The sequence below is a fragment of the Sorex araneus genome, chromosome 6 (assembly GCF_027595985.1).
Source record: "Sorex araneus isolate mSorAra2 chromosome 6, mSorAra2.pri, whole genome shotgun sequence".
NCBI classification, from domain to species: Eukaryota; Metazoa; Chordata; class Mammalia; order Eulipotyphla; family Soricidae; genus Sorex; species Sorex araneus.
The window spans coordinates 109,634,381-109,755,624 of NC_073307.1; the positions used below are offsets into that span (position 1 = coordinate 109,634,381).

The window sequence follows — 121,244 nt, forward strand, 5'->3', positions numbered from 1 at the left end:
TATGTTAGTATAGGTAAGACACATGCTATATGTTGTTTTATTTTGATTTTTCCCTGCTAGAATGTAAAACGTTTCAAGGACAATGATCTTGATTTTGCTCACTAATACAAACCAAGAAAACAAAAGAGCGCTCGAAACATACTCAAACCGTTAAATAATGAAAATATTGGCACCTTATGATGCTCTCAAAATAATAATAATAATAATAATAATAATAATAATAATAATAATGTTCTTTAAAAGGGACTTGGGAATATGGTCCAAGGGGTAGTACATACGCCTTGCACGTGCAACACCATTCCCACCCATTCCTCAAGATCCCTCCGGGAGCATTCCCCACCCCCAGGGTCTCTGGCTGGAACATCTTCAATAATTAAAAGGGACTTTGATATCCAATATCCCATTGAAAACTGAGAACAAGAACTGAGGCCCTTGCGTTTTTCTCTGGCTCCATCTGGTGGCGGCTGTGCAAACTTGATTCTCTTCTTCCGGCGCGGTACCAAATTTATTCGGAACCCTAGAGTCGGGTCCTCATTGAGGGCGCATCGGAACTAAATAAACAGAGCGCAAAGTACGGAAAAAATGACTACCGAACCGGAAATCTGGGCGCCCGAGGATCAGTAGCCAATAGGCGCGAAACTGGCTCTCACGTGGTCCGACCTCAGCCTATCGTATTCCTTATACGTCCGACGCACGCCTTTCCGTCTCCCGGCTCCTTCTCTTCCCGACGAGATGGCCACACCGGCAGTACCGGCGAGCAGCCCTCCCGCCACTCCGGCCCCGGCTCCGGCCGCGGCTGCGGCCCCGGCCCCGGCCGCGGCCCCGACCCCGGCCCCGGCTCCGGCCCCGGCCGCGGCCCCGGCCCCGGCCCCGGCCGCAGCGCCCGCTCCGGCTCCAGCGGGAGCCGCGACAACGACTCCGGCCGCGGCCGCAGAGTCCGCGGCCGCCGCGGCCACGACCCCGGCTCCCGGCCAGACGCCAGCCTCGGCGCCGGCCCCGGCACAGACCCCGCTGCAGTCGCTGCCCGGGCCTGCTCTGCCCGGCCCCTTCCCCGGCGGCCGCGTGGTCCGGCTACATCCGGTCATCCTGGCCTCGATCGTGGACAGCTACGAGCGGCGCAACGAGGGCGCCGCCCGCGTCATCGGGACCCTGCTGGGTGAGTGAGCGGGCGGGACTCCTCGCCCGACCTGTGTCTCCCGCGACTTGTCTGCCAAGTCCCTCGAGCTCGCCTGCCGGACAGCTGTCCCCAGAGACGCGGTCAGCTGCATTGAATCAGTGGGGCTGCGTGTCGAGCGCCTCGTGGTTTCTTTCTGACCTTCCCACTAATGGTTTACGTGAGAGGTGTAACTCACGTGTGAGTTCAAAAAAAAAAAAAAAGTGAGTGTGGGGCCGGAGAGATAGCAGGTACGTTGCTTCCCTTGCAGGCAGCCGACCCAGATTCGAGCCTGGCACCTGAGTGCAGCCGGTTGTGGGTACACCCCCCCCACTTCAACCCCCTCAAAAGGGAAAGGAAAAAAAAAAGAGTTTAATCTTCGACTCGGAAGTGAAGAGCCCTTTGATCCCCATGGCCCCTTTCCCTCCCCCAGCCCCAAATCCAGGGACTGGGGACTGTCATTGCAGTTCGGGTGTTTACAGAGAAACATGTAGCGGTTTAGCAAAGGCGTGGGGTTGTGGTATAAGCACTTTACCCGCCAAACGAGGAAATCGCCATGCGCCTGCTGTCCGGTTAGTATTTCAGTATTTTTCTGCTTTCCTGAGCCCGCCTTCACTGCCCCGTCTCCACTGACAGCCGTTGAATTAGGATAGACCCAATGACGCCAGTGCTGTCACAGTTCCTCCATTTGGACATAAAGACGGTACTAGCGGTTGGTGCCATTGTTTCACCTCCGAAGTGAAGAATCTTTTCTCAGCCCATGTCTCCAGTGGGAAGAACATCATGACAGATTCGGATAATTTGCGAAAGCTGAAGACCACATTAGAGGGGCTGTTGAGAATATATCTCTGCGACACTGCAGGGAGGGACCCTGCCCCTGCTGTTGCCACCACCCCCACGGTGACCCAGGCAGCTAGCGCAGCATCTAAGACAAAGTCAGTGAATATCTTTTGGGCTGGAGCGATAATACAGCAGGTCGGGCCCTTGCCTGGCACGTGTCCAACTCCCATTCAAGTCAGGGCATCCCATATGGTCCCCCGAGCCCTGTCAGGAGTCTCCCTGAGTTCCACCAGGTATGGTGCCGAGAAATAAAAATTAACCTGCTGATCCTATCAAATTCATTTTCCCTTAGTCTTAAAGGTTCAGCTTCTGTGGAACCTCTCATTTGTACATTTATTTTTCTTGTTAGAGAAGGTAGGGGCCTCCTAGGCAGTGCTCAGGAGACCCACAGTTGAGTGCATGAACTCGAGAATGCAGTGGTGCCCAAGTGAGGCACACCTCATGAAGCCACACACATGTGCTATCTCTCCAACTCCTCTTAGGCCTATAATATATGATAGGCCTTTTAATCTGAAAGCAATTGATGTATTGCAAATGTATTTTTAAAAAATTGATGTATTGCAAAACTTGTAGGCAAATGCTACAAATAAAGGTAAGTACCTCAAGACAAGTGCCCTAGTGTTTCGGCCGCTGTTCCGGCAGCCTTTATGAACTAAATTACTACAGAAAGCCTCTTGCTGTGCTGACAAATGAGGTACAAAACTGGGGTTGGTTGCCATCCTCTGCTCCTTCAGTTCTCTGTCATTTTGAGGGCGTCATGTAATACAGAAACGTCGCTGATCCATATCCTGTAAACCTTGTTATTTTTTTCCAACTAAGCCTCTCTATTCTCTTTCCCACAAGTGCCTTCCCTGCTCTTCCATATTCTTTGTAAGTTCACTGACCAGCCAGATTCCCAGAAAAATGCTCAGTGTCAGCCTTCCATCCCTTCCTCTAGTCCCATGCCCGTCCTTAACTTCCCAAGCTTTCAGTTTCTGTAGTGAGTTTTATGTCAGGTGAGCTCAACAAATACTTTTTATACTGTCAAATCTTTTTAATTCACTGACAGTTTAGCTGATGCAGTTCTCTACCCAAGGTTGTGCCAAGTGCCTCCATTAGTAGTCACCCTATCCAGCTGTAACCTGGATCTTCAGACCCTCTTCCAAGCCAGGACCGTGATACACTGGTGGGTGTTGTGAGGACTTACAGAGTGAAGGCCAGACTCTGCTTGTTAGGAACTTAGTTTTTCCCAGACAGTAATTCATGTATTGTGCAAATTCACTTGGTTAAAGTAAATCCAGTGGCTTAAAACTGTTACTAGACGTGGGGGCTGGAGCGATAGCACAGCGGGTAGGGCATTTGCCTTGCACACAGCCGACCCAGGTTCAATTCCCAGCATCCCACGTGGTCCCCCGAGCACCGCCAGGAGTTATTCCTGAGTTCAGAGCCAGGAGATAACCCCTGTGCATCGCTGGGTGTGACCCCAAAAAAGCAGAAAAAAAAAAAAAAACTTACTAGATGCTTAGATTTCAGAGTATGGTGAGATGGGCTCCACTCTAACCTGAAGTTCAAAATGAAGATACACTTTAGAATTTTCAGGGAGAGATGACTAAGTGTCCTTTGGAAGATGGCATGGAAGAATTTGGGAGGTTTGAAGCAGATAGTTCTATTGAAAGCTGAAGAGAGGACTAATATGCTGAAGAATATGTGTATCTGTTGAGTCAGGGGCATAGTTGAATTAAAGGAACAACCCAGTGAAGTGTATTGGCTCTTAGTGTGTAAAGGTAAAGAGGTCTGTAGTAGAGAAGGAAACACTTGAAGCCTGGTGGGTGGGCGGGGAGGAGGGGTGGAGCTGCCAGAAGAATAGGGGGAAAGTGGAGAAATTGAGGAAATAGCTGCTTAGTGTGGTCCAGAAACAAATGTAGGGAGTTTAAGGGTATCAGGCCGGAAGAATAGAAATGTGTGGTTAAAAGATTGATATTTCAGATTGACAGATAAGAGAGCAGTGGATGAGGTTAGGATTGTTCTGATCAGATAGCTGGAAAGAGGTACCAATGAAACTTCCTAAATTTGTGCTGAGACTACACTTAGGAGTACTATTAAAAATTGTGGGGTAGTCTAGGGTAAGTTACAGCAGTTTTAAATTACAAGTCAATTGAAAGTCAAGCAGCTGGTAAATGCACATCAGGGCCAAGAAGGTCACACAAAGGACCAGAGCACATGACTTGACTGTGCAGGGCCCGAGCACCATCCCCTGCACATATAACTCCCACTTGGAGGCTAATAATATTTTTGAAAAGAAAAATGAAGGAGCAAGGAAAGAGTAGAGCAGTTAGGCATGCGCCCAGCCCAACCCCCAGCTGAGTACAATACCCCCCATTATGGACCTTGAAACTGCTGGGGAGGCCAAAAGAGAAAAATATGAAGGTCATGGAATGAAGATTGGGAATGAGACTGGTAGTAACAGACAAAAGGATACCACGTGAAGGAAGAAGAGGGTCTTTGCATTGTTGGTTGAGGTAAAGAGGCAGTGATTGCATCAGTATTCAGTTCGCATGAGAATCCTGTATCCCAGGGATGAGCGCTTGAAGCTAATAGGTTTGCTTTAGGATTTGTTGGCTTTAAGATGTCCAAAAGGGGGCTGGAGCAATAGTACAGTGGGTAGGGCGTTTGCCTTGCATGCGACCGACCCGGTTTCAATTCCCAGCATCCCATATGGGCCCCTGAGCACCGCCAGGGGTGGTTCTTGAGTGCAGAGCTAGGAGTAACCACTGTGCATTGCCAGGTGTGACCCAAAAAGCAAAAAGAAAAAGAAAATCAACAACAACAACAACAACAAAATGTCCAAAAGGAAGTGGCGGGACCAGACAGTGTGCCAGGGTACGGTGCATGCCTCGCGTGCAGCCAACCCTGATTGGATCTCCAGCATGATCCACTAAGCATAGCTGGGGCAGCCCAGGAACCCTCGCCCCTACCATCACCGGTTGGTCCGTGAGTGCCCTGTGTCACAAGTCTCTCACTTTAAACTGTCCCATTAGTTGACAGTCACCAAAAGGAGCCCTGGCCTCATGTGGGAAGGATTAGGCGGCTCTGGGGAGGTGGAAGGTTACGTAACACATGGACCATTGTCTCTCACAGGAACTGTTGACAAGCACTCAGTGGAAGTCACCAATTGCTTCTCTGTGCCCCACAATGAGTCAGAAGATGAGGTGAGTGGAATTGTGAGGTATTTAGTTCCTCATATGTGGCGTTCCCTTCAAACAGTATGTTGTGCTTATAACTAGACCTGCTGTAGTTCAGAGCTTCCGTTCACTCATTGTATGTATTTCTAGAATCTTCTAATGTGAAAGTGAACCCATCTTTCTTTCTAAAATGGGGGCCGAGGGGGGAGTGATAGTGCAGTCATTTGCCTTTTACACAGCCTATATGGGGTGTGGGGGACTCAGTGGGCTCAGTCCCCCACACCCCATATAGTCCCTGCTGCCAGGTGTGGCCCAAAGACAAACCCCCCCAAAATGGGACTATGGTTTGATGTTCTGGTTTCTGATACTCCTTTACTTCCTGTTTCCTTAGGTGGCTGTTGACATGGAATTTGCAAAGAACATGTATGAATTACACAAGAAAGTCTCTCCAAATGAGCTCATTCTAGGCTGGTGAGTGGCGGGGTTTGGGGTGGAAGGAGGAGCACAGTTTGTGGTGGGAGGGAGTTTTTTGGTGATTGCCAAGAGGTCTCTTATCCAGACTAGATATCACCCATCTTTAGGAAATCACTGAAGGTGTCTTGCCTCGAGCTTTTCAGCTGTCAATTCAGTGTCGCTGCAGATAGTACTTGTCTCACGGAGCCAAAAACATTTATTTTTAATGAACAAGTCATGTTTGCCTGTCTGGTGTCTTGAAAATTTTCAGGAGGTCTAAGTACACCTTTGATTTGGTAAAGTCTTGCATATTTGGGGACTTGGTGTTGGGGGAGCAGGGATAGACACTTGGAGTGTCATGAGTGTCACTTCAGATACCCCATCTTAACATGGTATGGTGTCACTTGTAGTAGTTTTCCATTTTCCTCCTTTTCGTTTGCAGGTACGCTACCGGCCATGACATCACTGAGCACTCGGTGCTGATCCATGAATACTACAGCCGAGAAGCCCCCAACCCCATCCACCTCACAGTGGACACAAGCCTCCAGAATGGCCGCATGAGCATCAAGGCCTATGTCAGGTGACCAGTCTTGTGCCATGAGGCCATAGAACTGTCTAGAGTAGAAGCTACCCGGGTGACACCACCACAGGCAGATTTTTTGTTTTAGAGCATAATTAAACTGCTTTCTAAGGAAGACCCTTTCTCGCTCAACACACATCATTAGAAAGGTTCTGTGTTGAAACATCCCTGAAATGTCTCCTGAGTGATCCCAATTGTGTTATGAGGTCTACTCGTTGCTCTTTGGGTTTGGGGTCACACTCGTGTGCCCAGGAACTGTGTGCCAGACCCGTGCCTGGTCCCTCCTGCGTGCTGTCCCCCAGTCCTTGGAGCCAGCTCCTCAGCCCTTTGCCTATTGCCCAGAAATGCTTTCAGAGCAGCTCAGTAGCCCTTTGAGTAAGCTGTGGTGAGTTACCTTTTTTGGAGCTACAGAGAGTTCTCGGGGACCATTCCCCTCATGCTCCTTCACCGTGCACACACCCCTTAGTCTGTCATTACCTCTGGAACTAAGTGCAGGACTCCGTAGTAAAATGAAGAGATTTCTCTCTATGTTGACGACTTTTCAGTATTGACATGTAGTGCTTGCTGGAGGTCGGGGGTGTTGGCGAAGACACCCTGAGGGCTTGCTGAAGAGGAGTTGGTGGGAGTTGTTTGGGTTACACGTTCTGGTTAAGCTGAAGGCGTTTGTTAGTGCCTCCTTTACACTGTTGAACTTTGTGCTGTTTCTGTGACATGACGGTGACCACTGAGCCATTACGCGCTGAGACAGATGGCAAATGGCAAGTCCTGAGAAGTCACTAGGTGACCAGCTGAGTTCTTCCCATTGTCTGATTGCCTAGCCTTTCCAGATACTTCAGCTCATCAAGACTCGGTTGACTGGGAAGAAAGCTGAAGTAGTAGCTACAAAACTAGGCCCAGAACAGTACCCCACACTGCATGCTGCGCCCCTGCCTGGCACCACCAAGTGTTGCCCTGGTGACCCCTGGGCATCGAACCTCAGGCCCACCCCCCAGACAGAGAGTACCTCATGTGGCTCCTACTGAAAGAGTTTGGGGAACAGGAGGAAATAGTCCAGAAGGTCCGAAACATGCCTTCATGTGACTGACCCCACTCGGTGCCCAGCATCGCATGGTCCCTAGAGCCTTGCTGGGTATGTCAATGATCTCTCCTGAAACCCTTGGTCAGGTGATCACAACTTAGACAGGCCATGGGAAGATCTCCCCAACCGTCTGTTAACCTTGATTTCTCTCTCCTCAGCACTTTAATGGGTGTCCCTGGGAGGACCATGGGGGTGATGTTCACGCCTCTGACGGTGAAATATGCATATTATGACACTGAGCGCATTGGAGGTGAGTGCTCCTCCCTCTCCCTGGCTCTGGCACTTCTCGGGGCAAGTTGCTGCTCTCGAACAAGGCTGAAGGGCCGGGGGAGGATGCAGATATAGGGCATGTGATGACTAAAAGTCACAGCTTTTCTCCTGTGTAAATGGGATTCAAGGAATTACTTGAGAGCTTGTTAAGGGGGAAGTTATAGTATCAGAGGCGTCATCTGAAACCAGAACGGGTGATGATCATAACATGTAAGGAGGCGAAAGCACTAGGGCAGAGCAGGGAGTGTGGGGGAGTTGACGGGGTGGTTAGACGTCTCTTTTCTGATGGGGTGACTGGATTTCTGCATCTCTTCCACCCACCACCCACTCTGGTAGTGGACCTGATCATGAAGACCTGCTTCAGTCCCAACCGTGTGATTGGCCTGTCCAGCGATTTGCAGCAAGTAGGAGGGGCATCAGCTCGCATCCAGGATGCCCTCAGCACAGTGTTGCAGTACGCAGAGGATGTGCTGGTGAGGAGGGAGGGGACGTGGAGGGGGGCCAGTTCCTGCCAAGAGAGGGGTTACTGACTTGCCCATCCTCGGGATGGGAATTTACTGTGCCTTGTTCCATCTTTGTTCCATGCTCAGTCCGGAAAGGTGTCAGCTGACAATACCGTGGGCAGATTCTTGATGAGTCTGGTCAATCAAGTCCCCAAAATCGTCCCTGATGACTTTGAGACCATGCTCAACAGCAACATCAATGTGAGTACCTTTCCTGGAAAGAAATTGGGAGAGGTGGCCTGGAGCGTACAGAGACAAGGCTCTGCCCTTGACCTCTTTGGAGTCCAGATTGGGAGGGAGACGGAATACACATGCACTGAAATTCTCTCCCTGCCCATGATTCCATGGGCTCAGTTTCGATACTTGGTCTTGATTCAGAGTCATGAGGATTCTGAGGTTAATGAAAATGCACATTTTTTTCCATCTGAGTTAATTCCCTATAGTCAACACATCTCAATCCCCTGCCCAGCAAAATACCCTGTCTGTCATTGCGAAGAGATCAAGAAAGTGTCTGGAGTATGTCCTCGGTGTTTCCACCTTTATTTTACCTCCTGCCAAACCTCTCCTTCGTTGCTTGCTGAGGACTGTCCTCCCACTGTCCCTCCATGTCTGCCTTAGAGCAGCCCCTTACTCATTGTGACTTCTTCTTCGTTCAGGACCTGCTGATGGTGACCTACCTGGCCAATCTCACGCAGTCCCAGATTGCCCTCAATGAGAAACTCGTAAACCTATGAATGGACCCGACAGCTGCCCTGCCCGACTGGGCCTCACCACTAGGCCGCACCGTGCAGTAAAGTGAGGTGGTTTCTCTGGTTTGGTCACACTGAGTCAGCTGCTTGTGACTTTTAAATAAAAACGACCTATCTTTTATAAATGATTTTATAAATGGAGCCTTCTGCTGGGTAGAAGGGAGAAAACTGTTCTAGAGCTCATACAGAAACGAGAAAGTGAACAGGTGAAAATTGTATGATTGATACAACTTGTACAGTAATAGTCATACTCAGAAACAAACCCACTTTTGTTTATATTTTCTAACTATAGTAACATAGCTACAATAAGAGTGTTCAAGTTAATAGTATTGACATGCCCCAAATTTACTGATCCTAATACCACCAAAGGCCCTCCGTCACCACCCCTTTGTCACCTCTAGTATCATCTTTATCCAACCCCCCTGCAACATCTCCCCCACTGCCAAAACCCTTTTCCTTCACCTTGTCTTACAGGGCTACATTACTGCCCCACCATATTGTTTTGTTTTGTGTTTGGGGGCCACACCCTGCAGTGCTCAGGGCTTATTTCTGATTCGGTGCTCAGGGCTCACTCTTGGCAGGGCTCCTGGAACCATATGTGGTGCTGGAGGTTTAACCTGATTTGACCACATGCCCTACCCGCGATAGTTTTTGTTTCTGTTGTGAGGTTGGTTTTATTTTAGATTTTTATGGTTTGTTTTGGGACCATACCTGGCATTGCTCAGGATTTGCTCCCTGTGGTTCTCAGGGGCCATGTAGGCTGAAGATCAAACTAGGCACTCCTGTATGCAAAGCATGTACTCTGTCCCTTTGAGTTATCTCCCTGACCCTTGGCCCACTCTTTGCCAATGATCATAGCAAACTGGATCTCAAAAAGGGTTTTGTCCCTTTCTTTTTACATGGAGGTAGTGCCAAAGGCTGCCTTCTGTGTGAAGTACCCAGAGGAGAGAGAAGAATGGGGTAGGTACACCTCATTCCTGTGACCCATGTGTGCTATAGAAAGATCGCACCTGCATTATAAGAATTAACTCTGCCCACCAGGTTTCCAATTTTCAATCTGGAAAGGTGTCCACCAACAGTATTGTGAACCATTTCTTGGTAGGTATCTGATTTCCACAGAAAATAAAACAGACTGGAGAAAATCAGATAAAGTGAAGGTTAGGAGAGTACTATGCTTAGTATGTGAAAATACTTGAATACTAGGATGCAGCTGTCTGTTGCTATGGTCTAGAGGCAGATTTAGTATCTTTATAGAGATTTACTAGTGCAAATTGGTAAGCTCTGATGTTTGTAACTTGAGGTCAGCCTTGGGTTGTGATAGATCCATCAGTGGCAGAATCTAAAAAAGGTTAGATGACTTCCAGGGACCTCGTAGGCAGAGTGCTGAAACATCACTTTAATCTGCTATCTTGGAGTTCTGACTGCACACAATGAAGTGTCTGACAAAGAAATGGATTTGTCAGGGACTATGGGCTCTTGCATATGGGGTGTAAACTCAGGATCAAATATACTTGGTTTCTGACTCTAGGTCCCAGTTATATAACCTTAGAGAATCAGTTTTGGGGAGTTAAAAAAAATGTGGGTAGGAGGTTGGATCAGTAGTATAGTGTGGATATGGCACTTGCCAACCCGGTTTGATTCCCACCATCTTACATGGTCCTCTGAGTACCACCAGGAGTAATTCCTGAGTGCAGAGCCAGGAGTAAGCCCTGAGAATTGCCCAGTGTGACCCAAAAACAAAAACAAATTGTGGACAAGTAATCATTTTTTCTAATGTAGGAAAATGTAAGTATATAAAGTGATTAAGAGTGTATCAAGTTATGTGTTTGAAAATAGCTTGTGTGCTTGGAAGAAGGTCTATAGAGAAAGTGTTTCAGTGTTCTTATATTTGGGGTGAGTCATTAATAGCAACTTTAGACTTAAAAATATCTAAGATGAAATTCCAAAGTTACTCATGAGAAACAAAATTTCCAAAGAAACAATGATAGGAAATAACAGAGTAAGAAAAAGAAAAATGAAAAAAAATGAAAACAGTTTTAAAAGTTGGTTAAGCAGATCAATAAAGATGACAAATATACCAGTGATCGGGCCAGAGAAATAATGTTAGGTTAAGGTAATTGCCTTGCACACAACTGTTCAGTGTTGTGTGCATTGAGACCCGTGCATCGAGACCCATGTTCGATCTCCAGCCTCCATATGGTCCCGGAGCCTGCCAGGAGTGATCCTTAAGCCAGAGCCAAAAGTGAGCCCTGAGCACAGCCAGGGTATGACCCCACACACACACCACAAAAAAAAAAAAAATACATATGCACACAGACATATAATGGTGGCAAAAAAGATACATAATAGATGTAGAAGAATTAGTCTAATGGGTAGCCAAAAAGAGAAAGCTAAACCAACACATCCACACATACACTCCTCCCCTGTCCATCTCAGCCAATTTGGTGTATTGAAGACACTCCAAAATCATAAAGGACACAGAAAATTGTCATGCAACTTTAAACAAAGGAAAATACTGGCAGATGAAAGAAAACTAGTCTCAGAAGACAGGTGACATTAAACACCTAACTTGAGATGTATGTGCCCTGACATCACCGTGAATGCCGAGTCAGCAAGCATTAAACCATCACTCTTAATAAACTAGGTTAATTTATTACTGATGAGTCCGGGTCAGTACGCGTGACCTTGCTTTTTGTCCACATCCATTCAGACACGTCATTAATGTGTATTGTCATTGACACTGAACTCAGTTGACATTGCTACAACTCAGGTCTGAACAAAAGTAAACTACTGGGTTTCCCCATTCACACGGTCACAGCCTTGTGCTGAGAGACAGCAGGTGGCACTTCAGCACTCACCTGCACTGCACTTCGCAGCAGCCAGGCCTCTAGAGAGCAACACTCCTGCGACTGAGTCCAGTAGAAGCTGCGACTGAGTCCAGTAGAAGCTGCGTCAGGGAGGTGGAGCATATCCTTGTACCTCAGAGATGCAAATGTTTAAAGCAGACGCACTCAGGAAGGCTGTCGGGATACTTCTGGGTGTTGCTGAAGACTTATTAACCATTCAACATGAGAAATAGCACTATTTCTATATCTCTATAAATATGGTAGAGAGAAGGCTTTTTTTTAAGGCTCCACCTAGTGCAGGGCCCACGGTTCAGTGCTTGGGCCGGTGCTGTGGTGCTGGAGGTGGCAGGGAGATAGATGGCAGAGCCAGGGATCGAACTTGGGGCCTCCTGTCAGGCCTGTGCTCCACCCTTTTTAGCCATGAGCCTGGCCCTGAAAAGAGTTGGTGGTGTCCAGTTAGTATGTTTGCTTACACAAGTCTTAAGGACTGCTAAACACAAAATTCAGTATGGTGGCTGAGTATAATAGTATGCTCAGGAAATGATAGCCTTTATAAAATTTTGAAATTTTAAGTCCATCATAATTTTCTATTTTTTTATTGAGGCACTGTGATTTACAGAGCTATAACCAAGAGTCAGTGTATAGTGTTGCAACACCAGTCTGCCCCCAGGGTCAGCTTCCCTCTACCATTGTTCCAGGTTCGTTCCCACCCCTGGCTGCCTCCTGGACAAGGCACAATGTTTATAATGCACTGGCTTACAATGCTGTTTCATGCATAACTCACTCCCCCAGAGTCTCTACTACCCTCCATCATTCCTCCATTGTGTAACTTGTAATTTTTAAGCATACAGAAGAGTGATCAATGTCGTTAAATCCTCAAAAATCTTGATGCTGGAGTCTCAGGTTAATTAGTGTGAACGAACAAGCTAATTTATTTAAATGATTTTATTGTGTTGGGCATACAAATTGTTTCTGGCTTTTGTGCTGAGTTTTCACTGGTGAATAATTATGTGCAGGAGGCACAAATTAGTTTTCCTTTCTTATGGGTAATCTCTGTCCCCTGCTGTGTCACATGATCATCTGGGAAGTACGGTAACACCCAACCTCTACAGATGAAGGAGACAATGATGAATGTGCTTCTCCGACTGGTACTACCAGAGACAGCATCCCACTGATGCCTTCCACGGGTCCACAAATCCAAGTCTGACAGGCTAGAGCTGAGTCCTTAGAAGATCAACTCAGTCAAACAGCTTTGGAGAGATGGGGGGAGCAGGGAGATCTAGGAGTACAGGGTGTGTGGACAGTTGTAATCCAGCCCATCTATTCCCCCAAGCCTGTGGACTATTAAAATTTTTAAACAAACATCTATATATTGTTGATCAGGTGTTGCACTTGTGGTGCCAGACGGGCACATACACACTTGGGGTGGGGCCAGAGGTCACACCCAGCAGTGCTGGGTATCTCAGCAGTGTAGGAGATGGAGCTTATGGCCTCATGTATTTATACAAGGCAGGCTCTGCCACTGAGTCACACATCCTCGGGCCCAATCTTTTTTTGTCTGTGTTTATTAATCGATCTACTAGTGTAAATCTTAATCGCTGAACAATGACATCAAAAGGAAAATATGTTGACCCTGAGATCAGAACATAATCTTTTCGCATCAAAGCTAATTAATATGTGTAACTTGGATTTCTAAGCAGGATACTTCAAGGATACTATAAAGCATCAGGGAATCCTTTTACCGCGGGTTACCTGGCATAGCCTCTTACTAACACCAGCTCTGAGTGTATCTGATGAAGAAATGAGTATTTCTCATGCAAAGTTAGCTTCCCCACAGAAGATTCAAATTGAGCGGGATTGCTGGAACTGAACTTATTGTAATGCCCAGGAATCCACGCATACTCAGAAACAGGGCTAGTACATGCCAGCTCCTCTTCCCCTGCTATCTCCCAGAGGGAAAGCAACTAGTCACCCTTGCACCTTTGGACCCATGAAAATAGATCTGTTTTAGAAACAGAACTGTTGTTTGTAATGATACATAAACTAGTACCACCACATGGTCCAGGCCACATCAGGAGTGTACTAAGCACCAATCACTTTTCTCAGACTGGCAGGAAATTTCTGTAGACCTGTGCTGAAAACCATTGATCTAGAACAATTAGATCTCTGTGTTCTCTGCTGTCTGTCTGGTCCATCCTAGTCTGTCTTTTGTCTCCTTGGAGTCATGCTGACCCGTGCGCAGGGGTCAGTTTTACAAAGGTCTCCAGATGATCCCACGGGGCTGCTCCGCTGCTCCATGCTGACGCTTTCTGCATAGTGGCCACTAGAGGGCCTTCGTGCATCACTGGCTGCCGTTCATGTTTCTTGTTTCTGGGCCATTTTCCAGAGGCCTGCTGCAGAAAAGTGCCCTTGGCTGTGGAGCAGCCTGGTCGGTGCCCAGTGAGTGACCAAAACTTCTGAAAATAAAAGTTCTCTTCTTCCTTTATTTTGAGTCACAGAGGGATGAGGCTGTATCTTCATCTCTAGCCTAGTATCACTCGAAAAAAGCACATTCTTTATTTCAAAATGTAGTTGGAAGAGTAATTATACTTGTAAACCTCCTAGGGCATATTCTTCCAATCAAATTATAATCTGTAAACTCCTCTAAAACAAAAATTGGGCCAAAGCAATAGTACCGTGGATAAGGTGCTTGTCTGTGGTCAACCTAGGTTTGATCCCTAACACCCCATATCATACCCTGAGCCCACAGTAACAGTCCGTGAGTGCAGAGACAGTAAGCCTGAGTACAACCAAGTGTGGCCCCAAAACTAAAAATCCTACACCTGACAATTCCAGGGAAATCCCTTATTCCCAGGGCCAGAGAGAAAGCTCAACCAGCTGAGCACATGCTTTATACACAGGAGACCCAGGTTTGGTCCCTGGAACCACAATGTTCCCCAAGGACCACCAGGAGTGACCCCTGAGCATGATCAGATGTGGCTCAAAAAAACTTGATTCCCCAAGGCCCTGATGACCAGAGCTGGTAGACAGTCCCAAGAGCCTTGTAAAAGACTCTGGTTCTCCCTGCACTACACTAGAAGTATGGGTAAGTGAGCCTCAACGCGCCGTAGGTTTCAACCAGGAGATTGTACAGGGCAGGATGGTGGGGGAAAGTCCTGTGTGTAAGACTGCTCAGCTGGTTGGAGGTAGAAGAGATGGATTAACTGGGAATTCAAATCCCCACATTTAGACCTAAAAATTCCACTGGAGAAGGGACATGCTTAGTTTGCCTCACCCGAAATCATTACATGATAAGGATCTTGGAAGGTGATTTTTTTAATTTTTTATTTTTAATTAGTGAATCACCGTGAGGGTACAGTTACAGATTTATACATTTTTGTGCTCATGTTTCCCCCATACAAAGTTCGAGAACCCATCCCTTCACCAGTGCCCATTCTCCACCACCAGTAAACCCAGCATCCCTCCCACCCTCCCCAGTCCCGTCTCCCCCCACTCCACACTGCCACTATGGCAGGGTATTCCCTTTTGTTCTCTCTCTCTGATTAGGTGTTGTGGTTTGCAATAAAGGTGTTGAGTGGCCATTGTGTTCAGTCTCTAGTCTACATTCGGCACGCGTCACCCTTAGGATCTTGGAAGGTGATTGTTAAGGGAATGTAGAAGGGAATCCCCATTTTCAAGAGTTGCCATAAAAATACCACCATCATGGTTTCTTGGTAACCAGAAAGTACCTGATAGTTCTGGAGGCCATAAGCCTGCAGCCAAGCTGCATGCAGGAGTGTGCTCCCTCCAAGCTTCTAGAAGGGTCCTGTGTTGTTTCTTCCAGAATCTGATGAGCCATATAGGCCCTGGATCGAAGCTCTAGCACCGTTATCTCCATCCTTGCCGGCATAAGACTCGTGTGTCTATGCCTAGTCTCCCTGACATGAAAGCAGGAGTCATCGTGGATTCAGCTTCACTAATGACCTAACTTGATTACACCTGCAAGGTTTATTTGAGCAGGAGCTAGAGAAAGAACACAGGGTTAAGGCACTTGCTTTGCCCAGGCCGTGATCTGGTTCCCAGTTCAGTTCCTGGCACTGCATATGGTCCCCTTAGGACTGCCAGAGTCATTGCTGAGCCCAGACCCAGGAGCAGGCTTGGAAGAGAAGATGTGTTAGATGGTGTCGGAGTGACAATACAGTGGGTGGAACACCTGCTTTGCATGTGGCCAACCGGGATTTGATCCCCAGCATCCCACACGGTCCCCCAAGCACTGCCAGTGGTGATTCTTAAGTGCAGAGCTAGAAGTAACCCCTGAGCATTGCTGGGAATGCCCCCCCCCCAAAAAAGGATGGGGCAGCACTGGGAACAGAAGTTGGAAGGTTGAAGGAAAAACTAGAGAGAGAACAGCACTTGTTTGCATGTGGCCTACCATCCTGGCACCACATATGTTCCCCTGAGCGCCACCAGGAGCCATCCCTGAGCATGCAGCCAGAAAGGAAGCCCTGAGCATCCGCAGGTGGCCCAAAAGCTAAAAGAGGCAACCAGCCAACCAACCGAAGGTAAATCTATGGGTAAAAGCATGGTACTGGGTTCTAACTAACCGGCAGCACTTTTTTTTCCCACTTTTACTTTGGAGTCTATGGAACTTCTCTTTGTCTAGAGAGAAATTTCCTTCCATTTTCATTACATCACAGAGGGTTTTTCTTGCCAGCATTGATTATCCAGAAGCTTATACTCCCAGTTCTTGCTCCTTATTATTGTGGAGCCTGGGTCTTAGGTCCTGTGTTGGAATTCACCCAGAAATAACGTTGGAGAGATTGGCCTTGCATTACCGAGAGATTTTGCTGTGCTGTAGAATAATTAGAATGCTAGTTCCGGGACCACTGGCTACTCCCACTTCTCAGAAAACTCCAAGCCTTATAAATTTACACATTCTTTAAAATGCAAATTGCAGGGATGAAGGGCTAAGGAGCTTGCCTTGCACGCTGCAGACCCTAGTTAGACCCTACCCTGAACTACATAGGGGCACCCAAGCAGTGCCTGGAGTGACTCGTGAAACCCTGAGTGTACTGCCAGGTGTAGCCTAAACAAACAGAAACAACAGGAAACAAAATGCACATCCTAGGAGGGAGATTGGGCCCACCCAGAGCCTCACCCTTGGAAGCACGTGCTGCAGTTCAGGACTGAGGCACATCTCGGGCCCTCATACTTTGGGGCAAGTCTACTGTGCTTTTCTGAAGTATCTGAGGGTTTCCAAGAAGTATTCTCCCGTCTCTCTTGCTCTTGCCTTCCAGTGTAGGCTGAATTCTGTCTCTGAGTTTCTTGGCCTGCTGGCCTTCGTTCTGCTCCCCATTACGCTCCTCGTGAATAGTGTCCATACTATTATGGACATGAGAATACTCTCATGTTCGCCAGACATGAGAGTACAAAGTGACTGTACACACATCTCAAGGCTAGAGGACAAGAGAGCCACACAGAGCAGGAACTAAATGAAAATAGCCCAGCTAGGACCTCGGGGAAAGCTCAGAGACAGAGCACCTACCTTGCAGGTGTGACGCCACGAGTCTCAGTCTTCACCTGTGCCCAGCACCATCCCAGCAGCACGGTCTTTGGGATTCCTGGGGACATCACAGAGTGTACAATTTCCAGTACGTCACAACCCAGTGTGTGCCGGCAGTCTAACCCAGCGCAGGACCCACACCGGGCACCTGAGCTGAAATGTACACAAACACCACACTGAAAATAACTGGGGACCCTGGTCATCACCATAGCGACAAGCCCCTCCCAAGGAATGCAGACCCTGCTCCTGGCCTAGAAGGGGCCAGGCCATGGCTCAGTGGCTTTGATGGGCATCTCCATGGGTCAGATGCCCCCAGCTGTCCGGGGTGAAACTTCCCTGCAGCTGTCAGGCACTCAGGACACCTCACCTCGGGCTTCTTGTTTGTACTTCTTAGGGAGTCAGAATTTGAAGGTGGCGGTCTGGAGCCCAGTATTTCTGCTGTTGGCACTTCCAGCCATGGAACTCCTGTGTTTGCTCAGGCCTGGTTTACTGGGGATCGAGGGTGTTTGTCGTTACTGCCTACACCAGCCTCTCCAAGGCAAGCCCAGGGGGAAGGGGTGCCGCTGGCAGCAATGCCAAGGTCAATCTCCTGGGGTTCCTGTGCTGACACAGGTTGGAGGAGCGTGATGTTGCAGGCATGGACCTCTCTTCTTGAGGCCCCTGTGGCCCTTGGCAGACCTTTGCAAAAGGGCATCTTTGGAAGCTCATTGTGTAGCATCTGGGACAGGAGCAGTGGCTAATTCCCAAACTTCACTTGGGGAACCCACAAACAGCAAATTTTGGAGTCCCCTATTCACAGCAAGTTGGTTCTGGAGTGACATTTTACTCTGCATGGCCCTGGGGTGGCAAGTCTCAAGGTCCAGCGGCAGTCCCATTTGTTCACACTCCAGTCTGCAAATGCTGAAGCAGGCCCTTGGCAGGCATGGGTTCCCCTGGAGAGGTCATGCTGGTTACTGTGCTGCAAAGGGTGGCAAACTCCACACACCCAGGTGTGAGGTAGGTTACAGGTGCCCACTGCTGGTGCCCAAGGCTTGCGGGAAAGCACAGGCTCCCATGGCACTTGGGCTCTGCCTGCCAAGCTGAAGGAAGATCTTGCAGCCAGACTCCTGTCAAGAGTCAGAAGAAGAGGGGCAGACATACCATGATTACACTCATTTGTGGAATATAAAAACACGGCATGAGACTTTTATCTATGGACAATAGAAATGAGGAACAGGAGGACTGGCCCACGGTTGGAAGCTTGTCACAAGGGGGAAGGGAGAGGGCAGTTAGGATGAAGGGACCACATGATAATGACAGTTGGCAATGATCACTCTGGACAAGAATTGAATGCTAAAAGTAGGCAAAAGGATATACATGATAGCCTTTACAGTACCTGTACCCAAAACCATAATGACCAAAAAGAGAAGAAAAGTGTCAGCTGTAGAGGCAGACGGGGGTGGGGGGTAGGGGGGTGCGGTGGAAGGAGGGAAATTGGGCACATTGGTGTTGGGAAATATACACTAGTGAAGGGATGGGTGTTGGAACATTGTATTACTGAAAGCCAGTCATGGACAACTTTGTAATTTTATTTCACAGTGATTTTTTTAATAAAAATATTTATAGACAGAAGCTTGATCTATTAAATATCTCTCTCTCCCGCTCTCTTTCTCTCCAATTGGGCACATACCCCTCAGGGCTCAGAACTGTGCTCAGGGATGACTCCTGGTGGGACTGTGGAACCATTTCTGGTGCCAGGAATGGATTCCAGGTGGGCTGCATGCAAAGCAAGCGCCCTGCCCGCTGCGCTATCTCTGCAGTCTAAGTAACCCCAATTGTTTAACTGTGGTTCACATCATCAGTGGAAAAAACAAACCAAATTCTGTGCAGAACCAAAGTACGTCTGGGAACTGGATATAGCAGGTGCATCTCCAGCTGGGAATCCCAAGACTCCGGTTAACCAGCAATCTAGTTGCAAGAGTTGGCCCTAATCCCTGGATTACCACTAACAAGCGCCCCTCCACCCGGACCTAATCTCAGCATCTTGGCACGGTCAACCTACAACTGAAAGGTTCTTAGGCTCCCATGACCTCTGCAAGAAGATTACAGCTGTAAATCCGCACCGCCAGCAGCCCCGGTTGGGGGAAGGGAAGGGAGAGAGGGGAAGGGTTCCTGACACCTCTCCGGACCCTGCGCCCCACAGCCTGGCTTCTGGCACCCGGCCCTCTCCATATAGTCCTTTCTGGACCCTCCGCCCCCAACTGCACTCAACTAGGTGTAGACCCCAAAGACACCCCACAGTGAAGGTGTCAAGGCAGCTGGATTCCCACCCCACCCCCTGCCATCTCCCCACTCACCCCAGGGTAATAATGAAGGAAAAGCACAAAGGCACAAGAAGTGAACGAGTTTAGAAACTCTCCTATGGGGCAGGAGAGTAGAGGGACAGGGCGCACCTGATCCGGGTTGGATCCCAGTTACCCCATGTGGTTGGTTCCCCAGGCCCGCCACGAATAGTTACTGAGCACAGAGCCAAGAGTAAGCCCTGAATACGCCTGTGAGGCCCAAAAGCTAAAAGAAGAAAAAAGAAAAAGAAATAGAGTTGCAAGCAACCCCCGAAGGGGCCATCAGGCTGAATCGCGTAAACGCAGAGCGGGAACAGGCGGCGGTGGGGCCGGGGGAGGAGAGGCTGACACTTGACAGCGGAGCAGAGTGGAATTCCCGCGGTTAAGTAAGGACTTGCAAGCAGGCAGGAAAGGAACGGGGTGATGCGGCCGGCCCTTTCCGAGGAGGTGGGCAGCTGATGATCGGAGCGTGGAGAGCCGGACAGAGGCGACTGGTGCAAGAACCGAGGGGGGGGGCGTGTCCGGGCCCCCCGCCCCCCAAGCGAGCGGCCCGGGGACTGAGCGAATCCCAGGAACGTTTAAAAGCGGCGGCGCCCGGGGTGACGCCGGAAAAGCCTGAGCGGTTGCCATGGCGACGGGGAGCGCACCTCGGAAATAAATAAATAAGCGGCCGGGGCTGCGGTCGCCGCGCCCCCGCGGGACTGGAGCGCCGGGGAGGGGGCCCCGCGGGCCCGGGTCCCCGCAGCCCGCGCGTCCGCGCTATTGGCAGAGCCGCGGGCGGGGGAGGGTCCCCCCGCCGGGGGGGCGAATGGTACAGTCCTCCGCCCGCGCCCCGCCGCCCGCCGAGCCCCGAGCCGAGCCGGGAGGCGGCGATGGAGGGCGTCAGCAGCCACCGCACCCTGTCCTACAGCCGCTGGAGCTACGACAGGTAGGGCGGCCGCCTGCGGGGGGCTGCGGGGCGCCCACGGGGAGCGCGGGCGCCCCCCGCGAGCAGAGGCCGGGGCGGAATCCAGCGGAGCGGGTCCTGGGGTCCAGACCCCGCCACCACCACCACCATCCCTCCGGGTGCCAGGCGGTGCGGCTGGGCTCCGGGTCCGAGCGATGGAGCGGGCTGGAGCGGCGGGGCGGGGCGCGCCGCGGTGGGTGGGGCGCGGGAGGAGGGCGTCCCCGGCGCTCTGCGTCCGGACCCGGGCTGCACCCCTCGGGGCCTCCGAGGTGATGGCATGGGGGTCGGGGGGAACGTGCGAGGGGCGCGAGGCAGCCCCCGGCCAGCGCCCCGGCGCGCTCGCGCCCGGCCCCGGCACTTTCTGGCCCGAGGTGCCCGCACCCCGCGAGGGTTGCCAGGCTCCGCGCGCCCAAGGGGGGGATGCGGAGCGGGCTGCGGGCGTGGGCGGCTTGGAGCCGCGCTCCCCACGCACTCGTCCTGCAGGAAGGAATCATCCTTCCCGGCGAAAGGAGCACAAGTAAGAACCAGTTGGAATGAGTTGGTCGTGAAACTCAATGTATTTTGAGATAATGCCCTTTCAGAGAAAGGAGAGAGTTTTCATGGACATCCCCTTCTTTTGGACTTGGAGTCATGATGATAGTAGGTTTGGATTGTTTGGAATGTTTTCTTTTTTCTTTTTCCTCTTTTTTTTTTTTTTTTGGTTCCCAGCGCCTTGTAGAGCTCAGAAATCTAAAGTGATGTGTTCACATCCTGGCCCTAATTGCTGAGAACTGGCAGGGAAACTTCATTAGCCATTGCTCGCTCTCTTCCTGGCCTATGGCCTTCTTTTCATGCTGCCCAAACCCGTCCTATCTTTGTGATGGTCCCGGTTTCCCAGATTCGAGGCATTGGCGGCCTCCTGCTGCAGGCTGATTCCCTAAGGACAGCTCCTCGCCCCACGCGGTCCCCCATGGCCTCCACGCCGCTGACTCTCTTGCTCCATCTTGACTGCTGCCTCCACGCTGGCCTCCTGAGGCCCGAATCCAGCGCTGTCTCCCTGCTGGAGGGGACAGCGCAACAGGTTCTTCTCATCCTCTGCTGTCACTGCCTTTGTCCAAATTGGTTTGTCCGAATTGGTACATTCGGGCTCCATCAAATCCTCCTTCCCCCAGCCCTGCGCATCTGCTTGCTGGCCATCTCGTGGTTCCTGTGAACTTGCCCTCTGGAAAGGAACTCTCTGGAGAGGAACTCCAGAATCAGGGCAGTATTTTAGTCAGAGTAACGAAACTTCGGAAACTTCTGTTTCAATCTGAAATCACACGCTCGTTCACTCCATCTGAAAGGAATCGTACTGAATGCAAACTCTGCCCAGCTCTGGCAATAGAAAATGAAAAGACTTTATAACTGTCCCTTGCCCCCCAGTGAGCTCATTGTTTAGGTTCTAGAAGAAATGAAAGATGGCATCAGCCATGGGTCTAATAAATACATATGTTGGAGAAAGTTTTTGATTTGTGATTCTATATATGGTGGGGCTGCAGAACTAGTACAGTGGGAACTGCATTCATTTGCCTTGCATGCAGCGGCCAGAATTCCATTCCTGGCACCTGCTATAGTCCCCTGGACCCTACTAGAAGTGATCCCTGATCACTTGAACAGTGCCGGGAGTAAGTTCAGATCCCTGAACAGGAGTAAGCCCTAAATACTGCCTCCCCCTTTTAATCTATATGGTTATAACTCAATTTTTTCGGCCTTCACAGTAGTGGGGGGAGTATGGTCCACTCCCAGTAAGGGAGCAGCCCCAGTGGTTAGGGAGCCAGGCCTGGAGATGCTAGGAGTCCACCAGGGCCACCCCAATACTACTTGGGTTCTGACAGGGCCATGCCCATGTTCTGTCTCTTTATCCTACATTAACTAAGCTTTTTTTTTTTTTGAGGAGGGGGTGTCACACTTGGCAGTGCTTAGGGCTTACTCCTGGCTCAGGTGGTGGGCACAGGGGCTAGGTGGGCTGCCAGGGATCAAACCCAGGTTGGCTACACGCAAAGGCAAAAAAAAAAAAATAACCCTGCAACTTTGGAATTAGACAGCATGTAACGTGCATTAGAACACTGATGTTATGTAGCTAACCTTGAACAAGTTCCCTTCCTTCTCAAGGCTTTGGTTTTGTTGTTGTTGTTGTTGTTTTTTCACTAGTAAAATGAGGAAGTATTATAAGATGAGGTAATACAGAGAAAGGGCTTAGCAGTCTTGCTGAGGCATCATTTAAAAGGTGGCTTTACTGGTGTTTTTAAATAAATATTGCAAGTATGTATGTCTGCAAGAAAAGACATTTCCTGGGGTTCTAGCCTCAGAATTTTTTGCTTCTTACCTCTGCAACCTCAGCACCTGGGGATCTGCGTGAAGGAAACCGTTTCCCTGGCCCCTGTCCAAACTGAGTCAGAATCTCCAGGTGTGGAACCTTGGAATCATTTATTATGATTTTATTCTCTCCCTGGGAACTTGGGGGCTGTTTCTGGGACACATCTGATAGTGCTTGGGGGCTGCTCTGACTCGGTGCCCCTGACTCTCTCTCAGCAGTTCTCAAGGGACCACGCAGTGCCAGGGGCTGGGACCCTGGCCTCTTGCAGGCAAGGCATGCACTGCGTCTGTTAAGCTTTCTCCCATATCTGACATCATGGTTTGGGTCATAGTTCCCAGGTGACTCGGATACATGTGATTTAGTGGCCCTCCAGATCCACTCCCACCACCTCCACTTTCTAGTTACTACTTAGTTTTTTAAATATTAAGTATTAATTTTTTTAAATTACAGCTTTCAGCAGAAACCTGTTAGAATTCAGACAAGCATGTAGTACACAGATACTAAAAGTCAAATTCTGTGATTCCGTTGCCCCTATCTTTACCCTCAGTCTCTAGAAATGCACTTCTACTCAGCCTCCCTTTCCAGCCCTCTCTCTGGCTTCTGTCTCCGCTTTTGGGGGAGAGATGGGGTGGGAAGGGAATTGAGCCACACCTTGCCATGCCCAGGGGCTACTCTTCGAAATGCTTGGAAAACCCCTCCGCCCTCCCCGCCCCCCCCCCACACATATACACACATACACCTTTTTTACGGCAGGAAGCCACTGGCTCCAGCTGCCCCCTGAGTCTGGCCCCAGTGGAGTATAGTGGGTTCATGTCTGCTATTTCCCTTTTGCTTCAGGCTGCATATGTATCATTATTTAACTATTGCAGTATAGCAACAACAACAACAACAACATGTGCACTAAGCAAACACTTAGGGTTGAACTAAAGAATTATGTAGCCAGCTCTAGGTTCTGAGGTCTGGGCTTTCTTCCTGCTCAGCAGGGCAGGTTTTGAGGTGGGGGCGGGGCTCAGCTCTGCACAGTGGTCCTTGCTGACACTGTAGCTCTGCTGGGAAGACAGCACAGCCGGGACCTCTCCCCACGGGCCCTCTCATCTCCCAACTGACCAGCTCAGATTTGCTCACATTCCCAGGGAGAGTAAAAGCGACTAGACCTCTGGATACCACATCCCGCCAGAGATCAGCACAGCACAGGCTGGCCTGGCGAGTACTCCTGCTGTGGTGCTCGTGGATTCCTGGGTCACAGGTGGCAGTGTTGGGGGGTCTATGGTATGCCAGAGGTTGAATTGAGGGCCTTGCACCTCTGCACCCACCTGAGTGATCTCATCAGCCCCATTCAAGACCTCTTGAGACCTAGATTTACAGAATGTCACTCGGCCACATAGTGTATGTCAACAGTAAGTCAAAATGGTTGTTGACATTAAGGGGTAGGAAAATCTTTCTTTTGTGGGCGTTGGGGGTCCCCCATAAGGGGGTCTGGGAACCACTCCCAGCTATTCTTGGCCAACTGAGCCAAGTATCCCAAGCAAGGGCCCAAGGTGCTCCGGCCCTGTCAGCCTGCTCAGGGCCTCCAGGCCGACACCCTGTGATATTTGGGGGACTATGTATGCCAGGGATTGAACTGGGACTATGGACACACAAAATCATGCGCCTTAACCCCTATTCTTTCCAGCACTAGCCTCATTTCTTTTTTTTTTTTAATTTTACGGAATCACCATGAGATACAGTTACAAAGCCTTCATGTTTGAGATTCAGCCATACAATGATGGAACACTCATCCTCCACCAGTGCACATTTTCCACCACCAATATCCCCAGTATCTTCCCTCCCGCTCCATCCCAGTCTTCACCCTGCCTCTCTGGCAGACAATTTCCCCAATACTCTCTTTCTACTTTGGGGCATTATGTTTTGCCCGAATTTTCCCACCACCATTCAAGCCTACCTGCCAGGGGCAGATGCTATATAATTTATTTTCCCTTGCTCATTTTGACTATCATGAGAGCCCGCACGGCTGTGAAGCGGCAGTGCTTCTGCGATCCTAGATTGTAGATGATTGGGTTCCAGAGACATCTCTCTAGGGCACTAATCTATTTTGGGATTCAGTTGGGAGTCTCTGGACCAGGGCTGTTGGTGCACCAAGATGGCACTTGTAGGCATGACAGCCAGGCTCTGAGGTGAGTGGAGGCCCGGGGAGGGACCACCCAGCGCCTCTGCCACATGTGGCCTGGAGATTCAGTCCCGGAACCCATATACCCGGGCATTGCTTATGGAAGCTCTTGGCCACCAGGGTTCCACCTGGAGTAGGCAGGGAGACTGCACCTGCTCCATCTGCTGTGCTCCGGCAAAATTGGCTCCGTATGGGGCCCGGATGGATCTCCGGTGCTGTGGTGCCGTCCAGGACTAGGTACTGTGTCCCTGAACCAGGGCTGTTGGTGCACCAAGATCCCAGCCTCATTTCTTAAAGTGAAAACTGCAAAGAATTTTTGACTACCTTACGGGTGACCACACTATACTGCCTACATTTAAAAAATCCTTCCGTCTCCACTGGTCAAATGTGAGTACGGACACTCCTCGCTTCTTTGTCCCATCAGATTCTTAGTTGTCAGCCTGGTCCCCAGCGTCAGCCCAGTGCTTTTCACTGGAAATCGGTACCTTCAACTCCAGTCTTGTTGAGTCTCCCGCTTCATCTCTAAGTGTCTGTGTCTTTTTCCATCAAGAGAATGCACCAGCACATCTTGGCCATGACTGAATTCAGACCCCTTCATTGATAATGACAGCAGCTAAGTGTCGTTATCAAAGCTTTGTCAAACCTCAAAGCTTTGACAGTGTCCCTGGACTGGCCAGCTCAGTCATGCCATCTGTCTATGCTGAACCCTGCCTCAGTTGTGAGCATCAAATGAAAACAGTGAGGGCTTGGAGAAACAATGGGTAGGGCTCTTTCCTTGCATGTGGCCAACCAACCTGGGTTCAATTCCAGCATCCCATGTGGTCCCCCAAGCACTGCCAGAAGTGATTCCTGAGTGAGGAGGCAGGAGTAAACCCTGAACGTCACAGGGCCTGACTCTACAACAAACAAACAAAAAATATGAAATAACATACATAGAAGGACTAGAACAAAGGGGCCATAGAGACAGTGCAGTGGGCAGGGCACTTGCCTTGCACCCAGCTGACACGGTTCAAGTCCTAGAACTCTATATCGTCCCAAGAGTCTACCAGGAGCGATCCCTGTGCGCAGAGCCAGGAGTAAGCTCTGAGTACCACTGGGTATGGTCCAAAAAAACAAAAAAAAGGAAAAGGAAAAAAAAGGAAAAGAACATAAAAAAAAATTGCACAAAGTTCCCCACAGCTTAGCGCTTGATTAACCATCTAGTCTCCACTCAAGCTCCACTTCTTATTCTCCAGGGTTTGAAAGCCCTTGCAAATGGTAGATCTGACACTTCCCTCGCTCTGGGCCTCCCAGAGCCTTCTTTCTTCACATGAGACATGGCCAGGTGTTCAGTCTTGGAGCCATCCCAGCCTCTGATAGCATGTACACTCACACCCCTTCCTCTGGCCTCCTACACTGTGTCCCCACACTCGAGATTGTCCAGTGCTTCGTGTGTTTGATCCAGGCCCACCCACCACCTTCTGGTGTCCCATATCCCCTTCTCAGCCCAGACCGCATGACTGACCAACTCACTCATTACTGTCACCGAGTATTTGCTTGTGTGAGCTCACCACAGCCCCTGCAGTGCCCGGTGCTGTCTACCTGCCTACTTCCCGTGGCAGTGGGACACTGCCACAGAAACCACACAGCTTTGTACTTGCACAGACTCCATCTTCAGCTGGGCCATCTACACCATCTCCGTTTTCTTTTTTTCCCCCCTTTTTTAAAAAAATTGAATCACATGAGAAACAGTTACAAAGCTTTCATGTTTGAGTTTCAGTCATACAGTGATTGAATACCCATCCACCAGTGCACATTTTCCACCACCAGAGTCCCCAGTATCCCTCCTCCCGTCATCCCACCCCTCCCCGTGCCTCTTTGGCAGACAATTTCCCTCTTACTCTCTCTCTTCTTTGGGGCTAATCTGCTCTTCTTGTCCCCCTTCCCTTCATGGCTGTTGCGATGTCGTTGCTCACACACCTGGCTCTGGTGCTCCTACTATGTGTTTTCAGTTCTGGTGCTCTCTGGGGTCAGACACATGGTGATGTGGCTTGCACACTCACCCCAGTGCTCACCAACATGTACTCCTTTAGTTACATCCTCTTTGTTTGCTTTTTTTCCTTTTTCCTTTTTTTTTCTATTGAGGGACTGGAACAATAGCACAGCAGGTGGGACATTTGCCTTGCACCTGGCTGACCTGGGTTCGATTCCTTAGTCCCTCTCAGAGAGCCCGGCAAGCTACCAACAGTATCCCGCCCTCACGGCAGAGCCTGGCATGCTACCCATGGTGTATTCGATATGCCAGAAACAGTAACAACAAGTCTCACAATGGAGACGTTACTGGTGCCCGCTTGAGCAAATCCATGAACAATGGGACAACAGTGCTACAGTATTTCTATTGAGGTTCTATGATTTATAACAGTTAATGATAGTTTTCTGTATGCATAATTTCAACACCACACTCATCACCGGTTTACCCAGCTCCCTCCCCCAAGAACCCCAATACCCCTCTCTTTCATTTTCCTGACAAAATCAGTTGTGGGGAACAGTTCTTCTGTTACATTGCCTTGGGCTCCTTGTTGCCTCCTTACTGTGTATCATTATGTCCCACACATTGTACTAGACTGTTCTGTATCTATCTCTTTCCTTATGACTGATTTCGCTCTGCATAATATCCCCGAGTATCATCTATATCACAGCAATTGGATAATTTGGTTCTTTTTTAGAGGTGGATAGTATTCCTTTGTATAAATATACCACAACGTCTTGATCCATTCATTTGTATTTGGGCTGTCTTCATATCATGGCTATTGTACTAGGTGCTGCGATGATCATAGGTTGCAATTCAATACTTTCAAATTACTATTTTTGTGTTTAGGGGATGGATGCCACAAAGTGCTCTCACAGGCTCATAGGAGTTCTATTCCTATGTTTTTTAGAGATGACCATATTGCTTTCCATAGAGGTTGGACTAGAAGACCTTCCCACCAGCAATGGATGAGGGTTTTCTCTTCTTTGGTGTGTGTGTGGGGTAGAGGGTGGGGGCATACCTGCCAGTACTAGTGATAACATGGCATCAGGGATTAAACCCAGGACTCTGGCATGCAAATCATGCACTCTAGCCCTTTGATCCATCTCACCAGCCAGGGGATGAACTGTCTTAGTTCAGTCACACAACTTAGAGTTATGGGGCTCAGGCCGTAACTATGTACATGTGAACACAGGCCATGGAACTCACATCACTTTAGTTGCAGTGTACACTTTTTGTGATACTTGTACACATATGGCTGTGGTATGGCCAGAAATTTGCAACAGGGAACTATAGAAAACATAATAGCCAGACTCTAACAAGAGAGCTGCAGTGATGTGCTCAGCTCATGTAGGGCACCAGGGAGTTGAACTCATGACCATGTCCCTGTATGCCAGGCTCTCAATTCCCTGTGCTATTCCTCTGCGAACCAGTTCTCATTTTGATTGCTTGTCCATCGTTATTTTCACACTCACTCCAAACCTTTTATCACTCCCAAAAGCCCTCTCTTTCTGACACTCAGTCAGCCATAGGTAAATGACAGGGCCTTCTGCTCTTTAGAGTGGAGTGGCTCGTATAAGGCATGATGTCCCATAACTTTATAGCTCAGCTTGGCTTTCTGTTTCTTTACTGCCAGTAACAATCCCATGTGAATGCAGACTTGTATACATAACTTTCACCCCCGTGTCTGATTACTTGCTTATAGTCATCTCCTTGGAGAGGGTCTGCTAGTTTATTTTCTTTTCCTTTTTGGGGGGTCACACTTAGAGATGCACAGTGGTTCCTCCTGACTCTGCACTCAGGAATTACCCCTGGCGGTGCTCAGGGGACCATATGGGATGCTGGGAATAGAATCCGGATTGGCCGCGTGCAAGGCAAATACCCTACCCGCTGTGCTATTGCTCCAGCCCCCTAGTTTTAGATTTAGTTATTGTCACCAGACTGTCCTCCAGCGGGAGTGTGCTGAGTGCCAGAGAGGTTTCTTGGTGCTGTAAGTGCATAGAGGAACCCTAGGTTCCATGCTCAGCCCCCTTTGGTCCCCTGGGCACCACCAGGAGCCACCTCGGAGCTAGTGTAGCCCCTGAGCACCACTTGGGTGTGGCATAAAAACAAAACAAATGAAACAACCATAATCAAAACTAACAGACACACAAACCAGGATGAGTGAATTGATTTCTTCCCCACGATCAGTGTTCTGACTGCATTGCTTTGTAATTGGTCTGTTACCTTATAAAGCCTAAGGCAATATAGCAGAACTGCTCAGAACTTGGATTTGTGAGTCAAATGCAAGCTCAGAGCCCTTGGTTATGGGTTATATGACCTAAGACAAGTGGCTTAACTTCTCTCTACAAAAGTAATACTAGTAAAAGTACCTTCCTCCTGGGCTGAGGATGTGGATTAATGGTAGAGTGTACAAGAGACGGGGCTGGAGCGATAGCACAGAGGGTAGGGCATTTGCCTTGCACACGCCTGACCCGGGTTCGATTCCCAGCATCCCATATGGTCCCCCAAGCACCTCCAGGAGTAATTACTGAGTGCATGAGCCAGGAGTAACCCCTGTGCATCACTGGGTGTGACCCAAAAAGCAAAAAAAAAAAAGTGTACAAGAGACCTGGGTTCAAGCCCTGATACTGGGGCGGGGGTGGGGGGGAGCGGGGAACAAACCTTCCTCTTAAGGTGGTCTGTTCATTCAATATGTATTTATTGAGTTTGGGAATGCTTAACATGGAGACAGAACAATGAATTAAATAAATCAAGTCCCTCGTTCTGTTGTGGTGCTTACTGTCTAGTGGGAGAGACAGACATAAAAAAAAAAAAAGACAGAAGCAAAACAAGCAACTCCAACCTCACATACATGCACACACGTGTGTATTTATCGGTGCTAAGGGACCTACATGGAAGGAAAAATAAAGTAGAGTTAAAAAACAAGAGTCTTATTAAATGGTTCCAGGTGAATATATTGTGGTGATTAGAAAAACTCTTTCTGGTAAATTACTATATCCGCAGAGATGTGAAAAAAAGTAAGGAAAAAGAAAGGAAGATAGGAAGTGAAAAAATGTAAGGAAGTGAGTCATGGAACTAATGGGAAGGAATATTCCATGGAAGTGGAGCATTTCTTCTATGGAATGTGGAAAGGCCTGGACTAGAAGTGTGCTTGGTGTATGAGTGACAACAGCAAGGACTAGTGTGTCCTTGGACCTCTTCATGCGCTTCCTCCTGCACTCCCTCAAGTCCTACCAACCCTCTTCTCCTTATGAAAATATTAGTATAATTTAATTGTGCTTTTTAGAATTTTATACAAACAGAACCATTCAGTATATACTTTTTTTTTCTTCCCTGACTGGCTTCTTTCGGGCAGCGTAGTTATGTTAATATTATTCCATGTTCTTTGATGAGTCACTGGTTCATTTAATGTGGAGTTTCCATCATCTGTTTATCCATTGCAGTCACGGAGATTGTTTCCACTTTTTGGCTATTACAAACCAAGCTTGGTGATTATTTATGCGCAAGTCTTTGGAGATGTATTTTCATTTCACTTGGGTGACTACTTAGTAGGGTAAGGACTGAGTCATAAAGAAGATGTACATTTAACTTTTCAAGAAACCGCAGCTTTTCTAGCCACTTGGAATTAAATGGAGAGTTCCATAACTTAAATGAGAACTTTGGGAGTGTTCCAGTTCCTCCACATTCTTGTTATAATTCTGTATGGTCAATTCTTTTGCATTTTAGCCATCCTGCTAGGTCAGGGGAGCGTTGTAGTGAGTTTGCCCCTCCCCTTCTCTCTGGTATCGTTTCTGTTATGTCCAGGGTCACACAGGCACTTGGTCGTAGTCCCTACAAACTTGGTCTTGCGGGTGTCATAACCAGGTTGCAGTATCTTCACTCTGGCCCTTGGTGTTCGCAGGGTCACATGCCTTTTGATTACAGTGCTTGCACACGTGTTTGCAGGGTCACAGCCTTTAGTTGGGGTCCTCGCACATCCTTGGCTGCAGAGTGGCTGGACATTTCTTGTGGCACCATGGATCTCTGGCACAGAACTGCTGGTCACCACGGGGAAAGCTAGTAGGACTGTGCTCAGCCCTGGCAGCAGTACCAGGGATTGAACTCATGGCCTTAAGCTTGCAAGGCAAGTACTTTAGCCACTGGGCTGCCTCCCACCCCTATTCCTGTGATTGTAATTTGCATTCCTTTCATGAAAAATTTATATAACCATCATCCAATGTGCTTATTTACCATCCACACATCTCCTTGGGGGAAGTGTCATCATATTTGGGGGCTGGAGAGAAAGTACAGCAAGTGGGGTGCTTTCTTTGCACATGGCTGACCCATATTCGATCCCCAGCATCCCATAGGAGCCCCTGAACCCACCAGGAGTGATCCCTGAACATTGAGCCTGGAATAAGCCGTAGCACTGCTGGGTGTGCCCCAAAACACAAACCTAAGAGCATCATATTTAATCACACTAGCTGTGTCTTTATTATTGAGTTTTGAGAGTTTTTTTTACCTATTATGGCCTTATGTCCTTTATTGGATATGTGACTTGCAAATGTTTTTCTCAAATCTGTAACTTCCTTTTTATTCTCTTATGTATTCACATTCTTTTGGTTTTTGGGGTCCCACCCAGAGATGCTCAGGGGTGGCTCTCAGCGGTGCTTGGGACCTCACGCAGTGCTGGGGATCTCACCTCTTGCACGCACAGCCTGGGCTCACCCAATGAGCTGTCTCTCTGGCCCCAGTTCTCTGATGTATTTCTGAAGAGCAGAAGTTTATCATTTCTTTCTTCTTTATTTTTCCCCTTCTTCCTTTCGTTTGTTTCCCACCTGCAGTTGCAGGTCGGGCCTCACACGGGCCAGCCTGCACTTCACCACGGATCCCCAGCTCGAACCCCGGAGCAAAGGTTTTCATTCTTGATGATGTCTTTGTCCTCTTGTGAATCATACTTTTGGTGTCGTATCTAAGAAATGACTGCCTAACTCAGGTGACAGAGGTCTTCGAGGGATTTTCTAATTTTAGGCTTAGCACTTTCGGTCTCTGCTCCATTTTCAGTTGGCTTTTGTGTGTGGTATGAGGGTCAGTATAAAAGAGAGAAGACTTTTCAGTTGTTCCTGCACATTTGTTGAAAGTTTCCCTTTTCATTGACTTGCTTCTGTACTTTTATTTTTAAAAAGTCCATTTTCTATGTAATTTATCCCTAGACTCTCTGCTCTGTCTCATTGATCTCTTCAGTCTTTCATTACTTCGGTTTACTATAGTGCCACACATTGTCTTGATTGCTGTGGCTTTTAAAGTAATAAGTGTTTAGGATCTTCTACTTTCTTCTTTCCCTTCCACCACTTTTTCTCCTCCTCTTTCTCCCTCTCCCCTCCACCTTTTCTACATCACCACCACTGCCGCAGCAGAACACCCATTTAATTCTCCATAGGGGTGACCCTCCTTTCTAATTATTATAGTGCTTGGCCCTTCTCAGATTCCCAAACCCAGAATCAAGAAAGCTGAGAAGTAAAATCATAAGGTTATTTGGTGAGTGTAAAAAGAAAGCAAGATAGAAGGAATGATTTGGGGACTGGAGATGAAATAGAGGAAGAAATACACTGGCCTTGTGTATGGTCAGCCCCAATTTGGTGTCTGGCATGGCATTAGATTCCCTGAGCACTCCTGATCACAGAGTCAGGAGTAGCCCTTGAGCACCACTGAGTGTACCTCAGCCTCCCCCGACCCCACCATCCCTGAAAAAAAGGGGATTACTTATAAAGACTCTCATTCTCCCCACCACCACCCCCAAGCTCTGGAGAAACCAGCACGTACTTTTATCTATTTTATAAAAACTCTTTTATCTATTCTGTCTTTTCCAATTTTGCATTGATTTTTATACTGAGGTTCTCAAATTTTATGTACATCCATAAAAGCCTGATAGTTTTTTTAAACAGGGGTCAAACCCACCTCCTTACCGAGTGAGTGGGTCCCAGCAACTCCACACTCAATCTGCACCATGTTAAGGGCTCATGCCACAGCGCCTAAAGCCCATAGCTGCATGACAGCTCGGCTTAACAAATTACACACTGCTCATAGCAATTCTTGCTGTGATTCTGTGCGGATGGGCAGAGAAGACAGAAAGCAATATATCCGGCTTAATCCTCCAGTATCCTCCGGGGAACGGCAGCTGCCTACCAAGACTGACCCCCAGCATAACAAGAACACTAGAAAACCAATGAGGAAGACATGCAGAAGCCCACCAGGCTCAATTAGTGGAAACAATATCACCAAGGACATAAACACCACCAGTAAATCCTCAGTGTCTTTAGTGGCACCATGATGAGAATGTTCAGTGAGTTCAGAGAAACTAGAGCACAGGTACTCAGCAAAGCACATGAAAGTGTGAGAGTGGAAATGAAAAATCTACTGCAGTCAGAAATGATAGAAATGAAAAATGAGATAGGTGATATATTAAAAAAAAAGTCAGTAGAAGCTCCAAACAGCAGAATAATAGAAGCTGAGCAGAAGATTGAGGAATTCCATGATGCAAAGGAGGAAACTGCTAGGAAACAGCCAAAAGTGGAAAATATATTGAAAATAAATGAACAACATACTAGGGAATTATGGCATAAGCTCAAGAGGAACAACCTAAAAATCATCGGAGTCCCTGAAGAACTGGAGGGCAAATTCAATGAAGAAACAATAGTTAGAGAAATCACCGGTAAGAACTTCCCAGAGTTGAGGATTACAGACACTGAGATCCAAGAGGCCCAAAGGGCCCCAGTGGAAATAGAACCAGTTAAGAAAATTCCAAGACATATTGTACTCAAAATGACAAAATCCAAAGGTAGAGACAATGCACTGGAGTGATAGCATGGTGGGTATGGCATTTGCTTTGCATGAAGCCGACCCTGGTTTGATTCCTCCATCCCTCTCGGAGAGCCCAGCAAGCTATCAAGAGTATCTCACCTGCACGGCAGAGCCTGGCAAACTCCCCGTGGTGTATTCAATATGCCAAACACAGTAACAGCAAGTCTCACAATGGAGACATTACTGGTGCCCGCTTGAGCAAATTGATGAGCAACAGGATGACAGTGAGTGACAGTGATCCATGAAATAGACCATTACAAAGCTGATCGTGATTGGGTTTCAGTCATACAATGATCCAGCACCCATCCCTCCACCAGTGTACATTTTCCATCACCAATGTCTCTCATTTTCGTCCCACCATCCCCCGAGACCCAACCCCCTACCCCCAATCTGCCTCTATGGCAGGCACTTTTCTTTCTTTCTCTCCTTTTGTGCATATGGTTTGCAACACAGGTATTAAGAAGTATTTGTTCAGGGCATTTAGTGTTTTGGGGGGATTTTGTTTTGTTTTTGTTTTTGTTTTTTGCTTTTTGGGTTGCACCGGCGATGCACAGGGGTCACTCCTGCCTCTGCACTCAGGAATTACCCCGGGTGGTGCTCAGGGGACCATATGGATGCTGGGAATCGAATCTAGGTCTACACGGCAAATGCCCTACCCACTGTGCTATCACTCTAGCCCCCGTATTCAGTATTTTTATAGGGAAGGTAAGACTAGAGTAACTTTTTAACTAGGTGGCAGCTTTGCGGTGTGGGCATGACTGCCAAAGTTTCCAGAAGCTTAGGGAGGTGGGGGAAGATAGCCCATCCTGACCCTGAGAAAGCGTGGAGATTTGTCACAAAACCCACATACCCAAATTTCCAGCAGATCATATCTCAGTGAGATCCGGTCTTTCTATTTAGATCAATTTCTGTCATATTTTGTTGTTTTTAGTGGGTCTTTCACATCATATGTGAGATTCATCCTGAAATACTGCATAATTTCCCATACACATCAATGGGATTGTGGGGCCCAGGGCCCAGTCTACATTCCTCAGCCCAGCAGTGTGGTCTTGTGGTCTGTACTTGGATTAGCGACACTGTGATACTTGCATCAAGGAGTGCTGGGGGTGTTTCAAGTGGGTAAACTGTGACCTCATGCATTTAAAGCCTTGTTCCAGCCCTTTGCGCTCTCTCTGACCCCATCAATGGACATTCAGTTCCAGGAATTGAGTGCAGAGCCTCACCTGTGCGTGTCACTTAAGTGCTTTTCCTTTTTAGTATGAATAGAACTTTTTGTTTGTTTGTTTTCGGGCCACACCTGGCACTGCTCAGGGATTACTCCAGACTCTGTGCACAGGGATCACTCCTGGCAGTGCTCAGGGGACCATATGGGATGCTGGGAATCAAGCTTGGTTTGAACATATACAAGGAAAGTGACCTACTACTGTACTATTGCTCTGGCCCATCAGTGGAATTTTTAACATTTCAGCTTCCACTTGCCCCTGATTAGTATATGGAAACACAGTTTTTTTTTAATTACAGAAAAATACCTATATCACTGTATCACTGTCATCCCATTGTTCATCCATTTATTCGAGCGGGCACCAGTAACGTCTCTATTACACTCAGCCCTGAGATTTTAGCATCCTCTCCTTACTCTTCTTTCCCAACAATTAGAGGCTTTTTCAGGGTCAGGGGAATGAGACCTATCATTACTGTGTTTGGCATATTGAATACGCCTTGGGTAGCTTGCCAGGCTCTGCTGTGCGGGCGAGATACTCTCGGTAGCTTGCCGGGCTCTCCGAGAGGCATGCATATATCTTTTACTGTATTTTGGGACATGAATACACCATGGGGAGCTTGAAAGGCTCTCCTATGAAGGCAATAAACTCTTGGTAGCTTGTCAGGTTCTCCAAGAGGGAGAACAAGGCTATTACATTAAACCTTGCGCTTCCGGGAGCTTGGTTTTATAGTCCCTGGATGTTGGCCATTGGTGGGATTACACGGCGCCGGGGGCAGTTTGTGGATGTGGCTGCCAAGCTACTGGAAAATGGGGGGGCTGGGTGGAGAAGGCCCAGTCCCAATCCAAGCAGGCTTGGAGATCTCAGCCCCGGGTCCCGCACACCTGGTTTCCTCTGCCGGTCCCTTCATGCTTGAGGCTCGTCCAAGTGTGTGGAGAGTGGCCTTGAGCATGGCTGCTCATGGAAAATACCTATAACATATAATTGTCCATTTCAATGATTTCTAACTGTATAATTCAATGGCACCAAATACATTCACAGTGTGACAAAACCATCGCCATCATTTCTAAATCCTTTCATCATTGTTTTCTAAATCTGTACTCATTAACAAAGAATTCTTCATTCACCCCTCTGCCCAGACTCTGGTAGCCTCTAGTTTGCTTTCTGTTCATCTGAATTTGCATATTTAAAAAATGGCATAAAAGTAGAATCATGGGACTAGAGCAATAGTACAGCGGGGAGGGTGTTTGCCTTGCACACGGCTGACCCGGGTTCTGTTCCCAACATTCCATATTATCCCTTGAGCAACACCAGGAGTAATTCCTAAGTGCATGATCCAGGAGTAACACCTGTGCATCGCCGGGTGTGACCCAAAAAGAAAAAAAAAAGTAGAATCAGAAGACCGAGGAGGGGTCTGGCTTCTTCCACAGAGGTTCAGCCATGTTGCAGCAGGATTGGAAACAAAGAAGAATATTTTATGATTGAATAGTATTATAGTGTTTGCATGTCCCACCTTATTTTCCTTCCTGCTCTGTCATGAGATACTTGGGTTCTTCTCCCTTGGGGTTACTGTGAGAGTGCTCCAGTTATCAATCGCATAATAAGTATCTGTTTCCATCCCAGTTTTCAAATTTGGGGGTGTGGATCCTAAGAGTGGATCGGGTGGTCATTCTAGGGGTAGCTTTTTGAGGTAGCACGAAACTTCCTACAGTGATCACACCATTTACATCCCCACTAACAAAGTGTAGGTTCCCATTTCTCTCCATCCTTTTACTGACACGGATGTGCTCGAGGTTCCTACATTCAAAACATGTGCTCAGTCCTTTGAACTACCTTCCCCCACCCTACTGTTTCTTTTTTTGCATCATTGTTGTTGTTGTTATTATAGGCATCCTAGGATATGTGGAATAACTTCTCGTTAGGGTTTCGATTTACAATTCCCTAGTGACTAATTACGTTGAGCATATTTTTCATGTGCTTATGGGTCATTTGTACGTTTTCTTTGGAAGGCTGCCTGTTCAAGTCCTTTGCTCATCTTCATTGTTCGTTTATTTTCGTAAGGAACTTTTGATTGAAATGTTTGAAGAAGAGCACAAGTCCTAAGTGGAGAGGTTGGTGAATTTTCACAGGAAATACACTTGTGTGATCAGAAGCTCCTTGTCTCTCCCCTGACATAAGGGCGGTCACCTTCCGGGCCTCCCCGTAGGATGACATGTACTAGCAAAGATCTGGTCTCTTTTTTAAATTAAGAGTTCTAGAAGTACCTTTGTGGCTTTCTTCTTCAGTGTTCCAGTAAATTCATCTCTGGTTTATCATGGCTTAGTTTTATTTCTTATTTTATTAATTCTTTTTCTTTGTTTGGGGGACACAACTCCGTGTGCTCAGGAATCCCTCTTGGTGGTGCTTGGAGAACCATATTCAGTGCTGACCTGGTCAGCAGCTTGCTCTTGCTAACCGTGCAAGGCCATGCCTTACCAGGTGTACTATTTCTACAACCTCAATTTTATTTTCACTGCTATGTCCACCCTGGTTACTGGTAGTTCTCTACTAGATGAATTTACCACAGTTCAGTTATGCCACTTGGGTTGTTTCAAGATTGGGCTGTTGTGCATAATAGACACTTCAACGTATCTTTTCAGTTGATGGTATTTTTTTCTTTTTTAAAAAATTTTTATTAGAGAATACTGTGATGTACAATTACAAACTTATGAACTTTTGCGTTTGCATTTCACTCATACAGTGATCATTTACCCATCCCTCCACCAGAGCCCATTCACCTACACCAATGATCCAGTATTCCTCTCACCACCCCCACCCCATCCCTCACCTCCCCACCCTGCCTCTGTGGCGGGACATTCCCCTTTGTTCTCTCTCCTTTTGGGTGTTGTAGTTTGCAATAGAGGTATTGAGTGGTCTTTATGTTCGGTCTATAGTCTACTTTCAGTTCACATCTTCCAACCTGAATGGGTCCTCCCAAACATCCTCTACTTGGTTTTCCCTTCTCTATCTGAACTGCCTTTTCCCCCAGCATATGAGACCAGTTTCTAAGCTGTGGGGCAGACCTCCTGGTCCTTATCTGTACTACTCTTGGGTGTTAGTCAACACAGATGACTATATTATATTCCACAGATGAGTGCGATCTTTCTATGTCTGTCTCTCTCTTTCTGACTCATTTCACTTAACATGATACTTTCCATGTTGATCCACTTATATGCAAAGTTCATGACTTCATCTTTTCTAATAGCTGCATAGTATTCCATTGTGTAGATGTACCAAAGTTTCTTTAACGGTTGATGGTATCTTTATAATTACTTTTGCCATTTGATTTTTTCACCATTCTATTGGGGTATCATTGAAGCGCTGAGTTATACTTACTTAAGGTGTACAAACAGATGTTTTGATATATGTAGACATTGTGAAATGATCACAATATGCAAAGTTCATGACTTCATCTTTTCTAACAGCTGCATAGTATTCCATTGTGTAGATGTACCAAAGTTTCTTTAACGGTTGATGGTATCTTTATAATTACTTTTGCCATTTGATTTTTTCACCATTCTATTGGGGTATCATCGAAGCGCTGAGTTATACTTACTTAAGGTGTACAAACAGATGTTTCGATATATGTAGACATTGTGAAATGATCACAATAACATTTTAGCATATTCACGTATTACCATTTTCTTCCTTTCTTAGTGGTGGTAAAATATGCAAGACAGCATCCCATATGGTCCCCTGAGTACCGCCAGGAGTAATTCCTGAGTGCAAAGCCAGGAGTAACCCCTGTGCATTGGCGGGTGTGACCCAAAAAGCCAAAAAAAAAAATTGCAAGACCTCAGTTATGTGTCACAGTGCTGTTAAGTGTGACAACAATTATAGTGCAGGCTCTGTCCCTTTATGTGGCTGACACTGCGGCCTGTCCAGCCCACTCCTCCCAGTTTTTGCCATGCTGTGGTTCCTGGAAACCGCCTTTCTGTCCCTTGCATTTGTGACTTTGGCTTTTTAGACCACACTGACTGTTTTAGAGTAAGTGGAGTCGGACGCTATTTGCCTGTCTGTGTCTGACCTAGCAGCAGTGTGTTCTCAGGGTCCATGCATGTCTCACAGTGATGGGACATCCTTTTTTTGTTAAGTCTGTGATTCCATTTTATAGACATGCCAAACGTTTCGGTCATTGGCAGCTAGGCTGTTTCCCTGTGTGGACTACTGGAATGACGCTGCAGAGAACCTGGGAGTACAGGTTCTTTGTGCTCATTCTTTTGCTCACCTTATTGTTCTTTTCCTAAGAAACTTTTGATTGAAACCGAATTTGATGTCAACATGACAAAGTCACATACTGAGTGGGGGGACAGGGTGGGAGGAGAGGTTGGAGCTGCTGGTGTCCCCATGTTCCTGAGAAATGACTCTGGCTTCTGCTTTCTAGTGTCCCAGAAACGTTTTCTGTTCCTTCACAATATTCATGAACTTGACATGACTTGCACACTACCTGTGCAACTTTGGAAAAGTGACTCAAAACTGCTGGAACTTCGGGTACAAAGCAGTGGCTTGATATTTGTATATTTTGGAAAATGATCGCTACCATAAGTCTAGTTAGCAACTATCACCAAACTTAGTTAAATAGTTTATTTTTTTTCTTGTGGTGAGAATTTCTAACTTTTATTCTCTCAATGGGCTGGAGCAATAGCACAGCGGGTAGGGCATTTGCCTTGCACATGGCCGACCCGGGTTCCATCCTCTGTCCCTCTCGGAGAGCCCAACAAGCTACCAAGAGTATCCCACCCGCACGGCAGAGCCTGGCAAGCTACCCGTGGCGTATTCAATATGCCAAAAACAGTAACAACAAGTCTCACAATGGAGACATTACTGGTGCCCGCTCAAGCAAATCTATGAACAATGGGACGAAAGTGCTACAGTGCTATTCTCTCAGCAGCTTTGAAAAATGCAATAGGATATAGACCGTGCCTGATGTGGAATGACTTAACTTTGGACTTGGGGGTGTAGGGTGGAATGATGCTGTCCACTGAAATAGAAGATGCCAGGCAGCACCCCTGCATCCCCGCAGCCAGAGAGCATTTCGATTTACAGTACTTTCCATTTACAATGTCAGCCCCATCGGAAGTCAGGGGCCGGGAGGCCTGTGCTAACAGCTCTGGTCAGTGTGCTGTACATTCTGTCCCATAACTTATTAATTCTGGTAACATGAAACTCACACTTTTTGCTCTCCTGCATGTCCCCTCACATCTCCACCCCTGAAAAGTTTGTATCTGTGAGATTGGAATTTCATCTTTTGTTTCAGACACCTTGTATAAAGGAGGTGATGTGGTGTTTGTCTTTGTCTGTCTTATTTTTTCCCTTAGTATAATGCTCCCAAGTCCATCCATACTGTCACAAGTGGCAAGATTCCCACCGATGCCTCGATACAGATGTAGATATGGACAATTTTCTTTATCCATTGATCTATCAGTGATGGTGGATATGATTTCAGTGATTGATTGATGAAACCAGTGTTTGATTGATGAAATCAACCTGGTTGATTTCTGTGGATTTGGCTCTTTCCCTGTCTTAGTTCTTGTAAATAAGGCTTGTAAATAAGTTCACATACATCTTTTTGTATCGGTTTTCATTTTCTTGGGAAAAAATACCCAGAAGTGGCATCACTGGGTCCTGTGGGAGTTCTATTATTAGTCTTCAAGGAAACTTCTTCCTCTTTAGAGTGGACGTGCCGGCCGTGGCGATCCCCGTGATGAAGTGAGTTCACATCTGTAAGGCTTCCTGCCTGTGCAGGGTTGGGTCAGTGTTGAACCCAGTGGCAGTGCTCTGGCACCCAGCAGGACAGCAGGAGGGTCAGCCCGACAGGCTGTGAGCAGAAGCTCTGTGAGGAGAGAGGACGGGGCAGGGAGGAAGTGGTGGGTGCAGAGGGGTCTGCTCCGAGCCGAGCTCCATAGGAGTGGCCGTGGGCAGTGAGCTGGGCGCAGGGCCCGTCTGGGAGGCATGAGGTCCTGCCCCTGTGTCATTCTCCCACAGGACCGTGGGGCAAGCTGGGGCCGCATCAATGTTGGATGAGCTCGTGCTGCCTCTGTTGGCCCCGATACCATCTCCCCTGGTCTCACTTTTAGTGTAACCGGAGAGTCGGGAGCAGCCCCGTGGGAACTGGTCTAGCCAGGCCAGGGGCGCCGCGGTCGGAGTGGACAACCAGAACTGGCCGTGGCGGTGGGTCCAGGGGCGGGCTGGGGGTCTCCAGCCCAGCCTCCAGGGGCGTGGGGACGGTCCAACCTGGCCTCCCCGCAGTCTCCGGGTCCTGGTGCTAGGTTACACCGCGGAACTGGGGCCACCGGGTGTCATCTGTCCGCAGGCAGCCTGTCCTTGGGGCAGTTCAGTCCCATCTGCCCACCCCACATTGGTGATCACCTCTTCGGGGGGCCAGGACTGGAGAGGCTGCAGGTAGATGCAGAGAGGTCCCCAAGGGCCAGGAAGGGGAGCAGCCGCAGCTGCTCAGAGGCTGCCAGTGCAGGTGAGTGTGGCGGTCCCTCGTGCGTGCAGGTCTAAGATCTGGGGGTCCCCTGAACAAGCTCCTCGCTGCTCTGACCTCTCCTCCAGTCTCTGTATCTTCGGGCTGGTGACCCTTTGCCCTCACCCCCTCGCCGTTCCCTGGTAGGCAGCAGGAAGCTGGCTGGCATCTTTGGGCATCAGGAACTTGTTGGCAGACTGTGGCATGAAGTTGGTACTGGGCTGGGGCGGGGCCTGGGTGAGGAGGGTGGGGTGCGCTGGAGGGAGACGGGCACTCAGGGAACTGCGCTGGCTGGGCGTGGAGCTGGACTGGATGGGCAAACTGGCCAGCCAGCCGGCAGCCTGCTCTGGTGTCGGAGTGGCGCACAGCCACGCCTACTGTTTACGCCTCCACAGAAGCGTCCCGGTGCAGCCCCAAGAAGTTGAGTCGGACCGACCGTCACAAGCTTGAAATATTTACTCTTGACCCTTTGGGAGGGAGTTTGTGGCCCTCCAGTGCATGCTTACCTTCCTCTGTCGGGGTCACTCTCCCCACCCTCACGACTGGGAACTGTCCCCAGGTCCCCTGTCCCCTGGACCTTACCTGAGCACGTGCCGTGCCTGGGGCTTTCTAACCCTAGCCCTGGGCCTTTGCTCTGAGCACATCTAGTCGCCTAAGTCTTTTTTTGCCACTTTCTCTGGCCAAAGAGGAGAATGACTGGGATGGCAGGCATTCAAAATCCAGTCGAATATCTGAGAACTGATCCTTTGTCTGAAGTGAGCACTCCCCTTGCTAGGAGGCAAGTGGGTTTGCTGATAAGAGCACTTTCTCGGGTCCCCGATGCTGAGCATGCAACCCAGGGCAGAGCAGACATTTTTATGCATGATCTGCCCTGTGAACCAGCCCGGAAGCCAGAACTGAGGTGTCAGTGGAAGTGGGGAGGCAGCTGCGTGAGCAGGACCTGTAGAGAGAATAGGAGCTTCAGAAGTGTGGTCGGCTGCGCCCCGGCTTCCAAGGCCTGTGCCCCTTGTGCTCACTTTCTGCTAATCCCAAAGCTTGTGGATGTGCAAAATCCCTTTCCTTGGACCCTTCCGTGCAGCTGTGCTCAAGTTGCTGAGCTTCCCCCCAGCTAGCACTGCAGCGGGAAAGCCCAGCCCCAGAGACAAAGCTGTGCTGCTGCTGCACTGCCACTAGATGGCAGCCTTAAGGTGGCCTCGTCTGCAGGGGAGCGTTTAGCCGCGGTTCCCAGGGCCCAGTACTAGCCTGGAAGACTGGTCACAGTCTCTCTGGGTCACCAGGCCCAACTAGCTGCCTCACCCCTGCAGAAGCTCTTAACCGCCCTCAGACTTTGAAAGTCAGGTCATCTTTTTCTTTTTTCCCCCTTGGCATGTCCAAATGCCCCGTGAGGGACTCCTACGACTATAATGATCTGCAGATCCCTGCTCACTTGTTTATCCTCCTGCCCCGCGGGCTTTATTCTCCTGGGGGCCAGAGAGCTGGCAAAGTGGACACGTGACAAAATTTGGTGGCAGATGATGTGCAAACAGGAGGGAGCGCTGCTGTCTCTGTTCACACTGTGGTATGGCTCAGAACTCTTTTTTTTTTTTTTTTTTTTGCTTTTTGGGGTCACACCCGGCGATGCACAGGAGTTACTCCTGGCTCTGCACTCAGGAACAACTCCTGGCAATGCAAGGTGGGCCATATGGGATGCTGGGAATCAAAGGCGGATCGACTGCAAACGCCCTACCCGCTGTACTATAGTTCCAGCCCCTCAGAACTCTTTAGCATCCGGCTACCCTGCTGAGAAGCCACCGGAAGCACCCAAGCCAGGTGTGCCCTGGAGAAGGGAGGAGCAGTGCAAGGACAGGCGCATCCTTCCCACGGTGGCACCTAGAGTTTAGGGGTCCCGCAGAGTAGGCAAGCGGTGCAAGCCTGGCTTTGTCTGTTGCCCACAGCACATACTCCTCAGGGTGGCTCCAGCTGCTGTGATGCCCCCTTGTTTGACTACAGCTCAGATCAGGCTGAGAGGGTCCCAGTCCCACAGGAAACTCGGTGCTGGGTGGCTTGCCACACAGGGTTGTGGGTGGGGGAGCACAGCCCCCAGACCAGTCATTGCTCCGGCAGCTGATGCCAGCATGAGCCCTCCACCCAGGCCTGCCCACGGAGGGTGGCTCTCAGAGCTATGGATAAGGGTGCTTTCCCCACCCACCCCCACGCTGCAAATCTGAAAGAGAAAGGCTGCCTGTGTCCTGCCTGGAAACAGTGGCGGCCAGGCCAGCTTGCACCCTAGGGTGTGGCCCTGGGGAAGGTTCTTCTGATGGGCCGACCCCAGCATCAAGGGCTCTTCCCTGCCTGCAGCAGGCTCCCAGGGAAGACTTGCGTCGCTCACCGTGCTAATGACGGGTTTGGGTTCGATTTCCATTCAAAACAGTCATCCCAGCCTGCGCCGGGTGTCAGATCTGAAGGTTGATCATTAATAACATTTATCAACAGCCTCTCAGCGGCAGTCAGTCACGGCTGAGCTGCCATCTCTGCTCCCAGGTGAGCAAGACTGCCAGCCTCGCCCCTGCCCACCCCCTCCGCGCCTCCCCCCTACTCTCAGCAGCCAGCTCAACTGAGTCACTGTCACCCCCAGGTGCTGGGGCCCCGTGCACGCAAGGCACCCATGCTCCTAGTGCATTCTTTAGAGCGCCGTCAGCCTGCAGCTGACTGCGAGGCACACAGGCCTCCTGGCTCCTTGTCGTGGGTGCCCTGAACTGCCCCAATTCTGTCTGTGCCCCTCTCCAGGCACAGGTCAGGGAGCAGAAAGTGAGCATTTACCTAGGACAGCATATCAGGCTGTTAAAAAAAATAAAATACTTTGATGAAATATTTTTTTAAAAAAAACTTTGAAATAGGGGCCAGAGATAGTGCCATGGGTAGGATGTTTGTTTTGCAAGTGGCTGATCTGGGTTCAATCCCCAGATCAAATCCCTTCCCCACACACACACACATCCCATATGGCCCACCCAAGCATGACCAGGGTAATGCCTGAGTGTGGAACCAGGAATAAGCCCACGGATGGCCCCCCAGGAACTTTGCCAAGTGTGGCCCCCAAACAAGCAAAAACAATCAGAATTTTCAAAGTTGGGGCCAAGGAGCTAGCTGAACCGGCTGAAAAGCTGTTCACCTTCCTGCTTTGCATGCAGGAAGCTCAGATTCGGTCCTGGCACCACAAGGTACTCCAAGCACCACCGGGAGTGAACTCTGAGCACTGCTGGGTATGGCCAGCAGTCAGAGCAGGCAACAAAGACAGAAAGCCAACATGATGCAGACACAGTCACAGTGAACAAAATAGAGAAGTGTGAAGGTGGACTTGGGGATATGGCTCAGTGGTAGAACCCAGGCCTCGTATGTATGAGATCCTAAATTCAGTCCCGGCACTAAAAAAATAAATAAATAAATGATTTTGAAATGTTTTATAAAGACAGGAGTCAAATAGTGCTTGGCTGCTCTTGTCTCACCCTAATTCCTGATAGTCTCTGTTTAGGTTTAAGTGTTTATTGTCTGGGCTCAGGAAGACAGTTCAGGGATTAAGGCCCTCGCCTTACACACATCTGACCCCAACTCAATCCTTGGCACCACATACGGTCCCCGGAGCAATGCCGAGAGTGATTCCTGAGCACAGAGCCAGGAGTAAGCCCTGAGAGAAGCTGGCTAAGGCTCCAAAGTGAACCCCTGCAAAAAATCATCACCAAGGATATTTTTGCATTCACTTTGCTTTAAATGTTACTTGTTATTTATCTCACTGAATGAATGGCTTTTGCGCACCTCCTAATACTGTGCCTAAACCAGGGCTGGAGCAAGAGCACAGCGGCTAGGGCGTTTGCCTTGCACCTGGCCGACCTGGGTTCGATTCCTCCGTCCTTCTCGGATTGCCGAGCAAGCTGCCAAGAGTATCCCGCCCACATGGCAGAGTCTGGCAAGCTACCTGTGGCGTATTCGATATGCCAAAAACAGTAACAATAAGTCTCATAACGGAGACGTTACTGATGCCCACTCGAGCAAATTGATGAGCAACGGGCTGACAGTGATACAGTGAAACCAGTGCCTCATTCAGTGCATCCCTTTAGCTCTCACTGCCCGATTTGGGGGGCAGGCCTGGGAGTCTCTAGCCCTGAGTCCAGCTCTGGAGCCTGCAGCAGCCTTAGATTCCACCCAGGGCCTGCACGTGCCATGGCAGCTGCCCGGGCCAATAGCCTGGACTTGTTCTCTCTAACCGTGTCCTGCCGGGGCTGGGCACTTGCAGGCTTGCCTGCAGGGGGTTCCTGCTCTGCTCCGGTCCAGGGGGACGTTGCTGCAGGCACACGGAGATGGAGAATCTTCCACGTCAGGGAGAGGCCAGCACGTGGCTTAAGGAAGATGTGTCTGGGGCTGAGAGGGGGCAGCCACCCTCCCACTGTGGATGCTGAGCACGACAGGGAGACTGAGGCAGTGCCCTAGAGAATGCCCTCCCCCGGCCCTCCCCTAGGCTGCTTCACTTGGCCAAGGGGCAGATGCATGCCCTGTTGAAGGGGCGCCCACGGTGCCCCGGCCCTCCCCTAGGCTGCTTCACTTGGCCAAGGGGCAGATGCATGCCCTGTTGAAGGGGCGCCCACGGTGCCGTGCTGTGTCTGGGCTTGGTCCTGGCCAGTGCCTTGGTTGTTGAGTCACTTGGTGTCCCCTTCTCACTTTCTAGCCCCAGGCTTTCACACCCCTGCTTCCTGAATGGCCCTGGGTTATTAAGGAAGATGTGGACCGCCTTTGCTTTTTCTTCCCTGGCTACTACGGTAGTCCCATCAGTCAGCCGCTGCCTCCCCTCCTCCTCTTCCTTTTCCTCCTCCTCCTCCTCTTCCTCCTCGTCTTCCTTTTCCTCCTCCTCCTCCTCTTCCTCCTCCTCTTCTTCCTCTTCCTCCTCCTCCTCTTCTTCCTCTTTCTCCTCCTCCACTTTCCTCCTCCTTCTCTTTCCTCCTCCTCCTCCTCTTTCTCTTCCTTCTCTTCCCCCACCTCCATCTCCTCCTCTTCCTCCTCCTCTTCTTCCTCTTCCTCCTCCTCTTCTTCCTCTTCCTCCTCCTCCACTTTCCTCCTTCTCTTTCCTCCTCCTCCTTCTCCTCTCTCTTCCTTCTCTTATCCCACCTCCATCTCCTTCCCTTCCTCCTCCATCTCTTTCCTCTCTCACTCTCTCTCTTATGTTCTCTCTCTCCCTCTCCCTCTTCTTCTCTTCTTTCTCCTCCTCCCTCTCTCCATTTCTCTTCCTCTTCCTCTCTCCCTTTTCATCTCTCCCTCTCCCTCCCTTCTCTTTTCTCTCCCTTTTCTACCTTTCCCCTTTTTCCTTCTGTCCCCCCTCTCTCCCTCTTCTCGTCCCCTCTCTCCTCTCTCAATTTCTCTCCCTCTCCTTTTCATCTCTCTTTTCTCTCCATCCTCTCATCTCTCTCCCTTTCTGTCTCTCCTCCCTCTGTCTTTCTCTCTGTCTGTCTGTCTGTCTCTCTCTGTCTCTGTCTGTCTGTCTCTCTCTGTCTCTGTCTGTCTCTCTCTCTCCTTCCATCCCCTAGGGGCCACACCCTCCCAGTTCTGTCAGGGTAAACAGCAAGGTCCATTTTGCACCTAGGCATCATTTCCCTCTCAGGAATTTGGAATTTAGCCCTAAGCATGCCTCATTACTATGCTGATCTGCTCATCTGTCACTGCAAATCTGCATTCAATCTTGACATGAGCAGACAAGAAAAGGGAAAAGGTGGAAACAGGAAAGAGAAGGTGACATGCTCCCAGGCTGAGTGATGGCCGGGGCGGAGAGGGCCGCAGGGCCTGCCTGGCAGGACTGGCTGAGGACCGTGGCTCGGACCAGGCTCAGGCACTGCGTGTCAGCGCGGTCAGGACCGATGGTCGCACTTGCAGATTCTCGGTGGGCACCAGTTGGAAGGACTGGGGGGAGGATGAATTTGAACAGAGCAAGCTGGAGAGGACGCTGTCCTGAAACAAAAACAGGGGCCTCAGAGTGAGAGGCTGATGGAGCACAAGTCTAGGGCAGGACGGTGGGGGCGGGGGGTCCCCACCGGCCGAGGAAGGTGGACAGAGAGAAGTATGAGGCCACTCCATGCCCGCTGGGCTGCGTGAGTCTGTCAGAGACGACTCCCAGGGCCCCGAGCTGCCTCCCTCAGGGGTCAAGGGCAGTGCTGGGCATCTGTGGGTGCATGCGTAGGGCGGGGGCAGGTGAGGGTCTGGAGTTAGGAGGGGGCTGGGCCATGGATGCAGGGCTTTCTGGGCTTTCTCCAGGAAAAGCTGTGGAGGGCTAAGTTCATGACGAGACCCATGGGTACAGGGGAGGGACTAGACGAGAGGCTGAGGAGAGAGACTTGGTAATCCCCAACCTCCCAGTTAGTCCCTCAGAGGCCCCCAGCCTGCTCCTGACCACCAGCGCAGGACTGGAGACATAGTCTCCAGACGCAGTCCCTGGCAGTCCCTCCCACCGGGGCCTTTGTCCTCAGCGCACCTGGCTCTGCCTGGGTTGCTGTGGTAACCGCGGATGCAGGATACACAGTCTCTGCGTTGCTGTGGAAACGGGCACTTGGGTGTCCCAGGTGGCATGGCTGCTGAAGTCTCAGGGATCTACTTGGAACCTGAAGGGCCTGGCAGGGAAACCTTGAGTGGCTGCGAGGGTTTCAGCATCCTCAAATCTGAGGGAGTGGGTGTGAGTGTCACCGTTGCCATGGTGACAGAGGAAGACCCCTGGGCCCCTGTTAGCTTCAGCCCTTAGCAGTGACACAGCCACAGCCACAGGACTACGATAAGCACAGCCTGAAGCAGGCCCAGCCTGCAGACTCACCTGGCCGCCATGGGGCGCCGGGACACCTCTGCTCTCTGGCCTGGGCATGCACCTTTTTGCCAAGACAGGGACTTTATTCCCAGGACGCACCCCCCGGCCTATGGGATCTCAGCATTCAAAGCAGCACAGGACATCTGGGCCCCTGAAACGGGGCCACCGAAGAGATCGGTAAGCTTGCAACACCCCCTCAGCAGTCCCGGGGCCCCAGCCCTGCGTCCACGCCACCCACCCAGCCACCTGGCCCCTTCGTAGTTGCAACCTTCACCCTCCCCCTCAGCGCACGGGACCAAAGCCTCAGGCTCCAGAGAAGGGTCTCCGGGATTCCTTAGCTTGCCCCAGGTGGGGGTGGGGAATTCTGCACTGCAGGGGAGCAGAGGGTGACCCCTCTGCCCCGGGCAGCCCCACCCGCCTACCCCTGCCTCCTTGGGTAGGGTTCTCCTTCCAGCCTCCCCCTGACCCGCACGCCGAGCTGCCTGTCTGCTGTGTGTGTCCAAGTAAGCTCCTGGCAGACGCCCTGACACTCTGGCCCCACTTAACTCCAGTCCCCTGAGACAGAGACAGCCCTGAGGAGGCCGCCCGTGACCGGGGGCAGCTAGGGCGAGGCATCAACCCTGCTTTTCCTCCTCAGGAGATCCACCAGGAGGAAGTACTGGAAGCAGGGAAGGGAGATCGCCCGGTGAGCTGGCAGGGCCGGGAGGAGGGCGCCCCACCAACGGGGGAAGGAACGGCCCGGGAGGGGTGGGCGTGGGGGTCAGTGGTGTGTGCAAGCTGGGGCCTTGGTTCATTCCTCCTTGACCTGCCTGGGGTCCCTGCACCCACCCGGCCCCAGTCAGGTGCTGGGGAGCGGCGTGGAGGCCTGACACAGCCCCGCAGCCTGTGCCCGCAGCCAGGCCTTCTCTCCGGGCCCAGAAACTTGCCCGTGGTCCCAAGACCCCCCCGGCCGCAAGTCCCCACAGGGGCCTTTAGCAGGCCACCTGGCCATGACAGGGCGGCACTTGTCCTCTGGTCTGTCTCCTTTCCCAGGAAATGGGGTGAGCCGCTTCCCAGAGACCACGGGCACTTACCCCAGTACGGGAGGCCAGATGCTGGGGTCCCCTCCCAGCCGCAGCCCAGCCCTGGGGGTTCTTGAGCACACGAAGCGTAGACCAGAGTAAGAGGGGGCGGGGGGTTGGGGACTCTGGTGAGGTCCTGGTGTCTGATGACTGTAGCTCTCTGGGGCAACTGTAGTTGCAGGGATGGCCCCAGGCCTCTCCTCATCTAAAGAAAGTCCCACGGAGGGACAGGTGGGCGCGTGGCCAGCCCCCAGGAATGGCTGCGGTGGGACCCTAGGAGGCTCCGGTTCATGCGTCCTTTACGCTTCGAGCAATGAGAGCCACCAAGCCCCCCGGCCCCCTCCACCCATGCCCTGTTCAGGCTGCAGGGGACTCTGCTACTCCATGCCCAGCCCCTGGGAGAACTGAGGCCTCAGGGCAGGTCACACTGCAAGTTCACAGCAGAGTCATGACTGGAACCCGGGCCCTAAGCCCCGTAGGCTGCGGGGAGCCTGGGGGTCACCGGGAGCGACTGGCCCTTTGTGCAGGACCTCGCTTCTGGGCGCTCGATGCTGGGGACGGCGCTTCTGTAGCGGCGAGCGGGCACTCCTGGCTCTCTGGCGTTTCTGGCATTTGCCTCTTCTTAACCAGCACGGCTCTGGTTCTGCCGCCAGTTTCCCTTGTAAAAGCTGCTTAACTCGCCATGGTGTGACAGTTTGCTCACGGTGACCCAGGTGTCAGGACCTGTCAGTTCCACAGACAGGGGAGGTGAGGAGCGGGGCGGCCGCAGGGCTGAGCAGCTCTCTGCAGGCTGCGAACAGTTCGAGTTCCTGGCAGAGTCGCTGGTGCAGCCAGGTGGCGGCCAGAGGTGAAGGGCCTCTGGCAGTGTTTCTAGTCTCGGTTCTGCCTCCATCCTGGGAGCATTCATATCCGCGAGGTCCGTTTTTCCCTTCCTCAACTTTTGTGTCCGCGACTCATCCAGCCACTGATTTCTGGGGTCTTCACCTGAAGCTCCCCCTCTTCAGAAGCCTGAGTGTCTGTGTGCCTCCCCGCATCTGTCTCCCTCACCTCCACCGTGTCTGCCCGCGGAGACAGACCTTCAGGCGCGCCTCCTCTTCTTGCCTGGGTTCTGGAAAGAGTCTCACAGGCCGGTTGCGCCAGCTGCTCCCCTGTCCCACCTGCTGCCCCAAGACGGCCACCTGGAGCTGCCTCCTTGGGCCTGGCTTCCAAAGCTCTGGGGAGACTGGGGCTCTGTCCCTTCATGAGTGGACATTTGTCCTCGCTCACGCTCCATCGCTCTCAGCTGAGCCCAATAGTCCTGCTGCCCAGGCCAACTCCCACAGCTATTTCAAAATTCTCACACGCTCCTCTGCTTTTCTGCACTAACCCACATTGTTCCCAGCCGCTTACCTAAAATCTCTCGTCACAGAGGAAAAAACTTCAGTAGGAGGGAATTTCATTAGCTCTCGCCAGACTCCAAACACTCCTGTGTCCGTGTTCCATCCCTACCGGGGCCCCGTGGCTCTGAGAGCCGTGTTCTTCTTCCAGTTAACTCTCCACCAGGGGGAGCCCACCCCCCACAGCTCACCAGCCGCATCTTCACTGTCCCTGTCTGCTGGCTTCTGTCCCTGCGAGCCAGGCGCAAAAAACAAAACCAACATAATTTGTTGTTATTGTTGTTGTTGTTGTTGTTGCTGTTGTTGTTTAAATTCCTTTTTCAAAAAATTACTTTTTTTCGGGGGTTGGGGGGAAACATGCCCAGAGATGTTCAGGGATCACTCCTTGCTCTTCACCCAGGAATCAGTCCTGGCAGCGCTCGGGGGACAATACAGGATGCCAGGCATTGAACCCCGGTTGGCCGAGTGCATGGCAAGTGCCTGCCCCGCTGTACTATCTCCCCAACTATCTCCCCCAAAGCCAAAATACTTGACCTGTCTGCAGCCTCCTCTCATTCCTGTAGATCTCAGGAAGGCCTATGGAAGCCAATGTCATGTTCATTACCTGCATTTCCTGCAGCCCTTAATCCAGTACAGTGTGGCTTCAGGCCCCTGCTTGCCTCTCCTGCAGGGTCTCTGTGGTTCCTCCTGGACACCCAGCTGTGGCCTTTGGGTTCCTTTACCTCTCACCCATCCCTTGACATAACGTCGGCATAAGCAGCACTCTGGGTGCATTCTTCCCTGGCGTTCCATGGTCCCATGAGATCCGCCTTTTCTGGTAACTGTTCCTCAGTTTCCATGGGCTTTTCTTCTGCTGTTCATCCTTTCATCCTGCAAGTGCTGGTGTGGCCCAAGAGGGCGGCTGATCTCTTTGCCCTCTTCACTTGCTTCTGTTGGCCTCACTGATCCCTGCGGTCTGAGTGAGGTGGAAGCTGACTAGAGCTGACCCACACACCTATCTCCTTAAGTTTTATTTTGCTTTTTTCCATCTTGTGAGTATCTGCTTCATGTGTGTGGAAGCTCTGTTATTAGGTACATAAGAATTTTTTTTTTTTAATTTTATTGAATCACTGTGAGATAGTTACAAGCTTTCATGTTTGGGTTACAGTCACACAATGATCAAACACCCATCCCTCCACCAGTGCACACTCCCCACCACCAATATCCTAAGAATTTAAGAGAGCTGTGTCCTTCCGAGAAGTTAGCTCCAGGGGCCAGAGAGATAGCGTAGCGGGTAAGGTGCTTGCCTTGTGCATGGCCAACCCGGGTTCCATCCTCAGCACCCCATGTGGTCCGAGTCCACCAGGAGTGCTCCTTGAGCCCAGAGTCAGGAGTAAGCCCTGCGCACAGCCGGGTGTGGCTGAGAAAACAAAAAAGCACAGCGAACTGTGAACTCCTTTAACTGTGAAATGGTATTTATTTATTTATTTGCAGTTTGGGGTCCCCATCCAACAGGACTCCAGGACGACCTTGGCTCTATACTGGGGGGGATGTCAATTCTGGTGGTCTCTTGGGGGTACTATGCAGTGTCCCTGATGGAGCCAGAGGCTGTCTGCATGCAGAGCATGTGTTTCATCTGCTGAGCTCGCTTCCAGCTTGGGAATCTGTCATCTTGCCATTGATATTTTATTCGTTCTACTGGTTCTTTGTTCCATTTTCTTTTTTTAAATTTGGGGCTGGATTTTTTTAATGATTCCATTTTATTTCCATTATTATCTAATTCATTGTAATTATTTTTGTTTTGTTTTGCTTCTTGCTTTTCTTAGTGACTGGCCTAGGGTTTTCAATACACATCTTCAACCCACCACAGTCTGCTTTAAAATAATTTTATACCACTACAAAAAACTCCTAAGAGCCTTACAACTATCTGGTATGCTGTTCCCCCTTGTCTTTTGAGCTATTTCTGTATTGCATTTTGCTTTTATCTATGATATCAACCCCTCTAGATAGTAGATTTAAATTCTTTTTTTTTTCAGGCCACACCCAATTAGCGCAGGTGCTATTCCTGGGTTTTTGCTCAAGAATGACCCCTGGTGGTCTTCAGGGGTCCATATGTGGTACCAAGGATTTGAATCAGGGTTGCAGCCTAAGCAACTGCATGCAAAGCAAGTACCTTACTTCCTATGTGATCTTTCTGGCCCCAAATTATTATTTTTTAAAAGAAAATGATACCATTATTGGAATATAATTCATTAACCAGCTTATTTATGTGTTTACTCTGATAGGTTTTAAGTTATATAACCATCAGTATAATAATCTTAAAATATTTTCATTATCCCACAGCCCCCAAGCCCCTTTATCATTCCCTTTTGTTTTTATCTCTATAAATGTGTCTGTTGTGTATGCTTCATATAAAAGCACTCACAGAGAAACCAGAGAGGTAGTACAGCAGGTGGGGCGCTTGCCTTGCACATGGCTGACCTGGGTTTGGGGGGCCGGAGTCCCCACATGGCCCCTGACACCAGCAGAAGTGACTTCTAAGTCAGAGCCTGGAGTAACCCCTGAGCACCACCAGGTATGGCCCAAAAACAAACATAGAAAGCAGTCACAGGATATGTGCTCTTTGCAATGGGCTTTTTTCCTTAGCATGCATTTTTTTTTTCAAAGTTCCTTTGTGTTAGGGCATGTTTCAAAAATGCATCTCTTCACTGCCTGATAGTACTCCATTAATGTGTGAAAATACCGCTTTAAAAACACCCACTTATAAGTGGATGGGCACTTGGGTTGTTTTAACTTTTTAAACTTTTGTTGGATATTTTGTTTCTCTTGGTTTTATAATTAGAGTGGACCTTTGGGGACATTCTATGTTGAGCTCTTTGAGGATCTGCCATACTGTTTTGCAAAGTGATCACAGAATTTTCCTCAACACCAGAGCAGCAGAGTGTTACACATTCTCCACATCCTCACCAATACGTGTTTTGTCTACACTTTGGATCAGAGTCATCCTAGTGAGCGTGAAGTTTAACTTGAGTATAACTTGTGGGCTTAACCTATATTTCCCTGATGACTAATAATGACAGATGTGTACCTATTGCCATATGTTTAGCTTCTTTGGAGAAAACAAATGTCTATTCAAATCTTTTTCCCATATCTTAAATGGGTTATTTGTCATTTTATTATTGGGTGGTGTGTATTCTGTTATATGTTTTGGATCAGTATTTATCAAAGCAGACAGTTCTGCCCTTGGGGCACTGGAACCCCTGGGGTGATAGTAGCCTTAAGTGCACTTGGGATGGAGACTTGCATTTGACAGCTTCAAGAAGGTACATTTCCAGGGAGTGGACATGACTGATATTTTTTTTTTCTGAAAAGGGGGTAATTTTCCAAATAAGGTTGAGAATCTCAGTTTTGGATACAAGCCCTTTCCTAGATTATGATTTGCAAATGCTTTCTCCTGTTCTGTGGACCGGTATTGCCAACTTAACAATATTCAGTCTTCTCTTTCATAAGTGCATAGAGCCACACATCCTGATCTAGGATGTCTTTATTTATTCAGGTCTTCTCTAGTTTTTTTCTGAGAGAGAAAGACAGTGCTCAAGGGACCATGCAGGGCCAAGGGATCAAAACCAGAGGCTCCTGCATGCAAGAGTGCACTCCAGTCCTTTGAGCCTTCTCCTGTACCCGCCATACTTAAACATATTAAGTCCTAAGTATTTTAATCTTTCTGATGCTTTTGTTTTCATTTTCTTTCTCTCCTTCCTTCCTTCCTCTCTCTCTCTCTCTCTCTCTCTCTCTCTCTCTCTCTCTCTCTCTCTCTCTCTCTCTCTCTCTCTCTCTCTGTCTTCCTCCTATCTCTGCACTCAGAGATCACCCCTGGCTGTGCTCAAGGGCAAGCACCCTTTCTGCTGTGCTATCTCTTGGGCCCCCTGTTTTCTTAATTTTCTTTTGTATTGTTTGCTGCAAGTTTTATTAGAACTACAACTGACTTTGTAGATTGATCTTGTATCCTACAAGATTGCTGAACTTAGTTCTAATAGTTTCTGGTGCATACTTAGAATTTCTTTATATAAAATCATGTCATCTAGGGACAGTGAGAGGGACAGTGAGTTTGACTTCCTCCTTTTTTAACACTGATGGCTTTTCATTTTCTTTTCTAATAATTTTGGCTCTAATAATTAACCTCCAGTGCAGTGTTGAATAAAAGTATTTGTTGTGGACATGTCATATGACTGTAAGAGCAAATGTTATTGTCCTGTGTTCAGTGAAAACATTTTAAGTCTTTCACTTTTATTTATATTTTTAAATTATTTTTTTATTGAGATAGACCCTTTAAAAACTGTTCATGATTAGGTTTCAGTCATACAGCTCCACCAGTGTACATTTCCCAGCACCAGTGTCCCCATTTTCCCTCCCATCACCCCCACCTCCGGACCCCCCCCCCCGCCTGCCTCAGTTGCAGGCACATCTCTCTCTCTCTCTCCCTCTCTCTCTCCCTCCTTCCTTCCCTCCCTCACTCCTTTTGGGCAGCATTGTGGTTAGAGATTATTGTCATACTGGTTTGTTCTCTATTTTACCTACTCTCTGCCCCACACACACTTGTGGTTGATTCCAACTATTGACCGGTCTTCCTAACCCCTGTTTTCCCTGGCATAGATATTAGTCTTCATATATATGTTAATATATATATTAGTCTTTATATACATGTATATGTATATACATGTATGTATATATGTACATATATATTATATACCACAAATGAATGCAGCATTCTATATCTGTCCCTCTCCTTCTGACTCATTTCACTCAGCATGATACTCTCCATGTCCATCCATTAATAGGTAAATTTCATGACTTCGTTTTTAACAGCTGTATATTATTCCACTGTGTAGATGTACTATAGTTTCTTTATCCGTCTGTCTGTTCTTGGCGCTCAGACTGTTTCCAGATTCTGGCTATTGGGAATCGTGCTGCTACATTGAACATAGGAGTGCAGATGCTTCTGCTATGTGTTTCTGGGCCCCCGTGCTGTTTTCTTGCTGCTTTTGAGATTTTCTCTCTATCAACAGTTTCTTTGCTTGGGCAGGGGAGCTCACCAGCAGTACTGAGGACTGTGCCTGGCCATGCTCCGGAGGCCATTCCGTTCTGAGGGATATACTCTCAGAAGGGGAATTGCCGGGTCAAATGGAAGCTCAATTTCTAGATTTTTGAGAAATAGCCATATTGTTTTCCAAAAAGGCTGGACCAGTTGGCATTCCCACCATCATGAAGGAGAGTTCCTTTCTTCCCACATCTCCCCAACACTGGTTGCTCTTGTTCTTTTGGACGTGTGCCTCTAATCTTTGTAGTGTGAGATGATATCTCGTTGTGTCTTTCACCTTTAAATATGTTAGTTAGTTTTTTGTTGTTTGTTTAATATATGGCCTTTATCAGATTGAATACTTTCTCTTCTGTTCTTAATTTGTTGAGTGGCTTTATCTTAAGGTGGTATTGAATTTTTTTTCAAATGCTTTTTCTGCCTCTTATTGAGATGATTGTCTGGTTTTACTTCTTTATTCTATTTAAATTTAAATTATGTATGCTATTAATTGATTTTGCAGTGATCGGCCAAGGATAGACTGAGACAAATCTTACATTAAGATATAAAATCCTTTTTATGTGTTACTGGATGCAGTTTGTTTTTCTGCTTGTGTAATGTAGAATACATGTTTTCTTGTGCCTACATATTCACCACTTCCACTGCTCTTCACATGTCTATTCAAATGACTGTCTCGTTTTATTTTTGTGCTCTCTGAAGGACTTATTTGAACATTTCTTGCTGTGCTGATCTGTTGGTGATGAAATCTTTTAGATTTTACTGAAAGTAAAATTTTATGAAAGTTCTATTCATTTTTTTAACTTTATTTTTGAAAATGCTTTTGCCAGAAATAGAACTGACAGAGCTGTGTTTTGTTTTGATTGTATGCCTCTCAAGCAGTGCTCAGGAGGTCCCTTCTAGTAATTCTGGGCTAACTGGGCCAGTGATTCAATGCAAGGACCCAGTTGGTGCTGCTGGGTCTTTGCAGTGCCAGGGATTACCTGGACTGACCTGCTGCTGCTGGGAGCCCCCAGGGCCATACTCACCAGTGCCCAGGGAACATAGAGGTCTGCGTCTAGTGGTGTCCTAGGAAGCATGGGGCACCGAGATGGGAGCAGGGCTGGCTCCGTGCAGGGCCTGCACCATCACCTGGGGCGCTCTCTGGCCCGTCAGTGCTGAAACCATCATGTTCCGTGTTCTGGTCTGTGTAGTCTCAGACAAGCTGTGTTCCTCTCTTCATTCCTATCTGCAGTGACTGTAGTCTTCTCCCTTTCTTGCTTTGACTGTCCCCTTCCCCTTTTCTTCAGAGAAATTTTGAAATTTTCTTTCTGTCAACAGTTTCTTTGTCTGGGCAAAGGAGCTCACTAGCGGTGCTGAGGTTGCACCTGGCCGTGCTGCGGAGGCCGTGCCTGGCCTGTTAGGATGTGCCCCTGCCCTCTAGTGCCCTGACCTTTGTGAGCAAATTGACTTTCAGTTTTTCTCTTCATTAATATATGTTCTTTTATAGCAATTTGATTATAATTGTCTTAGTTTGGTTTGTTCACTTATTTGTGTGTGTGTGTGTGTTCATGTGTTTCTGTGTGTGTGTGTATTTGAGGTATTTTGAGGTTGTGGATTGTAGCTATATAGTTTTCACCAGATTTTGGGAAAAAATGTATATTTTTTTCCTTCAGATTGATTTTCTGCTTCTCCTCTTCTTTGTTCCCGCAGAAACTCCAATTACGTCTGAGCTAGGAGATTTTATACTGCTCACAGATCACCAGTAGCTTGGGTTTTCTTTTTCTAGTTGCTTTTTTTTTCACTCTGATTTTGGAATAGTTTATTGCTTTGTCTTTGAAATCATAATCATTTCTTTTGCAATATTTGATTCTCTGCAGACTGATTTTTGTTCTTTAGGTATTGTGTTTTCTTCCTTCAGAATTTGATTTGGGTCTTAATTGCAGCTTCTGTTTTTCTTCTCATTGCACTCGTATTTCCTCATATGGAATACATTTATAGGAGCTCTCATTTTTCTTATTTTTGTCTACTAGCTCTATCATCTTTGTCATTTCTTTAAAAAAAAAAAACAACTCTTTGTCCTTTTGTTTTGCTTTGTTTGGGGGAGCCACACCCAGCGGTGCTCAGGGGCTACTCCTGGCTGTGCACCCGGGAGTCACTTTTGGAGGACTTGGCAGGTGGGGGTGGGAAGACCATCTGGGATGCCAGGATTTGCCCCTGGGTTGGTCTCGTGCAAGGCAAGCACCTACCCTCGGTCTGTACTGTCTCTTCAGTCCCTCATCTTTGTCATTTCTAAGATGCTCTTAGGGATTGAGTTTTCCTCTGGTTATGGGTCCTTTTGTTCCTGCTTTTGTACATGCCCAATGACACTACCATTGTCACCATCGTCTTGTTACTGCGGTGGCAGTGACCTCAGCCTTGGGAGCCATGCAGTCTGTTGCTGAGCCATGTCTCAGGTCTGTTCCTGGTAACATTTGATTGGGCGATGGGTGCTGTGAGTTTTGCCGCACTTTGTCTCCTGCCCTTGAGCGCTGCTGGGCTTTATTCTGACCCAGTTAGGTTATTAGAACTTATGTTCTTTTGAGAGTTTCTTTTCATCTTTATTAGGGCCAGTCCAGAGCCGCCTTTGCCGAGGGCTAATTTGGTCTGACTCTGGAAGCAGGAGCTCCTGAGGACACACCTGGGGTCCCCTGTTATCAGCTCTCTTTCTGTGGCCGTGTCCCATGAGCTGCCAGGGTGGCTCTGTGTGCCTCTCTGGTGGCTCTCGTGGCCCCCAGTGTGTGCAGGTACACTCAGCCAGGACAGGGGTGGGTGGGGGGAGCTTCTCGGGCTCCCAGAGAGGCGGCTCTCTCTTGCTCCTTCCTTCCTGTAGCCACTCTCTCCTCTCTGCTCTCTGCCCTCACATTCTAGACATTTGCTCTCCTCGAACACTGTCTCCTTGACTAGCGGAGACCACTTGGCTGGGTTTGTCATTTCGCTTCTCTCGTTTGGCAGTGCGATCTGGAAGCGTTCCAGGCTTTAATGTGGAGAATGGGAACTTCCCTTGTTTGCTTACTTCCTCCGGGGATCATCGTTCTAGCCTGCCGTTTGCCTTGTGTCTCGATGCTGTCATTCTGTATTTAACCTGATTTTTGGTTTTTTTTTTGTTTTTTTTTTCTTTTGGGGTCACACCCGGCAATGCATTCCTGGTTTTGCACTCAGGGGTTACTCCTAGTGGTGCTCAGGAGACCATGTGGGATGCTGGGGATCAAGCCTGGGCCGGCCGCGTGCAAGGCAAATGCCTTACCTGCTGTGCTATTGCTCCAGCCCCCATTTCACCTGATTTTTGTTGTTTGGGGGTCACACCTGGCAGTGCTCAGGGGCTGTTACCAGTTCAGTGCTATGAGCCATGGGGTCGGGGACCCAACTCTTTTACATGGGGCCCCCTGGGTGCACAGCTCTAACCTGTTGATTTTTCTCTTCAGCCTCGTCTGATTTTTAACTGGTAAGACAGAAAGGTAGATAGAGCCCTCACTATTCTGTGTGACCTAAAGCAGAAGTTTCTCATGATTTTAAGCTCACAAATTTAACTGTCTTCTTTACAGCCCCACTTATTATCATACAGGCTCCTCAATCTAGTGGGCCCAAGCCATTATCTCCCCGCTGCCTTAACCTTCTTTCTTACATCTCTGTCTGCTGGTGACATTCTTGCCAGCTGCCCTGACCTCTTCTTCCCCAGCCTGATCATTAATTTTAATCCCATCAGTTTCCTATTTTGGGTTTTACTCAAATCTGTGTGACTTTTTCACCAGCTCAGTTTGACACCTCACCATTTTTCATCTAAGCTATTTTAGCAGCCTGCAAACTCCCTCTTTGCTTCCAAGCCTAGTCTTACGCCAGTCCATTGGCCATACCAACATCAGAATCATTTTCTTCCAAAACAGTATTCATCAGAATGTTTTCTCAGCATAAAGCTTAGTTCTTTGCAGCAACAAAATGTTCTTTATGATCTGGCAACAAAATGTTCTTTATGATCTAGCTGCAGTTACGTTGTGCAGCATCCTCTCTCCTCTTTCCTTTTCCTCACTCTCTGCCCCGGCTCCCCAAACTCCTATTTCTGGGCTGCACCTGGGCTTCTTTCCCTATCTTGGCTGATCAGCTTCTCATCACTCTTCAGGAGTTGGTCTCACTTCCTCCAGGAAGCCCGATCAGATACACTCCATCACTCAGTGCAAACTCTGATCAATCTCAGCTTCCCTGGGCATCTGTAAATCTGCGTCTGCGACATGTCCTCTCCTCTTACAGCCCTGCCTTGTTTGGCTGGTATCAGTAGTGGCAGACAGGTACGAACAGGTGCTCAGTGGAGGCTCATCAAGTGAGCAGAAACTGGGAATGGAGATGTGACTGGGAGAAGCAAGAGGACCAGGCCAGCCGCCTTCCAGTGACCTCATGTCTCCAGGGCCATCAGGCGCACTGCTGGGGACCCCAGTACAACAGACTCTTCCTTCCAAGGGTGATGCCATTACCTGCTTCAAAGGAACCTACGATGTCATCCCAGCCAGAGAAAGCCTTAGGAGGGCCCTGAGGTGCCTGAGCTTAAAACTCTTGGACTGATCAGTCTTTGATGTATTCTGGGAAATTCCTGCTGAAGAGATTTTTGAATAGCAGATGATGAAGGGCTTGGCTGATTGGATGTGTTTCCTCGAAATAGAGCTCTTCTGGGAAAGGTCCTACTTGCCCATCCGTTTAAAAGTCATGTATTTTATCTCATTCAGTTTCGAGCTCCATGAAGGCAGAGGCCAGGTCTGTATTTTTTATCGTTTTATCCTATCTATGGTGCATATAGAGTGAGCACTCAATAAATTATGCTTGAATAGATAATAAACGCCAACACTTACTGAGGATTTACAGCATCCACTTCTACATGCTAACTCATTTCATAGTCACAACCACCCCATGAAATGGTGCTATTATCATTCTCACTTTCCAAATAAAGAAAGTGGGACATAGATGAATAAATTGCCTGAGGTCACATATTTACATAAGTGGTGAGGCAAGTTCTTAAAGATTTGTACACATCCCTCAACTGAATGAATGAATGAATGTTTTTGGTTTAGTCTCTTCAAAGGTATATTTCTTAAGACAATCATCAGAATATCAAACCTGCCATAATTTGGACTGTCCATATTCAATATAAATTGAGTATTAACTAATGTAATGTGATATGATTATACCATTAAATATCATATGCAAATAAATATAGTAATACCTTGCATATATTATCACTAGTATCAGCACTGTGACCTTACTATATACCATACTCAGGGTTTCAAATATACATTATCTGTGCTAGAGAGATAGTACAGTGGACAGGGTATCTTGCACTTTGCTGACCATGATATCCTGGCACAACTTAGTTCTCTACACCAACCAAGAGTGATCCCTGAGCACAGAGCCAGTAGTAAGCCCTGAGAACCACCAGGTCTAAAACCAACAACAACAGCAACAACAATACTACATTGTCTTATTTAATACATTGTCTTATGAATAAAAAATATGCTAGAGTCCCATGAATGCCTCTGATTTATTTAAGGTGCAGAGATGTGATGCTTCAAGGTCACACATTCTTTACAGACCCACATCTATTTGGCGCCGTATCTGCACTTTCCCGGGCCATGCTGGGCCATGGAGGCCTGAAGTAGGGGCTCGATTGGGCTTTCTACGTTATCACTGTCCCAGGAAGCTCCCAAATCTCTGGGCAGAGTCCTATGCAAAAGGGACTGTCAGGGTCCCAGTCTGCCCCGCCCTCTCCCGCTTCCCAGGACAGCCCCTCTTGGGTAGAGGTTGCTGACGCTCATACTGGCCCAGTCTCCTCGTGCTTCAGAACTTGCAGGCCCAGCCTACTTCATCAAACACAGGTGAGAGTGAGGCCCTCACATCGGAATGTTAAAATAATGCCCCCTGCCCCCACTGCGAGGCCCATTCTGGTTCCGAAACCTCTCAGATTCCCAGCTCACGAAAGAGGGGCCCTGCTCCCCAGGCCAACTTCACAGCACCTTTTAAATCTGTGGTGGCGCCCCAGTGTGATGTGAACACTGATTGTCAAATAACATTTCTACTGTTCAGGGAATATAGGAAGTTTGACATACTGCAAATAATATCAGGACAAGAAATAAGATTACCCATCACCTGACAGCCAGAGGTAATGCTTATCAGTGCTTTATTTCTATTTTTAACTTTTCTGGAGTGTACATATATAGTATACATAAATATGCACAGATAGAAGTGCATACCTGACTGAATTTTCACAGCAGAACACAGCTGTATTAATTAAATGAGATCTAGGAGCAAAATAGGGCTCACACCCTAGATATTCCCTCCACTTTCTGATATTTCCCTCCCTCTGTCATAATGATGCCAGTTATGTTTGACACATATCAAAATGGAATAGCTCATTATCTCCTCTTTTAAATGTGGCTCTTTTTGTTTCATGTCTTACTTTGAGATTAATCTGTGATAGGCTTTGCTGTGTTAATGGTCAGCCATGTGACTGTGACCCTACTTATGTATCCATTCTATCACGGATAGGCATTTGGAACGTTCATTGCATTTGGCAATCATGAACATGCGTGTCTTTTGTTTCCCGTGTGGATGTATTCCTATGGGCAGTGTAACCAGGCATAGAACTGTTGGGGTTACCACTCTGCTCTTGTAGTTGCTGCTGGGTTTCCCAGAGGTTGCCACCAGGTCACTCTTGTGAGCGGTATATGAGGCGGTATATGCTTATTCCATAATTCACCAGAACCTGGTTTTTTGTTTGTTTGTTTGTTTGTTTCATTTTGGGGGTTTAGCCATTCTAGGGAATATGGAGTGCCTAATGTTAGAGTTTTACTGGCAAATAGTGCCACGGAACATCTTTCTCTTCACACATTTATTTTTAACATTTTATATATGTGTTCACCTTGGCAGCCCCGAGTTTCTTGAGAAGATAGAAAGAAGTGAGTAAGCAAAAACACTTCCCAGAAAACAAAACCACCAGGTGCAGTGCTGACTTAATACTTCCCATCTATGACATCTATCATCTTCATAAATAAGTCCTGTTTAGCTGTAAGATTCTTGAATATGTTCTCTTCTGTCAGCCCCTCTCTTAGTAAGAACTTCCTGTGCCTTCCTCAGCTCCTTACTGTTTTACTTCTTTCACCAACAGGAGTTTTATCTTTGGGGAGTAGGATGCATTTTTTAATAAACTTTGCACTAATGTTCTTCAGGGAAAAGCTATGTGACAAAGGAAAAGCTTCAATAGAATGTTCCAAATTGATGACTTTATGCTTTCACAGAAAACTTGAGGGAACTCTGTGGCATGGCGAGGACTTGTGAGCGTTGCTAATGACCAGGATGCTTTGTAGTATTTTGTCAATAGTTTATGCATAGAAATAAAAAGGACTTAAATCTACATCTAATTGCATCTAAGGGATTTAGATGCAATTTCAGAAAAAAACACTTATTTGGTATGATCTCACAAAGTAGACTTCCATGAGCTAGACCATAATGGAAACTACTTACGTTTGTATATCTAAAAGGATACCTTGGTATCCTTTTAGCAAAGTTGTGTGGATGGTTTTGCCTTTGGGTAATATTTGTGTGTGTGTGGAGTACATTTTCTTATATCATTGATGAGTTATTAGATGAGTATTATTGTTAATGGTTATATAATGGTTCCTTTTATGGTTGTTCCTTTTATCGTCATTTCCTTATTTTGGTTATTACAGTAATTTCTAAATTCTCAGTGATGAACACCTTATGCCTAAATCTCTATGATCACCTGATTGCTTTCTCAGAAAGGCTTCAGAGGAGTGAAATTAATGGCTCCAGAAGAATGAATATCTTTAAATATCTCTGATACATTCATATTATCACATTTCCTTCTCGAAAGACTGTCAGCACCCTCCCCAGCAAGCTATGAAATGCCTCCCCCATGCACGTTTGCCAACTTTGCACTCATTTCAATTTCAGTGTCTCTTGCCATAGAGAAGACTGTTATTTTTAACCTAATGAGATCTCTGTGGCTTCTGGACTTGGAAACATGCTTAGAAAACTTCCTCAGCTCCCTCTCTACACGTGATTCGGAACATATGCTCTAACATTTTCTACTTGTAGTTTTCCTGTTTTCTTCTCTATCACACACAATCGGCATTGCTTGGGGGCTACCCCTGGCTTGGTTCTTGGGGGTCACTCCCAGCAGTGCTCAAGGACCCATGCAGTGCCAGGATCAAACTCTGGTCTCTCTCACACAGAACTTGTCTCCAGGCTTTTGAGCTCTCTCTGCACATTTTCTTTGTTAAATTAAATCCTTAATCCATCTGTTACTTGTTTTGTGTTGATAAGAAGTAAGGATCTGGCTCCCCCCACCTCCACTCCGGATTTCCCAAATAGAAGTAACATTCCTCCAGTGTTTCACAAGGCCATCTTTCTCATAAACCAATTTCTCTGCAAACACAAATTTTGTTTCTACATTCCATTGATCTGTTTAACCATGGCTAAGCCAGCCCCACTATCCCAGTACAACTTTATGGTACAGATGGATAGCTTGTGTGGCAAGTACCTCCTTATTTAATGTTATTTCGAGAATATTCTTGGCTACCCTAGGAAATTAATTTATTTTCCTGATGAACATTAGGATAAATTCTTCCAATGGCAAGAAAAAAACGTTCTACTGAAGTTGTCATCAGAATGGCATCAAATGTTTATACTCACCTGACAAAACTATAGTACTGTACAGGAAGGTAATTCTAATTCTTTTTATCAGAGTATTTGTCTGTGCAAAAAAAAAATGTAGTTTCCATCAGAATTTTTGGATGCTGTCATGAGTCATTTCTTGTGAAGTTTTCCTAAATGTGTTATTTTTCTGTTGTCTCTGAAAGCAAAAGAGTACCTTGTTAGATATTTCTAATGAGAGACCTCTGGCATATAGTGGATGTGCCTGAGCTGAGTGGGACTGGTGAAGTTTGGTCACTGAGTCTGCAGGAATTCTGCGGCTCGGGGATTTGGGACCAGTCATAAGCTGAGGCAGGGACCAGACAAATGGGACTGAACCCCGGATGCCCAGCCTGTGTCACCTGGAAACCCCTTTAGGTAGACAGGGAGAAGGCCTGCTGTAACTCATCCCTCAGGATAGCTGAGTGCGGTTGCCATGAAGCCTGAAGGCGGAGTCTTTGAAAGAACCAGGAGATGGAATCCAGGGAGAATAGGGCAGCAGTCAAGGCGGGTGGGGAGAAATCTACGGTGGCGTCTAGGGTGGGGTGTATGTGTGGGGAGGTGGGTGGGGGGAGACGAGAGAGCAGCAGTCAAGGTGGGTGGGGGAAAATCTAGGGTTGTGTGTCTGTGTGTGTCTATGTGTGTGTGTTAGGAAGGATATAGCGTGTGTGTGTATGTGTGTGTGAGAGAGAGGTGAGAGAGAGGCGGAGGGAAAGAGAGAATATAAAATATAAAAGAGAGAGAAGGAAGAGTTACAGAATAGTTGGAAAAGAGGAAGAAGGGGAATTGTCTGAAGAGGGAGGTGCCTACCTCACTCTCATCCTCCAGGCTTGGGCCTACTCCCGACTTTTTCTACCTGATGCTGTAAGGAGGGCGACGCGTCCATCTGGACCTGGTATAAGGCGGCTGCAAGGGTGAGCTGGACCTGCTCTGGCTGCAAGTGCAGGCACCAACCCCGGGAGAGGCATGGAGGGGCCCAGCTGGCATTGCAGGGACACTGGCCCCTGTGCCCTCGACAGCAGGGCAACGCCAGAAGGCCAGTCCTAACCTCAGAGCAAGGCTCTTGCCCAGGGAAGAACTGGGCCAGAAGTCACTGCGCTCGCCCGGCTACCCTTTGCTCCTCACAGGGGTAGGGAAGGTCAGTGCAGGGGTCGAAGTTTGGACCCGTCCTGGCCTTCAGGAGGAGTTGAGGGTTGGGACAGCTGAGGACAGGGCGTGCCTCTTTCAGTCTCAGCCTGGCAAGGCCAGGAATGCCCCCCAGAATCCTGAGAGCCTCTTCTGGGTCTGTAGCCGGGAGCCTGGACTTGTCCTGGTCACTGTCCGATTCTCCCACCGGGACCCCATGCCTCTTGCTTCTGATTCCTCCCTCTGGTGCAGGAAGGCCTGACCCTGCATTCCTGCAGCCTGAGCAAGGCCACACACTCCCTTGGAAGCCCACTCCTGCTGGGGGTAGGGTTAGCTTCTAGAAACAAGTGGGGCGTCTTCAGTCTTTGTCCCCCCATCCTGGAGTATGTGTGACATGGTGGTGGTTTGCATGTGTGGCTAATTGTATGTAAGTGACATAGTTGAAGACACAGAGAGTGTTTGTGTGGGTGACACTGGCGAGGCTGACAAGCTCTGGTGGTGTGGTTTGGGAGCGACAGCTGTGTGTGGGTTCCAAGGACGGGTGTCCAGGTGTATCCGGGGCCATGCCTGCACCAAACGAGGACTAGAGATGAGGGGAATGTTCTTGCTGCTACTGGCGGAAGAACCCGAGGCTCCCATAGGGGAAGCCAGTGCCATTCCAGCTGGGACAGCTCACAACTTAGACCCCAGAATCTCCCCCCTCTGTTGTCATTGTTGGGGGTAGGGGTATGGCGGGGTCACCCATGCCATCTCTGATTAGCTCGCAGGAATCAGTTGCACAGTAAGGGAATTTTATGCCAACCCATTGAAAAACACAGTTAACTCTTAACAACTAAACTATATGAGGCTTAAACTAGAGAGATTATAGTAACAACAAAGCTGATAAATATTCAAAACTCAACACTTGTTTTCTTTTGGGGCCACAGCTGGCAGTATTCAGGGGTTACTCTTGACTCTGCACTCAGGAATTACTCCTGGTGGTGCTCAGGAAACCACATGGATGCTGGGATCAAACCTGCGCCCCCCACATGTAAAGCACATCCTCCAGTCCTTTAATCTCCTCACTCCTCACTTATTCATGTTTTTCCCATATTTTTGCTCCACCTGTGCTTTGGAATGACTGGTGTTGGCCATACAGGTGTAATGGCCATGCGGTTCCATGGTGTGATAGCACATCTGTGCCCAGCCTTAACATACCCTCCCAAATGCAACCCCGAGGGAGAGTGTTTATTCCATGGAAGTCAGCAGATGCCACACAATAAGACCTGATTTATTGTTTTGTTGATTGTCTAGACTCAGAATGTGATAGGGGGAATAAAGTGTCACTAACACAGATTAAATTTTACCCTGTCTATAGCTGCTACATTGTGAATAGCACAAGTTATTGAGGAAATAGTCTTCCAGGATTCACAAAATGAACCAATTCAGCCAAGAGCTCACTTCAATCACTGATGAACGAGTCGAGTTCTGACAGGTCTTTATTATTTCATTTTCATCTGATTTGCCAAATGAAAATCTCAACCAACATTCAAGTTGGAACTGCATGCATTTGTCATTGCTACTGGAAGCTGGCTCCAGATCAAGGCAAAAAAAAAAAATCAATGAGCATATTGATTTCTGGGACAACCAACTGACTGTGTGGAATTCTTATCTGTCAATTATGTGCCATACGTCCTGCATATCAGTTGCACCTAAAATAATAAGCGTGTATCCATGGAAGCAGCTTCTGGCGAGCCGCCTGTCGGAAATCACTGTTGAACACTCTCAGCGGTTTCCAGCAGGTGTACTGCATTACCCATGCCGAGAAAGGCCTCCCTCTCTGTGTAACAGGGGAGGTGAGGGGGTGTCAGGAACCGGCAGAGGTACCAGAAGCAGCTTCTCAGATTAGCAGACAAGCTGTGGCTTGCCACTAGCATGGGTGTGGCTTCGGGGCTCACCTGGAGACCCCAGTCATTCAACCCTCACTGGCTAAGTCCCCTCCCCCTCTCTCCATTGGGCATCAGAGGTTTGCAAGTCGGGCAGGAGATGCAGCCACTGCCTGCATGGAGCTCAGAACTCTGAGGTCACGGCCTGGCCCTTCCCGGGGAGCTGGGGCAGAGCAGGGCCACGTGGTCCAGCTGGAGGAGACAGGGACAAGGGAAGGGACTCTGCTAGCAGAGCTTGTGCCTCCCAGACTTTCAGTGTGGCGCAGAGCTGTTGCAAATACGGAGTAGGCCTAAGCAGGCTGATGTGGGGGGACGGGGTGGGGGGCAAGGCAGGTCACCCCAGGGGCGGGGAGGAGGCACACCTGGAAGTCTGGAGAAGCCAGAGGAGGAGCTGTTGGGAGACCTGCAGGGAGACCCACAGGCAGCTGGAGCCAAGCCCAGGTGGAAGGGAGGGCGGACACCGGGAGGAGGCCCCAAGGCAGCTCTGGGAGCCCGAGGAGCGAGCGAGGTGTCCTCAGAGCACCGTCATTAGCAGGGACCAGACGGTGCTCAGGAAGTTTGTGCTTATGTTGACACGGGGACGTACGATGTGCGCAGCGTTGGTAGAGCTGGAGGGGGACTGGCAGGAGGCCGGGGACTCTCAGCCCCAGCCCAGGGGCATCCCGAGGGCTGAGGGGAAGGCACTGCCGTTGGATCCGCAGGGCTGGGTGAGGCAGAGGGGAGTCGGGGTGGCCTCTCGAGTTCTCGGGGGTCAGTGCTGGTCACATTGCACAGGCAGAAGGGCAGGTGGAGAGTGGGATGGTTCGGGCTGGCACGGGGACTCGGAGGTGCCTCTGGAGAGGCCTGGGTTCGTCTGAAGCTGGGGTTGCCTCCAGGCAGGTGATTTGGGAGCAGTGTGGGGAGGTCTGAGCTGTGAGGTCGAGCTGAGAGGTCCCTTGGGTAGACGCCGATGAGGAGGCTCAGATGGAGGCCTTGCAGGACCAGGAACTTGGTGCTTATCTCAGCCTCATTTCTGGAAGTGGGGGGCTAAGGCCCCAGGCTCCTCCATGCAGGAGAGCCAGAGGTCGGAGGAGTTCGGAGCCCCCGAGAGGTGCTTTGGGTGAGGAGCTGGAGGCACAAGGTTGGGCATGGCAGGGCCTCTGTTCTAACTCCACTCCCGGCTCTGCTACCAACTTGCTGTGTGACCTTTGGCAAATGGCTATGCACTCGGGGCCTCAGCGTCTTTGTCCAGGAACGAGAAGGTTACACTAGACCAGGGACGTTCAGATGGAGCCTCACCTGGGGTGTGGCCCTCCAGCCCCCAGCCTTATCCAGGCACACTTGCCTTTAGCCGGGGACCAGCTGGACACACTGGGTCCAAGACTGGACAGTAAGGGGACACCCTGAGAGAAGCAGGCAGGCGCCCACGGATGCCCATTTCTCTCGCTGTCCCTGGCACTCCACATTCTTCCCCTTCCTGGCAGCAGGTCCCTAGCCTCTGTCATCAGGGCACTCCGACGGGGTCCATGTGACACTGGCCCTTTGCCACTGTCCCCAGGGCCAAGCTGTATAAGGTCGGCTGTGAGGTGGCACCGTGGCTGCCCTATCCCTCTGCTGTAATTTCTGCAAGTGCCACAGAGTATCTGTGGACGGGAGCAGAGTCCATGGCCACCCCCTGCCTGCTGTTGCCCGAAACCTCAGCCTTGGCCCTGCTGAGCTTCCCTGCGCCCCAGCAGCTGGGCACCTGTGGCAGACCAGCAACAGGGCTAGGGCTGAGTGCGGTGGTGGAGGGCAAGGTGAAGAGGGCAGAGAAGGGGATCAAAGCTGGGAACCCCAACGTCCTTCCAGGGACTCCAGACCCAAGGAGCAGCCCTGCACGCCTTGACAGCCCACCCTGCCCCCTTCTTTAGCACAGGGCCTCTGCTGGGGGCAGTTCCGGCAGAGAGGGAGCAGGTGAAGAGGGTCCCTCGTAGGGGCCAGAGACTGGGCCCCTCCTGCAGAAGTTTGAATCCCCGCAGAGCTGAGCTCCCTTGCCAGGAAGGGGGTCCAGCCGGTAACCCCCCAGGGCCCCAGCTCCCCCACACCCAACCCCACTGGGCCCCAGGATCCCTCAGTGCTAAGAGCGGGTGGTGGCCTTCTCCCCATGCCCTGCTGAGAAAGCTGCCCCCGGGCCCTTGCAAAGAGACTCCAGGGCCCAGGGGCGGGATGGGGGCACGGGTGACCACTCTCCGTGTTTCCTGACAACAGGCTGGGGGACTCCAGCGCCCATGTGAAGCTGAAGAGTGTCGCGGAGCCGGGGGGCGGTGAGCCCGAGTCCACCCAGGCCGCGCCCGGGGCTTGGGTGTGGCCCTGGGCCTGGGGAGGGTCGCTGTTTGAGCGGAGGACGCAGCTTTATAAGATGACTCCGTAAGTATGGGACAGGCGGGGCGGGACCCCGCTGCCCCTCTGGGCCTCCTGGGGCTCTATGGAGGGTCCTTGCCAGTGCTCTGGCCGGGGACTCCCAGGGCCATGGTCTCTGTGCTGCTGACTGCAGGCTGTCCCTGACCCCGGGAAGAACCAACCTCTCAGGCCTATGACTTCTTAGTCACCCACAGGAAGGTTTGGGAAATGCACTGTCTGGGGTCCAGAGAGATTGTATCGCGGGTAGGGCACTTGCCTTGCACAGAGTTGACCGAGGTTGGCAGCCCATACGGCCCCCTGAGTCCCACAGAGAGCGATCCCTGAGTAGAGCCAGAAGTAAGAATCCCTGAGCACAGTCAGATGTGCCCTCCCGCCTCAAAACAAAACACAAAACAAAAAAGCCACAGGCTGTGACCTCACTCCCATAGATTCTAGGATCATTGTCACTGTCAGCCCGTTGCTCATCAATTTGCTCAAGCGGGCACCAGTAATGTCTCCATCTTGAGACTTGTTACTGTTTTTGACATATCGAATAGCACAGAGGTAGGGCGTTTGCCTTGCACGTGGCCGACCCGGGTTTGATTTCTCCGCCCCTCTCGGAGAGCCCTGCAAGCTACCGAGAGTATCGCGCCCGCACGGCAGAGCCTGGCAAGCTACCCGTGGTGTATTCTATATGCCAAATAAAGATTGTAGGATAGGGCCCGGTAATTTCTATTTCAGTTGCGGGGGGAAGGGTGTTGCTGCTGTTTGTATGTTTTCAGCAAAGACCCCTGCAATAGTCGTGGCGGGTGGGTGCAGGGCTGAAGGTGGCTTCCTGCAGCATCCAGTGCCCTTCTCTGGGGTGCAGTGCTCAGAGGCCTCCAAAGCCATACGCAGTAGTGCTGGGGCCAGGGGCATATAGTACTGGGGACTCATACCCGAGAAGCACCTGCTCGACCAGTTGGACTATCTTCCAGGCCCGGCACTCTGTTTTCAGCAGTGTGACTTGGACAGCTATAAACTGGCCAGAGAATCTTTTGCTCTGGGGACGCCAGCCCTGGGTGCATCCTCCTGCAGGCCGGGGAAGCCCAGGCCTGGCCTTAGTGCCCCTCGAGCGCTCAGGCCTTGGCTCTTAAAGTTTTGCGGCCCTCGGGAATTACACATGCTGGAGAGCCCCAACATGTTCCAGAGGTTCAGGAGAAGGAGAATGGTGAACTCGGCAGCGTAATCCGGGTTGAGGACATGGTGGGGAGACGGCAGGAAAACTCAGGAGGAGAAGACTAAAGTCTGCCGGGTGGGAATCCCACCTCACAGTGTCTGGGCCTCACGCGCAGGCCCAGGCCATCTCTGCTCCACAAGAAAAGAGAGACTGCAGGGTAGAAAGGGGGCTCTGGAAAGGTGCCGCGGGCTCAGGTGGCGATGGGCTTTTGTAGATGAAAGGAACTCCATGCTAATTTTCTGTTGGTCTTTGGGTCACACGTAGTGACTCTTGGGTGTGTGAGACCCTGGAGAGCCAAAGGCTGGAGCCAGGATCTCCTGCGTGCAGAGCCTGTGCTCCTGCCCTAAGCCCTCTCCCAGCCCCAACTTCTTCAACATTGTACTGTCTTTTGATTTGTTTTGTTTTTGCTTTTTGGGTCACACCCGGCGATGCACAGGGGTTGCTCCTGGCTCTGCACTCAGGAATCACCCCTGGCGGTGCTCAGGGGACCATATGGGATGCTGGGATCGAACCCGGGTCGGCTGCGTGCAAGGCAAACGCCGTACCCACTGTGCTATTGCTCCAGCCCCTTACTGTCTTTTTAAATTTTGTTCTTAATGAAGACTCCACTTCATTTAAGATGACCTTTAAAGCCCTTCTAATTAACACAAAGGTCACTGACTTAGCCGGATCCACATGCAGACTCCCTGAAGCGCCAGGTGTAGGATCCGGTGGGGCAGCCTGAGCTGGAGCGGGTTACTTGCGGTCCAGCCCGCCTCCCGGGGAGCACCCGCCCCTTCCCTCGACCCAGTTTGCTCAGTCAGTCCCCGAGTGCTCTGGGCTCTCTCCAATTTCTCGCTATTATAAATATCACTGCTCTGGATAATATCTCTGGACAAATTACTTTCTTCGTATTTTACTGGGAAGCGTTCCCCCAAGTGGAATTACTAGGTCAAGGGGCACAAGCAGTTTTATGGCGTTTGTCACGTAATTACTCGATGGCTCAGCAGAAATGCTGAATCCACTCACCGAGACACACACCATCCAGGGTGGTCCCCACAGCCCCCCGCTCCCAGGGCGAGGGCTCGCCCTCTGTATTGGTTTGGAGTGGGCTCGTTTTGTTTGGATTGTTCCCTCTCGGCCCCCGTGGGCCAGGCAGGGGCCACGCGGCAGTCTCAGTGCAAGGTGGGAAAGACGGGGAACTGGTTGCTCCCCGAAGTGCCCAGAGAACCTACTGGGCATCCTCTGTCCTGCAGGGATGAGGGGGCATCAGGGAATCAGCCTTTGTGGATATTCTCAGTCCTCAGCAGCCACCAGCACAGCCCTCAGCCCAGAGCCACGGCACCCAATGGGCATCCTTGCGGGCAGCCCTGGCCCTTGGGGGAGACTGAGCTGAAGAGGTGTGGAACCGCCTAGCCAGGCCTGCACTGCTGGGGATGCTGCCGGCCACCTGCCCCAGTGGGGGCTTTGCAGTGATGTAGTGGGTATCACATGCTGGTGGCTGTGGCCACGGGGCTCTTGAGGCACTCTCTGTTCCTTTCTGCCTGTCGAGCCAGGGCTTTGACCGTGGCCAGAGTGGCTGGGTCAGGCCAGGAGGTCTGGGCCCTCTTGCGTTCTTGTGCGGGACCACGAAGAGCCGAGGCTCGGAAAGTGTGCAAAGAGTGTGTTCCTGCCCTTTGGGCCAGCTCCCCGCCCCAGCCTCTCCAACGTTTTAGTGTCTTTAATTTCTTTTTGTAATGAAGACTCTACTTCATTTAAAATGACCTTAATTTAAAATGACCTTTGAGTTGAGGTCGAAGCCGAGGGAGTGTGAGACCAAGGGGGCATTCAATTCTGTGATTCTGTGAGCCACGCAGCGTCCAGTACTGCAGGTAATGTCGGGGTCAGAAGGCTCACCCGTGGTATCAGGGATGCAGTTTGGGGATGGGGGGGACAGTGAGGTTATGAGTAGTACCTAGTGATGGACAGGCTAAAGAGGGAGGGCTCTGAGGCATCTTGAGACTTAGCACAGAGAGGCCACACGAGGGGGAACGTGTCTCAGCAGGCGAGGTGGCGGGCAGAGGGCGCGAGCAGCGGGTGTGAGTTCAGCAGCTAAAGTCACCACCTCAAGGAATTCAACAAACTCAGACACAGGGATCTGGATGTACAGGGAGTTCGGCGGGGGGAGGGGTGGAAGCTTGAAGGCAGTTTGTGCTGCTACCAAAGGGCTCAGGGACCTTTCCAGGTTGAAGCAGGACTTGGGAGGGAGGGCAGGACCCACACACGTGTGCAGTGCAGACAGCAGGATCTGGCAGGACTCTGCCCCTGGGAGGGGAGTTGGCAGGAGCCGAGGCAGGGCACAGTCTTCCAGCTCTGCAGGCTCTTGGGCAGGCTCCCGTGTGCCAAGGACAAGTCCAGAAACTGCACATGAGGCCGAGCGTGAAGCGTGCGGGTGTCGGGGCTAGCAGGGAGCTGTCCTCCAGGCTTTGAGCAGGAAGCAGTCCCCTGTGTCGCTCATTCCTGGCCTCTGCAGCAGGCTGGGCTTTAAGGGGGAGAAGCATTCAGCAGGAGGCAGGGGACATGGCCGGTGCCCCAGGACCCCCTCAGTGGCAATGCAACAGAATCAAGAAATGGTTGGCACAGAGCGGCAGGCTCTGGGTCCCGAGGCCTGGTCTGCTTTGGGCACCAAGGTTTAGCTCTCTGAGCCTCAGCTACCTCTTCCAAGGAGCGGGGACTTCCTCCCGCCGCCGTGGGAGAGGTTAGAATGCCTGTGTCGGGTGCTCCACAGACGCGGGCGGGTTGCCTTGGGCCCTTGTGATACTGAGCAGGTTGACTGCGTCTGTAGACCGAGGATGCTTCTGTGCTCGCCTGGGAATGAGGAGGTGCTGGGCTGGAGAGCGGGGAGGCAGGTGGGTGCAGGACTGACCAGGAGCTGACTGGAGTCGCACCCCAGCTTCTGACCTCCAGGGCGTGATGGGCATGGGAGACAGCACAGGAAGCCCCAGCAGGGGGTCACAGCGCCCTTTCTCAACCCGTTTCCTGCTGTGGCCCCCTTCCCACCTTGGTTTCTTTTCTGTGTCTCTGTGCAGTTTTCATCCATGGCTGCCTTGGAGTGTCCTGGGGTAATGAGGGGGTGGGAGGTGGGGTCTGGACTCTGGTGGAGAAAGGCTGGGTTGGAGCAGAGGTTCCCAAACTTATTTGATATTGTTGCTCCATAAAAAAATACTACATGTGCCTCCCAAATCTTTAAGAGAACAGAAACGCTTTTCAGTTGCACCCAAGAGTGCTGCCAGCACCCCCATCATTCCTGCACCACCACTACCCCCACCTGGCTCTCGAGGGCAGCCGCAGCCATCCCCTCCTCCAGACATATCCACACGCGAGCACGCCGAGCCTCTCAGGGCAGACGGCTCTACTCCCCTTCCTTCTCCCTGTGTGTCCCGTGGCGGCCCCTTGAGATCCTGGTTTGTCAGTGACCTCCCCGCAAGTGACCCAGCTCGTGCTTCGGGCTCCACCTCTCACCAGCTAAATTTTAAGTTTTCACTGCACTCACTGTTTATTGAGCACATGGGGAGGTAGGTGAGTTGGTGTCTGCGCCCAGTTTCCGGTCCTGTTGGGCTGGTGTGTGTGTGTGGGGGGGGGGCTGTGGGGGGTGGTACCTAGAGCCCTGTGAACTCTCCCAGGTGGCTTCACCTTTTGAAGCCCTCCCAGATCTCTAGTAACAGAGCAGTCCCTGGAGGGTGGCCACAAAGATGGAGTCTTCCTCAATGCAGCATTTGACTCACAGAGGAGTTTCAGGGGTTTTTACCCTCCATTGTCATTGTGTATCTAGAAAGTATCTGACTGTCCTTCCCCCCTCCTGGCCCCTTCACTTAGCAAACAGTTACTGGTCTCTGGCTGCCATTCAGGTCCTCACTGACTCAGGAACTGCAACTTTGAAACTGGGAACCTGCCTACTGAGAGTATCTTGTTATTCTGGTTTGCATATAGACACATAGATACACATAGTCACACATTCACATACAGACATTCACAGTTAGATGTAGACACAGGAACACACTCACCTACACACAGAGACACATAGAGACACATGTGCTCATACACGGATGTACACTAAGGCACACACATAACTTGCAGACATACACACCCACAGACAGACACTAAGCACACATACATGTGCATGTGTGTGTGCTCTCTCTCTCTCTCTCTCTCTCTCTCTCTCTCTCTCACACACACACACACACACACACACACACACACACATACACCCTCTGCTCTCAGCCTCACTGGCCTCTCAGTCTACACCTTTCCTGGTTCTGTCTGTCACTCTTTCCCTCAGCCTCACAATTCTGTGGTCCTCAGGACTTCCCAGATTTCCTGGCCTTTCCTCACCCCGCCCCTCAGGGAGCAGCACGGCAGCTTTTCCAGCATCTGGAGCACAGCATCCCACCGACACGCAGACCCCACACTTCCAAACTGGGACTCACAACCTCCACCCCTGCTCGAACACCCTCTCCTCACATGGGTCCCCCGAGAGGGCCCTGTGCGTTTCTGTCCCCACCTCAGGCTTGCGGCTGTTCCGTCCTCAGCCCCACTGCCTCTCCCGGAGCATCACTCAGTCTCGTCTAGAGACTTCCACTGATTCACCACTTCAGCACATGAGAAAACTGGGGCCAAAGTGTCACGATCAGGCCTGGGAAATGTCTAGCCCACCAAATCCTGAGTTGGTTCTGGGACATAAAAGGACAGACAGACGTGTGGGCTGTGCGCTGGCCGGCTGCTGCGGTCACACCATTGGTAAATCATGTCGGAGCCAGAATTCGCAGTCTCGGCCGGCTGCCCTCAGAAGCTGTCCCCGGAAGCTGTGCCTTTACCTCTCATCATGCCCCTTCTACAGTCAGTTCCAGGCCAGGCTGCTGAGAAGCCTGCTGGCCTCTTGCTTGACCATTTGGCCACACTATCTAAGGGCTGCCGTGGTCCCCCTCTCATGCAGGACCAAGTCTAGGAAGTCCAAGTCTTTCTAGGAAGGGGTTGACTGAGCTGCTTGCCTGGCCTGTGATTGACCTTGGTGAGCTTCCCTGAGGACGGAGCCAGGAGGAACCCTGAGCACAGATTGGTGTGCCCCCCCCCCCACACACACACCACCCTGCCGTGTTGTTCCGCCTCCAGCTGCTACCTGTGTTCATCTAGTCTCCAGCCTCGGGTGTCCTCAGGGTGAGCTGCAGAGCCAGGCCTCAGGCGGGCTCCATGCCCACTCCCCAGTGCCCCCACAGCTCTGTGTCTATCACTGGCTGGGAGGAATCCCTCCTGTGTTTGTGGTGTCTGCCTTCCCCACCGCCTGGACCTCACAGGCCGGCATCACACTGGACCCATCTCTGGGTCCCCAGTGAGCAACCGTTCGGAGTTCCAGGTAAACCTCCCACCCGATGAAGCAAAGTCGCTTCCCAGGTCACCTACACAGTTTGGAACAGGAAAGATCAGTATCTCTCTGTCTGCCCACCTCGTCCTGCTGTAGAAACCAGAAATGGGGGACTGAGTCCCAGCTTGTCCAGTCCCAGGACAGCAGGGCTGGAAGGGCAGGGGAGGGCCTCTGCATTAATTCTTCATCTTTGACGTGCTGGGTGGAGGCGCAGGTGGGAAAGACCTAACTAAGCTCTCTCTGCAGGGAGAAGGGATGAGCAGGATGCAGGCCCAGGCACCATGCCCAACTCCCTGATGTGCTGTGGAACTGTCCTAGCTTTTCTTGACACTTCCTCTGCGTAAACTATCCACGAGAGCATGAACTGTCACTATCACTGTCATCGATTTGCTCTGTATCGATTTGCACTGTATCGATTTGCTCGAGCAGGCACCAGTAACGTCTCCATTGTGAGATTTGTTACTGTTTTTGGCAAATAGAATACACCACGGATAGTTTGCCAGGCTCTACCGTGCAGGCGGGATACTCTCGGTAGCGTGCCGGGCTCTCCAAGAGGGGTGGAGGAATCAAACCTGGGTAGGCTGCATGCAAGGCAAACGCCCTACCACTGTGCTGTCACTCCAGCCCTAGAGTATGAACAGTTACTTCAACTGGAAATCAGCTCAGAACACTTTCTTTCCTTCTCCCGGATAACCACAGGCACACATTACAAACAACAAACACGGACACCTTTGCCGTCATGGTATTGCACTCTTATTACACTTTTCTTAGTATCCTTTATCTTTTTGTTGTTGGTGGTGTTAATTAGTGTTTCAGTGAAGTTTTTTCTAGAGATATGGCTCCATTTCTGGGTTGCTTATTTTCTTCCATTGGTGTTTTACGTGGCATTTGTGTCTGTCATCGCACTGTTTCAGCTGTCATAGCTTCATAGGACACACTGATGTCTATCAGGACTGGCCCCGCTCATTCACTATCAGAATAACCAACCACTGTTTTCGTACTGACTCTTTCCCTTCCTCATCTTTTACCTGGGCAATCCAGAATCCAACTTCTTAAACTCTGGGTCATCGTCCTTCATGGGGTGGCGTAACTAAGTGTGGGGCATTGTCAAAAACTCCAAAATTTGTTTCCAAATACATTTCTATATAATTTATTATCAGTAAAGTTTTATTTGTATATCTAGTTTGTAGTTTATGTGCCTACATACCTAGGGTTGTGTAAAACTTTCTTGGGTGAAAGGGTTTGCAAGTGGAAAATATTTAAGAAGCCCTGATCTAGAGGGCCCGGGGAAAGGCACCCAACCTGGGTTCGCCCCAGAACCAAATGCTCCCTGGAGCAGCGTCACCGGCTATAGCCCTAGAGGGCCCCAACCATCACTTGGTCTATCTCTGGAGGTGCCCTTATCGTCACCAGATTGGCACTGTGACCCCTGGTAGTACAGGGCCTGAGGATGCACTGACCACACACACAAGCCCGGTTGTCTAGGAGGGGATGACCCCCCACCAGGCTCTCCAAACACCGCTTGGGTCCCTCTCCACCCCTGCCCCCCAACCAAAAGAAACCCTGATCTAGAGGAACTAAGGACTGGGAGTTCATCCCAGGCTTCAGCAGAGACCACTTGACTTGGACATGTTTAGCTCGTGGTTCTGAAAATGGAAAAAAAAAAAAAAAGAACCCCTGATAGAGCAAAACAGGCCCCAAGGAGGTGGCATCCGTGCCCTGGCCAGCCTCTCTTTCCCCACTGCCTCAGACTCTGCCATTCAGCCACTTCCCTCGGGTGGATATTGCTGACGCTGGTGATCAGTCATCACTGAAGTTCCCCCGAGATGGAGCGCCCCTCAGCAACTTCCCGGAAGGGGTGGGAATGTGGGGAGCAGACAGAACAACACCCGTAGACCCTGTGTGCTTCCTGGGGAGTGTTTCCACCCTGGATTTTTCACTCTGGGGAGAGGGTCTGCTCCTTACTTCCCCATCTCCCAAGTCACTCTCACAGAAACATTTTACTTCTTAGTCCATTGACTTCTAGAAATACTCACATGTGAGACTTGGACAGTTTACATCACTGAATAACTGTGTTATAAGATAAAACTTAGGAACCAGGTTGATCAAAACAAGCCAGCAAGTCAGTGTGGTGACTTTGGGTTTCTTACCAGAACCACACTCACAGGCCCTGGTGGCACTTTGCCCTCAGAGGGAACCTTATGAACTCTTTGCACAGGGACTGCAGAGATACTTAACAGGCTAGAGTACATGCTTTGCATATTGGAAGCCTGGTTCTGTCCCCAGTATGTCATGGACCCTGAGCAATGCCAGCAGGAATTCCTAGAAATAGAGTTGGAGTAACCCCTGAGTAATGCCAGGTGTACCCCAAAACCAATCAAAGATAAGAAAGGAAAAGAAACCTCTTGGGGCCAGAAAGACAGTACAGTGGGTAGGGCTCTTGCCTTCCACTCGGCCCACCCCTGCACTGCATCTGGTTTCTAGAATACTGCCAGGAGTGATCTCTGAGTATAGTGAGCTATGACCCTTTACCAGCCCACAAAAATATCCCTGTACACGATCACATTTTGTGATCCTCTTGGAATTTTGCTTTGAACTAAATGAAATGCAGCAAGAATTCCTATCTTTAAAATAGTCTTTTAAACATGTAGGATAGGAATATAGTAGGAGTTCCCACTTGGTCCAAGTTCTTTTTATAAGTCTCAATTATATTTAAATTTTTTCTTCATATGAATCACAAATGAGTCTCATTCTCATTTTAAAGCAATAATTCATACATAATTCTGCTATTATAAAATGTTATCTTTCATTTACTTTCTGTAGATGATTATTGTATAAGAATGTTATAGAGTCCTTCCTTTTAGTCTGGAAATTTTGTTGAACTCTGATTCTAGAGATTTTCCTTCTTTCTTTTTTGCTTTTTGGGTCACACCCAACAATGCTCAGAGGTTACTCCTGGCTCTGCACTCAGGAATTACTCCTAGCAGTGCGTGGGGGACCATATGGGATGTTAGGGATTGAACCCAGGTCGGCTTCGTGCAAGGCAAATGCCCTACCCACTGTACTATTGCTCCGGCCCCTGAGATTTTCTTATTGATCCTTCTAATTTTTCTCATCTCCAAGTACAGTATATCATTTACAATGATAATGATTTCTGTATTCAAGTGCAACTATTAAAGTCATATAAGTTAGCAGCCAGAGTGATAATACAGCATATACAAAGGTGCTTGCCTTGTATACAGGTGACCTGGGTTCAGTCCTCAGCATCACATATGCTCCCCTGAGTGCCACCAGGAGTGATCCCTGAGTGCGGCCCCAGGAGTAAGCCATGAGCATCACCGGATCTGACCCAAAAATTTTTTAAAAGAAAATCATATAAATTGTTGTTTTACCTTTAGGCTAATACCGTTTATCAATATCATACTCAGGAACTTCCATTAATTTCTGTGGATATAATATGAAATTTTAACTTAAAAAATCATTGTAGTTTAGGTAACATTGATTACAAGAGCCCGTACAGCAGAGCCTGGCGAGCTACCCGTAGCATATTCGGTGTGCCAGAAACAGTAACAATAAGTCTCACAATGGAGACGTTACTGGTGCCCGCTCAAGCAAATCGATGAGCAACAGGATGACAGTGACAGCAACTGTGATTCAATAGTGTTCCAGTTCATGGTTTTGATGTACACAGTTCCCGCATCTTAACCACCACCAAAGTACCCAAGACCTTCATTTCTAGTCTTCTTCCTTCTCCCTTCCCCTCACTGCTGGGTGGTCTCAATGTTATAATTAAGGGTCAAGTGTTTGTCTTCATCTGATACTGTCTAGTCCCTTGTTTTGTTTCTCAATATAGCACAGATGGTCCTTCTCCCTCTGACTGTTTTCATAATGCCCTCCAGTTCCACCCAAGTTGCAACAAACTACACAATTTCTTTTCTCCTAGCTGAGTAGTCTTCCACTGTGTATATGTACTTTAGCCACTTATCTCTCATTGGACATCTGGGTGGTTTTCAGAGGCTGGCTATTATTCTTATTGTAGTTACTCATTTTTTAAAATGCTCTAGGTAGTTAGTGCCCATTCCTCCCCAGGCCCTCTGAGCCACAGTCCTTTATATAATTCTTTTTATTGAATCACTGCGAATTACAAAGTTTTAAAGATACATATGATTGAGTTTTGGGCATACATTGTTCCCACACCAATCCCTTCACCAGTGCCCATGACCCTCTACCATTGTTCCCAGTGGGAGGAAAACTTTACCCTCCCCCATTGTCCTAGTGTTGCCTTCCCTAACTTATTCCCCCAACTCCTGCCCCAGTGGCAAGCTTCCTACTGAAGACCAGCCTTTATATTGTCATTGGGCGTTCGATATTCCACTGTGATGTTTCTTTATAGCCCACATATGAATGTGATCATTTTGAGTCTGTTCCTCTCTCTCTGACTAATTTCACTCAACACAATACTCTCCAGATCCACCCACATTGCAGCAAACTGCATGACTTTATCTTTTCTTATGGCTGAGTAATATTCCGTTGCAGTTATACAATTGGGATGTTTCCACATTCTGGCTGTTGTATAAAGTTGAGCCACTGTCTCGGGCTCAACAATAGACTCTGGGGCTAGAGGGACTGGGGTGGGAGACAGAGAGTTTCCAGACCTCAGAGCCAACATCTACAGAGGGGCAGGAAGCTTGCTCCTGACACATCTAAAGGCAGGCCTGTACCTGATCAGCTTTGTAGACACTAAGAAGTTTTGGTGTGTGAGCCCAGGAAGTCAGTGAAAGACTTTAAACAGCAGGTGCCATGGTAGATTTGCATTATGAAAAGATCATTCTCGCTGCCATGTGAGAACAGACTGCAGGGGGGCAGAGGGAAAGGGGGTGCAGATCATTATGTAACGACAGCCAGCTCAGACAGTTCTCTCCTCACTGTGTGCCAGGCACTTTTGAAATGGTTTAATATATTAACTCTTAAACCTCCAGGAGCACAGGGAGTGCATGGCAGGTTTGCAGCCAGCAGGCCGCCCACGTAGTGAAGCACCCTGGGTCATCCCAGGCTCCAGGGAAGAGTTGTTTGGATGCAGGTGGTGGCACTGGAGACGGTGCCAGGGGACCAATGGAGGAGATACTTAAGGTTTAATGGCAGCGGCACTTGGTGATGGCTGGGCTCCTGGGGAGGAGGAGAGATCAAGGTCAGAGTTTTCCCACCTGTGTGTGGCTATTGGGATTTGGCGGGGCGGGGGGGGGGGGGGGCTTCGTTCGCTTTTCCTGTGGGTTGCTCTAATGTACTCTTCAGCTCTGCTCATTTTAACGGAGAGGGCGGAAGGGACACACTCATCGCCGGGGTGCACGCTGCACTCCCCTCCGCCTTCTCTGTCTGCAGGGGGATGTTGGGGGAGGCTCTCTCTGCTCCTCACTGGAGTTTGTTTGGGAGTGAGAGGACAAGTCAAGACCAGTGAGTTCTTCATCCCTCTCCCAGGGAGAGGTGTGAAATATAAGCCCTTAAGTTGCAAGTTGTCAGGTAGGGGCCTAGGTAATGAAACTCTGGTGACAGTGGGGTACTTAGGCAGCAGTCTACCCCTTACACTTAGGGATCTATACACCGAGGCCAAGGCCAAGGACACAGGCAAGAGCTGGGTCTTTGCTCATGGAGGAAGCCAGAGTTTTCCAGTCTGCCAGACAAACAGACACCAGTAGCATCTTTGGATCCAGCAGGGGACTTGGTCACCTGCCCCAGTGGGGGCACCAAAGGAGGAGCCTACTGTATCAGAGTCAAAGGTAGGGTGAGATGACTTAAGAGAAGGTCGTAAGGGCTGGAAAGACAGTGCAGGGGTTACGGTGCTTGCCTTGCACGTGGCCAATCTTGGGGTTCAGATCTGAGCACTACAATGTGGGTCCCCAGGATTGCCAAGAGTAACCCTTGAGCACAGAGCCAGAAGTAAGTCCTGAGTACCACCAGGTGTGGGCCCCAAACATCCCTCCCCCCAACTTAATGAGTGAATACAAGTTATTGTTTGGGGCCAAAGAGATAGTATCGGAAGTAAGGCTTGGCCAAGTTCCAATTCCCAGCACTTTGTATGGTGTTTGGGACAGAGCACTCCTGAGCACTGCTGGGGAGGGAAGGAGGGAGGGGGGAGGGAGGGAGGAAAAGGAAACAGTTTTATTGGGCTAGAAAAATGGGTACCAGTAGCTCATAAGAAGTAAACTGAGGTCGATTCTGAGCCCCCGGCCAGGAAGTTTTGGAAAGGAGTGGCCAGAGGCGGGGTCAGAGCCAAGAGTGACCCAGGCGAGAGGAACACCCAGTGCTCTAAGACACTGCCCCCGGGACCACAGCCCCAGTCTGTTCTGAGGACTGGTCCAGTTTGCCTGCCTCCAAGAAGACCCGCCTAGAAACCACGATGGGTGTGAGGGCCAGGACAGGGCCATCTGGCCAGACATGTACAGATCAGATTATGGGGGTCTTTACACTGAGCTGAGCCCCTGGCCCCAGTGACTGAGCGCCTACTCCGGACCCCTGAGGCTGACAGGAGAGGAGAGACAGGCTCGGGAGCAGCGGGCACCGTGGTACAGCAGAGGAAGTTTGTGGGGAAGGTGGGCACCCAGGAATCAGGCGCAGAGATGCAGGAGGGCATCCCGGCAGTGGCGGTGTAAAGCTGGAGAAGGCAGAGGGAAGCCTACCCCACCCCCACCCAGACTTCCCCACCCTGGAGCCCACCTGAGGAAGTGTAGAAAGGGCTGCACAGAGACCCAGGGGAAGCAAACCCCGCCGCCCCCCCTAACACCCCGAGCACCCCCCCCCCGATCCCCCCTGCCCCCATTCCAGAACCCAGGCAGGAGGCAGTGCTGGACACTGCCCCTTCTCACACTCACACACCAGACCTGTGGCACAGGCTCGGACTGGGTGAATCCTTGCTTTGGGGACCACCCACAGCGCTCATGCTTCCCGCTGCCTAATAACTCCCGAAGGAGCTGTGAGCAATCAATGAGAGCCACACGGAACCGCCAAGGTGGGCGCTCTCATGACTAAATGTTACCCTTCCATGGTGATGAGAACGTCGCACGGTGGCCTTGGGTCCGCCCTGTGCAGGAGGCGTAACAGGCGTCACCTCAGCTGAAGGAAAGCGAGGTGACCCCCACCGTTGGTTTTCTTTGCTACCCAGGGAGGTTGCCGCAAAGAAAAACGAAATGCAGCTCTCCTAAAGCCGTGCGTACTTCCTTGGTAAAATACCAGCCTCTGCAGCTTATTTCAGGGTTGCTAAAACTATAATCATCTTCTTTGTCTCCTACTAGCCTTGCCGTAAAAAGTCGAAATATACAGACATGTATAGTACTGGGAGGCAGCCTTTGAGATTGTTCCCTGAATTTCCCGAGGCACAGAGAGCTGGCCCATCGCGTCAGAGTCACACAGCACATTAACCACAGGAGTTCCGACCGGGCGCCAGGGCTGGGGTTCTTCCCTCGACAAGCATCCCCATTTTAGAGTTGGGAACACTCAGCCTAGGAGGCAAAATGACTCCGATCCCTTAGTTGTACCCTTCAACACTGTTTCTATGGAAACCCGGTGATGATAGAGTCTGATATTTCTTATATTTATCAGCTGAAAGGAGGAAAGAACCATGAAGCAAAAAAAAAAAAAAAAAAAAGTCTGAATTTGGGATGATAAACTTTGCAAATAGTTTAAAGTCACATGTTAGGGCCTGCTTCCTCTTCCCAGAGAGACTGACTTGTGAATTCGGAATAGGGTTGTTTTAAATAACCATCATTTTTTTTTCTTGTGGGTAGGGGGTGAGTGGAGACTCTTAGGTCTTTCCGGAAAGGTTACAAAATAAAATGTTCTTTGCCCGAGGATATAAAGGTAATGGCTCTCTGTTTGAGGAAGGAGAGGGCTCTGCTAGATAAATCTGGCATTATGAATGTCTGAGAGTGCTCTCCCTCTCTTCCTGATCAGCTTAATTCCTTGTTGCTTGTCTGCAAATCCAATAAGGCTGGTATAACTACCCCCACCCTGCGGGCTGAGTCCAGGGGCCTGAAGACTCCTCAGAAGCCGTTGCCTATTGGTGACACAGCCCTGCGCCTGCCCGGGAGAGCTGGGCTCACGTGCCCTGAGGCAGAGGGGACTGGAGCACTGGCCACAGCAGACACGCGGCTCCCCCAGGACAGGGACACTGGTCTTAAGCTCCCGCTCCCCTCTCTCCTGCCCCACCCCCACCCGGCACTGCGGATGGGCCCCTCTCAGTAGGAGAAGCTCTGCAGCCCCTCGAAACAGAGCTGAGGACCCCCCAATGAAGAGCCCGAGGCGGGGCAGTGCCCAGTCTTCCCCTGCACCCTCCAGCTTAAACCTGCTTCAGATCCCAGAAGCTCCCCGGGCAGTAGACACGCGTGCATTTGAGCGTGGCCACCTGCGTGTCCTCCCGGGAGTATATGGCACATGGTGACCCAGGATGTCTTAACCTCTGGACTCTTCAAACAGTGTGTTTACCAGGCCATGGTACAGGCACTCACGGTGCTGGTTTCTCTCTGGCCCTCGGGGGTGGAGAGATGAACTGTGCTGTCTGGGGGTTCCTAGTATCTCTGTGTTGAGGATGGGGTGGGGTGGGGGAGGCGTAGCAGGAGCCCAGAGCTGGAGTGAGGAGGAAGCACAGTCACCTGGAAGGAACATTCCGGAAAGATGGGTGGAGTCCTGGGGGGGCATAGCTGGGGACCCTCCACCGTGTCCGCTCTCACCCCAGGCAGCTTTTTATGAGACCATTCACATGTGCGCTGGCTCACAGCCTTCTTTATAGGCCATTACGCTTTCCTACAGTATTGTAACCCATCTCGTAAAACTCTTTCTCTGTCATTGAAAAGCCCCTGTAAAAAGCTGCTTAATGACCCAGCCTGTGAACATCGAACTATTTACTTGACCAAGTCCCCAGAAGAGATAGACATCACATATCCCCGCTTTCGCCGTTTCCCCAGAAAATGAAAGAAAGCAGAAGCTCACTCTGTCCCCAAGCCTGGCACCCCTGTCTCTTCACTTGGCTCGACTTCTTGGGCAGGAACTCACCGCCGACGACTAAGACCCTCCTTGTTCTGTCTCCTCTGGAGCACTGCAGTGAAGCTTGTGGTTCGACAGCCCCCTCCTGCGTCCGTTTGGGGGTCAACCCTCGCAGGGTCCTCGCGGCTTGGAGCAGGCTTGGCAGTGTCTTCACCCGTAAAGTGGGGATTCATGATAACACCTACCTCATCGTGTTGCTGTGAGGAGTCTATGAGAAGAGCCCTGGGTAATTCTGAGGCTAAGAGGCGTGACTCAGGGGATGTAATCACAAGGCCAATTTTGTTTTTATCTCCCGTGGTCTCTTGAAATGTAGTTAAACATATTCTACGGAGCTGCTTTTGCTCCTTCCTAGACTTAGATAAAATTGATGGCAGGACCCATGAATTTTCTGGGGAGTGAACAAAGATCATTCTGTCAATATATCCTTCTTAGTGTGAGAGAAGTTTTGAATAGCCAGATTCAGGGACCAGGTGTGCATGCACGGCTCCTGACCCCGGTTCAACCCCCAGCACCGCCTGGGCCCAGCTTCAGCAGATGTGACCTGGAGGACCCAAGTACTGAGGACCAGGTGACTCCCTGTTCTGGATCTTCAGCCCTGGGAGTGGTTCCCAAGCCCCGTGAGCACTGGCTGGCAGCCCCTCAAACCTCCCAGGAGTTTTTAAACTACAGTGTGACACCACCCTCCAGAAGGACAGTCCTGCCCACAAAGGAGAATTGGGAGCATTTCCCTGACAAGCTGAAGGGAGAAGGGGAGAGGGGAGAGGAGCAAGGTGAAGGGGAGAGGGGAGGGGAAGGGCAGAGATGTTCTGCCTGCTGCTTGGGTGAGGGGGGGTCGACTCGGGGACTTACCCCTCAGGGGCCTCCTTCGTGGGTGCTTGGGGACAAACGCCAGACAGAACTGGTGTCTCTCCAAGTGCAGCTCCCTGGGTGTGGGTGAAGCTCTCTCCTCACAGAGAATATGCTTTCTCTCCTCAGGTTCGAGAAAACCGGGGTCCACACCCCTCCCCTTCCAGAGGGTCCCTCTTGGCTGAGAACTAAGACAATTCCATCAGCCTTTATGGCAAGACCCATCTTGGTCCACAGAAAACACTCTTGTGTGCTTGACTCCCACAAAACTGGGCTTCAGGTGAACCCTGAAGCAGTAGCGCTTAGCCAGGTGAGAGGTGTCAGCCCAGGTGGCCCCAACACCACTGTGGCCGCATACTCAGCTTCCCCAGAGCGTCTTCTTTGGAGCCCTCTCCGGAATTGAGAGGCAGGCCCAGGGCGCTCCCTAGAGCGCCTCTCCGATCTCCCACAACCCTTTGCGTGTTTCCCCTCCTTGTCCCCCTATGCTAGAGGCCGGGGCCCGCTGTGGGTTGGCGCACCCCGGGTTTCCACACTGCCTTTCCAGATCCCCGTTGGTGTCTCTCACCTCACTTTGGAACATGAAATCTATGAACTCAGAGGGAGCGCCGTAGCTCTGCATTCTATACCCACCTTTACCGCTGTGAAGGGCAAAGTGGGGGCCCTCCACAGAACGGGGGACTCGACAGCCTCCCCTGCAGGTTCCCGTGTGTCGATGTGGCCGGTCTCATGGGTGCTGTCCACTCAGGCTCCTCTCTTACAGCTCCGTGGTTTCCTCCCTGCCCCCTGGTTTCCTGCTTTATGAGCTTTACCATTCCTCTTGGCTTTCATTGTTGTGACTTTTCCTTGCTGATGTCTTCCTCACTGGGAAGTGGGAAATAGACATATTGGGTTTAATTAATTTTACTGGTGGTTTGCCTACGTTTCTTCCCACAGAGCTCTCAGTAAGCCTCCTCACCTCCCTTCAGTCAGATAATGGGGCCATGGTCTTTGTATGGCCTGCAGGTACTTGAGGGAAATGTCACAGGTCTGGCCACTCACAGGACACTGCCACCCTGCCACAGTGGCATCCCCACAGCCTTGAAAGGCACTGGGTGTTGCTTAGGGCCTGCTCATCCTGGTTCTGGACTTTTCCCTTGTAGCCATCTTTCAGTTTCAGTCCCTCTGGTCTTATCTCCTCTTATTTTGTTTCTAAATATATCTTCCTAAAAACCACATCTGCACAAGTTATTACTGGTGTAAAACTGTGTAAATGGGGGGCTAGGGAGATAGTACAGCTGATAAGATGCTTCCCTTGCATGCGGCCAACCAGGGTACCATCCCAGACACCCCATACGGTCCCTCCTAACACCCCACTCCCTGGAGTACTTACTGAGCTCAGAGCCAGGAGTAAGCCCTGAGCACCACTGGGTGTGACCTAACCCCCTGCTCCTAAAGAGAACAAGAAACACAAATGGGTCTCACTCGCCAAAGAATAAACTCCAATCTCCCTAGCATGGTGATCAGGGTAGCATACTTTAGCTTCCAGACCCATCTCCTGCCATTCAAACCTCTCACTCATGTGCCACCACGCAGGGTCATTGCCTCATATCTCTATGCCTTGCCCAGGGCCTCCATTCTGTCTGGACTACCCTTGCTGGAAGCCAGTCTTAGTATCTAAGTAACTGCGAAGCACATCTTCTTTCTCTTTCTGATTCGTCTGTGAAATCCTGTGCATCCTTGAAGGCCCAGTCCAGCTGCTATCCATTCTCATCCTTAGCAAAGCCTTGTCCTAAGCCCCCTCTCTCTCTCTTCTTCCCTCACGCACTGCCCTAGCTGTGTCCCTAGCCCAGTGTGTACCTGTGTTATAACACCAGCATCCCAGGGCCTCCTCTTGGCCCTGTGTGAGCAGAACTGAGCAGGACGCCTGCTCGCACCACTGCTGCCTCTAACCCCAGCTGTGTCTAGCCAATGTCTGGTGAATTGGAATTGCTTTCCTCACTGCAAACATATAATAGCAAGCTCCTAGGCCGGGCACTGAGGGATGTGGTGCCCAGCCGAGAATGTTGTTTGTATTCTGTGCTTCCAAAACTGGCAATGGCTGACCCACTCCCAATAAAACCCAAATTACAGATAGAAAATTTAAGACTCTGCATGGAAGTACCAAGATGCCAAACACTAATCTCCTCCCATGGGTGAACTGGTCTTACCCAGGGGAACTTGCCCCGAGACCCTCCAGCAGGGGTGGCAGACCTGAGCTGTTCCTTTTGGCTGCTCCATCCCTGTGTTTCCTCAACTCCCCTCACCAGCCGTGAGCACATTGGGAAATGCCTCAGCAGCACCCAGGGAGGATCTAAAGTCATAGCAAATATCTCATCTTTGCAGGATTTGAACAGGTGGTGGGTGGGGAGGGGTGTTGGGCTGCAAAGTAGCATTTCAGAAGAGAGAGAACCTTGTTCCAGAGTTAAATCTGAAAAAAACTTGCCAGTCGGCCTTTTCTCAAGGGTCTCTCTATGGTACAGTTATATTTTAACCAGGGCTTTGTAGAATATTCGTCAATGCTACTTTCTGGAGTGATGGAGCTCTCGGAACAGGAAACCTCTAACTGCAGTTTTGAGAGGAATCTATATACTTGTGCACCCTAAGGAGTTCGCAGCAATGCGCACTTTGATCCTTCCCACGCACACTCATCTACACACCCTCCCACAAATGCTTGTCCGGACCCAATACTATAGGGGCAACAGAGACACAGACACACAAACACACACAGAGACACACACAGACAGACACAGACACACACACACCACACACACACACACACACACACACACACACAGAGACATGCAGTCTCACCAGCTCTCCCTCCTCCCAGGAGCACATGAACAGCGCCCACAGGAAGCGACAGGAGAGCTGTCTTATTTCTGCCCCTCACACTGATTCCTGACTTTGCTCCCTTAGGATAGAGCCTAAAGTGTCTACTTAATAGATTCAATTACTCCAGGCTCCTGAGACCTTCCAGCTAAGTTCTGATGATAGCTTTAAGGTGTCAGGTAATTTAGGAATAAAGGGGCTGGGGGTGGGGAAATAAGCCCTGATGTTCTTGAGCGGGAGAGGTGCTGGGCTCTAGCCATGTGTGAAGGAGATGCTGTCTGTAGCTTGGAGAGCGCAGGGCCAGCCGCGTGCTCTGCAGCATTGTCTTCAGGCCTGAAGGTCACAGGCTCCCGCTTCACAGGCTGCACTACACGCCAGAAGTGAAAGCAGGGGCTGTGCCCCGTGTCTCCTCGGGCACAGAGCAGTCCTTCTTTCCATCTCTGCACCCACTCTGGAGTGATCTGTTTTATTTGGGTTTTTTTTTCTTTGTTCCCCCAACCCCCCCCCCCCCCCCACCAAGCCATTGATAGCCCCTTGTGGCTGGTCATCGGCAGTTTCGGCCGATGAAAAGTGCACTTTTGGAAAGTGCTGATGCCAGGCCAGCGGTGGATCTGCCCTGCCCTACGCTCCGCTAGTCTCCGGGGGCGCAGGGGCACCAGTGCATGAGCTGCCGTTGGTAGGAAGACAACCAAGGGCAAGGACTGTCGATCCGGACAGTGTATGAATTTCTCGTTCACCCTTAACCAGTTGCACAAGAGTTTTTAACTTCCTCTGTGCCTTAGTTTCTTTGAGATGGATCTGAAATGGATCCTTCCTCTGTGAGATGGGTATATCTCTGGAATGACTCAATGGGTTGTATTGTATCAATAGGCCCTGATGCCCAGAAAAGATTCTGGGTTTTATAGATACCAGGCAGGGCATGGCTGCAGAGCTGGGGGCGTCCTGGGGTGAGGAGGCCTGACTGGAACCAGGGCCGCACATGGCATCCTTCCTCAGCCCAGCGGTCCAGTCTCGCATCCCCACCTGGTCATGTAGTCAGGAAGACATCTGAACCTCAAAGAATCCCCATCTGGACACAGTTCTGGGTTGGCTGGGCAGGGTTTGGGCTGTATTGGGGGCTGGGGTGCTGCTTAATCCAGGATGCACATGAGGAAGCTCATAGCGTTAACCCTCGTCTGCACCCCTCAGTACAACCCAGCAGCTCAGTTGGCCTCTGCGAGTCCCCCAGGATCCCCATGGGTCCTCTGTCCTTCATCCCCACCCTCAGGTCTTGCTTTAAAGTCCCTGCTAGTTCTAGGGTCCGGAGAGATAGCACAGCAGGTAAGGTGCTTGCCTTAGGCTCAATCCATGGCACTGCATAGGGTCCCTGATGGCAGTGCTAGGAGTAAGTGTAGCCGGTGTGACCCCCCAAAACCAAAACCAAAATAAAATAAAGTTGGTGTTAGGAAGGATTTCCCCACACACACCACTTTTGTCTATAGATTTTTTTTTTTTTTTGCTTCCCTTTAATGAGGTTCCTGAAAGGGGCTTTGGAGGACCAAACCCTAGTTTCCTTTCAGCCCGCTGGTGGCTTCCGGTCTGTAATTGTGGGACTTTGGGGCATCCCTGGGGCTTTATTCTCTGGAAAACAAGGATAAAATGAGCCCTTGAGCGCCTCTCTAGGCTGGTGTGAGTGTGCAAGGACAGTGCCTTAAACAGGAAGGGTTTGAGCAAACACCTCTGAAACCAGTGCGAAGGTTGGGGGTGAGGTGGGCTTGTGAGAACTGGGGAGGAGGGAAGAGAGGGAGTGACCACCCTTTCGGGTTCCCCAGGACCCCTCTAGGTCCATCCTGGCCTCAGCCCCTTCCTGCACAACCGGCTCCCACAGTTACCACCCCCGCCCCAGCCCTTGCCGCTTCTCCCGCCCTTCCCCCGTTCCCACCCCCTGGCCCCCAACCTGAGCCGCGTCTTGCCATGCCCTAGTGGCGGAGAGCGGTGGGTGTTAGGACTCTTCCCGGGTTTTATTTTATTATTTTTTTTGCAGAGGGAGGAAACGGAGGCCAGAGTCCCCGTTCGGTGGCCGCGCTCTGACAGCCCGAGGTGGGCACGGGCGCGGTCACGTGCGTGGAGCCGGGCTGCCCGCGATTTCGCGGGACTGGGTTTTTTTGGGGTGGGGTGGGGGGGCTCCCGGCCGCGGCGGGGCGGGGCGAGGGAGGCGGGGCGGGGCGGGCCGCGGCTGCCACGCAGGAGCCGGGCCGGGCGCGGACGGCCGAGCCCTCCGGCGGCGCGGGGCTGCGGGCCGGCCTGGGCCGCCTCCCCGCGCGCGCACCGCCCCGCGCACCCCGCCGGCAACCGCTGTCCGCGCCCGCGGCCAGGGCCCAGCCGCGCGTCCCCGGCCCGAGAGGATGTGGCCCGGGGCGGCCCGGGAGCTGAGCAGGGCCCCCCGCACCGGCCCCCGCGGGCTCCGGCCTCCAGAGCCGCAGCCGCCGCCCCGCCCCCGAGAGACATGACTTCCAAGCCGCATTCCGACTGGATTCCCTACAGGTACGCGGGCGCCGGCCCCGCTCTCGCTAGCTCGCTCTCTGCATGGGGTGGGGGGGTGGGAGCGGGGTGGCGGGGGGCCCCCGCGGGCTTGGCCCATCACCCTGTCACGCCGGGAGCGGAGTGGAGCACCCACCGCCTCCACTCGGGGTGCAGGGTTCCCGGTGAAACCCCAACCGGGCCGCCGGACCCCCTATCTCCTTTCCTAGTAGCCTCTGCACAGGGGGTTAGGGGTTCCAGGCGCTGGTCCTTCCTATCCCAAGTTTGGGGGCCCAGCAGAACAGAATGCCCCTCTCCCCACCGGGGCTGCTGCCAAGGACGGCCCCCTGGTTTGTGCGGGGCCTCCCTGGGCCTTACTGGGTCGTCAGTACCAAGTGGGAGTCACTGGGGAGAGCACAGCGCGCTCAAACCCGCGTTCATAGGCCCAGAACATCTGGCCAGTTGTTCCAACCAGCACGCACCAACCGGATGTTCGCTCAGAGGACCAGACCCGATCGGACTTGGGAGGGGGTTCAGGCACTCACATCGAGAATTCCTGGAGGCGCTATTGGGCACCCAGAGCTCAGGGCTGCCCTCATGCACGTGCACCTGTATCTGTCCACACTCACAGCCACAAGCATGAGCGCGCACGCACACACACACACACACACACACACACACACACACAGACGCGTGCACACGTGGGCTCATGCAGGTGCAGCTCTAGGTATCTGTACATTTACACATTCGGTGTTTGAAGAACAGCCAACAGCCCCCCCCTCCCCACTAGCAAGGACCACTCCTATTCTTCAGGGACCCTGAAATTCACCGGCGAACAGGTCTCTACCTGGACGTGCCTTGGCTCACAGAACCAGGGCTCCTTTCCATTCATGGAACACAGAAGAAGCCAGGCCTATGTCCCAGACCCTGTGATCAGTCCCGGGGACAGGCTGGAACTGTACCACCTGTGCAGGGGCGAGGCTGGGGAGGGGTCTCTGGGGCCACTCCCCATCCCGCTAGCTATTCCATCCTCTGCCTTGCCCCTGGAAAGGAGCTGATTGCCATGGCAGCACCAGATCTGCAGCCACCCATTGGCTCCTCGGTTGCCAGGGACTACAAGGCTTTCTCTGGGCCTCCTGGAGAGGCATGTGTAAAAAGGGTGCTGGACAACTAAGCTGCCAGCCCAGAGGTAGGGACAGACCCTTGGGACCCGCCTGATGACAGACGTCTGCTCTCAGGGTAGAACTGGATGCTGCTGACTGGCAGTCATTTCTGACGGCACCCCTCCTTGAGTGTCCAAAATGGAAACCTGCAGAAACCGCCCGGGGCTTGTTCAGAGCAGAACATTTCCCGAGCGGGCACTTGTCACTGGCCCAGGAGTCCATCGTTTCTCTTGAGCATCTTGTTGCTTCTGTCCTCTAGGGCTTTCACAGCTTGCTGGGTTCAGAATGTGTGGGTGCCCCTCCCACCCCTCCAGCCTCTCCCGGGATGCTTCCTGGAGACCTGTGCGGCATATCTGCCTTTCCCCCAGAGCTTCCTTGCGGGTCTCGGGGGCTGCGTTCACTAGAGAGGTAGTGCCACCCCCCAGCCCCCGCCCCAGGGCATCCAGGCGAGGACCACAGGTTACCTCTGCAGTGTCCAGGGCTCTCGCCATGTGTGAGCAAAGGAGCTTCTGGATGACCCGGGGGGTTGGAGGGGGCGACCCTCCTCTTCTCTCGCCTCCTAGCAGAGGTGCCTGGGCAGAGGCCGCACACGGACATCCTCAGTGCTGTGCAGGTACCTGCACGGGTCCAGCAGGGTCGTGGCCACAGACTCACCTGGGAGGGAGAGGCCATTTGCAGGGACTTGGCAGACCAGGTCACAGTTCTAGGAAATCTCTAGAGCGAGGTCGAGTAAGCTCTTGGAGAAAAATTTGCCTCAGACTCAGGGATGGGGCTGGGGGTGTTGCTGGCCTGTTCCTGAGCAAGGGGTCTGGGGAGGCGGTGGTCTCCCCAGGAAATGGGTTGTGCCCCAGTGAATGCCCAGGGCACGGGTATCCTGCCTGGAGTCATTGACCCAGCCCCGTGCCCCTCCTCCCCACATTCCTCTCTGGGGCCTACACACTGTACTGGGAGCTCCAAACCCTGCCTGCAGCTCTGCATCTCGGGGTGGGGGGCCCTGCTCTGTAAGCGGGGGGAGGATAGGTGACTCCTACCCTGGGGCAGGCTGTCACCAGTAGGTGCTAGCACCGCTCCTGCTGTGCCAGGATCCCTCTGAGCCTACCCCGAGCCAGGCAGACCTGGGCAGAGAGAAGAGGCACCTTGCCTCGTGCGTGACCTGGGTTGCCAGCTGCAGGCAAAGCCACGTGGCTGTCGGCTCGCCGAGGAAACTGGGGCAGGAGACAGACGGGCACTTGACTCGCACGAGGGGGATGGGACCGTGCCCTCGTGTGCAGGCATGTGAGTCCCTCATGGCAGAGTGTGTCCGAGCCAGGTGTGTCCCTCAGAGAGGGGAAGCAGGGTCGGCCAGTCAGCTGGGTGAGGGGCGCGGATTCGCCCCTGTCCCTTAGTCACACCTGCATGGTTCCCGTTCAGAGACAGTGGGCGGTGATCTTCCCAGGGGCGTCACAGAGTTCTCTCAGGTTCTGACTCAGAAGGGAGCCATGTGGCCCGGACCATGAACAGCTGGGGATTTTTGTTTCTCTCCGTTACCACCGATTCCATGTATTACCTTTTTCTCTTTCTCCGGGTTTTCTCGAGGGGTAGGAAATGCCCCCCTGGGTCGTGACTCTGTGACCTTTCAGGAGTCAGAGATGGACACCAAGACTCCAAGGAGCTGAGGCCCATGGGAGCTCGGCATCTGTGCCCTGTGCTCCCACGGCCCCTGCTGGCTGTCCTTGCTAGGCCATCGACTCCGGGCACCAGGGGGCTCAGTGGCTTTCTGGCCGTGAACCTCACCTCCCACGGAGACAAGACACCCACTGTTTCCCGACCCCACCCCCAGAGACCCCACACAGCCTAGGGTCACGGTCCTGTTCCCTCTGCAGGAGCTTTGAGCAGAATGCAGGGAAGATGCGACTGTCCCAGGAACCTGTTGGGCCATGTGGCCTCTGAGACTATTGACTGGAGTCTGGCCATCGGTCGGCTGTGGCGGTTAGGAGGTTCTCCTTCGGCAGAACTGACTGAGGGAGCAGGGCCCCGAGAATGCACCCCCCACCCCCCGCCGAACTGCGTGCAGGGTCTCAGGTGGGCCTGGCCATGCAGCAAGGCTGATACCCCCCCCCACACACAACCAGTGCTGGCCCCTCTCCCCCCATGCTGACCAGAACCTCCCCAGGGTGTTATCTGCGCCCGCCATTCGCCTGAATCCCTCTGTGAGCAGAACCCCAGGGTCTGGGGGAGTCTGTCACCTTCATCGCGCCTGTGTGGGAAGGACCCACGTGGAGGGCCTGGATGGCTTCTGCTAGGTTTCTGCTTGTCCCATCGCCCAGCTCCGCAGGGTCTCCCAGCGACTCCTGTGTCAGGGCTCAGCTTAGGGTCTCATTGCCTGTTTGCCAAGAAACCTGCCTGGCCTTCAGTTCTTAGGGAAATTGGCCCAACGCTGGAAACTGGCCCTCCAGGGCAGGATCCATCGTTGGAAAACCCTCGGGAGGTTTGTCTCTTGGACACGGTCACCCCCCCTTTCACCTTCCCATCTTGTCCGTAGGTTGCCGTGGCTGATCTTGGGGTTCCTTATAGAAGCCTGGCCACACCGTGTTTTGTTTTGTTTTGTTTTGTTTTGTTTTGTTTTTCTGATGCTCCTGAGAGTGGGGCACCCTGACTTTCTGGCTAACTTGCCCCTTGTGATTTTTTTTTCTTTTTTTTGCTTTTTGGGTCACACCCAGTGATGCACAGGGGCTACTCCTGGCTCATGCACTCAGGAATTACTCCTGGCGGTGCTCGGGGGACCATATGGGAAGCTGGGAATCTAACCCGGGTCGGCTGCGTGCAAGGCAAATGCCCTACTTGCTGTGTTGTCGCTTTGGCCCCCCTGGTGATCTTCTAGCAGTTCTGTCGCCCCCTCCCACAGTTCTGCCTGGAGCCCATATTAGGTACTCACCCGCGGACTGATATCTCTTCCCTCCTCTGAGCATCGCGCTGCATCTGTATTCTTACAGCTCTATTGCAGCTCCTCAGTTTCTGTTCTGTTCTTTCGAGAGCACCAGCCGTGGCACACGGTCCCCATTTACATGACTGAGCATTTGGACTGTACACCGCACACGTCAGGTGCTTTAAACAAGGAGGAACTGGGGGGGACTGGTGCCGGGGCCTCTATCCCAGCAGCTCGGAATTCCCGAGTCACACCCAGTGGCCCCGGCAGTGTGAACACACTGGGTGAGTCGGACTGGGACATAGCCGGCAGCCCCCTGTCCAGCCGCCTGTGCTTCGCTGCGTCCCTAGCAGCCCCCAGACCACAGAAGGTCCAGACTGGGTGTTCCAGGAGGTCAAGCCTTGGGTGCTGGGGCTAGAGCCAGGGTCCCCGGGTCCTCTTCCTCCAGCCGCGCTGACTTTCTGGGTTGTGTGGGGGCAGATTGATCCATCGGGACTGTAGGAAGTGGAGAGGCCAGGGAGAGGGCAGGGGGACATGGACGTGGAGAACGGGTCTGTCCCAAAGATGAGCTGGCCCTGGGTCAGGGGCCTCTGCCAGAAGGTCAGTGGATCTTCTGGAATGTGCAGGTGGGACCTCTGAAGAGAAAGGAGGAAATCAGCGTCTCCTTCCTGTATCTGTCGGGCCTGCCTGGCCTTCGGGAGATGGCCCTGCCCACAGGCCTCGCCCACTCTTCTGGCATGTGGTGCCACCGAGTGGGCGCTGGGCAGTGGGACAGCCCGGTCTCTCCCTGGCCTAGTGGGTGGGGGGCCCCGCAGGAGGCGGCCCTGATGAAGGAGCTGCCGGGGTGAGCTGAAGCCCCATCCATCAGCGCCCGCTCTGGCCCGCGCCTCCTGGCGGGTCCGTGATTGGAGCCTGGGCCATTAAAGAGTCATTAGTGTCTCCTCGTGGTTCTTGTTCTTGACCGGGGCGGGCTCGGGAGCGAGGAGGACCCCGAGGAGAGGTGCTGTCGTCTGGCCACCAGCGTGGGTTTGCCTGTGCTGCTGGCTCCTGAGAACCGCGTGAGAGACGCGCAGACAGGTCTCCGGGGCTTCAGGAGTTTATTGTCAAGTTCAAGTGTGGGTCTGGGCCCCTCCCCAAACGCCCAGGCCTGTCCTCTGACCCGGGAATGAAGTCCCTCGCCCTGTCCCACACTGCCCCGTCCCTAAGTCACCTTCTCGCCTTCAGTGTGTGTGACCTGGTCTCATCCCTACACTGTTACCTACCCAGTGTCACTTTCCGAGTCGGGGGTTGTGTCCCCGGGTCGTGTCCTCTCGCGGACTGTACCCCCCACGGTTCCCTACTGTCCCGTCCTCTTCTAGTCTCCACCCACGGTGCTTGTGGGCGAGACACCTGTGCTCAGTACCTGTCACCGCCTTGCCCCTTGAGCTCTGCGTGGGTGAATCTGCCACCTGTCCAGGTGCACGAGCGCTTCCTGTTCCTGAAACCTGCCTGGGCCTGTGCAGAGGGAGAAAAGCAGGTGAAGGGAGAAGGACCAAAGGGGCAGGGCCTGACTGGGAGGTGGGGGGGCCTCCTATTTTCTGCTGCAGTCTCCCCCCCACCCCCGAGGCCATTCCATTATCTCCTCTGATTGGCTTCCCCCTCAGTGCGCGAGATTCATAGCTACCGACTACATTAACTAGCAACCTGCGGAAGCCCCCGGAGCTTTGGGCCTGCCCCCTCCCCGCTGCTGCTGGTGTCCCCCCTACTCACAACACGCCGCCACCTGCAGAGGAGCCTGCTCCGTCTGTGGGGACACATGTTAACCCTGAGAGGGACCGGGTGTCACGTTCCTACCTGTGTCACGTTCTCGTTTCCTGGTGCTGGCAGTGGCCCAAGGTCCAGGTGGCCCTTTGCCGCTGCCCGGGACCTGCTCTCCCTGGCGCGCTCGGCAAGGCCTGCTGGGGAACGAGAGGGCCGGCGGCCTGCCGGGGTTGCTGAGGTTTCTGGACTCTTTTCCAGAGCCAAGCCCTTGTCTCCGCCCGTCTTTCCCCGAAGACTTGTAGCTCAGCGTGTGCTGAGGCCTGTGGCTCACTGCCACTCTCCCTGTCAGAAAAGGGGGCAGGCAGGGACAGAGGAAGAGGATGGAAAGGGCACGACAGTGGGGCAGGGGGCGCTCTGGACAAGCAGTGACCCCCCATGGCCCAGCAGTTCTGAGGGGGCTCTTCCCTTGGCACGAGATGTGCCCCCCACCTCTTTCCAGAGTACCCCCGATACTAGCACTGCTCGTGCAACTGACTTTTGCCCCCCAATACCAAGCCCGGTGCCAGGGACGGCCCAGACCCCCGCTCCTGCTCTGTGCCAGGCGGTGCGACACCCAGGGAGCAGCTTCTCCTGCTGGCACTGAGGGCCCCAGCTGTGTGGGATGGAAGTCACACAGGCCTTGCCCTGCCTGTGCCTCCAAGCTGGGGCCGGCCCTGCCTTGCCCTCTCCTCCCACCCTGGGGACAGCCAGTGGACAGGCACTGCTCAGGTAGGAGGCCCAGGGACCAGGGCCCTTGAATGGACCCCTGCCAGTCAGTGTGGTCAGGGGCGAGACCCTCACTGCCATATTCACTAGCCCAGGAGTTAAGGGAGCAGCGAGGACATTGTGGCAGGCCCTGCGGAGCCCCGGATGCATCCCCCAAGGCTGCCCCCTTCCACCGAGAGCTGCTGGTTCCCTGTGCTCTGGGCCTGGCCCTCAGGAGCTGGACGGATGCGCTGCTTTAGGGCTGCTGCCTGTTGACGGGGGTCTCCTGCTGAGCAGCCGCAGCTGTGGGCGTGGGGCATCAGGCTGTTTTCTGCCCCGCCACACCCTCCCCTCCCAGTCCCCGTGGTGATTATGAGAGCAGAGCAGCCTGCGGAGCTCCGGAAAGGCCTCCGAGACGGCACGTAGGTGGGACAGTTGCTCGGGAGAAACATGGATTCCTCATTGGCTGTGGCCAGGGTGGGAGACGGAGGAAGCATGCGGGTCTGGGGGTCTGTCTGTGGTCCCTGGACTCCCCCCGCCCAGGAAGGAAGTGGTAAGGCTCTTGGCTGGCATCTGCCAGACTCCACTTCAGTCCCCGGCACACATGTGGTCCCCCCAGCTCTACCAGGGGTCACGCCTGAGCACTGAGCCAGGAATTGTCCCAGAGTACCGCCCCCCCCCCCAGCAAAACAAAGTGAACTGAAAGGCGTCTGAAAGAGGTGGACGCAGCTCCTCCACTTGCTGGGGTGGAGGGGTGGGGACCTCATCTTTTTTCTTTTTTTATTTTACAATCTATGCTTTTGATTTATTTATAATGATCAAATTGATCCAAGAACACTTCTTTTCCATATGCCTGAGGTCTGCATGCTAACAATGCATAATGGAATTATTTTATATATAACAAATAATGGGTTATTTGTTATAATACATCAGGTAAGGTGATTTCCTTGTACTCAGCTGACCAGGATTCAATCCCCAGCATCTCATGAGTTCCCCTGAGGCTGTCCAGGAGTGATTCCTGAGCATAGATCCAGAAGTAAGCACAGCTAAGCATGGTACACGCATTCCCCACCTAAAAAATATTTTTCTTTAACTGAATCACCATGAGAACAGAGTTACAAAGCTTTCAGGTTTAAGCCTCAGTTATACAATGATCAAACCCCCATCCCTTCACCAGTGCACATGTTCCACCACCAAGAACCCCAGTATAACTCCCCTCCCACGCCCTCCCCTTCGGCCTGTGTGGCTGATGATTTTCACTTTACTCTCTCTTTACTTTGATTACACTCAGTATTTCAACAGAAAACTCACTATTATTATTTGGAATTTTCCCCCAACAATCAGACCTGCCGAAAAGGCATCATTTGATAATATGTTTTCCATTGCTGGAAATGAAGAGCATATGAGGTCTTGGATTTTTGGTATTTTAGTAATTAAATCCAGAGAAATTTCTTCCAGAAGTCGCATCAGTGCAAGCTTGTACCTCTGTATAGTGGGTTCTAAAAGATGGCGGTCACCACGCTGCCACCGCCAAAAGGAAAAGCCGAGAGAGAAAGACCTTTCCTCTCCCGGGGCGGCATGTGGCCGTAGCTTAGTTCACAGTCGAGAGGCATTTCTGCAAGAAGCCGCTGGGTGCTGAAAGACGTTCGTGGGCCTCCGGGATCGTGGTTGCTCAGGAGCCATTCCTGTGCAGCCGCGCGGGGTCTCATCTGGGCAGAAAGGGGCGCCGTTACCAACCCCCATCCCGAGATCTCCCACGCACCATCAGTGCCAGCTCATACCTCTGTTTAGTGGGCTCTAAAGTCGTCTTTGCCAACATGCCCTTCGAGGTCCCTGGCACATCTGCTCCAAAATGGGGCCTGTGTGTTTGCTGTGTCTTCGTTCCAGCCTGTGCTGACCCTCCCTGGGACCCTCCCAGCGTGAATGTGTGTCCGAGAGAGCCGCACACCTTCCTAGCGCCGCTCCTGCGGACAGGGAGCCGTGTCGGGCCAGGGTCAGGCCAGGGCGGCTCGGGGGTCCCGGAGCCCAGGCCCTCAGCCTCTAACCCAGGGTTTCCCAAAGTGGATGGCTACTGGCCGGTGATTACCGCAGGCGAGGCCCCGACGCTGGCACCATCCCCGGCATCACCTAGGTTCCCCTGAGCACCATCCGGAGTGACCCCTGAGCACAGAGCTAGGAGTAACCCCTAAACATTGTGGATGTTTCTCCCTCCCCAAACATACGAAGTGTGGGTGATACTTCCGCCCCAGGGGGTGCTGGATTGATTGGGGCAGGGGCTGGCGCGGGGGGGGGGGGCAGGAGGGGAGCCTTAGTCGTCCCTGTTGCAGTTGGGAAGAACTTTCCGTTTGCTTAGTAAAGGTGGCTTTCCAGAGGGTCGCTGAGGAATTTTTTTTTTTTTCTGAAATAGCACCTAGAGGTCAAATAAGTCAGGGAGCTCTGCTCTGCCCCGCCCCCAGGCAGCGCCCCTTGGCTCTCGTGGAACATGGGCCTGGACACAAAGAACGCCGAGGAGTGGGACTCCAGGGAGGCAGGGCCAGGCTGTGTGTCCACGGCCTTCGGGCCTCAGCAGCGTCAGCACCATGTGTCTGAGAGGGTCTGTGCGTGCCTGACACCCTCCACCACCGCGCCCGCCTCAGGGGCTGCCGTCAGTCTCGTGCCCCCCATCTCTGCCTCAGGGAGCAGCAGCAGCTTGCCCATCCCCCTGCTGTGCTCCCTGGGGCCCCCTCACAGTCTCTCCCAGAGCGTGGAGGCCAGGGAGAGCCAGCAGAGTTGAGTCAGGCCCAGCGCGGCACCCAGACGGTGGGGGCCTTAGCAGGAAAGACGTCCCCCAAGTCCCCAGCAGGAGGTTCTCCAGCTTGCTGGTCCCAGAGAGCAGCTCCCCAGCGCTCCCACCCCGCCAGGCCCCAAGCCCCCCTGAACCACAGGCCCCGGGACGACCAGGGGGTGCTTGAGACAAGTCCTTCGTGGAGGGGATGGGCTCTGGGCTGCACCCCGGCAGCTGGCGGGCCCGTCACCCCTGTCTCCCCGCTTCTCCCCTCCACAGTGTCTTAGATGATGAGGGAAGCAACCTGAGGCAGCAGAAGCTGGACCGGCAGGTGAGGGGGCCTGGGGCTGGGGCCGGGAGTGGGTGTGGGCCATCCTGGGGAGATGCCCGGGTGCAGGAAAGCACAGTCGTGTCTGCTGCTTGGGGTGGCTGTGGGCGGAGGGTCCCTGGATGCCGGGGGAGGGTCTTGTGTCCTTTTCCTGGCCCCCAAGTCCTGTGCGGCTACGGACGTGAGGCCAGGACCCCGCTGGGCCGGGCACCCCCTGTGGAGGCCTCTGGACCGCTGTTGCGGAAGCAGGACCTCCTCTCTGGAGGCTCCTTTTCTGGGGAGGGGGTCTCGGGCTCCCTCTCCGGGGCCCCCACCTTCGTGCCCGTGCCATCCCTGTGCAGCGGGCGCTGCTGGAGCAGAAGCAGAAGAAGAAGCGCCAGGAGCCCCTGATGGTGCAGGCCAACGCCGACGGCGCGGGGCGGCCCCGGAGCCGGCGGGCTCGGCACTCGGAGGAGCAGGCGCCCCTGGTGGAGTCCTACCTCAGCAGCGGGGGCGGCACCAGCTACCAAGGTACCCCCCTTACCTGCCCGCTTCCCGGGGCGGCCCTGGGCAGGTGAGGGAAGGCTCCCAGCTGGGGGGGGGGGGGGTGTCGCGGGGAGGGAGGCGGCTCCTGCAGGGGCTGTCAGGTCCCAGTGCCAGATGCTGATGCTTCATTTCTGACTTCCTTGCTCTCGGCCACGTCCGCCGGTGCTCGGGGGCTATTCCAGGCTCTGTGCTGGGTGGAGGGGCTGCTTGTGACTGTTGGTGGGGCCCAGGACTGAACCCAGGCCTCCTGCATGCACGCACCAGTCCTCTGAGCGCTCTCTCTGGCCCTGGAAGGCGAAAACCTTCCTGCGTCCAGGAGTTGCAAAGTCCAGGTTTCTGGCGGGTGCTTCCCGGACAGCAGGAGGGGTCCCGAGCTCCCAGGAGCAGAAGTGGCTGCTCCCCGCCGGGTTCTGTCTCCAGAGAGGAATCCACTCGGCAGCCTGCCCGCAGCCAGGCCCTGATCCCTGCTCCCCGGCCCTCTCTCCACCCAGTTCCATTCCTGATTTGACCTACCAGATCCCATACCTGCCCTCTGAGCCAGCTCAGCACACAGCCACTAGCTCCATCCACACCCTCCAGCGCCCCCAAAACACCCCTTGGGGGCGAGTCTCTTCACTCCACCTCACCCCTCCTCATCCAGGTCCAGAGGGTTGGTCCAGCTCATGCACCTCACAGAGCGTTGGAACCGGGTGTGCACTGCCCCCTGCTGGTGCAGCCTCGCCCTTGCTGGCGCTGGCACAATTTTCTCAGGAGCCAGAGCCTCCAGCCGGCTGCCGTGGCATCACCCGCCTGCAGTTCAGGCCTCTCCTTTTCCAGACTGCTGGGCCCTCCCACACCCTGGTCTCCAGCCTCTTGGGCTCTGGCAGCCAAGGCCTAAACCCGAAGGGGTTCCTGTGTCGCTTGAAGAATGATGAGAACAGCCACAACAGATCCGTCCCCTAGTTTTGCATACCATCGGGCCTCAGCCCCTCTCAGGAGGCCCTTCCCTGTCCAGTGGGAAGGGTCGGCTTGTGCCCTTGGCCATGGCTAAGCCCGGTGCTCGGTGCTGTGGCTGCTTCGTCTCATTAGCTGCGCACAACCTCTCCTGATCTCCAGGTATGCCGAAGACTGACCTGGCTAGGGGGCCCTACTGGTGTCTGAGCCCAGGCCCGCCGGACACTGGTGCCCTTGGCACCAGCTGGTGCTGCCTCCTGAGGAGACGCTTCCTGATGCTTCCCTGCATCTTCCTCCCACTGGGGGGCGGCTGGGGGGCCTGGTTCGTCTCTGTGTGTGCCTTTTCAGGGGAGGTGGGCAGAGAGCTCAGCTCAGCCTTGCTGAGTGGGAGAGGCCTGGAGGCTCAGCCCAGAACCCATCCCTGAACCCACCTGTCCTGCAGCCCCTCCACACCCTTCCTCTGCCTGCTGGGCCCGCTGGAGAGGAACCCGCTGCTTGGACCCCCCCCCCCCCGCCCCAGCCCTGCCCAGGCCGCCCCCGGATGGAATGGGCGCTCGCCCCTGGGCACTGTGCCTCGAGGCTTTGAGTCAGTCTGGTGACCACTGTTGGTGGTGGCAGGTGTCCCTGCTCCCCTCCCCCCACTCCCCGCCACCGTGTGCTAGGCGGTGCCAGGCTGCAGTGGTACAGCTGGGGAGAGGGTCGCCCACTGCAGAGACGGGGTCTGCACATGTCATGGCCGCCCCACTCCCACCCCCCGCCTCTCCTTTGTGACCCAGCAAGTTTCTTGCCTTCTCTGGCTCTTGTCACCCCTGTCAAATGAAGGCAGCTCCGTCGGGGACCGCAGATACAAAGCAGGGAAGACAGGAGGCGAGGAGGGCTGGAGCACAGGAGTATCAGGGGCCCCCACCCTGCCCGGCACTGCCCTCTGCTGGCCCTGGTGGGAAACACAGGCTTGGCAAGGAGGGGATGAGAGTTGGGCAGAAATCAGAAGGGAAGGTCTGTCCCCAGAAATAGTTTGGGAAATAGTTTTCGAGGGCTAGAGGGAGAGTACAGCAGGTAGGGTATTTGCCTTGCACGCAGCCAACCTGGGTTCAAACACCGGCATCCCATATGGTCCCCCAAGCACCACCAGGAGTAATTCCTGAGTGCAGAGCCAGGAGTTACCCCTGAGCATCGCTGGGTATGACCCAAAAACAAACAAACAGAAGAAATAGTTTTTGACCCACGGGCCAGGTTACATCAACATGTAATCCGTGTTTAGTATTCACCCAGTTGTATTTATCTGACGTTTTGTAGGCTGGGTCCAGTAATCGTTTTTCTTTTTTAGACGAGGCCTTTGTGTCCACTGGCCGCTGGCAGCCCAGTGATCAGGTGTCTGCACATACTGCCAGGGGGCTGCCCCACGAGGCTAGCTAGCCTGCTCCCTGCAGAGTCACGCCCGTATCCTCAGTATTGATCGAGGGTCTTCCCTGGATTTTTTTTTTTATAACATAGGAGCACTGCTATTTATTTAGCCATTGAGGTCTTCCCTAGATTGAAGACTCGGGACCCCGAAGAATCCCAGAGGGCGTGATGGCTGGGACTTAGAGGCCGGGCAGGGAGAGAGATCAGCAGACCAGCCGGGCCAGGTGGGCGGGATGAAGGCAGGCTCTGGAGTGGACGAGTGACTGACCCAAAGGCGTGTGGAAGGGTCCCCTGAGCTGACTGTGTGGGCCGGGCTGTGAGTCCAGTGGTGCTGGTGCTGGTTTTGAGGGCCAGAAGGCGTGCAGAGGGGCCGGTGCCGTAGGTGGGGAGCGGGAGGGAGAATTTCCTCTCCACCCGACGGCAGTGGGAAAGCTCGAGAACCTTTGGACAGTCTGGGGTTCCCTGAGCTGCGGTTTAGAGGAATTGGAGCCCCCCTGCCTGGGTGTGGTCCTGTCCATGCTCCCTGCCCCCGCCCAGGCTCTGGGCTCAGAGAACGCTGAGGACGCCACCCTTTGTCCATCCAGTCCTGGCCCACTGCAGACTTTGCTTGCGTCGGGCCGGCATCATTGGCCCTTCCACTTTGCCTGACCTAGGACCCAGATTTTTTTTTGGCGGGGGGCCACCCAAGAGGTGTTGCAGACGTCCTGGTGGGGCTTGGGTGGGCGGGGGAGGGGGCGGTGACGTGGCGAAGGCCGGGTCGGTGGATTCAGCTGGAGCTGAGTGCCCGTTTCTCTCTGTCTCCGTCTCCGTCTCGGGCTCTCTCCTGGGCAGTTCAAGAGGCCGACTCCCTCGGCAGCGGCCGCCCGTCAGCACCAGCCCCGGCCCAGAGAAGCAAGGCGGCGGCGGGGGGCCAGGGCGGGGCCCCTAGGAAGGAGAAGAAGGGGAAACACAAAGGTTGGCTGCCCCATGTGTCCACCCTGCAGGAGGCCTGGCTCCCCCATGGGCCCCTGGGGGGTCCTCAGGGAGGGGGGAGGCGGATGGGAAGCTTCCAGGAAGGTGTGGGATGACAGTGGCCCCCGCCCTGCCAGCTCCTTCTCAGCCCCTCACTGCCTGACCCGAGCCCCTCTCTCACCCAGCCAGGGCCTTCTAGGACCCCCCCAACCCACCCCCTTGTCACATGGGTTTCTTAACTGTACTATAGTCCTGGCCCCACCCTTCTGGACCTCTGCAGATAGGAACCCCCAAGGGTTGGGGACATGGCATCGTGGCCTGGGTCCCCTCTATGCCTGTTTCCTGAAGCCTTGTGCCGGGGCCTGGGCTGGGCTATTAGGGCCCTGGGGTCTCCAATGGTGGGTGGTGTGCCAGGGGTCTGTGGCCCCAGAGCTGAGTCATCATTCAGGGGGAATCCCTGGTGGGGGTCAGGCCTCTCAGTCTCTGAGCAGGGTGTTGGGGGTGTGGGTGCCACCCCGCAGTCTCCTCAGGCCCAAGTCTGTCGCAGTGTGTACGCCGCTGTGTGTGTGTCCGTCTGGGCGAGAGCGAGCGAGAACCCGCGTCCTGCCCCGTGCCAGGGCTGCGTGTGCCCAGAACTATGTCCCCTACCCCCATGAAACCTGGCTGCCGCCTTGCCCGCCCCCTGCTTTGGCTGCTCTGCTTTGCTCCTTGATTCTGTCAGCTGCTGCTGTCTGTCTGTCCGTCTTGGGGAATGCAGCCCTCGGCGTCTCGTTCCTGGCGGTGGCTGAGGAGATGGGGCCTGCGCCCCTTCGGAGCTTGCAAAGGGACCCTGCAGTCATTTGTTCTGTAAAACGAGCTTCACCAAGTCCAGCTTTGCAGAAGCTCCCCCCTCTCTCCATCACCCGCCCCCTTATCTTCCTTCCTGGACGACCGAGGATCCAGGCCACCCCCGTGTCCACCCCGAGGGGACTCAGGAGTGTCCCCGCCCGCAGGCGCCCGCGGGCCAGCGGCACTGGCAGAAGACAAGGGTGAGGCCCGCACCCCGGTGCAGATCCTGACCGTGGGCCGCTCAGACCATGCCCAGGACGCGGGGGAGCCGGCAGCCGGAGGGGGCGCACAGCCCGGCGCGCAGGACCTCCGTGCCGCGATGCAGAGGAAGGGTGAGCCCCGTGGGGGGTCCAGCGACACCCCCGAAAGCTCAGTCCCAGCCCCAGCTTCTCAGATGTGCCCGGCGTTGGGGTCGTGGCGCCCCTGTTTCAGCCTTGCCCAGGCCCTGGTGGGGGCACCTTGGAGGCCAGTGAAGAACTTGGGCAGGGCCCCTGGGGAGGCCAGGGGACAGAAGTGGGGGTGGGAGTCACCACCCGTCACCACGCCCGACTGCACCCTCAGCCCGGCGGGGACAGTTCTCCCCTGCTTCTGCAGAAGGGCCCCCTGCGGGCTGCCAGGCTGGGGGCACGAGGCACACGATGCAGGGCAAACCCAGAAAGCTCACTGCCCAGTTTCCCAGGGCAGCCCCGCCCCGGGGGCACGGCAGGCGCCCGGGACTCGGGTCCAGGTGTCCTGCTGGGCAGAAGTGAGGAGCAGGCCGAGAAGAGTGGGGCCTTTCCGAGGCCATGGCCCAGCCCCACCCACTCCAGGGGGTTGCAGCCCCCCACGCCCCGCCCCCAGACACAGCAGCGGGGCTGCCACCAGGGAGGAGGGTCCTGATGCAGGGTCCAAGCCAGAGCTGGGCAGGGCCCATTTTGAGGGTTTCGAAGACCCTGTCACATGTGTACCAAGTGTCCGAGTGTGTGCGTGCATGTGTGTGCGTGTGCGTGCATGTGTGTATGCGTGTGTGTGTGTGTGTGTGTGTGCATGCATACCTGTGGCTCTGTGCGTGCCTGGGTGTGGTGTTGTGTGCACACATGTGCGGGCGGGCAGTGCTGGGACAGGCTGTGGCGGGTGGAGGCCCCTGCTCACCTGCTCCTGCCCCCCCCCCGCCCCGTGTGGTGCAGGCATCTCCAGCAGCATGAGCTTCGAGGAGGAGGAGGAGGAGGAAGAGAACAGCTCCAGCTCCTCCCAGCTCAACACCAACACCCGCCCCAGCTCCGCCACCAGCCGCAAGTCTGTGGTCAAGGTGAGTGGCCAGGGGCGCCTCCAGCCAGGCTGGCTCAGCCGGGGGTGGGGGCCTCTGAGAATGTGCCTAAGTGTCCACCTCGGGGACCCCGGAACCAGGAGGGTCACGGCGCGGGGACCCCACCCTCTTGCCCACCCGCTCCGTGCACAGCCAGGTGGCCGCCCCTTCTCTCACCCCCCTTCTGTAGGAGGCCGCCTCGGCCCCCAGCCCAACCGCCCCTGAGCCGCCAGCAGAAGTGGAGGTCCAGGACCTGGAGGAGTTTGCAGTGCGGCCGGCACCCCAGGGCATCACCGTCAAGTGCCGCATCACGCGGGACAAGAAGGGCATGGACCGCGGCATGTACCCCACCTACTTTCTGCACCTGGACCGGGAGGACGGGAAGAAGGTGAGGTGCAGGGGCAGCACAGGCCCCACGAGCCAGAAGGGCCTCCACGCTGGCCAGCGTGCCCCCCAGCATGTGCCCAGAGTGTGGGGGGCAGGGGGTGCATTGCACCCTGTCCACCCCTGCTGTGGGACAAGCTCTTCCTCCACTTCCCAAGGTCTTCCTGCTGGCTGGAAGGAAGAGAAAGAAGAGCAAAACTTCCAATTACCTCATCTCTGTGGACCCCACGGACTTGTCTCGAGGAGGGGACAGCTACATCGGAAAACTGCGGTACCTATACCCCAAAGCTGTGGGGTGGGGAGGGGGTGGGGCAGGCCATACCCCAGGGCAGCTCCTGGGTCGGGAAGAGGGGGCCTGGGATCCCTTCCCAGGGTCTCCTCTGCCTACTGGACCACCCCCCGCCATAGGCCCGGGCCTGTGCTAACTGGAGCCAAATGACAGGACCCCCACGATTCACGGCCCACAGTGTCACTGATGACAGAGACGCCCCTCGGTGGGGAGCTACCTGGGCCTCAGGGTGAGGGCTGAGAGGGAGCCTCCTGCAAGAGGAGGGTCCCGGCTCCTCGTTGGGGAGTGAAGGGAGTCTCGAGCCAGACCTCAGGGAAGGGGAGTGTGAGCTGAGCTCGAGATTTGGGGGCAAGAGAGCAAGCACAGGGGTAAGGTGCTAACAGGGCCCCACCCAGCCGCCTGGGACATGCTCTCACCTGCCTTCCAGGGGCGGGGTCTCTGCTACTCCCTGACTGGAGGCCACTCTGGACCCCGTTCCTTCATGGAGACCCTGAAGCCCAGAGGTCCCCACTGACCTCCCCTCGCTGCCTGGAGAGGCCCTTTGATGCATCCCCAGAAGGGGTTCAGTGAGCCCCAGACCCATGGCCCACCTGCCCAGAGGGACGCGCCGAGCAGTTCCTGGCCTGGGGCAGAGGGTACCGGGCCCTTTCCTGACTGTGCCCATCCTCAGGTCCAACCTCATGGGCACCAAGTTCACTGTTTACGACAATGGAGTCAACCCTCAGAAGGCCTCGTCCTCCACTTTGGAGAGCGGAACCTTGCGCCAGGAGCTGGCGGCTGTGTGCTACGTGAGTGCTGCATCCCTGCCACGGGCATCGCGCACCCACTCAGGAGGCTCTGCCCACCCTCCCCTCTCTCTCCGTCTCCCTCCTGTCTCTCCCCTCTCCCCCCCTCTCTCCAGTCTCTCCCATCTCTCAAGGTGGCACTGAGGTGGGCAGTCCTCTGAGGTGTGGCCCTTGGCCGGGAGAAGGCCCTGCCCATCTCCCCTGTCCTGAGCCCAGACCACAGCCGACCCGCTGCCGGGGAGCTCGGCGGAGAGGAGGGCAGGCGGCCTGCTGGTGCCGTGGGCACATTGCCTTTCCTTCTGCTATTCGGGCCCCGCGTGGGCTGCGAGGCCCCTCGTGCACACAGCCCAGTGAACCGTGTAGATGAAGCAAATGAATCTCAGAGGCTGGGACTTAGCACAGGTCACACGGCGTGTAAATGGCCAGGCTCGAATAGAGTCATAGGGCACATGTTAACCTCATTCTAAACATGTGGGCCTAGTTTCCTGGCTGTTTGCACGGCCCTGTGGTGCCACCTGCTGGTCAGCCTTGGCGAGGCAGTTCAAGGAGCCGGCTGAGCTCCAGCTGCTCCCGGTGCAGTTAGAGGCCCCGACTGAGAATGTAGGGGTGAGTACAGCAGAGAGATGTACACCTGGGGCCTTTCCTCCAGCGTGGGACAGAAGTGATGGCACTCGATGGGTGAAGTCACTGTGATCCAGATAAATGCTGGGAGGGAACGGAAGAAGAGGGAAGAGGGAAGAGGCTTCAGCCATGCCCGGAGGATGTGGGCGTTGGGGGAGGGTAGAGGCCAGGGGAAAGCAAACACCACCTGAGCAGGTATTGGGGAGAAGGCAACAAGTTGGGGGAACAGTCCTGTGAATGTGGAGGGTGCAAACAGTGCGGAGCGCGGACCATGGAACTGTATGTCGAGGTCAAAGTCAGATCTTCGGCTTTTACTGTGAGCCGGGGAGGACAGTGATTGGGTGTCCCAGGACAGGTGGGTGCTATGCAGGGACCAGTGACAGGTGTCCCAGGAAGGCGGGGGTGGGTGGGTCGGGACGCCACGGATGGGAGCCAGGAGTCCAGCTGAAGCTGTGTCTCCCAGCAGGGAGGGGTGATGCCTCTCCTTGGGGGGTGCTGGGACCATCCAAGGGTGTGTGGTCACCTCGGGGGCATCAGGCGGGGTGGGCACTGATTAAAGAAGGTGGGTTTCTGGGGAAAAGGGGGTTTGTCTCTTTTTTCTGAAAGGGGAGTGGAGGCCGAGTGAGTCTGGGAGCCTCGGAGCTCCCACAGCCTGGGCAAGGGAGGGAGCGGGGCGACGCCGGCATTGCAGCTGCATGAGGAGGGGTGAGAGGGGACGGGCTGGCCAAGCCCCGTGTGCCAGAGTGAGGGGAGGAACTGAGTTGCTGTAGCAGAAACAGGGAAGACGGCAAGAAGGGGGTTATGCAGAGTGGGGACACAGCCACTTGACTCTAGGGTGTCTATTGGCCATTCCCGGGGGTGATGGGAGACACGCGCTGCTCATGGACTCGCTTCCCTCCTGGCGGCACTGTGTCCAGTGAGACGTGGGGTTCTAGATGGTCAGCGTCGGGTCTTGCTGCCCTTTCCCAGGAGACAAACGTCCTGGGCTTCAAGGGCCCCCGGAAGATGAGCGTGATTGTGCCGGGCATGAACATGGTTCATGAGAGAGTCTCCATCCGACCCCGAAACGTGAGTGTCGCCCCGCCCCAGCCCCTCCCCCGCCACTTCCCCGGGCCCCCTAGCGCCCCCGGTCCAGCCGACGTGCCAGTGCCTCTCTGGTGCCGGGCTCAGCTGAGGCTGCCCTCGCAGGAGCACGAGACGCTGCTGGCGCGCTGGCAGAACAAGAACACGGAGAGTGTCATCGAGCTGCAGAACAAGACGCCCGTGTGGAACGACGACACCCAGTCCTACGTGCTCAACTTCCACGGGCGCGTCACGCAGGCCTCCGTGAAGAACTTCCAGATAATCCACGGCAACGACCGTGAGTGTCCGCATCCCTCCTGGTCACCTCCGTACAGTGCCCCCGGGGCCCCGAGCCCATTGTTTGGCCCCCGCCCCAGCCCTGCCCGTAAGGATGTGCGTGACCCAGACTAAATTAGACACAGAGAACTTTCTACCTGGAATGACCCGGGTGCCCTGGGAGGAACCTTCCCGGGAGCCTGCCCTGAGATTCTGGGCCCTGGGCAGCCTGGGGGGTGTGGGAACAGCGGGTGAACAGACGTTTTCTCTTTGTCCCCGTATCCCGCTCTTTGTCTCTATTGTGCTTTCTCCTTTGCCACCTGCATTCTCTCGCCTCTGTCCGCTTCTCCTCCTGCTCCTCTGCTTCTCTCGCTTGCTCTTCCTCCGGCGCCCTGCGTGGCTGTCTCCTCGCCGTCTCCTCCCTTGCTCTGCCCCTCCGACATGTCCCTCGGTCTGCGCTCGGCCGGCTCCAGCGGACTACATCGTCATGCAGTTCGGCCGTGTGGCGGAGGACGTGTTCACCATGGATTACAACTACCCGCTGTGCGCCCTGCAGGCCTTTGCCATCGCCCTGTCGAGCTTCGACAGCAAACTGGCGTGCGAGTAGAGGCCTCCTGGTGCCCTTGGGGATCGCCTGGCCTGCTGCGGGGCTGCCCGCCTCCCAGTGGGGACAGCCCCGCCGGGCCTCTGTACATAGGCCTCCTGCAGATGAAACCACAGCTCTCTCGGGGTGGGGCGGGGGCGCCCCTGGCCCTGCTGGCCAGGCCAGAACTGGCATCTCCGCCTCTGATGCTGGGTATGTGTGAAGGACACGGAGGGGGGGAGTTCTCTCTGTGTCCTACAACCGACACTCAGCCCTGCTCTCGGGCTGGCATCCTGCTGCCATGCTGTTAGCCAAGCTGGGCGCCCTCTTCAGCGGGGAAGAGGTGTGGAAGGAGAGGAAGCACAACCCAGGGCTGCCAGGGGGCCCAGCCGTCCTGGCCCCAGAGCCCAGTGTCCCCAGGCGCCCCACGGCAAGTGTGCGTGTGCAGGGTCAGGGGCAAAGGGCTGGAAGCCAGGGCTGGTGGCCTTCAGGACAGCAGAACAGCAGGGCGTGGTTTCGGGGTGGTTCGGGGCGGTGAGGGGGGGCTTATACAGGGATAAGCGGGGGGTCCGGCTGACTGTGCTGTAGAAACCGGCTGGTCGCCCCGAGTGCTGGCCTGCTTGATAATCTCTAGGTTTCCTCTGCTCGCGGAGGTGGGGGAAGCTGGCCCTCATAGCCAGGCCCAGCCCAGGGGCGGGGTGGGGTGCGGGACTCAGGCTCAGCATCCTGAATCCCACCCTGGGGCTGCCCAGGGAGCCCCGTCAGCAGGGCCCCGAAGCTCTCTGCCCAGCAGCTCCTCCCAGGCCCCGGGAAACCCAGGCCGGCGGGGCTGGGGGCGGGGGCGCTGCGGGCACAGTCCCCCTGCCTAGGCCCCTAAGCCCATGCGCATGCCCAGAGAGAGGGACGAGCCGCTCGAGCCGCTGCTCCCTGGGAAAGACCCACCTCCGGGCGCCCCCTGAGGACGTAGTTGGTGCGGAGCTGGCCTGAGAGCACAGACAGGACCGGGAGCTGCGGACGGGGCCGTGTCTTAGATCCCAGTGTAATCCGAGGGTTTAGACGCTTAGAGATCAACTAGTACACACAACTGCCACTTCGGGGGCGTCCTGCTCAGAGCCCGGCCGCATCCCCCCGGCGCCCTGGCTGGTGCGCGGCCGAGCTCAGACCTCAGCGCCTCTGAGAACCAGCGCTTGGTGGTTCTCTGGCCTTCCTGGAGGACCCAGGTCACCTCCCTTCCCCTCACCCTTGCCCTCACTTCCGGAGACTGTAAGAAATGTCACTTAAGGGATGAAACCAGGCAGTTCCCTGCTGAGAGCCTCGGGAGGGAGGAGGGAGGCTGGTGCCAGGCCAGGGCCCCTCTGCCCTCACCCGCCAGCCCGCGCCCCGAGGCGCTGCCCATCCTTCGCCCAGATGGGGACTGGAGGGAAGCTCGCAGTGGTTCTTCAGAGTAGATGTGCTTGGACATTCCTGTTTAAAAAAAAAAAAAAGTTTTTAAATCGCACTTGGAGCGTGAGGCCTCTGTCGGGGGGGGGGGGGGGTGAAAGGGTGCCCTGGAGCCCTTGTAGTGTAGCTTGTCAGGAGTTGGGGCACCGAGGCAGACAGTACCGCTTCCTGCCCAGACCTGGGCCCCTCCCTTCAGGGGTGGCCCCTCCGGTGAATGTCGCTTTTGGCGCCAGATGCTGCCTCCTCCAGGGCTCTGGGACTGCTCAGTTTCCCATGAAGCCCAGCGATCCTGCCTTCCAGCTCTCTTTCCTGACTTCTGGTGAGGCATCCTGACACCGGGGCTGGCGGGGCCCAGGCAGTCCCTACCGCCAGCTGCAGCCGCTTCTTGGGGCCTGTTTGGATGCTGGGGAGAGGAGGGAGCCGGGTGGCAGAGCGGAGGAACCAGAAGCACAGGGGGAAGCTGCCAGGAGGGAACTGGGGTGTGGGAGGGAAGGTTCAGGGTGCAGAAGGGCTGGCCGAGCAGAGCTGGCTGGTTAACGTCACAGGGTCAGGCGGGGACAGGCACCGGAGTAGAGTCGTGAGCCAGGCGTTGAGTGACAAACAAGAGCAGCCGAGTCATCCGCTGGCAAGCCCGGTCCATGGCGACCCCCTTCCTGTGCTGCCAGCGGCCTCCCAGCCAAAGACTAACGCTGCCAGGGCCCCCCACCATCAGACCCCCGGGCCCAGACTCCCCCATAGTAATTTCCCCCCCTTTGGTACCCTCTGCCCAGGCAGCTAGTGACGGGGCTGGGGGACCAGGAGCTGGAAGGGCAGAACCTGCGGGTGACTGGAGGCAGGGAGTCCTGGCGGCTCTTCTGTACCTTCCGCCCCGCTCAGCCCAGCAAGGGGGCAGGTCACGTCCCCCCAACACTTCTCAGTTCTAGCTTTTCTTTCCTTCTGGCTTCAAGGTGCTCTGTGTGTGTCTGTGTGTGTCTGTGTGTCTGTGTGTATTCCGGGGCAAAGGGCAAGCCGCACACCATTAGCCAAGGTGTCTGGTTGGCACCCGTCTCGCCCGAGGAAGAGTTCCGGTCACCTGTGGCTCTTGTCCAATCATTTCATGCCCTGGGATGAGAAGGCAGGTGTGGGAAAGTGCCAGCGTTCCCTCCCACGGCTCTGGCCCCGAGGACCCCAGCCCAGGAAGTGGAGTTTCTCATTCTCTCCCCACCGAAAGCGATCAGCCTGTCGCCCGGCTGGCTTTGGGGTGAATCTATACGTGTTCTAGTGAATGTGCCTTAAAAATCACGACACTAGTTCAGAAGGAACGTGGCAGGTGCAGGTGCTGGCTGAGGACAGATGGTGGCAGAGACCTCGGGGGCAGCCACCCCCAGATGAGACAGGCAGCTCTGCAGGGGCCCAGGGAGGCCTGGTCGCAAGCACAATCCCGTCTGAGGCCCTTCCCACACTCGCCAGCCCGCCCCCCTCTCCTGAGCTCAGGACAGCAGGTGGCCCTCAGCACACTTTCCGAATAGCTGAACGTGTTTGTTCTCGGGGATGCCAGGCTCTGTGTGGGCTGGGGTCCAGCTGGTGGCCCGCGTGGTCCCCAGAACAGACGGAGGGCTAGGCTCTCACTTGGGTCCACTGGTTGCCTGGCTCTGTACCTGCAGTTTCCTGTCATCTCGAGGATGTGTGGGAGGGGACGGGGCAGGTTGGGGTTCTGGAGGTTTCAAGCCACGCTGGGAGAGGCCGGCCCGTCAGGCAGAGAGTGGCGCTCGGGATCTAGAGCAAACCCTGTCCCCCCCTTCTTGGTCTGTTTTCTCATCCGCACACAAGCTTAGTGTAGGAGTTGGAGTGAATGAAAGTTCACTTGCGTCCACTGCTCCCTTTTATAGCTCATCACTGTGCCTTTTTTCTTTCCTAAGAAAGACTTCTCACCCCTCCTCTCTTCTGTTCCATCATGCCCCCCACCCCTGGTCCGGGCCCCGGCAGAGCCAAGGGAAGGAGAGACCCCGAGTCTCCCAGAGGGAACTGAGAGGGGCTCCCAAGGGAAGCCCAAGCCTGGCCTCTGCCCTGCATCGGTGACAAAGGGGACTTGGTCAGGATGGGTGGGTGACAGTTCTCTTACTGGGAGCGTACATTTAGCCAGTTTTCATAATGCCTAGAACGTGTCCGTCTATTTGCACAAGACTGTCTTAGCCTATTTTGGAGTGGTCAGACATCTTATTTTTGTTCAGAATTACCTGGAATTTTAGACAAACTTGCAAAACTGTGCTTTTATTAAGTGACTTTTTGAATAAACTTTGGTATTCTGGAGCAAATGTATTTATTTATTGGTATGTGCAATGACAGTTGGTATTTTCCCATGTCGACATTATGTATGTTGTAGAAATTAGTGTTTGTCTAAGTACAGAACCTATATCAACAGATTAAACTTGAATTGTTTCAACATGCTGTTTAGTCTTTTTTTTTTTTTAAATCTCTCCTTCTACCCCATAAAAGGGAAAGAACCCACTTCTTTCTTAGGGTTTTCCAGCACTCATTCCTTCTGACTCAGTGGTACTGAAGAGAAGTGGTGATGAATAGGCATAGTTGCTCATTTAGAACGATTAGCACCTGGGTCAGAACTGTAACAACGGAACTGAATTTCTGGGTCTGGGGGTCTGAGTGGCTGGCAGAGGCTAGAAAGGGCTGGAAAAATAAGACTGTGTGGTAAGTTCAGGTGCCCCCCTGCAGCTGTTGGACTGTGAAAACTAGAGTGGGCTATATTGCCTCCAGTGTCTCCCGCTCTGGCCTGACTCAGGAATAAGTGTTGTGACAGTGCTGGGACGGGGGTGCGGGTAGGGACAGACACTTTGGGGGGGGCGGGGTGGTGGGGGCGGACATGGTCATTTGATTACTCTGGCAACATCGCACCTCACCAGGAGTGGGATGAGGCTGGGAATTTTTTGGGATGGGAATTTTCTTTACAGAGTATGGGGAGTTGTTCTTCAAAAGGAAAGATGGTTTGTTGTTTTGTGGGCAGCTTAACGACACATCTTTGACAGTCCAGACACTTTTTATTACAGTATAATTAACACAGTTTCAGGTATAGGACAATCCTTCCAGCATATAAGTATAAAATGATCATCCAAGTAACTTTCACGCAATAAAATATGGGGCAGTGGAATGACACCCCATCATACTCCTTCCGGATGGGCGTGTTCAACGCTCAGGCTAAATCAGGCCTTTCTCATGCAAAGCACATGCTCCAGTCCTTTGAATTTCTCCTGTCCTGCAATACATCGATTCAATCCCTCTGACATAGCACAGCAGGTAGGGCGTTTGCCTTGCACTCGGCGGACCTGTTCAATTCCTCTGTCCCTCTCAGAAAGCCCAGCAAGCTACTGAGAGTATTACTCCCGCACTGCAGAGCCTGGCAAGCTACCCGTGGCGTATTTGATATGCCAAAAAGAGTAACAACAAGTCTCACAATGGAGATGTTACTGGTGCCCGCTCGAGCAAATCGATGAACAATGGGAGGACAGTACTATAGTGTTACTGATTTTGTAACTGGAAGCTTGCACTGCTTTGCATATGTATGTGGTGCCAGGGATGGAACCCAGTGCTACATTGCTGACCCCTCTCTACCCATCTGAAATCATCCTTTAATTACCACATCCAGTTGTATTTGGTCTTCATGTTTCTTACATCCCCATCTTAGAGTATCTCACCCACACAGCAGAGCCTGGTAAGCTCCCCATGGCATATTCGATATGCCAAAAACAGTAACAAGTCTCACAATGGGGACATTACTGCTGCCCACTCAAGCAAATCGATGAGCAACGGATGACAGTGATGTACTTAGCATAATATCTTTAAGGTCCATCTGCAGAGCTAAAAATGGCAAAATTTCGTTTTTAGTGTTTGTGTGTGTGAGAGAGTGTGTGTGTGAGAGAGAGAACAGTGTCCACAGAACATTAGGCTGTTTATGCATCTGTCTGCTCTAATAATACAAGGAGCATAAAGGTACGTGTTCTGAATTAGTGTTTGTCTTCTGAGGTAAATACCCCAAAGTGGAGCTGTAGCATAGGGTAGGTCTTTTTCTGACTTTGGGGAATCCTCGAGTTTCCCCAGTGGCTGCTCCAACTGGCATTACCACCAGCCGTGGACAGAGAGTTCTTTCCACATCTTCACCAACACTTGATTCTTACCTTTCTTTAGAAGAGCTCTTCTGACCTGTGTGAGGCGATGGCTTCTTGCAGTTCTGATTTGCAGTTCCCTGGATGATTTGTGATAGCATCTTTTCACATCCCTCTGGCCTTTTGATTGCTATCTTTGGGAAGTTTTGGATTGTTTGAATTGCATGAGTTTTGAGTTGCATGAGTTTTGCTTTTTAAAAAGATATGGCTTGGATATTAAACCATTATCAGATAGTATCATTTGCAAATACCTTCTCCCAATCAGTAAATTTCCATTTTTGTTGGTCTTTCCTTGCAATGCAACAGGGGTGTGTGTGTGTGTGTGTGTGTGTGTGTGTGTGTGTGTGTGTGTGTGTGTGTATTGTTGTTGATGGTTGTGGGGGCACTTTGTCGATACATGGCCAAGTAGTGCTTGGGACCTTCAGGGCCACACTCAGTGGTGCTCAGGGAGCCAGGGATTGAAACACTGACTCACAGTTCCTACAGTATATTTTTAGATTTAATCCCATTGTACCTTTTTTCATTTCCCCCTTATCGTTGAAGTAAAATCCATGTCACCACTAACATAAAAGAGCTACTGCCTAAGTAGTTTTCTAGTTATTTTATGTTCTCAGTTATCTTTTTGGGGGGTGGGGAGGGCCCCACTTAATGGTGCTAAGGAGACTAGGTGCTGCTGGGGATTGAACCCAGGGCTCCAGCAAGCACAGCACATGCTCAGCCAACTGGGCCATCTCTGTGGCCCTTTCATTTCTTCTGAGTTAACTATGTAGGATGGTGGTTTGGGGTTTGCTCTTTTGCATGTGCTTGTACAGTTTTCCCAGTGCCACTTATTCAAGACTTTCCTTCCCCATTGCATTTTCTTGTTTTCAGTTCTAGGTTCTGATTCTGTTTCCATTATCTCTCTGTTCTTAAGCCAGTATCTTTGGATCAGAAACATGATTACCTCCAGCTTTTTTTTTCCTTCAAGGCTGTCTGATTATTTGGGGTCTTGTGGGATTCCATACAAATTTTACTGTATTTTTGTCCTATTTCTGTTTTAAAAGAAGCTATTGAGATTTTGATGGGGATTGCATGGATTTCATAGTTTGCTTTGAGTAATACAGGCATTTAAAGTGTTCGTTCTTCTGATACAGCAGCATGGAGTATCTCTGGATTTCTTTGTGGCATCAATTTCTTTCAGTATTGTCACTGTTTTCAGTTAACAGGTCTTTCTTCCAGCCCCATGCTTCAGCTTGTTTTTTTTGTTTGTTTTTTGCTTTTTGGGTCACACCCAGCGATGCTCAGGGGTTACTCCTGGCTTTGCACTCAGGAATTGCTCCTGGCAGTGCTTGGGGGACCATATGGGATGCCGGGGATTGAACCCGTGTTGGCCGAGTGCAAGGCAAACACCCTACCCGCTGTGCTATCGCTCCGCCCCGCCCCCTCCATGCTTCAGCTTGATCCTAGCTATTCTTTTTGATGGAATTTAAATTAAATTGTTCTTTATTTCACTTTCCAATGTTCATTTTTGGGGTAGAGAAGCAATAGATTTGATATATTTATGCTCTACAACTCCACTGTGTTATTTCTAATAGTTTGATATCACCTTTAAGATTGTCTATGTATAAAATGATGTCACCTGCTAATTTTACCAACAGTTCTGCTTCTTCCTTTTCAACCTGTATACCCCTTCATTTTCTTGTCTAGAACTTCTGAAAGTACGTTGAATAAAAGTGGTGACATGGGCTTGGGTATCCTTGTCTTATTCCCAGTCTTGGAGGCAAGCTTTCCTCCATTCAGTATGATTTGAGCTGTGGGCTTCTCCTAAGTAGATTTTATTATATAAAGGTATACTCCTATGTACCCACTATATTGAGAATTTTAACATAAATGAATGCTGTATTTATCAAATGCTTTTCCACATCTAATGAGGATTTTTTTTTGGGGGGGTGGGAATACACTTGACTGTGATCAGGGTTTATTTCTGGCTCTTCACTCAGGATCACTCCTGGCAGCATGATCATAATTTTTCCCTTTGTTAATTTGGTTTTGGAGTCACACCCCGCAGTGCTCAGGGCTTACTCCTAGCTGTGTTCAGGGTCACTCCTGACAGTGCCAAGGATCAAAGTGCAGTAGGCCATGTTCAGGGCAAGTGATCAACTCCTTATATCATTTATTAAAAATAAAAAATATATATATACATACATATGTGTATTTATATATTGATATCAATATATACATATATATGGCACAGCACATTGATTTGCAGAAGTTGAATCACCCTTTGATATATTGATATCAATATATATATACATACATATGTATATATGTTTCAGAACATTGATTTGCAGAAGTTGAATCACCTTTGCATCCCTGGGGTTAATTTCACTAGGTTGAGGTCTATGATCTTATAAATCTATTTTAAATTTTGGTTTATTAATTTTTTTTATCTTCTACATTCATGAAGGATATTAACCTATTTTGTGTGTGATATCCTTACCTGGCAGAGTCTCTTGCCTGCACGCCTGACTGTCTTCCCCGGGGCCCCTCGGAGGGGATGGGCTCTAGCTTCCCTCCCTGCCCCGAGCAGAGCTCCCAGTAATCTCATCAACGGCCAACATCCAGAGACTTAAAAGCAAGCTCCCAGAAGCTTTGCGGTCACGCGATATTTTATAACCTACTTTTCCCTCTGGGAAAAATTCCCAAGCTACTGAAAGCTTCCTGCCCACATGGGACAGCCTCACAAGCTTCCCATGGTGTATGTATATGCCAAAGCCAGTAACCAGCTGAATCTCATTCCCCTGACCCTGAAGCCTTTAGAGGCTTCTAAAATCTCAGGGATCAGACGAATGTAGAGGTTACTGAGACTGCTCGAGCCACTCAACGATCAACGGGATTTCGTGATGTGACTCGTGACCCTTACCTGGCTTGGGCACCAGGACTAAGCTGTACCTGTAAAATGAGTTAGGGACTATGTTCTCCTCTTCAATTTTTTTGACAAATGCGAGGCTAGGTATTATTAAACTTTTCTAAATGTTTGGTAGAACTCACCAGTGAAGCTTGGGTCCTAGCTTTTTCAGTTTTCTGAAGGTCTGGGATTTTTTCCATCTATTTAAATTTTTTATTTCATGATTTTTGCCTTGGAAAGGCATTTGCTCCTTGGTCACCCCAAGACAGAAGGTGCGGAGTATGGCCTGTGTCTCACACACTGTCTTTCCTAGCGGCCAAATTCCAGTTCCCAGAAAACCTCCCTGGGTTCAGCCCCTGCAGCTCACAAGGCCCAAGCCTTGAGACGAGTGAGGTACTCTTCTTGGGTTCCTGGTCTGACCAGGAAGGGGGAATCACCTGGCTGGATCACCAAGTTACGGTCCCAGATGATAGCAATTGTTTCCTGGGACAACTGTGCCTGGCTTCCAAGCTTGAGCCGACCTGGTGTCAGGGGACTGATCAAGCTCACCTGTTCTGACAAATGAGCACAAGAGAAGAGGCAACCCCCCCCCGAAAAAAAAACAGCCCCATTATTTGGAACATATTTTTTTTTTTAATTTGGGACATCTTATGTGATATTTACACATATACTTCTCCTTCCTGAAGGATAATGGAAGTCTGGGAAATACAAAAATGATCATCTAATTGGAAATTATTTAAAAGAACATATATATTTTTTTAATTTGTGTACTCCTAATCAATATACCAACTGAATGCTAGTGCAGCAAAAGCCATGAGGAGGTCTTTAAACATAGGAGAACTGTCTATAAGCTAATTTCCCCAGAGATTAATATTCCAAATAATGGTTTTGCCAGGTCTTACATGCCAGCCTTATGACAGCCCACAGCCCTATGCACAATCATTTCTTCTGCTATCCTCTCTCTTCTCTGCCCACCTGCAACGTTATCAGCATGCCTCAAGGCCGACCTTTGCCAGGCTGTTTGGAAATACTTTGGAGGGGGGTCAGAGGGGTGGTCTTTCTTGTACCTCTGGGTCTCAATCAGAAAACAAAACCCTGTATAATAGAGGTAAAAGAGTTAACCACTTATTAAGTGGCTGTGATGCAGAGAGGCCCAGTGCTGTTCACAGGGTTTTGATTATTTTTTGATTACAGCTACTGATTATTGCATTTAGTTCTCCTACCCAGCCTGGAAGACTGGGACTTTTTAATTCTACTCTGAAGAAAATGAGACAGAGGCTTGAGAAGCCCACTCAAACTCCTCAAGCAAAGATAGGCAGGAATTCAATCAGGACCAACACTTCTCTTTTAGCCAAAACCACCACCGAACCTTTCCAGACACAGGTGCCCACACAAGACTAAGCTTCTCAA

At 52.1% G+C, this 121,244-nt stretch overlaps 2 protein-coding genes across 5 annotated transcripts; both read left to right on the forward strand.

Annotated features, from left to right (window-relative positions):
- The first annotated feature begins 711 nt into the window (after nucleotides 1–711).
- EIF3F (eukaryotic translation initiation factor 3 subunit F) lies at nucleotides 712–15,212 on the forward strand. The gene is made up of 8 exons (XM_055142229.1): nucleotides 712–1,156; nucleotides 5,111–5,181; nucleotides 5,546–5,625; nucleotides 6,050–6,187; nucleotides 7,424–7,515; nucleotides 7,872–8,008; nucleotides 8,126–8,239; nucleotides 8,695–15,212. Exons 1-8 carry the CDS (start codon nucleotides 733–735, stop codon nucleotides 8,770–8,772), a joined length of 1,134 nt encoding a protein of 377 aa, XP_054998204.1. The 5' UTR covers nucleotides 712–732; the 3' UTR covers nucleotides 8,773–15,212.
- A 4,965-nt stretch (nucleotides 15,213–20,177) lies between these two features.
- Nucleotides 20,178–115,220, forward strand: TUB (TUB bipartite transcription factor). 4 transcript variants are annotated; one of them, XM_055141632.1, is made up of 12 exons: nucleotides 20,180–20,424; nucleotides 101,379–101,430; nucleotides 101,769–101,937; nucleotides 105,121–105,243; nucleotides 106,233–106,400; nucleotides 107,235–107,356; nucleotides 107,544–107,741; nucleotides 107,896–108,008; nucleotides 108,697–108,814; nucleotides 110,402–110,500; nucleotides 110,621–110,792; nucleotides 111,244–115,220. In XM_055141632.1, the coding sequence occupies exons 1-12, from the start codon at nucleotides 20,369–20,371 to the stop codon at nucleotides 111,375–111,377; spliced, it is 1,524 nt and encodes a 507-aa protein (XP_054997607.1). In that variant the 5' UTR covers nucleotides 20,180–20,368; the 3' UTR covers nucleotides 111,378–115,220. The 4 variants fall into 4 exon arrangements, with proteins under 4 accessions (XP_054997610.1, XP_054997609.1, XP_054997607.1 ...); XM_055141633.1 differs by lacking the exon at nucleotides 20,180–20,424 and adding an exon at nucleotides 91,544–91,807; XM_055141635.1 differs by lacking the exon at nucleotides 106,233–106,400 and having other exon boundaries at nucleotides 20,178–20,424.
- The last annotated feature ends 6,024 nt before the right edge of the window (nucleotides 115,221–121,244 follow it).

What these genes read in the sequence shown, in the direction of transcription:
- TUB (XM_055141632.1), top strand. Translation starts at nt 20,369, where the DNA reads ATGGAGGGCGTCAGCAGCCACCGCACCCTGTCCTACAGCCGCTGGAGC. An exon ending in AGCTACATCGGAAAACTGCG is followed by an intron (nt 108,009 to 108,696) that starts GTACCTATACCC and finishes GCCCATCCTCAG; the next exon opens with GTCCAACCTCATGGGCACCA. An exon ending in AGCTGGCGGCTGTGTGCTAC is followed by an intron (nt 108,815 to 110,401) that starts GTGAGTGCTGCA and finishes GCCCTTTCCCAG; the next exon opens with GAGACAAACGTCCTGGGCTT.
- EIF3F (XM_055142229.1), top strand. Translation starts at nt 733, where the DNA reads ATGGCCACACCGGCAGTACCGGCGAGCAGCCCTCCCGCCACTCCGGCC. An exon ending in AGCATCAAGGCCTATGTCAG is followed by an intron (nt 6,188 to 7,423) that starts GTGACCAGTCTT and finishes CTCTCTCCTCAG; the next exon opens with CACTTTAATGGGTGTCCCTG. An exon ending in AGTACGCAGAGGATGTGCTG is followed by an intron (nt 8,009 to 8,125) that starts GTGAGGAGGGAG and finishes TTCCATGCTCAG; the next exon opens with TCCGGAAAGGTGTCAGCTGA.